This window comes from Strix aluco, chromosome 14 (assembly GCF_031877795.1).
Source record: "Strix aluco isolate bStrAlu1 chromosome 14, bStrAlu1.hap1, whole genome shotgun sequence".
Classification (NCBI taxonomy): domain Eukaryota; kingdom Metazoa; phylum Chordata; class Aves; order Strigiformes; family Strigidae; genus Strix; species Strix aluco.
Window position 1 is genome coordinate 15391316 of NC_133944.1, and position 144179 is coordinate 15535494.

General features: G+C 37.5%; 2 protein-coding genes and 1 long non-coding RNA gene across 8 annotated transcripts; 1 reads left to right on the forward strand and 2 right to left on the reverse strand.

Annotated features, from left to right (window-relative positions):
* Positions 1–36731: 36731 nt before the first annotated feature.
* Positions 36732–84145, forward strand: LONP2 (lon peptidase 2, peroxisomal). Its single transcript, XM_074839768.1, has 15 exons — positions 36732–37030; positions 38042–38276; positions 39064–39195; positions 40512–40634; positions 41487–41650; positions 42346–42440; positions 44466–44724; positions 52682–52823; positions 58742–58892; positions 59424–59550; positions 60617–60747; positions 71279–71421; positions 79046–79253; positions 80550–80740; positions 82538–84145. The coding sequence occupies exons 1-15, from the start codon at positions 36798–36800 to the stop codon at positions 82757–82759; spliced, it is 2556 nt and encodes an 851-aa protein (XP_074695869.1). The 5' UTR covers positions 36732–36797; the 3' UTR covers positions 82760–84145.
* A 167-nt stretch (positions 84146–84312) lies between these two features.
* On the reverse strand, positions 84313–107414 carry SIAH1 (siah E3 ubiquitin protein ligase 1). 6 transcript variants are annotated; one of them, XM_074839770.1, is made up of 2 exons: positions 107192–107414; positions 84313–88860 (listed from the first exon to the last, which is right to left on the reverse strand). In XM_074839770.1, exon 2 carries the CDS (start codon positions 88856–88858, stop codon positions 88010–88012), a length of 849 nt encoding a protein of 282 aa, XP_074695871.1. In that variant the 5' UTR covers positions 88859–88860; positions 107192–107414; the 3' UTR covers positions 84313–88009. The 6 variants fall into 6 exon arrangements, with proteins under 6 accessions (XP_074695871.1, XP_074695870.1, XP_074695875.1 ...); XM_074839769.1 differs by lacking the exon at positions 107192–107414 and adding an exon at positions 91982–92238; XM_074839774.1 differs by lacking the exon at positions 107192–107414 and adding an exon at positions 91838–91968.
* Positions 97047–100233, reverse strand: LOC141929897 (uncharacterized). Its single transcript, XR_012625135.1, has 2 exons — positions 99758–100233; positions 97047–98784 (listed from the first exon to the last, which is right to left on the reverse strand). It is a non-coding gene; the product is annotated as an uncharacterized LOC141929897 (long non-coding RNA).
* Positions 107415–144179: the final 36765 nt, after the last annotated feature.

Below are 144179 nucleotides of genomic sequence, written 5' to 3' on the forward strand. Positions count from 1 at the left end.
CAAAAAGGAAGGTGTGTATCTTACCAAAATGTGTTCTTCTGACAATACCAATAGTTTCTTGACCATTAATTTTCATATTTAGGCCTGTGAGAACATAGAACTGTTTTCTCTGTATTTCATTTGATAATCTTTAAATATAGTTTCTCCTTCACTTGGCCAGCCTTTGGGAGATGTAAGTGACTCAGTGTTTTGGGGTCTCAGGAATACATCTTAGGAATTGGGGGGAAAGTATATTATTTAATGCATGCACAGTGTCTTTAATAATACTATTATTTTTCAACAGAATTTTTAATACCTGTATAAACTGTAGTCTTGCTGCCACATTTACAGGTAGGTCTTGCCAAAGCATACTCCATTATCTCTTCAACTGAAGTAAATTTTGAGTCTGTCTGTTCCTGTTCTCACACACATCTGGACAAGTCCACTCAGCTATAATTTAACCAGAACAAAAAAATCTGATATAATTATTGGAAAATCACCTTTTATTCATTTTTATCTGTAATAGCTCTGTTGAGGAAAGAAAAGTGACTAATCAAAGTGAAAGGCTGCTTAAGAATGAAGCAATATAAAAGCTCATCAACAACAGAATTCAGTGATAGACCCCAAGGCAATTTCCAGGCTATTAGAACTGCCTGTGGAGATTGCCAAGCTGCAGTAGCTAGAAAAATATCTTTCACAGTTTGATGTGAAGTCCTATGTTTTTCTGGACTCTGTTCTTCCTTTAAGGAGGTATTGCATAGTTATTAAAAGGCAATAAACAGTATATTTAATGTGAAATTTTAACCACATATATATATATATAGTAGCACAATCAAATAGCAATGTTACTATAGTGTGTTCATTTCTCTTCGCTAGTTTTTAGTAGATATTTGAATTTTAAACATAAATACAAGTAAGATTGAGGTAAAAAAAAGGCTAAGATGGAAAAGGGGCTTATTACATATCAGGGTTTTAGTATGATTTGAAATATTTGCAGATGGAAAAGTATTTAAAAACAAACCAAACCAAACCCCAAAAAAACCCCAACTGAGGCACTAACCTGAGATTGTACAAGGATGACGATGAAGACAAAAATAACACACTTCTATTTATTATGAAGGAAGCAAATATAATTCCTTTTATGCAATGAAACAAACTGAGATTTACTTTTTCTTATGCATTTTAAAAGACAGAGTTATGTTTACATATTCTAAACACCCATGTTTAGAACAGTTACTTTCGTTTTTTTAACAGTACAAAAAGTAATCAGATTAGGGGTGTACTTTTCTAAATGTGATACAGATACAAAAAGAAAATAGTCTGCTTTGCCCTTAGTAAAATACTTCTGGTCTCATTTTAAGAAGTTATTACAAGTGAGTTTAACAAACTATAGGAGGGCATTAATGTGAAATGAAATAGATATTCACTAACAGTGGCATATAGCTACATGTTTAACTTTGTGTTGTACAAGAGCTCTTTGCAAAGTACGGACTTGTACCTCTCTCCTTTTTCTTGCTGTACCTTGGCCTGCCTGCAAAATACTGTCTGAATTTAAGTAGGATAGAATGTGGCCCAAGAAAATGTAGGTCTTGAACTGTGTGGTATAAACAGTGGCTAGAATAAGAAAATCACATGTTAACATAATTTAACAACAAGGTTAACCTGTGAATAACTTGTTTTACCTGGATGATGTAAGGTAATGTCAAATATTTTGATGCGGCAGTTACAGAAGGAGAGCTCAAAACAGCAAATAATGCCACAATCAAAATCACAAAGCTCACAATGGTACCTGTTCTAACTGCAAGCCAGAATAATGCACAGTTGAATAACAGCGTAAGTTCGGCATTTTCATTAGTTAAGTTTTTAAGCCTGAAATGAAAGTAATAATGAACATTGTTTTGTAGAAGAATTTTGAACATAAATGGAAGTTTCCTGTCAAATGTTGAAATACTGATTTTTAAACATAAACTTCATGAATGTTTTCACTCAAAATACTCTGCAAGCACCATTTACTGAAGCAGGCGTGTTGATTACAAACTTATGAAGAAACAGTTTAGATTGCCACACTTTTTAAGGGAAAAACTAAGTTCTGAAGAGAGTCTGGCAGGTCAGGTGTTCTTACAACTATGCTCCCATATGATGGAGATACTTGGATTGGTATGTGCTGTTTGGGGAATATATTTTCTGAAAGATGCTCTGTGTTTCCAGCTAAAACCTATCAGTTTGAGAAACATTTTTCCTAGGCATACTTGATCTTTTCTCTTTTTACTGAATGTAAATGCACATGAGAAAGGTCTAATGTTTAATATGGTAATAAATCCATTGTTTACTAAGTCTGACAGATTGGTGGGTAAACTTTACTTCAGTACACACATTGAAAGATAAATTCTGTGCAAGCATGGAAATTGAAGCTGAGCTCAGTTCAAATGTAGAAAAGAAAATCGTATATGTAACTTGTTTCAGTCTCAGTATACAGATTAGACGAGGTTAGCCAAGGAACTCTGGAGATGATAGGTTTGAGGAGAGCTATCTTGTCTTGCTGAAATTGTGATAGGCATCTATAAATTTCACTTGTATAAGTGCATGTGGTATCTTCACTGTATTTGGAGAGGATCTACAGCCCTCAAAGGGGAAAAGTATGTACAAAATTGAGATTTTACAAGTATAAAGGGACTACAACTAAATGTAATCATGCTGTTTAGGGCCTTTCATTGTTCCTGAGAGTAAAACCTCTGTGTGGGTGTGAACTATCCTATATAACATTTCTGTCGGACAATGAGAGTGCCTCTGGTCTGCACAGCATACCTTGACTATATTGATATCTCACTGTTTAGAATTCCATTAGGTCAGTATGTTTTACTTAGCCTAATGGATCACTGGTTACCAATTTAAACAAATGACATGCAATGCATTATGTACTCCCTTATATGATGGGTTCTGGACAAACCTTCTTGCTCTCTTTGAGATGGCTTCCCTGAGGATACATATCTGTGCTTTAAGACAAGAATATCTGTTGCTTTGAGAACCCACTAATGAGAGTTATTGAACCTTATATCTTCAAAAGGGTTCTAGAGATTGCTTAAAACTCAAAGATAAAAGTATATGCTATGTCTAAAAATTGGCACAGTGAGTTTGAATTTAATGGTGTTTGTTAAATTCTTTTAAGAGTCTGTAGTGGAAACCAGTAGCATTCCTGTGGCTGCTCATCTTCTAAATGTAAAAAGCTCCAGGATCTTTGCTGCTTGTGTAGCTTGGTAACTTTGATAGAAACATTCTTTTATCACCCTGTCAAGGTTTCATCAAAGTGGGGATATCAGCCTACATTATCCACAACCAGCTGAATTTAAAGGCAGTGTTACCTACCTAAATTAGAGCAAAAATGAAACAAAGAATGTTCAATTGTATTTGTCTTACTGGTTGATAGTCATCTTTTCTCTCAGCATGAATTACATTGAGACCTTGCACAGAGGAGGCTATATGAGACAACAATGCTGATCTGCTGATTTTCATTCTTTTTAGTTCTTGTATAGTTCGCAGAAAAATCCTGCAACACAATAGAAACACAATGTACTAATTCTATGTGCTAGTAAAACCCCTGGGTGTAAATCGCATCTAATAATTTGGTGGTGACACTGCCTCATGCAGGTGGTTTGAACTGAAACTTTGCAATGTCTATACAGACAGCTCTCATGGTTTGTGCTGTATACTTTTTTCTGAATGTCCCAAGTATGCAGAACTCTATATTGTTCTAGCTTCACTCAGTGTCAGCTGAATTCTGCTTTCAATTTAGAGAAAACTGAGACTATGGCCTTACCTCTTACTTTTAAAGTATTTTGCACCCTCAGAAACCTACAAGAACGTAGTCCCTGTATTTCCTGAGCAGAGTGACAACAATTTTGTCTAGGTTTGTCATAGCAGTAGAAAGTTAGGACAGCCTTTTGCCTTGCAGTTTCAACAAATACCCATTTTAGGAGTCTAGCTTAAGACAACTTCAAAAACCTGTTTGAGGGAGTGGCTACTCTCAGGTCACTAATCAGTTGAAAATTCTGGCCACACTTGCTATTTCTACACCTACTTTCTCCTCAGGTCCTCCCTGAAAGTTTTAGCATAGAAAAATGTCACTAATACATTTTTCATCTTCAGAATCTCCTGACATGTTTCAGTACTCATAATGCATTAGTAACAAAATAATGCAAGATCCTCATCCTTACAAAATCTCTCTTACATTATGTTAATGACCTTTCATTAGTGATGTATAACGAATATTGAAGTATGACAAAACATACAAGAAAAACAATGTAAATGCTTTAGCTGATATTGTCAGAAGGGGAGAGAAGCTTAAAAAATAGCAACACATCTAATCAAGAATACACCCTTCAAGAAAACCCTGGGTTCTCTGGAGTGGTGGTTGAATGTGAGAAAGTATTTTTGAATTTTCTAAATTCTTGCTTTGCTGGATGCTCTCTATCATGTGCTACAGCAGTGAATTTCCAGCCTTCAATGTGCCATTCCTGCTAACCTGGCCTATTTCTGGATCTTTGTTGCTAGCTGTAGGACTCTGGGTGAACAGGCAGTAGTGGCTGACACGTACCTCTGTAATCACACTCTGCACAGATGAAGAGACTTGGCTACATTCAGAAAAAATGGTTTAACCACAGCCTGAATGCAGCCCTTTATACAAAAAGCAGAGAATAATTGACAGCTTGCCATGCCAGATGTGCTTGCTATTTAAGATACTTGGTTCTAAAGTTCTCAGCTTCTGATAAGCCTTTACAAAAGAACCTGCAGAACTGAAGTTTAAGAATAAAATACAAAAGCATGCACTGAAAATTTCTGTAGGTCAAACAAAAAGGATAATTCAAATCACTTAAAATATCTTGAAGGAATAGTACATCAACTTACTTAAAAAGAAAAACAAAAAATAATAGCTGTGATAGCAACTGCAATTAGCAGAAAAGGAAAAATGAGCTATTTTGACTAGAATAAAGAAGACTTGAAACTGCTGCAAAAAATTCTCAGCATGAAATGGAAGGCTCATATCCAATTCATCCATATTATTAGAAAAAAAGGTTCATTAGCCTGCCAGTGGGAGTTGTATCAAAGAAACTCATTGGACTCAGTAAGATCTGTGGATAAAAGGAAAGAGCAGAATCAGATGGTAGTCTTTGTCTTTTACTGTAGCTAGAGTTTATGTAGTAATGCATACAATAGCTTTAATCTTGGCTAAGATTAAAAGTATAGGAGTAGCAAACAATTTTATTACAGCTTTTACATCAGCATTTATAAAGCAGCCTTTGAAAGTAAAATAAATTTCTTCAAGTCTTAAAGTCTTTCTGTTGTTCTCATAAGTAAAGCAAAAACCAAAATAAATGCATGAGAGTCAGGATATCAAGGATTTCATGATTTCATAGCAAAGCCTCCTACCTCCACACAAATAATAGCAACTTAAAGCAGATTAGATGTGCTGTTATAGATTTAGGTTACACAGAATGACATTTTTTAGAGACCTTGTCAGAGGGTTTTAGACATTTCATGAAGATAACTGTTTACAAGGCTTTTATAGGTAGTACTTTTTTTCAATATAATAGAAAACCTGATGCAAAAGACTTAGATTCCTATAATTTGCTTCAGGTACTTATAATGTAGATGTCTGCATCCAAGCCTGTTATCTAACCTCTCTTTACAATCAGTGGAAATAAGTGCACACTTCTAGAGGACTGTTCATCTGACATGTTTCAGACACTTTATCTAAGGGTAGGATGAACCTCACTTAAGTTGCTGGTTTTCTCTTTCAATTGTTAAGGAAGTCTAGATAAATATTAAGTAAGTATTCTCTACTAACTAAAGAAAAAGGTATTTGCTTTACCGTATAAAATAGATGATCAGGCGACATAGAATGAGCTGTTGCCATTGTAAAAAATAAACCTTTTAATGATGCTTAATACAATCATGGTCACCATCCTGATTCCATAGACTAACAGATAAAAGTATGTTCTAGGGTTGTCTGAGACACTTTCCAGCACAACAGTTTTGGTCTTGTTATCCAAAATGTTATAGTTCTGTACAGAAACAGAACCACTGATCTTCCCTGATACAATGATAGATAGAAGTGGACAGAGACAGGGCAGCTGAAATAGAAGGCACCTCTTCTACACTGCTTTATCTTTTTTTTTTTTTTACCTCTTTTTTATTTTTTCTTAAATTGGGAAATGGGTCTGAGGAAGACTGATGTTGTATAAAGCACTTTTAGGATATCTCGTATACAAGTCTCTCCAGTGTCACACAGATACTACATTTTTATTGTACTGAGTTATGAAACATTTGTAATAATTTTATTGATCTATTAGTTAAGTACTCTATAAATTTTTACAGTGTTTAGTCTCACCATCTAAAAACTGCTATTTTGACCCAAATCATACTCTCTTTTTCTTTTAGTACCTCACTTTCCATTTGATATAACTGTCAACTTTCCTCTTTTTATGCTTTCAGACTTTTGTTTTAGGTTTCTGGATAGCTTGGAAATTTGTAGAATTTCTTCCACTAAACAGAGTGAAGTTTTTTCACAGGCAGTATAAAGTTAAGTTACAGAGGATAATTCTCTTGAGTTTTTAAAGATATGTCTGAGTTCCATGTTATTGTAACCTGATTTAGATGGCTATGTCGCATATTCTTGTTGCTGCATCTCTTCCTCTAGAAATAATAGATTTAAAGTTCCATGTGCCCCCTATGCATTTGTCAAGTTATATAGAATCATAGAGCGGTTTGGGTTGGAAAGGACATTTAAAGGCCATCTAGTCCAACCCCCCTGCAATGAGCAGGGACGTCTTCATCTAAACCAGGTTGCTCAAAGCCCCGTCCAACCTGACCTTGAATGTTTCCAGGGCATTTACCTTGGATGGGGCATTTACCACCTCTCTGGGCAACCAGTTCCAGTGTTTTGCCACCCTCATCATAAAGAATTTCTTCCTTATATTTAATCTGAATCTACCCTCTTTCACCTTAAAACCATTATCCCTCATCCTATCCCTACACTCCCTGATCAAGAGTCCCTTCCCACCTTTCCTGTAGCCCCCTTTAAGTACTGGGAGGCCGCTCTAAGGTCTCCCTGGAGCCTTCTCTTCTCCAGGCTGAACACCCCCAACTCTCTCAGCCTGTCCTCACAGGGCAGGTGCTTCAGGCCCCTGATCATCTTTGTGGCCTCCTCTGGACCCACTCGAGCAGGTCCATGTCCTTCTTCTGTTGGGGGCCCCAGAGCTGGACACAGCACTGCAGGTGGGGTGTCAGGAGAGCGGTGCAGAGGGGGAGAATCTTCTTGATTCTCTTGATGCAGCCCAGGATACAGTATGAATACTCAGAGTTAAGAATTTTGCATAGTTAAAGCTGTGGGTGTTTTCTAAAACCCACACTTGTTCAATTCGAAATATTTACAGTTGGGGTAGAAGTCAGAATTCTTACTTACATTCTTTGGAAAAAGGGGTGAATATGTTGCAAAGTGCATGAATTATTTCTTAAAACTAGTGGTTTATAATTCTAATTTTTGTTTGATGAATGTAGTGACTATAGCAACAACACTGGTTATTGTGAAATTAGGTTGATGAAGACAATAGAAGAGGGATGTGCAATTAGATGGAGATAAGTTTAGATAAAAAAAGGTTAATCTACAGCAGGATTTGAGAAGAGCAAAATGCTTATGTCTTAATTCTCTAATAGTCTATATATTATAAATATGCTAAATTGGAGTTTTACTGTTCATATACTTCAGATATATCTACAACTATCCCTCTAAGAATCAGAAATTAACTAGAATATTATTGATATATTTGTGTACATACCTATGAGTCTTGCTCTAGCCTGGAACTCAATCACCAGTTACTGAAGGCTGAAGAGCCCATCGTCAGGGCACAAAAGGAGTACTGTGAAACACAAAGTGAGACCTAGAAATGGAACATAAGACCACATTGAGGAAGTAGAATTTAACACATGAAATTTATTTAATATGTTGGGTAGCTTCTCAGAAAAGACACTATTACTTAATCCTTACTCTTTTTTCATTCTTCATACTGTTCTTCATTCTTCGTATGTGCATAGATTCTGTTTACAAAAATGGTAATGGACAGTATAATTGTTTTCTACTTAGTGACATTAATATAAATTCTACCCAAATAAAATTTGAATAGAACATCAAAGCTTAGTTCACATATAGGGGAATATCTAGCTTGACATTTATCAGAAGCATGCTAAAGGAGCAGATTCATATTAAACAAAATCATTCCGGTGTGTATACATCTCATGCAAGATCTGTGAGTGACTTCTCATTAAATTAATGGCTGAGAGATGTTTTATGTGTTTATAAACAACTGGACACTGCATAAAGAATCTGAATCTTTTAAAAAGAACCAGCATTCAAACAGTCAGCAACACACACTGGAATGAATCTAACAAGGGTTCTAAAAATTTGTAATACGCATGTAAAAATTTCAGTGGGTCTCAGTCCATTTTTAGAGAGTGATCAACAGAATACATTGTATTGATAAAGGTATAAAACAACAAAAAAAATCTAATAATTCTAGATTGAATTTCCAGTAAAACTAATCCTTTGTTTAAATAGCCTGGAAATGTCCTGACCGTATTTAAGTTCATCTGCTGATATCTCATGACAATGCACTTAACAAAGACCAAGATGTTCCAGATTTTAATAAATCTAAAATCCTAGTGAGATCCGAGTGTTAGCTGCTTTATCTTCACTCAGGCTATACACTGTTCCATTTTAAAAAACTTCTTTCAATGATTTTCTCTACTAAAATATTTTTTGAAGAGGAAAAAGAAGCAATCTGCATTTTTAGCTTATAAATCTTTTGGAAGTTTATTAAGTTTTATTTTTTGAAAAATACATTCTTTAATGTAGCACGTTTGTCACATTTCAGTAAAGTTAAAGCAGGGATATTTAGCTGAAACACAATAACTCAGTTTGATACTATTCACCTTAGCTTTGAATGAAAGGAGGAGAACCGTTTCGCCACTTCTTGAACAATTCATTTACAGGAGCTGCAATACAAATTTCTTTGTAGGACTAGATGTGGTCATTTTTGTGCTAGCATCAGCCAATATTAGGCATGTTTTAGCACAATAACCAGACAAAAGAACCTTTGTGTTAGTTATTTCATAGGAACATTTTGTCAAATATACTTATTCATATGCAGAATGCTTGCTTTTGCTAAATGCTGCTGTATGGCAAGTACTCCTTCCAGTTTTGTAGCAGTTATTGAATGACTAACAAATTGTGATAAATTATATGTACTTACTAAGAATGATGAGTAGCTTTTAGATCTTCATACAAAACTGTATTGATACTCCATTTTTCCCTTCTCATCCTTGACAAAACAAAATGTCAATAAAAAGAAATGCACACCCCAAATGTTGTTCCATGAAAAAGTAGTTATAAATCCATTCCCCTCCTCCCCCCCTTTTTTCCCCTGAATTGAACTAGGAGGGCAGAATTTTTATAGATTAAAAAGTCATTTGTCATCTGTGAAATGAACCTTCAAGCTATACAGAAAATGAGTATGGGATGATGTAATAGAGATCTGCAAATATGAGAGTGAAATTAAGAGGATAGGTAGGATTTAAGTGGTTGGTGTCTAATATGATAACTGGGATGCCCAAGATGAAGCAAACTGAGCCAAGGGTGATGGTTCTTCATACCATATGCAGTAAATCTGCAGAAATTACTCTGGATACTTTACATGCTTTCCAAGGTAGACTGGACAAGCTCACGAAGAGGAAACCTATTGAGGATTACTAAATATTCAGAAACTACAATTAGTTTGGGAATCATGTAACATGGCATTTAAATAGTTAAATTCAATCCCACTATCTGTGTCATTAACGGAAATGTTAAAATAATATTGGTCCCAGATAAAGACTTGTAAGTTTTTCTTGCCATGGGAGAAGTGAAGTAGATTAAGTAGAAGTATGGTTCTGCCTGTCCACTGAGGCTGCAGGAATTTCAGAGTCCAGTATTGTTTGGGGGCAAAGGAGGAATCAGGTCAAGCTAGTATAAGAGTTCAAAAGAAAACAGCTGTCAGTGAAGACAACTAGCTTAAACCTTTGCTTAAATTGTTCTGGAATGATCAGTGGGCAGAATCCACACAGGTGATGCAACTAGTAAATATTTGCTCTTATTTACAAGATAATTAGTTAGCTTGATTAAAAAAAAAAAAAGTTCTTTTTATTTAATGATTTACCTTTCAAAACAGTTGGGCACTTAGACATTTATACATCAGCTGATCTTCAGACATATTGCTCATTTTCTTTTCTATTTCTAAAAAGAATGTGATGTCCCTCTGACACTTATTTGCATATATTGTTTGAAGAATTATTGCTATTTTATAAAGATACATATACACAATTTATACCACAATATTCATAAGTGAAAGAAAAAACTTTCTATTTACCTCCTGTAGTTGATGCATTACCAACAGTATTGGTTTTTTTGCCTTTAAGGTCGTCTTTTATGCGTTGTTCAAAAATCTGCTTTGCAAATGTGCATTAACTGCTGCTAGGGAAAAGCATTTTTTCAAAGCATTCTACAAAATGGCTATTGCTTACGCAAACTGCTACACATTTACTAAAATTCTGCATGTTGTTCTTGATCTGTTTCAGCTGAATCACATGAGTTTTCTTTTAGTTTTCAAAATGGGTAAGTCAAGGTAGACACCTCTATCATCTAAGACAAAGAGGGAACTACCAGAGGACAGACACCTGAACAAAACACAGGATTATAGAAGATAGTTCTGCATTCATAATTACAATTGATCCATGATTTACATTGATTATAAGGCTGTGTTCTTAATCAGATGAGGATTTATTTACGTAACATAGTTTTAGTCTTCAATGGAGCAAAACCATTAAATCATACACAAATTTTGTGAGGCTTGACTCTGTGACTTAGTCTCTTCTGCGTTGGTATTGCAGTTGCTGGCTTCCACACGTTCATAAAAGAGCACTGTCACCTGTTTCTTGATCTTTAATAATTTTGGTAAATTATGGTTAAAAAAAAAAATATTTCCTCACAGAGATGGGCATAACCTGATAGATATGTCCCTGAACCTTAAGGGAATTTGTAGAAAATTTAGTCCTCAATGTCATGTCTTTTGTTACTTCAGCTATCACATCTTTTAAGTCCAGAAGTTACTGAAATGAAAATTTTTAACAGAACAAGACTTACCTCTTCACCGCAGTGAATTCTGAAAAAAGGGGCTGTCTAAAGTTACTAAAGGACTATTTTAACAGGAGTCAAAAAAAAAGGTAGTATGGAATCTTGTGTATAGTAGTAACATATTTAAAATTAGTTCAAAGCATTCTACAAGATGGCTATTGCTCAGGCAAACTGCTACATATTTACTAAAACTCTGCATGTTGTTTTTGACCTGTTTTAGCTGAATCACATGAGTTTTCTTTTTGTTTTCAAAATGGGTAAGTCAATCAGTACTTTTCAGAGATGTTCACCAGGTGGTAAAAGGGTCAGAAACAAATTGGGTAGAAAGGTTGTTTGTGATTTCAGGTGTCTCCGAAATTTAACATTTTTCTGGCTACAGTACAGCATTTGATCCCAAATCTTTCTGAAGAGTTTAATCCTGTCTTTCCCAAATCTGAAATAAGAATCACAGTTATCAACTGCTTAACCACAATGTACACCTGAAGAAATTAATATATGATCTTCAGTGGGGAGGGGTATAAATTCGTAAAACTTCTGTTTAAATATATCCTTCTGACAGCTACGTCTCTAGCCAAGGAAGAGAAAAAGACCTTTCTCAGAACAGGTCAGGTCAGTGAATAACTGATCTATTATAAGCTGGCATAAAGATGTCTCCACTTCTGAAGTTTAGAAGTGGGTCATTCTCATTCCGAGACTTTTGAAAGAGGAGGATGAAATCTTAAGGGGAACAACGTGACCGTGTAACAGGGTACTCTGATTGCATCACTTTCGTGACTGATCACATTAGCATTTGCTCTGATTATTAGTAACAACTATATAATTTGAAATGCATGCCGCTGGAGTAGTTGAATTAGCTTAATCAGTTATAGTATCATTTTCTACGGTAAAATTTTTCATCTGCATTTTTGAATCCCTAAATGCAGATCAGGAATCAGTCACTTTAAAAAAAAATTATAACTAACTTCAAAACATTTGAGAATGTTTGTTCTTGCATTCATGATCAGAAGAAAAAAAGGCAAAATTCAGTAGTTAACTCACCATTTGGAAATAACTGACTTAAACATTCAGTAACAGATGCTTAGCAGTTAGAGTATATAGCTTCACTCACTTCAGTTTACCCCTGCTGAGATACTGGCCCTTGTTAATGGACCACAAATGACTCACAGACAGTAACCACACTGAAATGGTAGAATACCTTCATTCTCCTGAACCTGCTAAGGAGAGTTTCTTGTTATAGAGACACTCAGTGAACCTCTCCATATTTCATTGTTTTACCGTCTTAATTTCTTAATCTGATAGGATGTGATGTAACTTTATTGACCAGAGTATAAGAAAAATATTAAAAGATGGTAAAACTTTTAGCTCTTTGTATGCAGTATTACCTCCAAAAGGTAGATACTGAATAGTGTATTTGAGGCTCTGAGAGGCAAAGCCACCAATATAAGGAAAATATATCACAAAGATAATGTGTGCTTAGGAAAAAACACGCAAATACACAAAAGGCATGTTGAGTCCGAAGGCCTACTAACATGGCAAGATGCCTGACAAGCTAGAATCAGTTATATCTAAAACAGACTTTGGTACAATTGAACATGTGCTGCTGTGCAGAATTTTTGAGAAACTTAAGTGTATTAAAGAAATCCTGGGATGCAAAGTGAGTGACTATGTTTAAAGCCTTTTCTTCTGGGTAACAGTTCTTAGAGTTAATTGTATTAATAAACTTGCTGTAGTAAGATTGCTCCTACAATACAGTTTTTGGGTTTTTTTCACTTAAAAAATTATAAGCACTTTAAAATCTAGTCTTTCTCCTTTATTCTTTCTCCCTTTTTCTTAAATGGCAGTGTAATTGCTTACGTTTTAGTATGAATTGTAATACTTACTTCAGTCATCTCCATGAGGAAGAATTTCCATACCTGGCTCCAGGCTGCAATACATTGACTGCATAATTGTATCTGAAAGTAAGAGTTCAGCATTTCTTATTTTTCATTGTCTGAATAAAATCTCATGCATTCTATTAATTGTGGCATCTGTCCTCTGAAACAGTGCTTTGAACCATACAGATATACAACTAAAATTGAGTCCTTCATCTCTCTCTCATGTTTTCTCTCTGTAAAATTGCAGCTGTTTCATGCTGTGAGACCTGTGGTATTCTTTTTAGTTCTTATGATATTTTTTTATGAGAAGAAATAAATTGTTGCACTTTCTAGCTTGCATTTTAGCCAAGAAGCACTGGATCTATTTGAAATTTTGAGCACTTACAAACCAACAGTTATAGACTTGACATAAGATTTTATTGAGTATGTACAATGCACAGGATTTTCTCCTGTAATAGGCCAGTTTGCCTTAAGAGCCAGGGTACAAATTTGCCAGGTTGATTATCTGCCTGTTCCATTGTACTTTCACAGACATGGTTAACTTTGCTAGTTATCTTAAGCCAATATGGGTATGGTAGCCCATTCTATAAATTCCCCTTTATTTTGTTGCATATGGCATGATAGAATTTTATTCCAAGGTTAATCCCTCTCTGCTACTTTCTATCATATTTTAACTTTCTAAGTACATATATTTGAATATTGTGTTCTCTCTGTATATACTAGCTCTGCTTTATGAATGAATAACTTAAACATGAGAAAATTGTTAATACCATCCTTTCCTGCATATTCCCCATTATATATTGTTCTTTATCATTCCACTGAGTATTCAGCACACCATCCCCTTTCAGTGTAAGTCTTCACATTCACAAGCAAATACAAATTAATACAGACTGATCTTGTGACCAAAATTTTGAGGCATTGTATTTACTCTTTAAGAACCATACATTCAATACTTGCTATCTTCCTATAATTTAAGAGAAGTCAATTCCAACAACACTGAGTTGCTCCTTAACATTTCAAGATTGATGCTTATTAGGGAAACTGGAGTGAGTTTAGAAAACTGCATGAAAAGTTATTTGGAGAGTAAGAGAATAATTTATGAGAAAAGATTAAGCAAGTTAAATATGCATGCCTTAGTTAAAGAAACACCTATGTCATTCATAAAGGTCTACAGATATTTAGCAGATATAAACAGCAAAGAGAGTGCGAGTGGAATTATTAAGGGACTGTTAGTCATCTGACTAGAATAAGGAAATGAAGTGTTTTTCTTCAAATGTTATCTGAAAATCAGAGGAAAATTAATGATATAAAAAATTAAATCTTTGGGCCAGCACATGTAACCTTTAGCATGCTCTGAAATCAGGGTTATGAAATGAAAATAAGTCTCTGAAGAATCATGGTGGTTTGAGACTCCTATCACATTTCATTATCATGGATTTTAAGACAGAGTTTTGATTTTTAAATGGTTGAAATTATGAGTATGATTAGTTTTAAGTGCTTGGAACATTTGAATTGGATGTGAGTCAAGTACTAGATAACATGTTAGGAAAAACACGCATTGGGAAAGCATTAGCATAAATGAGTTTGGTGGTTTGGGTTTGGGATTTTTTTGGTGTGGGTTGTTTTTTTTTTTTTACTCTAGGAGTAAAATTGTAAAAAGCCCCCAGTGATTTAGAAAACTAAATTCAGAGAAATGAAGCTGTGAAGAGAAATCTGTAGTACCTGAATCTTCAGATCTCTTACTATTGGCTTTTCACATAGTAGGAGATTCTTTTTTACTGATGCAGAAGACTTCTGTTCCTCTGGTGTGGAGCACAAAAATCCTACTCTCTTGAGATAATTTCTGGTATTTTGTGCTCTTTGCCTCTTATTAGGAGAGAGAACTCAGAAGAGAAATTTATAAAGATCCTTCCAGATAAAATGTTTTAGAAACTACAATAATGCATATTGTTTCTGTGAAGTCCTGATATTGGAAAGAAAACCACAATTACAATTGTGTTTGCTACTTTGAAATCACAATTTTCTACACCTTAGGTAGCTGTTGCAAAAGCTATTTCCCAATAGTACGTTATAGTCAATTTAATGCATGTTAAAATCTCGTTCTTTATTTGCATACACTTATTAGTTACTGAAATTGCTGCTTGTTGAAATTCAGTTGTGAATTTAGCCATCTTCGTCTGTAATCAAGCTGTAAAAATCTTGTTAAAACATTTCCTTAATACTAAAGTATCTGACAAAAAATTAACATAAGTGGAGATAATTGAACATGAATGTTATAAAGTAGAAATGTTACAAACCATGGGCTACACTTTTTAAAGTGATATTTGTTAGCTCTTTTTATGTTTATTTTTTCAAGCATATATGCTTCCATGTTCCCTACTGAATATTTATTTATTCCCATGGCTTCTAATACATTTTATTTCTTATTACAGTATTCTGTTGTTCATTAAGAACATTAGTCAAGGTTCCCTTTTTATGCTCATCACTGTATGCTAGTAAACAAACATGGAAAAAAGTTTTTTAAAAAAAAGCTTGTTTAGTGAAAGAGCTCCATGTTAATAACTGCTTGATTAGTAGTATATATATGATATATTAGATAGATTTATATACTCTGCAAACATACAGAAAAAGTAGAACTTCTGAAATATGAAGCAATTCTTTGCTCATGAAGTTCTTCATGTGTTCCAGAAATTTCTTAGGATTTAACCCTGCATCATATTTTTAACTGAAGGGACTGTCTAAATAATTGAAGTAACTGGCTACAATGGCTTTTCTGACCCAGATGACTTTGTTGTTCAGAACCTTATCGACATCATCTTTGTTGTCTTCCTAAGAATGGCTGACATAGGATTAATTGGTTTGACAGACATGTGGGCATTTAATATATAGTCTGGCAAATAATCATGTTCAAATCATACGATACAGCCTGTCTTTTAATACTGTGCAAAGTTCTGAGGTATGGAATAGGATTCTTTTGGTTTAGCTGATGTGGTCATTGTGGAGCTTTAGAAATGCTGCAAAGTACATGTAAATGCTTAGGTGAGCAAAAGAATATTTGATTAACAAAACCTGTTAGTGCCTCCTTTTTGGATAAAAAGTGAAGGGGATATATTCCTATTAAATAACAGAGGATTTCTGTTCTGCTGCAAGAAGCTTTATAAATTATTAATAAATAAAATGTGTTCTTTAAATGAAAAAATGTAAGCATGAGAGTATAGCTTAATATCTTAAGAATTGTTTTTTTCTCCTACATAAAACTTTTGCAGTGATGTGAAGCTGAAGAATTATTTTCTTCTGACCACTGTACCTGAGATCTGGCCCACATCTTTTCTTCAAATTACCCACTTCAAAGTGGATGTGAAGAAGTGGATGTAAGTGGACATCTGTTGGTTTACTCCTTACAGAATTGTCCCTAGTTGCAGTAGCTGAGTAGTAGCACTTTATTAAACATTGTTCACTTTAGTATGAAAAGGCCATTTATTTCTTGGAAGGACATTTTTATTTAGATTCTTTGAGATGTTGTAGGGAGGAATAGATCCATGAAATGATTGGGAAGGAGAGCAATCACTGAACCCTGGGAAATTCAGGTACTGAAATTTTGTTTCTGGCAGGGGAGGCATGCCATGGCTTTGCCTTTTCTTGCTTATTAATCAATGACACTGGCTGATGGTATCAAGCAACTAAGTCATGTTTGATACACAAGTTCTCTTTCCAAGGCAACACCAGGGAGTTATCTCTACAAATGATGCATATATTTTTGTGTGATGTTTTTATCTGGTTGTAAGCTGGTGGTAAGCACAGTCATTCTTCTAAAACCTATAATGTCCAGTCATTAGGAGCAAATTTGCTATTCTTACTTGGTGAAATAGTTGTAGACAAAAGCATTAATTTTCAAGCAGAAATACTGGGGTAAAGTTTAGAGAAGAGTTCCTGTGGCACCATAAGCAACTAGTTGAATAGGAGTTATTCTTGATTTCATTATTACTCTGCATACAGAATGTTTGAGAGTAACTTGAATAAAAATGTTAAATGTCTTTTATAAAAGAATCACATGAAAACATATATAAGTACAATAAACATTAAATGTTTTATTTTTAATAAATTCAGAAAAAAGTTTTTAGAAGTTATGTGTAGTAGAATGTTTACTAATCTTCTATTTTCTAAATTTCTTGAGTTATATTTCCTTGAACTTGAGCACTTTTCAAATCAGTATTAACTCATCAAAGAAATGGAATGTAAACCCTCTACTTAGTTGCCTGTTGCTACAGATTTCTGTAGCACATAATATTTGAGTGCCTTTTGAAGAGCCAGACATCAGATACTGTAGCAATATGAGGGAAAAGTACTACTAGAGTCCTTGTGAAAACTGTGCTTTAACATTAAAAATTACTTTTAATTTCCACAAACAGAGATGACATAGACACAGAGATACTCTTAGCACCTGCTTTCCACCATTTGATGTAGACTTAAGGAAACACTGAAATTAAGTGAGATTGACAGTAGGGCCTTTGGATCCATTTGAATACATTGCGGCTTTTTATATCTATTTAGTTATGGTGATATGATGTGATGTAAAGGAGGCAGGCTGAGAGATGCACCATTTCTTTGTGGAGGACAAGTATTTAGTGTTCATATAGTTGAGGAAATTGGAGTCTACACAATCTTCTGTAGTCTCTGTGTTGTGTTCTCTGTTCATGCATGAGAGGAAATGGACGTATGGATAAGAGAAAGTTCTGTGGAGCAAATAGGTTTCTATTTAGTGGTTTGAGGTTATGTTAATTGGTCAGATTCTCAGAGCATGAAAATACAGAAAATTAACTCAATTTTCATGTGAGGCTCACAGTTTCCTGTAACAGTTCTGCAAATACACCTGTAGAAAAATGAAGGCAAATGATTGAAAAATGAACAGACACTGGAGGACATGTTAGGACAACATTTCCCATTGTGCTGTTACATACTCATTGCAGGTGTGATATATTCATCTCACTGTTGCATAAACAAATCCTGAATTGTAGCTGAGGATAACATTCATCTACACACAAAAATGATTGATAGTATATTAATATTAATTCCTGGACCACATAGTTTACCTTTCCAAAAAGAAACTGTATTTTAAATGTTTAAAATATTTTCATTTTAAGTATTTATGTAGTAATAAAGTATAATAAGAATATTAGTAAAATTATTCATAAATATGAAGTAGAACTTAAAAGTATTAAAGCAGCAAATATAATGCTAACTAAATGTGTTATGACAGCCACCAAAAGTCTCATCCTTTGGCATTTCCATACTACTTTGCCCAAGGAAGCCTTTTTCAGGCCCAACACTTTGCAAGCTGTACTTTCTAAAGGTGTTGAAATCTGTAGATAAATAAGTAAATGTCTCTGATTTAGAAAGTGAAATATTTGATGGAATTTTTTCCAATCCCCAAAATTTGTAGGACAGTTGTGTAGGAAACTGCTTAAGTAATAAAATTCATCTTCTTGCACTGTCAATTGGTCTATTTGAAGACATCTTTAGAAATAACATACAGAGCACATTTCCACAGGGCAACATCTCATGAAACAAATTTATTATGCAAAATGACTTCTCTAGGAAAATATTAAAATGAAGCATTAATTGAGAATTTGTTTCATGAGGACAGACAGTCTTAATTTTTGAGCTAAATGTAAACCACAGGGGAATAGGATGAAATCATTGGTTTTTTGAGCCCCTGGAGTGAAGTCACAGAGTGCTAATGTTAAGTTGAAATGAATGTCAGCTTCTAGCACTAGAAACTGAAGTTTCATGGGGTTGTTAATACCAAATGTAAAACTCACTCATTTTGTTTCACAAAGCTTTGGACTTGATACTGTAAAATTCTGAGCATTCTGACCCCACCCCATGGTGCTATGAACATGAATTTAAGGTTATAGATAAATTTTACAGCATTCTTAAGTATTCATGCCAATCATAAGCAGGACATTTGGATCAGATTCAATTTACACAAAAATCAGATTCTGCTGGCTTTTGGTTAGGACCATACCTTAATTTGACTGCCGAGACATGCAGATTGAAGAATTCTGAGAATAATTTTTCACAGCCTTTTTCATTTTATGGGTAGTGACTAGATTTTCTTGCATAACGTTTAAGGAGGGATGCAGCAAACCTTTTTTATTTTTACTTTTATGTTTGTTTTTCTGTATATTATACACAAATCCTACTTGTCCTTTTCTTTTATGTGTTAAATACGTTATGTTCCTCCCACCTTTTTTAATTTTATTTTTTTCTGAGAATCATGTACAAAGTCAAACAATGGGAACAGCACAAAACTTTCTGCAGCTAGGAGCTATGTCTATATCCTTTCATCATTAAGGGTGAAAGCCAAGAAAATGTAGCAGATGAGAACAGCCTTGCCTCATCCATTGGATTAACAGCCAACCCAAGGGAAAACAGAACATATTATGTATTCACCAAGTTCATTTTATGGTTGTCCGACTGACCTTACAAATGTTAACTGTAGAAAATTGTGTGTTCTGAAGCATATAAAGATCTTTTGACATTTCTAGACAGAGATTACCATGCATTTTTTAGGAGCATGAAAGACAACCTAGGTACACCACGTACTAATTAACGATAAGGTAAGGTCACATTCATGGGCTAATAACGAAGCCCTCCTTTCCAGTGAATGCTGTCTGCACTGTTTCTGAGCCAAAGGAGAATCCGCTTCTTAAAGAAAACTGGCATTTGCTACACGTAACCAGTATCCTCCTCATACTGCTACCAGCCATGCACAGAGTATTAGGGCATTTGTTCATGTTACCTTTCAGCAATGCTGAAATGTCATATTCTGTGAGTTTAACTCAGTTCAGGTTGGGGCTAAACATTATCTTGACAACATGTTGACCCAGTTAAAGAAACAAATTAAAGTAAGACACTATTTCATAATAATGTAGCTAGTGAAATTTCAACTGTCCTCTGTGTTTCTGCATTTCATTCTTCAGTTACAAACAGATGTGACCTCCTTTGCTTTGATGTGGATAGGAATAATTGTTTTTAAACTGGGTTCATATTTCTGAAGAACAGGACTTTTATTTATTTGTCCATCTGCATCACGTGGTTCTGAATTAGTCAGTATGCCAATATTCCATTTCCAGAGTTTCTTATCCCTGTTCAGATTTTTGTTTGGAGCAAAAATTTGAAAAGCTTATAATTAGCTTTAACAAGTTTTAAGTAACTATTTAAACCTCGTGGCAAACTCCCTGGGATTTTTCCAGTCATGACAGAATGCTATCATTGGAGATAAACATGGAAAGTGTTCCAACTGAATATATGTATGTGTGTGTATATATATCTGTGTATCTTTGCATGTATTGGGGAAGTAGAAATCACAGCGATGGGAACATTTTTAGAGGGCCAGTAAATAAGGCCAGCTTCAAAGCAGCATTGATATTGAGTAACAGTACACTTTGCCAGAGTGTAGTTCTTAATCACTGTCTATTATTATTAACACACGTTCAAAGTATTACTCCTTACTCTTGTAAACTAGCTGAGTGTAAAAAAACCCCGTGGACCTGATACTGTATGGTTAGCACTGATGTCTCTAGTCCTTGATGGTTTTAGTCACAGAAATCAAGGCGATCAGAGTTGAGAGCTCTTCAACATGGAAAGCCGGAACTGAAGGAGATTTTTTTTTTCCCCTGGAGTCTTTCCTCTGTCCTTAGTGTTTTATGCTTCTCACACCATCCTGTCATAGTTATTTTTATTCTGGGGTCCTGGCATTCTGGCTTTTGCCAGGCATGTTTCTCACTTATTCTGCAGGATTACTCTGGTTTTATAAGACACTTTCTGCTTTTTCTGCAGGACAGTTTTGCTTTTCCTTGGACATCTTTCCTGCCTGCTCTATGTGCTTTGCCTTTTGTGCAGATTTTACTGCTTGCAGATGTTTTTCTCTACCCCATTTGTGCAGATGTACCACAAATCTCTGTATGCTCCTTTGCAATATATATATACATACATATAAATATATATGTATATGCTTAGCTGTGTTACAGAAATGCTTTTTGCTTGGGTTTGTTATTTGTATTGTTGGAATGTTACAAAATCCTTATGTACTCTCAGTAGTTAGGCTGTTTTAGTGTTCTTAGGTCTAGGTTTAATACAAAAAACTATTAGTTGTATCTTAGTCTGTTCCTGCTCTGGGGACGCATCAGGCTTCTGCCTTGGCTACAAAAGTCTCTCCATTATCACTTTTGTTTTCTCCCTACTTAGAACATGCCATAATGACAGTATCACAATGATAAAAATTGGAAAAGCTTATAAAGGAGTGTAAAGGATGTGCTTTCATTTTGCATTTTGATCTTCAGTAAAATTACTTTTTTTTTTAAACCATGCTAGAATATACTTCTCATTACCATCACAATTTTTCTTGAAAACTTGCCACTTATGGTGTCCAACTGAGAATAGAGGAGTTTAAATTTAGGAACTTTTAATTTGAGATAATTTAATCTGTGTGATTAACACTTCCAGTGATGATGTTGACCTTAGACCAATGTCTCATTGGTCTGATAAAAATGAAACTTTTGAAAAGTCTGCCTTTCTTCTGTGTTTTGTTAATATTTATGCTTTGTTATTTGATATTTACTAGACATTAAAAAAATGCCTTTTGTTTCTTCTGTGTTTTGTTAGTCTTTATACTTTGTTGTTCGATATTTACTAGACCTAAAAAAAATGCTACACCCTTTTCTCACCTTACTGCTCAGTTAGCATGTTATTTCTTGTCTCTGTTGTCTTTCTGTGTGTTTCTACACCCACTTCAGTTCCATAAACTTCACCTCAGTGTCTGAATTGTGTAGACTTTAATTGGAATCAGTGGGGTTTTTTTCCCACTAGTTCTTCAGAATTAAGCCCTCAGTCTTTTTATTTTGGTTACATTATCTCATTTATTTATGTGGATTTCTTAGCATGATTTTTCTGCTCAAGCGTCTTCAAACTGTAACTAGAATCAGCTTGTGTCAAAGCTGTATTTTAACAGCTAAAGTATGTATGCCTATAGGTATATGAGTGTGTACATATCTGTATATATGTACACAGACAGTTCATATTTTTATAATATATATCTACATGTGCACACACATGTATATTTACAAAACCTGCAGAATTCCTACTGTTTCCTACTTGGTTCCTAGTGTTTATCTGTCACTATAATTCTGTTGTATCAAGTGCCATATCTTTTTTCTCTACAGAGTTTTAGATCACCTGCATATTTGATGAAGGCACAATACAGCTCTTTCCAATCTTCATAAATATTAATTATGTTAATTAAATATTAAATAAAATAGTAAATCATAATTAAAATTAAAATATTAAATATTTATTGAAACAGATCTAATGTTGGTGACTCTTGGAGCAGATATCCAGAAATTATCTCTTAGTTAATGTTGTGCCATTTATAATTGTTATGATAATGATCCAGCAGCCAACTATGTATTTCGGACTGCTATACTCATGTTCAAGACACATCATTCTTTCTCCTTAAAATAGATTTGTTAAGCTGTATTGAAACCACTGATAAAATTTTAGCAGTAAATTTCCCATTTGGGGACGATGATTATAGTACAAGACCTGAGAAGTATGCTGATCAAAGTTGACACTTGCTCCCCAATTCAAAAGCTGCTGGCCTTGTAACTTGATCTTTCAGTATGTAGTTTAGAACATAGTGAAGGAATGTTATACTTTAAACCTAATCATCACTGGGAGGAGGAAAAAAAAAAAAAAAAAAAGTATTATGGCTCTACACTTTTTCCTGATGGTGCTTTCTACTCTTGAAATTCTCACCATGGGAAAGCCAGTTTGTGCTGGACATTTTGGTTTGACTAGTGGATATTACATCTTTAGCATATCTGAGCTTACAACTCTTACTCTAACCTGTGTTCAGTGTTGTAAAAAGGACTACTGGTCTTTCTCTGTTTTCTACTGAAAAAATCCTGAAGGCATACCACCTGGTCTTGTATGTTCAATTAAACTGCCAGTATCTTGACTGTTCTGTTATCTTACTAAATCATCATTAAAGCTAAACTTGTAGTGTGTATTATAACATACAATATATAACATGAATTTAAAATACAACTTCACAAGTTAAAAAAAATAGTGATATGCTACATCTAGGTTCCTTGCATTTTGCTGCATTTTTTTCTGTAACAGTATTTTCTGTATCTTCTCTGTGAAAAGCTGATTACTGGGGGAATTTGATATGTAAACCAACTGGGGTGGAAGAAATTCCTGTTTCCAAGTTTCAGCCTCCCACCCTGTCATAACTGTCAATCTGTTTTTTCTGTCGAGATCTCTCATTCATCATTTCAGTAAGGAAAAATAGCTGTTAATTGGGAGGAGAGCATTCAATACTCCAAAGATTTTAATGTTCTTCACCTTGATTTCATATTGTAGTAAGATTGCATTAGGAGAACTAGGCTCCAATAGGAAGAGTTGCAATCAGATCGAGGGAGGTGATCCTTCCCCTCTACTCAGCACTGGTGAGTGCACATCTGGAGTTCTGTGTCCTAGTTCCAGGCTCACCAGTACAAGACAGACATGGACATACTGGATTGAGTCTAGCAAATGGACAAAAAGGTTATTAAGGGTTTGGAGCATCTGACCTATGAGGAAAGGTGCTGACATTTTTGAGCCTGGAGAAGGCTTGGGGGGGATGTTATCAGTATAAATATGTATAAATACTGTATAAATAGATACTGGATGTATAAATACTTCATGGGAGGATGGAAAGATGTAGCCAGAGTCCTCATGATGATATCATGTGAAAGGAGGAGAGACAGTAGGCAAAATTGAAATAACAGATTCTGTTTAAGCAGAAAGAAAAAAGAAAAAAAAATACATTACTGTGAGGTTGATCAAACACTGGAACAGGTTGCATAGAGGGGTTGCAGAGTCTTCATCCTTGGAGATATTAAAAACCCAAATGGATATTGCAACTTCCATTAGGTGACCCTGGTTTGAGCTGGAGGTTTGGACTAGATGGTCTCCAGGAATCCCTCCCAACCTCAACTGTTCTGTGATTATATGCTTCATAACACATATGTGATAGGAGTTGGTATAATTAATGCAAAATTGACACTAATTTACTAGAACATGTAAATTATGATAGCATGGAAAAAGTCAGGTTATTAATGCCTATACAGTTTACTTTTTTCCTCTGCTTCTGCTGCTTAATTTCGTTTGAACTGTTTATAATTTTCACATATTTAACCAATTTTCAAATATTCAAGAACCCTGTCTTAGATTATTTTCACTAAAACAGCATTCAGAAGAAAAGTATAAAGAACTCACATAGTTCCTAGAAACATTAGAAGCATAGTGTCTGATACTAAATTCTGCCTCTTATATTTTTCTTCCAAGTTTAAAGTGATAAAGTGTAACTGAAACCTAGAAATCCAGCGTGTCTGAAACCATTTATTTTTCATGGAACATACTAGATGTCACAGGCAAATGTGAACAAAGCACTTGATACAACAGGCTGAATACCAAATACGCAATAAATAAATGTGAATTCTTTTTTGGTGAACCAGGTGTGAGACTTTCAAATATCAGAAGATATTTGAATATCCTATCCTGAGTCCTCAATATCCTGACTAAAGTATATCTTCAAAGAAATAGGTAAAATCTGCTTTTTTTCCCTGTGTTAACGTTCATAGGACCTGGTTTTATTAGATTTTATTTATGGCCACATTTTTGTTCCCATATGAAAATTCTATTCCACTTGAAATTGTGGAGGCTGAGAGAATAATTATTAGCCTAGCACAGCTACCTGTTTGAAATAGCTGATCTAACAAAAAAATTAGGCTAAAAAGAATCAGAATATGTAAATTTCTCTTAATTTTTAAATGGTGCTTTTGTAATTTATCTGCTGTAACCATGTTTTGTCAGTTAATTTCCTATAGCCTAATATTTCCTGAAAAGCTAGCTTGCTGTTTCTTCTCTTCTTTTTTAATGTAGCAATTAAGAATTAAAAATAATTATCCCTTTAAATTATGTCAAGATATTTGCTTTTCAACAATTGTACTGTAAATGGTTTAAAAACTGCTATAGAATTAAATGACAAAGAAAAATGGTGAAATAACTCATACTGCAAATGATAACATGCGCCACCTACTGTTGGACATTTTGATTGATATTAAAACCATATTAAACTACATTGTATAGGCTTAACCTTTAGTAATCTAGTGTAGGTATTATTTATAAATATTTATGTTGAAACAGATGAGGCTAAAGGAGAATACTCCGTGCATTTGGAGTAAAGCAGTCAGGCTTTCCATCTGTTTCTATGTGGAAACTACTTTCAAAAAATAAAATATAAATGGTACACATTCTGTGAAAAAACAACAGTTAAGTATTAAAAAGAGATCTTAATTAGTGTCTAAATTAAAAGAAAGATAAACAGAAGTCTGTTATTACACTTTGTGTTTAGAAGCTATTGTCAGTAGCCAAATAGTTTGCGCACAGCTGCAGACCAAGCAAAGTGCTCAGTGAGACTGTTCTCCTCACTGGGCTACCTCTTAGAGCTATGCTCACAGATTACTCCAGAACGTGCAAGTGCACAGCAATTTAATGTTCCCTAGATTTAATTAATGGATAAGGACAAAAGCATTGCTGTCATTAATACTTGCATGCCAGAATCGAACCTAATGGGCTTTCTCTAATGCAACTGACAGGAAAATGTGGTCGTCCCTTCCTAAATAGCATATAAATAAACATTGAAAAAAAACAGCTTCTTTTTTCTCCCGTTCTACATTTCCGTAATTTAGGAGAAAATAGCTTAGGTGAAAAGGAATCTACATTACATGTTTTTACTATATCAACATTAATGTTTTCCAGAGATAACTAGGTACATAATAGAGATTGTTTGCCTCTCTGGTAAAAGAGGGCATAAAAGCAAAGGAATGTGGGGAGAATGAAGTGGAGTAAAATGTCAAGATTTATGCAGAGAAGTGTGGGATATCAAGCTTCCTTTTGCTTCTATTAATTTGTAGTCCATTTTGGCACTGGTTCAGGATTGTGTTTTTTCTTCCTAACCTGAAGAATTAATCCCAAAATGGGTGATTGAATTATAGATGGAAGTAATTTTGGTAACATGACTTGCCGTCTTGGATGTTATCAGAGAAGCTGCTAACTAAATAGAAGATTCTTGACTCAACACAGTTCTGGTAAGTGTACTGTACACTTCATGATTAATCATGAAGCTGAATAGTCCAATGTATGTCCAATTTAAGAAATGGATGCATATCACAATGACTTGGTTAATGTCATATTTGTAAATCACAGAAAATTCTCAGCTATTTAATGCATAACTTATAATGTCTAATGTCCTCTCTTTTCTACATGTCCTTATTTACAACAGTGTTTTGCAAGATTCCCAGGAATTTTTGAACACTGAGAAGTATTTTAAATTTTTGTAATAGATACTGAAAAAAGTATGTACACACAGCAGTTTTACAAAGAGGCAATAAGTAAAAATAAATGTACCTATATCTGCCATGTTTTGTATATTCTCTATGATAATATAGAGAATATACCAGAGGGCCATCTGGATAAAAAGTAGAATGTAGGTGCTGTTGTGCTTAGCTAATATAATAATTTCTATGAAAAACAAGGTGGTTTTAATTTATGTACACGAGAGAAATCGGCATGAAGTAGCAGTGCTGTTGCCATGTACACATGATATGTTTCTGCTATGGAGATTTCAGAATTTCAGACAACAAAGTCAGTGGCTACCTGACCTGAATTTAGACAACCGTATTAGAGAGGAAATTGGTTCTAGTATATAATTTCCTGAAACATCCTCAGGGAGTATACAGTTATGATTACTTAGTGGCTTTAAATCAATGCAGCTGGAACAATATTTGTAATACTTGGCAGCTTAAAAATATTTTTAAACATGAAATTATGGATAACATTTTGTCTAATGGCTCCATTCAGTTTGTATCATGATCAAAACCAGTAATGAAGAGTTGCATGTTTATGTAGCATAGATTCTGCCAAATGGCGGTGTGCAGATACAATAACAAAGAATGACCAGTGCGAAAGGATTATTTCACTAATTCAGAGATAGGTAACTGCTTCTGTTCAACTTTATTTTTGAAGGCTTTTGCCTCTGGAAAATTGAATAATGTAGATAAAATTTGGTTGAATAACTGAAAGCAGAGTAGGTCATGCTTCATGTAGGGAATCATTATCCTGCAGATTTGAAAAGGATCAGGTAGGGAAACATTCTTGAGTTGATTGACCTACAGTGTGCAGTTAATATGCTATCAAGCTGTTGAAAACAGAGAAGAGTGACTAAATCCAGAGTAGGCAGTCTATTCAGAGTTCTTGTCTGAACGGATATGATAGAAAGTACATTATGTTGCAAAATGAAGAGAAGTAAATATAGAGGAAGAAAGAGCAAAAATACAGTGTTAGTCAAAGAGAAAAGGGAAGTAAATGATCAAGGCAAAATACAAGGATGGACTGAACAAGTCTTAAATAAGGATTGTTAAACTTCTTCCTTGAAAGTTGTAGGTGTTCAGCAGTACCTCTGCAACCAAATGACTAGGGTGAAAGAACCTCTAGACAATAAATGTGAGTGGAGCAGTATTTGAACAAAAATACTCTGAGGGGCTTAAGGAATAATAATTAGAGGAGATTTGATACTGAAATAAGGTTACAAATCAAGAAAATACTATACTAGTAATTTATCACAGTGAATTTTATGTAAACACCACATTAACATTGCTTTAGTATTGATGCAACCCCTGTGATACTGCACTGAATTAATTGAGTTAATGAAATGGACTATGTACAAATAATAGCAATCAAAAATGTTTTTGTTATGTGACTTGAATTTGAAAATGTGATTAGTTTGTGAACTTCGAAGCATTAGTAAAACAAGGACAGTCTACCAAAGCATGTAAAGTCAAGGCTGCCTTACTCTGTGATGCTACCATGAAGAGCCAAACCCAGTTGTCCATCAATAGCATAGAGGTTGTACATTACTCCCCCGCTGCCTATGAAAAATGAACTGTCCCCTAACTCATAGATAATCCCTGACTGTTAGAACAGTGCTTTGTGATTATAACTATTAGATAATAATAGTGTTATGTGATCTTATTTTTTCTGATGTTCTTTAAAAGGAACATGATTCCAGGGCTTACAGGATCTCTAGGAGCCTACCCCACAGCCAGTGGGGCTTGCTTTACATTTATCATCAAATGAGACTAGAGAAATAGTGCATTAATGGTTTCTTTTAATTCTAGCATCTAGCTTCAATCACAGTCTTTTTACTCACTTTTTGGTATCATCAAAATTAAAAGTTGCACATCTCTTTTTCTGTATTAAAAAATCAATTTAAATGTTTTTACATATAAAAATATATTATTCAGGCATCAGAATTGCTGAATACCCCCAGTCTGAAACAGTGGAATAAGCAGGTGCTCAGAAAACAGCAGCAAAATTTGATAGTCGGTAAGAGGTGCAGCACAAGGCGCTTCTGTTTCCTATCTCTTCTTTCTCCTTTAATATTGTCTTTTCATCCTTGACTGAATATTTACTCTGTCTCTCTGCTTATTTACCCTGATGATCATTTCCCTTATTGCCTGCCATTTTCCATTCTTTTTTTTTTTTTTTTTGGGTATGTGGACTATACTGTTCTCTTGCTCTTCAGCAGCCTTCTAGCCAACTACCACTTTCAGCTTGCAAGGAACTTGCAACAGTGTTCCCTTCTATCCTGTTAAAGAAGCACTACCCCAATTACTGGAAGCAAAAGCCAGAGAGAACTTGGTTTTTATGATGAAAAGGCAAATTAGCTACATGATACAGCCAAATACCCTCTTTTGTGGTAGGACACATCAAATTGAGAAGATACAGTTCCTCAATCTATGCTGAACTCCTCCAGAGACAACACATGCAAAAATACAGAAAGATAACTTTGTTAGTATCATCCTATATCAATAGCATGAGATTGATACCTTATATCTTATAAGACAAGGTAGCAAACATAGCCTGAGAGCCCGTCTTCTAGCTGCTGTTCTTGAGCCAGGGAGATGTTCAGGTCTTCTTCCACAGTAGAGTATTAAGTAGTTGCTAAGAAGCAAAGACAAAACTCATGTTTATTCCAAAATTTAACTAATTTTGTCTACGTAATAATTTTGAAAACAGGCCTGAGGACTCTGTCCCATAGACTGTGTGAACTTCCTTTAAGGTCAAACCCCAGAATTACTCCAGAACCTTGGTATATCATTTTTAGGTTGCAGTCAGAAATTTAATTTGAAAATGGAAAAGAAAATGCTCCCTCTGGTAAGAGGAACATAAAAGTGTGATTCTGCAGCTCCTTCAAATTGTTGCTTCATTAAAACATGGACTACAAATATGATTGAGTTTGACTTGGGAGAGTATTTACTTCAATAAGCTGTGGCAGTAACTCCATTACTTACCATGCGTTTCTCTTCGGTGGCTACGTTCTTGGTTGCAGGAGAAAGTTTACTCTTCTAGTTATAAACCCATTTTTTTCCCCCTTTATGAAGTTAAAAAAAAAGGGCAAAGCTTGCAAAACCATAGCAAAGATGTATGAGCCTCAAACCTGGTCCATTCAGCTCTTTCATTCAATTACATTGTACTAAGGAAACATATTTTTATCTCTTACTAGCAGTTCCCATAAAAAGGCTGATTTGGCAGTATGCAGATTAAAGAAAAAAAATTATATTCCAGGTAGTATGACACTGTGTGCAGCAAAACTAAGTTTGAGTGAAATTCTCTTTCAGTTCCTTACAGCTGTATCCTCATCTGAGAGCATTAATCAGCACAGCTCTACTGATGGCATTTATTTAATTTCTCATGGATATTTCCTGTCCTTCAGACATTCCTCTGAATCCTTATTATTTTTGTGGTATGCATCTGGTGTGAAAATCCTGTCCGGCTAGGCAAGATAGGCAAGAACTCTCTCTGCCCCGTGCTATTCTAGCTCAAGTTTCAAATTTGAACAGTAAGTTTGAATTTCTTTTTCCGTGTCCCTTTTTTTTTTTTCTTTCCCCTTTCCTTGGAGGTCTCTTACACTTTTGAATAAAAGATTAGGTCTTTAAGTTCAGTTGTTCTTGTGAGACCTGTTAGCACTTACTCCTAAAATGCATTTTACAATTGCCATGAAAGAACCCTACACATAGCTTTAGAAATTTCTGAAGGGTTTTGCACTCTTTTAGTCAGTAATGTGCTGCCAGCAATTCTGGGCATGTGTTCCATGTACTGCACTTACATAACCAACTGGTAGCTTTTTAATTAAGCTGAATGTGAAAAAACAGATTCTTTTGTGTGAAGAAAGAATGATTGAGCATATGTAATACAAAGCCTACGTTAAAAATCAGATTTTAAAATTTTCACTGCAACCTTACAGTAAGTAGAAAAAGTAAACATTAAAATAAATGAACTTTAAAGTGCAGTTCAGTTATATTATGACATTCTTTGAATAGCTTTACATAAACTTTCTAGTTATAGTATCTTAGAGATTTTTGAGGTGTTCACGATGAATGCCAAGATAGTAGGAAGCAGCAGAGTACATTCAGCATGTGGGGAAGAGGAAATATTATTGAGGAAAATAATGTAATGAACAGACAATTTATGTAGTCTGTCTTGTGCACAGGGGGTTGACCATGCCTCCATGTAATATTTCACTTCAGAAGACTGCAAAATATGGGTGTTATCATCACATGTATTGCAAAATCCTGACAGTAAATCCTTTATATTATCAGTCTTGCATATTCTTTATTTGATGTCTCATACTAACTGATGTACAGAAATATACCTTGAATCAATTCAAAGCATCTTTTCATAGCATCTTTAAGCGTAAATGCTTTGTTGGATTTGGAGCCAGATGATGTGTGTGTTAAGAAAGGCTCTTAAATTTTCACACAGAGAGGAAAATTTGAAAAGAAAATGGGCAAACTTGGTGTTCTCTTTCATTTACAGACAAGGCAGTTGAGACTGGAGAGAAATTGTTCCTAAAGAACACCATTACATCAAACAATCTGTAAGTATAAAATAGAATCAGTATGAGAAAGGGGAAGTCTGATGACAGATTGAGTGTCATGTCTTATAAAATAGCTGCAAAAGGTGAAGCGAGGGCTTGAGAACTCTAGGGAGTGCCAGTGAGGGGGCAGAAGAGAAGCGTATGCATATCTTTTTTAGGAGAAGAGAACTGAGTTTAGAGAGGCAGATGAAACATTAATAGGCTAGGAGTTTATATTGCATAGAAATTTAAGAGAATGTTCCTGGTTTAGAACAGTGTTTTTAATATTCAGAATGTCCCACTGTAGGCACTATGAAGCTGTACCATTTTGCAACTGTTTTGTGAACAAATTCAAAAGGGTGCTGGGATTAACCTCTATAGAACTTTTTACAGGTTTGAAACTTCTACCACAACTCCCTGAGGAAGAAATGTATCTTCAGTATATGTAGATTGGCAGTTGCAAATATGACTTGAATCTCTTTTACTAAGTTTAAAAAATGCAGGATCACTTCAGTCTGCCCCTAGATCATGAGCCTCTGGGAAAGGCTAATTCCATGTAAATAATTCAATTTTTATGTAGCCAGAGTCAAAACATTTGTGTTAGGGGAACTTTAAGATCATAAAACTATGATCTGGAGTAGAAAGACTAAAAAAAATTAGTAGTAATAAATAAATCTATCACATGGGGATTAATGAGAGCTAGTTAAGGATCTAGCAGCTCTAAAGCCTGTAGCGCATCAAAGATTCACAGTCTTAGTTAAACCAATCAAAATGCAAAATGATTTCAAATTCCTGTGCATCTGTAAGAATAGTATTTGCTATAATTGTATTTTCTGTCTTTGTATTAAATTACTTCCACTTTAAAGTAATGATAATATTTCCAAACAATAACAGTGAGTGCAAAATAATAGGAATGTACTTCAAATGAAAATAGCTATGTGTACAGCAACGTATGATCTGATTCAATTGAAAGTTTTTAGTACTTTACAATGCAAATTTCCAGAAGTATAAAGTAGATTAATAAGAAGAAAGAAGCTATCAGGTTTTTTAAAGGAAAACCTAGTTAGCATATATTAAGTTATCTGTCAAATCTTCCCAGTCCTCATGTCCTAATAAATTCTGAAGCTCTTCTACAACATTTAACAGTCTTTAAGATTTCAAAGGCATTACACTGATATGAATAAGGGCAGAAGCAGTGGCCAGACAGCAGAAGGAGATCCTATTGACTCTCCAATGGGGAAAAAGTAGGGAGAACTGAGCTCTTATCTGTTGTATTTGACATCAACCAGCTGCTGAATTAGCCTGCTTGGCACTCCAGCCAAGCTGCCCTTTCTTGTGCTGTTTATTGCTTGGCTGTCTGGTGTCAAACTACCTAGATAAGGACTGAGAGGAATCCCGGACTACTTGTTAGGAGGGCATAGGCTTCTATACCTGCCTATTAAAACTCAAAGAATGATTGATCCTGGAGAAAAGAAGCTGGATTTTGATACCATTGTTACAAGTTTGAATTTTCATTTTGGATTTTCTGTAAAATATATTTATTTTTAAAATATTCAATATTTCAATTTAAATATTTTCATTTATAGTACAAATCATGACTATATGATATAAAACTTAAAATACCATGTGAGTTTCAAGTCATTAACTTAAACTATTAAACATTTTTTCCATTGGCCATAAATCCTGAGGCAAATACTTTTATATACTGTTGTATTGTAATTTCTTTGTGTAATTATTTTAAAGGTTAGGTCAAGTTAGGTTAATTTAGACAACCGTTTCATGCAGTTCCCAGCTACTGCATTAGTATGAACTAAAATGCCTTTGTTTATATGAAAGTCAGTCTAGTGTTTGTGAAAGTTAACTGCAAGAATTGTGAGAGGCTAAAATTTCTATTTATCTATCATCTTGTTCTTCAGTACAAAAATCACTATGGTGTGGATTCCGAAGGCCTACAATTGGGAACACTATTTAGAATGAGGTGTATATAAGATGCAAGGGAAATTATTAGATGTATTTAAAGTAGAGATTACTGGATTAAGAATCCTGAGGTTTTTTTCATTATTTTTCTGATGCACTGTATGCTTGGGGTACAGTTCTTCAGCAAATATATAATCTCAAGTCTTCATTGTGAGGTACCTTGGTCTTGGAGGAGGTGATCCTTGGATATTAACCAGTGTTCTTGGGCCCCTCTTCCCTCCAGGGCTTTATCCCATGGTGCTCTACCAGGCAGATCCCTGAAGAGGCCAAAGTCTGCTCTCCCAAAGTCCAGGGTAGTGAGCTTGCTGCGTGCCTTCCTTGCTGCCGTAAGGATCTTGAACTCCACCATTTCATGGTCACTGCAGCCAAGGCTGCCCTTGAGCTTCACGCTCCCTGCCAGCCCTTCCTTGTTAGTGAGAACAAGGTCCAGTATAGCATCTCTCCTCGTTGGCTCATGTTATCATCAACACATTCCAGGAACCTCCTGAATTGCTTATGCCCTGTTGCCCCTCCAACAGATACTGGAGTGGTTGAAGTCCCCCATGAGGACCAGGGCTTGTGACCATGGGGCTGCTCCTATCTGTCTATAGAGGGCCCCATCCACTGGGTCTTCCTGGTTGGGTGGCCTGTAGCAGACCCCCATTATAACGTCTCCTGTCCCTGCCTTCCCTTTAATCCTGACCCATAAGCTCTCGGTCAGACCCTCATTCATCCTCAGGCAGAGCTCCATGCACCCCAGCTGGTAATCTTGCAGAATATCTCTTGCAAAAGATGTCTTGCAGAAGATCATTATTGCAAAATGATCAGTATGATCTTGTCAACAAGCTCAGGAAGAGCACTGCTATCCTTTCAGGCTCCAATGGACATGAAATGAATGGGACTACGTATGTGCTTAATGTGAAGAAGCTGGTTTTGTACCTTGCTGAACTGGGATCTAAAGCTGTGGCCATCTGTTCTAGTCAATGAAAATTCTATGAGGTTCAGTTGTTGTGTCAGTCCAGCTTCAGAGAGTGGAAGCAGTGGACTCTGCAGGGCAGAGATCTATTACAGGAATCACAGGTGCACTATACCATCTGGTATAGTGTTCACTGTCTTGTACACACTGATACCCATCTCCATCAGTCAGGTTTGTGCTGTATTCATACCAAAGCATTAGTACTGAAGCTGTGTGAAGTGGCACTATGCCCAGGACTACAAACTCTAGGCTTGATTTCATAAGAAGGGAATATTAAATGGAAACACAAAGAGGATATTACCCCCTTTATATGTCATTTGCAAGATCAGTACTGGAATACTAGTTATAGGCTACCCACATTTTAAGGAGGATGATATTTTATTAAAAAAAAATGAGAAATGGCTAATAGAGAAGCTCAAAGTTAGGTTGTCACTTGGTCATGGTGTATTGGTTGTGTTCACAGGAATGATTTTTATCATAGAGGCAACTCTCTAATCTGTTAGATACAACAGAAACCAGTCTCTGGAAATTGAGATTACAAGCAAGGTGCACATTTTAACAATGTAATCAACTATTGAAAACCAGACCTATAAAGGCGTTAGATTCTCTGTTACAGTCAGTCTTTAAATCAAGACTGAATGCCTTTAAGAGATACAGTGTAACTCAGATACTGTGGACTTGGTGCAGAAGTTGCTGATGAGAGTCAGAAGCGGACAGACCATGTGGCAGTTGTCCCTTCTGAGCGTAAACCCTCTGAGTTGGAAGCACAGAATTCTCTTAATACTTAATGCTAGACTGTTTTTCTGTGTATCAGGAAATGTTCAGCTAGTCCAGAAACAAGTTCTGAAAGGCTGTTGCTCAAATATGATCTGTTGTATTTAAGCAAAAAAACAATTCGGGGGATCAAGTACTATCTAGACATCGTAATCAGGGTGTGGTCCTGTTGAATTGCATGGTTAGTACATGCAGTAAAATATAGCCCTGGGTATTAAGAGCTGTGCAGTAGAAATTGAAAGGAATTTTAAAGCAATCATTGAGATTTTTTTGGTACAGCTCCAGAATGAGTTAAGAAACTATTTTTAATGATCAAAGGGAGTAGTCATTGGTGAGGGAGGGAAAAAATGGTAGTCTGGAGAATAAACATGATGAAATTGCTAATTCTTTTTAATGAAAAGACACAGACTGAGAAAACTCATCAATAAATGTGACAAATGTTTAACCTTTAGGTTTGGTTTATGTTCACATTCCAAACCAATATAGTTAGAGAAGCTTAAACATTTGTGAGTGTCGAACATATGTTTACAGAGTAATTATATTTAACATCAGGAAGTTCACAAAACACTTCCCATATTCCTGTGCATGTGCCCTTTTGTATTAATGTTTTCTAAATGTCATGTTGAATAGTATATTCGATTCCTGCTTCTTTCTAAGGTACCTGAGGTGGCTGTTCTAAAAGATATTTTTCTCAGCTGTAATAACTTCTTGCATTTAAATATATTGTTAATATTTTCATATATCCTGTTACCTTGCATTCTCCAGCAGGCTAACAGATTAGGGTGTTAATAAACTGCATGATTAAGCAGGTTTTTTACTGTAGCTGTACTTGTGCGTTTGAAATTGTTGCCGCTGAGATTTCCCCTCTGTACAGGATTACCTTTGTTCAAAACGTATTGTGCAAGTCAGTGATTAACAAGGAATTGGCTAACGTAGACCATTATATTATGCAATTTTGATATTGCACCTCTTTTCACCAGTGGGAAACAAACAAACAAACAAAAAAAAGATGAGGAAAGTTCCTAAAACCCGAACTATGGAGAGTTCACCTGAACTCCCCATAGGGCCTGAGTGCTCAGAGCCCTTTTGCCTGGGCAGGCTTTTGCAGGACTGGGCAAAGGAACGTTACTGATCATAGTGGGCTGTGACTTTGGCTGATGCCTCCAGGTCTGTTGAAAATAGCTATATTGCAGTAAAACTGCCACAGCATTGGCGAGGTCGCAGGGCATGTCTCCGCGGGCAGCCTGCCTGGCTTGGGCTGCGCAACGGCGAGCACCAGTGGGTGCTTTGCCCTTCACTGCGCCCCAGCCCTTGGGGAAGGCTCAGACTTTGGGCCCCCGTCCTGCGGAGGAGATGATGTACCCCACATTGCCTCCCTCCGGGTTAGGGCTGCCTGGAGCACTGTGAAGAGCTCCTGCTCTGTGCTTGGAGAAACAGGGCCCTGAACCCTTTGGCCATGAGTGCCGATGCAGGAGAGCAGACTTTTTTAAAAGCAAACAAAAAATTAACTTCACCTAGTAACCATCCCATTTAACAAATGAGAGGTTTGTTAACACCCTCCGCCGTCAGGCTCTGCGGCACTTTCTGCTTTCCACAGGTCGGGTTTAGGCGGGCCTGGGTTGCGGTGCCAGCCTGACACCTGGCGGCTGAGGCAGCCCCTCGGGGGGGCCGGGCCCTGCGCGCCTCGGGCCGCAACCCGCCGCGGGCTTTGCCGTGTACGGGAGAAAAACACCGAGGGAGGAAGATGAAAAGCAAAGGGGGCCGGTGCTTCGCTGCACGAGGCTCCCGAGCCGGAACGGCCGGGCACGAGAGGGCCCCCCGCACGGCGGGGCGGAGGCGTGCCGCCCCCCAGGAAGGGCGGGCCCGGCCCGGCGGGAGGCAGCGCGGACTGTCCCTTCCGAGCGCCCGTAGCGGGGCGGGGCCGCGCGCCGAGGCCGCCCGGTCGCGCCGGTGTGTGAGCGGCGGGCGGGGGAGCGGAGCGGGAGCGGCGCGGCCATGGCGGCCGGCAGCGCCATCCAGATCCCCAGCCGCCTCCCGCTGCTGCTCACCCATGAGGGCGTCCTGCTGCCCGGCTCGACCATGCGGACGAGCGTGGACTCACCGCGCAACATGCAGCTGGTGCGCAGCCGGCTCCTGAAGGGCACCTCGCTGAGGAGCACCATCATCGGCGTCATCCCCAACACCAGCGACCCCACCTCCGACTGCGACGACCTGCCCTCCCTGCACAGGTGCCGCCCGGCCCGGCTCTCCCCGCGCTCTCCCCCGGCCCTCCCCCGCGGCCTCGGGCACCGCGCCGCGCCCCTGCGCGCTGCTCCGAGCTGCCGCCACCGCGCAGCGCGCTGAGCCTGGCCCTGCCGTCGCGGCCGGGCCGAGACTGCCCCGGGCCGAGCCCGCCATGTTGTCAGCGGCGCGGGGCTCGCGGGGGCGGGGACGAGGCTTTTCGGCTCCGCCGCCCCGCGGGAAGCGCTTCTCCCTCCGGAGAAACTTGTCTCGCTGCACCGGGAGGGCGCATGGTGTGGGGGGGACTGTCCGACTGACGGCTGGAGGAAAAGTTTGAAAGAGGGAGGCCAAGGTGGGAGAAGAAAATACGATCAAAGAACGCGGGGCAGGAGCATTAAGGCTGTCGCAGTTGTTAACCATAACGTTTTTCACCTGATAAGCACATAGTGACCTAGCTCACATAAAATGAAAACGACTGGTGTTTCTGTGGGACAAAGCATGAGTAAAACTAACGTGCTGTAACCCGTATTCTCAAAACTCTTATCACATCAGTGGACTTAGTAACGTTTTGCAAGAAAATAACTTCTGTTTCAAATCTGCTTAAACAGATACGTGTGAGCTAAGAGGTTTGTTTGGACTGAGGCCGACATTTTCACTGAAGAACTGTAAATGACAAACACTCAATTTTCCAATGTGTACAGTTTAAGCAGAAATGTCAGTGTTCCTGTCCACAGCAAGATCCATTCAATTATTTATGAAAAAATTACATATGTTTCTAAATGGAATGACTGTATTATATTATCTTAGTTTTCCAATTAGCTCATTCATTTTCAAGTTTTAGGGTTTGGGTTTGGAATCAGTGTTACAAGGGAAATTGTACAAATTTGGTTGCCTTTTATGATAAGTATCTATGACCCAGAAGGTTCTTGCAACCTGTAGCTCAATTGCTTCTTGACAAGGGGCACACAAAACGTTGTGTGGAAGGTGATAAATAATACAAAGTTTTGATCTTTTTTTAGGATTGGCACTGCTGCCTTGGCAGTTCAGGTGGTCGGTAGCAACTGGCCCAAGCCACATTACACGTTGCTGGTTACGGGCCTCTGCCGCTTCCAGATCCTGCAGTTGCTGAAAGAGAAACCGTATCCTGTTGCTGAAGTTGAACAGTTAGATCGACTTGAGCAGTTTACTAATCAGCATAAATCTGAGGAGGAACTTGGAGAGTTGTCAGAACAATTCTACAAGTATGCAGTGCAGGTAAATTGTTTTAATTCTTTGTGTCACATATCGATGTATTTATGTGTATATTGGGGGATTTTTGTTTGTTTCCTTCCTATCTGCCCTTCTCTTTCAATGGTTCTGATATTTTTCAGTGACTAGTAGAGTTTTAGTACTTCTGCTACAAAATAAGTATTTTTGTTATAGCTTAAGGTTTCTGTGTTGGGTTGCAGGGTGTTACACAGCTTATTGCAGGATATACAACTTACTGTGTATGTTAGTGCTATGATAAGTTGATATTATTTTGTATATAGCACTACTATAAATACACTTTTGATTTTTTTTTTCCCAGAATTATATATGTATAAAAGTATATACAATGGATTGCTTTTTTGTGAGGGTTTTTTTGCTTTTTAAAATTATTTAAGGGAAAAGCCCCTCTGGAGCCTTGATTATAAACAGATGTCCCCAGGTATAATGAACTTGAGTTTAAAGAATGTATAGAAAAAGAGTCATTGTAGGGTTAAGATAACTGGGAAAGTTTTTAATCAGGGTGTGTGGGGAAAATAAGAGATGTGGGCATTGTAAAAAGTGCTGCAAACAATGATGATATTTTTGAACTTCCCTGAAGAAGCCCAGAGTCTTGATTGTCCCATGCTGAGTTAGTGCCTCTTCTGTGAACTTTTTATTTATTTCAGTAGCTTTTTGGCAAAGTACCTAGACATGTTTCATACTGAAAGATGCAATCCTTTTTAGGTCAGATACTGAAATAATTTAAAAAGAAGCATAGCAACCGTGAATATTGTTCATTGTGTGTTCCTTACAGTTGGTTGAGATGCTGGATATGTCTGTTCCTGCAGTCGCAAAGCTGAGACGCCTTTTGGACAGTCTGCCTAGAGAAGCTTTGCCAGATATACTGACTTCCATCATCCGTACATCCAACCAAGAGAAGCTTCAGGTATTACATTCTTAAACTTTTTTGAGGGGAATTAGGTGTTTGATGGGTTTTTTATGGTTAATGGCTGTTAGATAATTTTGAAATTGCTTACGCATTGCTTACAGGAATAAAGTTGTGCCAGAAGGTATTTGTGTTGCAAGTGATCATGAATACTTGTAAAAAGTTTTTGTGCTGTTTAAAATGCTTATATATCTATATGTCAGAACTCACAACTGGTAAATTAATCTATTATGGTTTCCAATGCTAACTAAATACAATGTGGACTTCCCCTTCCCATGGTAAAGATGATAAATCTGTCTTAAAATTGTGTTGAAATCTTGCTTACTTATCACAGTTGACAGATCATTATACATTTCTTAACACCAACAACTTCAGAATCTTTTTTTAAATCTTTTTAAAAACATAGTGAAGTGTGGGGTTTTCTAAATACTGAGACACTGGTTAAATTTACATCATATGTCAAAATAACTTTATGTAGAAATGATGCTTATGGCTTGATGCCTACTAGTCTGATTTCTGTATTTGCTTGCTGTGTTTGGAAGTTTTGTTGTTCCTTTTCTTTTGTCACTGCCAGTGTTGCACCTTCAACCTTGAGTTGAAAGCATGTTAGGTTCTTTCAAAGCACAGCAAACAGAAATTAATGTAGTAATTTGAAGTGAAGGTGTGTACTGTAGCTGAATATCCTGCTGGAGTAAGGTACATTAGTCATTACATTTACCATGTCTTTTTTTTGTTACTGTTTTATTAGAAGTGCTAAAGAAAGGAGCAGCCAGTGGAAGCTGTGGAAATACAGAAGAGCCAAATTCTACCCATTTCCACATATCAATTCCATTTTCATGTTTAATGAAGTGGTGTATAAAATTTTAAAAAGGCAAACAAAATAAACAAAAAACCCCAAACCAAACCAAAAAAAACCTTAAAGCATAAGGTGTGGTTTTTTTTCTGAGTTAACCAAGGAGATCATGCTGTAACTTTCTTAGAGGGCTAGCTCTTTCCTGAGGCTCAGTAATTGAAAAATAGAATGCTGATACATGTTTGCCACAGAAAATGCACCTGAAATAATTAAGACTCTTTAAGAACAGACAGGATAAAAGACTTTTTTTCTATTTTGGAGTGCTTTGTAGTTTTGGCATCCAGACACTTGAGGCTAGATTTTGTGTGCTGTATTCTCGTTGGCTTTTCTTGCTACCTTTTTTACCAAAACCATGTATTCAATAACTCTGGTCAAAAAACGATAGCAGTACGTTGTTTCCCTCCCCCAAACTGATGATCCATCAGCATGAACTTGTTGGCTACTTGTAACTCCTTGCTCTTAGATTTTAGATGCTGTTAGGCTGGAAGAACGGTTCAAGATGACTATACCATTGCTTGTTAGACAGATTGAAGGCCTGAAGCTGCTTCAGAAAACAAGAAAGCCCAAACAGGATGATGATAAAAGGGTATGGACCTTTAAATGTGGGATACTTAAACATCCTAAATAAGTATAAAGATGCACTTTTAAACAGCCTAATGAATGTGCATGGTTTTAATCTGTGCAGTTGTAATCTATAGCCATAATGTTTCATGGTCAGTGTGGAGCTGCAGAGAACTGGCAACTTTGACTGTTTAGATACCTAAATGTTCTTTTAAAACTGCCTAGGCTTTTTCTTTTTTTCCCTTTTTTAATCTGAGCACTTTCTGACATTGAATAAATGCTCAGGTTCCTTTAAAGAGTCATCTGATGCCCAGTTTACTTGCGTGCTATGCACATACTGAGTTTTGGCCTGTGTGGTGAAAGGTGTACCTTTTACTAATGGTATTGCAGATGAATGATACAGCTTTTGAAATATAGATAAAGAATGTGTGTTGTAAAACATAGCTTGCTAAACTAGAGCAGCTTAGAATTTTGCTGCATCTAACTATATTTACGCGATTTAGGAAATAGGAAGTAATTGAGAAATGAAAAAAGTTAAGAGAGAAGACTTACCTGTTTTGTAAAGATTAGGCTTAATTCTGCTTAATGTGATGGGCTGCAATGCCCCAAAAATCACAAATAACTCTTTTCAGTTTTGTTCTTGTCTTCTGTTGTCTGCTAGTTTAGTATAGCTGATAAATGCACTTAAGAAATACATACAGTAAAATAAGAACTGTAACTTTTTAAAGTAGTACCAGTAACGCTTTGAAGTTATTTATTGGATTAAAATCTTCTGAATTTGTCTCCCATGCATGTTTTTGTCATTGTTTCCATTCAAAGCCAAAGTACACACCTTATTTAAAAAACAAAACCTGATAGTATTCTCTGACTTTCATAGGTGGTAGCTATTCGTCCTAATAGAAGAATCAGTCACATTCCAAGCACTACAGAAGATGAAGAGGAAGAAGAAGATCATGATGATGTTGTCATGCTGGAAAAAAAGATTAGAACATCCAGTATGTCAGAACAAGCTCTTAAAGTTTGCCTTAAGGAAATAAAGAGGTAGGAGACTTTTAAATGGTGATTTCTTCTCTTATTTTATTTTTTAAAACAAATCTTGCATTAACCTTTTCTTATGTGATGATATGTTTGTGTTGTGTTTTAGAAATGATTTTTTAAAATATAGTAGAGTGCTGGTTTTTACTTACAAGTTTCATCAGTTCATCTTTTTGGAACATCAGTGGTGATGACAAAGAAATACAGTCTTCTAGATAAAGGTTTATACATTAATATGGCATTAAACTATAAGTGCTAAGCCTTAATTTTGTGAAGATCTAAAAAAAAGAAAGTAAATAGCACCACAGTTGTTAATAATTAATGAATAAACTGGCCCAGTTATTCGGTCTTTTTTCCTCTGTTTTTCTTTGGAGACGATAACTGCTATCCATGGCGATATGATGGTTAACAACCTCTTTTCCAGTGAGGATGCATGTATAGTGGTGCATGCATTGTGTATGTAGAGGGAACTGACTCTTTTTTTCATTTCTGTTTGTATCCTATAAATAACCTATTATTATGCAAAGACAATCTCCTAATTGATGGAGTAGTGACTTGCTTTTTTAGTATTATGGTTGTCAGAAAGTAAGAGGGTATGCTGATGACCTCGAGTTTGCTAAATATCTATTTTGTGGTGCAGGGGAGCTTTACTTCACAGTTACCCTTATGAATTCTATGCATATATATATATATATTTTTAGATTAAAGAAGATGCCTCAGTCAATGCCAGAATATGCGTTGACAAGAAATTACTTGGAACTGATGGTAGAATTGCCATGGAACAAGAGTACAAAAGGTAAACACTTCTATTATTGTTGATTGTCTCTTGCACAGACATTTTAGGACAAGTGACCATCATGTAAACACCACATACTTAGTTCTGTCTTGCAAATGTTTGTCTCATTGTCTGACCGTAAAAATGTCATTAATGTGTTACTGAAATCTTATGGTCTGCCCAGCTTAAAGTAAGATGTATATACTGAATAGCCTGTGTAGCTCTGTTGTACATCTTAGAATGTGAATTTAAAAAGTATTAGGAATATCTATGCAGAAAAATTACTTACAGTCTGTGCTAGCATGAATAATGAAGAAAAGAACATCTAATTACTTTTTATGTGTCAGACAAAAAAGTGTTTGTGCATTTCTCTAGCATTAGTCTTCCTGAAGAAGGTTCTGGTATGTCTTAAGTTAATCAAGTTTGGTAAGAAACACAAGGATGAAAAAGCACAATTGTAATGAATTTTAATAATTACAACTTTAGGTACAATAGAAGAACTTGAGTATCATGTCAGCTTTGTACCCCAGTTTTCAAAAGTTGTGAGTAGAGTGATAATATGGAAACAGTATGCAAAAATGGAGAGCGAGGAAAGAGGAGAAAACCAAACATGACTTTTCCTACTGACTAACACAAGTAGATTAAGTGGGCAGAATGACTTTCCAGAAAGCGTACTGCTGGAGAAAAGGATTACAATTCCTTTTAGCAGCTACTGAAGAATGAGGCTTTTGAATGGCATTTACAACAATCTGATTTAAAAAAGAAATTTAACATACCACACCAGCAGAAACATCTGTCCATCTTTTGCCTTCTTGGTATGTGTGGTGATGAATTTTGGCTGTTTTAAACTAGAGCCTTGGCTATTTACAAATCTTCTTGTAACTGTTTTCTTTAATCATTAAATTGTAAAAAGATCTGCCTACAGGTAGGCTACAGGCAAAGATTATTCAAAGAATCCCAAAACGAGTATTGATTGACACTTAGGTCCATGCAGAATGTTTTTTTGGTGAAGATTGCTCTTTAATGTTGTAAAATTATGCCATGTCACATGTAGTTTGAAGTTTTTTATTTAAGTTGCAAAGTTGGTATTCACATTCATGTGAGTGAAGCTTTGGACTGCATAGCTACAGTGAATAAAAATATACCTGAATACAAAAATAGAAAATCCAATAAAAAATTGTGATCATTAGTGAATTTTTTGTTCAGTGGTTCATTACAAAAATTTAAATGGTTGATGATGAGAATTTAATCACAATTGTAGGTATGTGAAATATGCACACGTACCAGTATGAGGGGTCTGCACCTGGAATGTATAGAATTTGAAGGGTGAGTGTGTGCAGGGTTGATAGACTTCTCTGCTTCCTGCCTATGCTCTTTATGTTGTACAGCAAAGGAGAAGACAGCTGCTTTGTGCCAGAAATTCCTGCTCTGTGTAAAGCATTAATTAATGTGCATCAGTGAGGCCTGACCATTTATCTCAAATTATGGCAATTGCAAAAAAATAATTTTTCCAGTCCTACTATCCCATGGATATGTTTTACAGTGCCAAATCACTTTAAGTGTTGCATAGTGAGTAAAGCCTGCCCTTCAAGATCTTGCTCTGTTTGTGACATAGTTGTAGACTCTTAAGTAGATGATGAAGACACAGGGATTAATTTGGCTTTTAAGAAGACCTTACAGGATCATACTTATTTCTGTGAAAAAGCAAATGCTGAAAAATTTGGTTATCATTGAATCACTGTTCTAGAATAGACACTAAATTCATTTGAACCAGATTTCAGTATGTGACACAGTGAAAACGTGGGGTTTTTAGATTTCATTATCGGTACTATGATCTGTCTAGCTTGTGTCTAATTTCCTTATTAAAGGAGAATTATAATACCTTTGTTTTAGGAAAACATTGTTGGAAATATGTGTGTGTGTCAGGGGGATTGTATTGTTGAATGTATTTGAGAATGTGTTTGTTTCTATTGTATTGTAGAATCAATTGTTTCCATTTTTAAAGGTAAATATGCTGATATCTTTTCTGTTGTCAATGATTGATAGATCGCCTTGAAATTCGTGCAGCTCGCATTCTGCTGGATAATGATCATTATGCTATGGAGAAGTTGAAGAAGAGAGTGTTGGAGTACTTAGCTGTCAGACAGCTTAAAAACAACCTCAAGGGACCCATTCTTTGTTTTGTGGGGCCCCCAGGAGTTGGTAAAACTAGCGTTGGAAGATCAATTGCAAAGACTTTGGGTCGAGAATTCCACAGAATTGCCTTAGGAGGAGTTTGTGATCAGTCTGATATTCGAGGCCACAGGTAACTACTACTTCCTTTCCTAATTGCAATTTTTTCTTTTGTTTACTACAGAATGTATTGATTATTTTCATTGTTTAGCTAATACAGAGAAATTTTGCTTATTTCAAACAATGAAATTTCAATCCATTGATTTTTCTTGGTATACAATGTTATTTATTCTGGAGAATTTTAGTGATGGGAATAGATGTTTAGTGTTGATACAGCCTTTATTTTTTTCTTCTGCTGCTGCCCTTTATTGTCATGGGGGAGAATGGAATTTAATCTTCAGTCATTTTGGCACTTTGAAGGAAAATTCAGTAGAAAGTCTAATGCAAACTTAAATGTTGGCTCTGATTTGTCTACTTTTTAAGAGGGATGTCAAGATTTAGTTATACAAAATAGCCTATGAATAGCAATGCATTACTTTATAACCATGTTTGTTGCTAAAACAGGAGGAGAAACTGAGAGTGATACTTAAAAGTTGCTGGAGATTAGCAACTGAGTTACTTAGTATCTCAAACTTGATAGTGTACTATTTTCCCATTTCAAAAGAAAGTGTATACAAGGACACCTAAACTGGAAGGTTTCAGAGCGGGTTTTTTTGGGTGACATTCCTTAGGACTTTTTTTTTGCTCTTGCATCTCTTTATGTATCTATCTGTTAGTTTTTTAAATCATTTGTTTATATTCGTCCTTTCCCCATTCCTTGCAACTGGAAGCTGAATGAATGGGCGATGTAGATAAGTAACAACCAAACATCATTGCAGCATTTTCGGTGCCATTAAACATATTTTATGCTTATAGCATGCAGTGTAGGAAGTTTGGAATAATGAATTTGTTAGTGTTCTGAAAATCTGTAAAACCATCTGGGTTGTTTGTTTTTTGTTTTAAAGTCATGTCACAGAATAAAATTTCTCCTTACAACAGTAGGTAAATTATTGTGAATTAAAGCTATCAGTTATTTCTTTGATGCCAGGTAGGAGTTAATTTTGCCCAATGGCTATGCTGCTTTCCAATCATCAGAACACACCATGGTTTTTTGTTCCAACTCCAGGTTATTCTGTAATTTCTTTTCATTTTCAAGGCATAAAAAGGACTTTAGAATTCTTATCACTTCCCTATGTAATTTTAATGAAAACATAAAAGAAATGCCCTAAAAAAAGTTAATTTTGTGGTATCGGATTTCAGACTTCAGACTGTGTAAGCTGAGTTGCATGTGGGAATATATTAGAGTAGTGGAAGCTCACAGTCCCATGGAAGGAATGTGGGAGACTCACTGGGAAATCTTGTGCTGAACATACGCATAAACTTCTAGGAATCTGGAACATAATGTATTTCTAGGAATTGAGAGTATAATGTACTACTGATCACTACTTAGACCAGAACATGAGATATGACAAAGCACCAAAATGGTGATTTTGTGCTTGAGGACAACTTGAAAATTCAGAGTTGTTTCATAAATCTTTAGTTCAGCACCCTTGATAAAATGAGCAACATGCGTTTATTACTGTGTGCATTCTTCTGTGGCAGATTTGCAGGAGTTTTGTTTTTCAGGGTGTTTGACATGTATAGTTTGTGGCTTGAAAGAATCATTTGTAAGTTTTTCTTAGTGTAGGTTTGGTCAACATACCCAGCAGCCACTGGGGGCTTGTAGATACATTTGTTTTAATGCATTTCTTTTTACTGCACAGTAGCGCTCTGTCCACGTGTGTGTGATTTGTAAACCTTTGTAATAGCTGGCCTTACACACTAATGAAAAAAGAAGCAAAACTCTGTCCTCCTCCTTCACTATGTATTATTCCTGTAGTTCGTAAACTGTGTTATTAATCACTGTTTAATAAGTAGGAATTCTGATCTTTCAGATTACTTATGGTATGGATCCCCAAACCAATTTAAAATGTGATTCAACAACATGTTGCTATTCGAACTGAAACCACTAGAGGCTGTTGAATACTAAGCATTATCAAAGTAACTTTTCCAGGGCAGAGCAGGGCTGAAGCCTTTGTAACAGCGAAACCATGTCTGTGAAATTGATGTTCTGAATAGAAGTAAAACTGTCATCAACTCTTACTCAATTGCCAGTAATTCCTTGCTGGTTTTCTCTTCTTTGTTTTGGTTTTGGTTTGTTTGGCTTTCTATCTTGTGTTTAGACCTAATAAAGACAGCTAGAGTCATGTGATAATGAGGCTTTCAAAAACTTTAAATCAGGTGTTTATGGCTCTCAATGTAGTATTTTTGAGGGCATTATTAAATTATTAATGCATGTTAGAAGCTAACCATTGTAAATTTCATGTTAAAAATGTACTTGGAAGTTAGCTGATGGAAAATACTTGATAAGAGTTTATTTTTCATCAGCAAAGGAAAATACTGTCTAGAATTAGCAAGAGTGTCATGTGGTTACTCTTCAACAAACAAGTGTATAGTTTAAAAAAAAGTTTTAGAGCAGTTAGTACCAGGAGTCCCTTGTAACTGACTCCTTTTGCAAATTTTTTGTAGGTAAAATCAAAACCAACTGTTGCATACAGTTTTTTTAAATTCCGCTGCTTTTTTTTCCCTGCTTTTCTGCTTCTCAGAATAAGACTTAATGAAATTAAAACTACTGCTTTTCTGTAGACCTCTCTCTAATGTCTTTTTTGCATTAATAAATCCTTCAAATTATTTCCAGTCTAGTGAATCAATATTGTGCATGTGGTGGCAATCGTAGAGAGGAATTACAGAGGTGGTCTAAAAGTGGAGTAGACATAGGCTGCTGTTCTCTGAGTTTTACTGTTAAGTAGGCTGATTTTCTAATATTACATGTCAGGAGCCATTCTTTTTCTCTGGAAATCTCCTTATTAGGCTCTAAGGCTTAAGTTAAGGATTCCATTAACATTGCAGAATAATGATACTCCATGTACCTACTAATGTACTTTAAAAAATGTACTAAATGTACTAGAACATTAAAAAAGAAACTGGTTCAGTTTCACTTGCAAGCAAATATTGCCTGAAATAGCATTCACTTTGGCCATTTGCACTGTTGTGACAGATGCAGTCTGATAGATTCAGCAAGCAAAATAAAATATATTAGATGGCAGCAGGGTGGGGAGTGGTGTTTCAGTAGGTGTGCTGTTCCATGCGATGTGTAACTAGGGCAATCAGAAACACCCTGTTTTTGCCATTTCGGTGTGGATCATGTGCCTGCAGCTGCGGTTTGTGAATTCTTTTTTGATTGGGCAAAGAGTAGCAACTACTGTTCTGCATTCCCAAAGTGAAATCATCGTCTTGGTACAAAAACAGAACTGCTTTATCAGACATCCTCCAGCTGCTGTTTGCATTTACCACTCATCTATACCATATGTTGAAGTTTGCTGGTTTACATTTATTGTTAACTTGTATTAAAAAAAATTTTTTTTAAAACCCAAACCACCCTGAAGGATGACTTAGAACTTTTTTCCAGGAAGCTCACTGCATTTAAGATCTCTTCAGTACTGGTATTTTGTTTTATACAGGAAATATATGATATTTTCTGTGACATGCATGTGTGGTTTTCTATTTTTAAAAATGAAAGATGTAATTGCGCCATTTATTTATAGTGGTGCTGGTGAGATCACTGTGAAGCTCTTTTTTTCTCTCTCTCACCTCTGTGTGAAGCACTCTTTCTTATATTACCATTTCTTTTCAGTTTCTAGAAGTTTGGATAGTTTACTTCTGGCTTAGGCCTGTGCTGAAGACTTGTTTGGTGCATCTGTGTGAGAAAAGGTGTGATTCCTCACCAGTACAGCTATGCTAGCAGAGGTTGACAGCACAGGCCTTGCTGCACTAGAAAAAAACAAACTTCAAACAATTTCGCCTGTGAAAGGAATAGCTTTGTTATACAGGTACAAAGCATAGATGCATTTGCAAAGCACTTGAGTAGACACAACCTTTGTCCTTGCAAAAAAATATGATGTGACCTTGTGCAGCTAAGTTCAGAAATTGTTTGGAGGCATTAACTTTGTCTTTTCTTACCGCTGCAGTTTGAAAACCACTGTAGTTAAAAATAATTTAAACCATTTTATCTTTAGAACAGTGTTAAGACAGTGAGTCATGTTTTTACCAATAATACTAATACTGCTTTAAAGGTTCTGTTTCATACACATTCCCAGTTTACATTGGGAGGGCTGACAAGGTTAGATTTCCAAACTGTCTGTCTTGCATTTTCTAGGATACATAGCTCCTAATGACATGTTGTACAACTCCAGTGGGTTTTTTTTAAAGGCACCTTTTCACTGATTTAAAAATAAATAAAAAGATTACTGAATTACAGACCTCCTATGGTATGAGCTCTTAAGGCTTATTTTTTTAATTGTTTCTACACAAGTGAGAAAACCAGGAAACTTTACCTGTACTTCCTGTTTTGAATGGAAAGCAGCTGACTCTCTAGGTTTAATGCATGAAGAGAAATAGTGCATCAAAAAGCGAGCAAAGCCACATTATATCATCAAAAATGCTGATGTAGAACGTTATTTTTCCTCCTTTGAACCCTAGCTAAAATAATGAAAATAAAGAATGACATCACATTCAGTGGCTACTGTTCATAAACAGCAGTATTGTTTCACAAGTTACAAGGCAAAGGTTAATGTCCAAACAGATAAATGGCCATATCTGCTGTAATTTCAGTATATTCTAGTGGGTTTGTATGTAAATGTCTGCAGGGTCTGTCTTACTGAGGACTCTTGTGTTGAGATGTGTTCCATAATAACCATTTAGAAATGAAAACAGGCTACCTATGTTTGTATTTTCAAGGTAAAATACTACATTACTGTTCTCTGTCATCCTACATGTAACATTTGCATTAGCATTCTTCAGTTGCCTTGGAGATCTTGAGTCTTTAATTAATAGTATAATAAAATAGGTATTGGTCCATGTCTAATGAATTAAGATGTATCACAGATTTAGACTGTTACACATGGGAAGAATGATTTGATACCTAGGTGTTTGTTGTCCTAAAATTTATAATCTGAGTTTGTCTTTCGCGATACCTGAGCACATGTAAATAAAATTAAGCATGCTTTTATTTGAGATTTAGTGCACCAATTAAACATTTATATCGGAGTTAGTTGTTTAGATTTACCATGTCTAGAGGTGATTGAAAATACAAATGAGAAGGCAGTATGAGAGAAGAAGAGCAAGAATAGTCAGCTGTCAGGTAGTGAAAGGAAGAGCAGAATGTTTCTAGCCACTGTGTGCTTTTCTCATCTGTTAACCCTAATTCTGTGGAGACAAAGTATTTTGCAGAACTGCTCCATATTTCTAACCAATAGTTCCTTTAATTTTGACCTTTGAGTTTCTTGAAGAACTCTTGGGTTGTATGGGAACCATTTCATCTTTTTTGTAACATTGGATCCATTTCAGTTGGACTATGGTTTCTTAAATAGAATAGTTTTTTATGTGGTAGCTCATGACCCAAGGCTTACTTTGGACAGGGTGCATAAATAAAAAAAATTAAATTAATGATTTTCTGTCACTGTCAGAATGTTTTTGTTATCACTTGCTTTAGAAGCCACTTAATTTTTATAGTCTTAAAATTCTATTTCTCCAAGGTATTGATCTCACTTGACTTGTCGTAAGTCGTCTTGAGTATATTTGCTTTTTTCTGCTTTTCCTTCACCACAGATCTTGATACGTTGTGCTTCAGCCTACCTGGTGTACGGTTTATTTTAAAATGTTAAGAAACTTGATTGTGTACAACAGGGAAGTCACTGAAGGGTGTTGTGTCTGTGAGAATCTTCCACAAATGTGTCATTAAATAGCCAAATCTACTTGAATGTAAAATGACTGTGACTTGAAGTCTATTTTCAGGGTTGTTGGGGGGGGAGGGGAAGTATTTCAGTCTGTTAATAACAACAGCTTTTTTGTATGTTAAGAAGGAAAAATCAATTCCTCTTTTGTTTTTTGGTTTTTGTTTTTTTAAGTGCTTCTATTTGGAAAAACTCAAAAAAAAGTTTTTAAAGGTGGTATGTGTGTGTGCATGGATATAAACAGATTGATTATTCAGAAAACCTTTTGGTACCTAACATTTATTATCCTTTGACTTATGTTGTTGCAATTGGATGGTGCAGGGAGAGAACGAGCGATTATTCACAGTGCTTTCCCTTGACTAGAGAAACCCAGTTTACCTTCATTTAGTTTATAAACCAAAGCTGTTTCTTAAAACTAGATGAAACATAGATATCTCAAAATTTTATAGAATTTAAAATAATCAGATAAAACTTTGTGTATATAAAAACACAAACGCACATTTGAAAAGTGTAATGTCTTTAAGCATGTAGTTAAGATTAATGTACCAAGCAAGAAACAAGAATGTTTAATGTTTACCTAATTATCCCATTACTGTTATAAAAAGAATATTAAAAACAGTTAGGCTGCATTGTCTCTGAAGCATATAAAATCATTTACTAGTGCAGTAAGCACCTTTTGTTAAAAAACAAAACAACAACAAACCCACCACCACCAAATAACCAAATGAACAAACCCCAAAATCACAAACAAAAATATAACAACAAAAAACCCCAAAGAAACCCCCAAACTGATACAATGATTAATTTGGTTGTGCTGGTGAATGATTCACTTCTGTGAACTTCAGTTCTGCTTCAGTCTTGTAATTTTCTGATTGCATTTTATAGAAGCCTGTCATTCTTTTGGCAAGGTTGACTGTGTACAGATGGAGAATGAAGTGGCGTGCTAGTATAATAGCTCCCCCATGCAGATTCTTGATCTGTAATAAATGTTACAAAGTGAGATCCTCAGTGGAAAGGAATTCACTCACTTGCTGCAGAGTAAGACTCTACACAGAAGCAGTGAGGTGATAAACTATTGCATGCTGGCTGCTCCAGTCTTTGGCAGCTGCCTGTGAAGGTAGTAATAGGCAAACTGAAATTCTGTTGCATTTCTGGCAGTTTTAGATGATCTTAAAAACTTTTATTTTTGCTCCGATCTAGAATTAAATACAGTAACTGCAATTTGTTCCCTTAGTGGTTAAATGTTACATGGAGCTAACACCATTGCTGTGTGGTTTGAGTTGGGGTTTTTTTGCATTTAAAGTCTTCTCTAGTATCTTTTGAAATTACTCCCATGGTATTTTTGGTTTCGTCTTTCTAAATGTCATCCTGTTTATTTTGGACTGTATTAAGGCAAAGCATACCCGTTCTTCGTATCTGCTTTGTGAGGGTCATGAGATAGATACTATAATTCAGCACTTTATGTATCTCTTCTTGAGTGACCAGCATTTCATATTCTTAATTATAGTATTTTGTTTAGTTATGGCACAAGCAGAAAAGGCCGTGATAAATGTTACAAACAAGGGATCTATAAGCATGTAAAGTGTAGCTGCTCTGTGCATTGTGAAAAGAAGTTTTACAACCTTTGCTGAATAAATACACTTAATTATTTTTTTGTTCCATTGCACTCTTCTAGTTTTTTATTTCATGTTGAAATGACATAGTAAATGCCATTATTTTTTGTGAGTATTAACTAAAGCATTCTATATATACAGGGGACATCAACAGTTCAGCATATTTGGAATTTTGCCCTAATTTGTAACATGCTGTGTGAACTCTGTTGTGATGACAAAAACCCAGTATCATCATTATTAAAATGTTAGTATTAATGAGGTTCCCAAATCTGCTTCTGCTTGTTTGTACAGTACAAGGATTCTTGTACTGAATCATGTAAAATGTCTGCAAGCCATAAAGTTTGAATATACTTTAATATATACGTTCATCTTTCCAGACCAACTAGTGCACCATGGAACTGGAATTTTCATCTGCTGATATAATTGCTTATATTGGTTCAGATGCATATTCCATGTTTTAATCCACTAGTTCCAAAAAGTTTTGAAAAACAGCAAGAATTGTTACAATGCTGCTCACTCTTATGTTTTTCTTTGAGTTTATTTTTGATGTTTCTACCTGTTACATGGGTCTGGCCCCTCTTTCCGCATATACATTTATTTTTCACAGGCGCACCTATGTTGGCAGTATGCCTGGCAGAATTATCAATGGACTGAAGACTGTTGGGGTTAACAATCCAGTATTCCTGTTAGATGAGGTTGATAAACTGGGGAAGAGCTTGCAGGGGGATCCTGCAGCAGCCTTGCTTGAGGTAAGAGGTGTTAAGTTGTTTCATTTGTAATCAAAAAGAATTAAACTATTGGACTCAGGAAGATTCACTGGACAAAAGATAGATGACAGTGTCAGCATTTTTATTCAAATAGCAGCTACTGTGTTTTGACACTCCTTGGATTTCTGTCAATTACTTGTGCACAATGCAAATGCTGTTATATAGTATGCTAAGATATCTTTAATCTCAGTGGCCTGTACTTAAACGCAAGGATGTACTTTATGTGCAGTGTTTTGTATATTTAAGGACTGTTCAGGCCTTAAACACTACTTATTTGGAGGACTTGAAGACATTGATTTGTAATGACCAAATGCTGTTAGCTATAAGAATGAACTGTAGAGCAGCCAGACAGTAGCTGGACTTTTTCAAGTTTTCCCTTCCTTTCTTGGAACAATTTCAATATATTTTTGAAGCTTTTGATAGTAGAGTTTATATTGGAGCTAAGCATTTTACCTAGCATGTAATATGGACTACTTACATATTCTTTTAGCAGTGTTTCTTTGATTAGTGTTGTAATTAACTTTCTAAACTTAAGCTTTTCATTTAAGTCACAGACCCCCACTCCTTGACTGATAATGATACAGTGTTTGCTTTCCATGAGAGTCAGCTATTAAGTGTGTTTTTTCTGAAATTCTGGGACTCAGACCAAGATATAAATGAATCTAATTTTGAAGTACATGGTGTAGTTATTTTATCACAAAGAGTTTAGAGGTGTTAAAGTAGACTTGCTTAAAGACACAAGTAAAATCTAGGAGCTAAAAGTAAGGACTTTGAACGAGATACTGTAGGAATATTTTGTAAATCCATCAACTGTTGAGATGTTACTAAATAGATTAGTAGTTGGGATTTCAGGAGGCTAAAACTTCAGTGATTATGAAGAAGATGAATTGAGACCTAGTTCTTGCAGGCTTCATGTATCAGAGGAGTCTGTAGCAGAGATCAGTAATGAGTTGCTGGAACCTTCTTTCTGCTGTCTTTTTCCCTGGATATGATACACCAAGATATCCCAGTACAACACCTTCTTCCACTGACTTGCATATTCAATGGTTTTATGCTAGCAGTTTGCTGGAGAGAGGAAGGAGTATCTCCTCAGGTATGGAGAAGAGACATAGTGCATGTTAGTGCAGAAGGCTGTGTACATCTTCCTGTGCTAGCACAGATGATGAGGAAAGGAGGGAATGAGGAAGGTAATGGCACAGCAAGGCTGGGCTAGGCTTGAAGCGCTTGAGGCTGTCCAGAGCAGATGTAGCACTGCTGCACTTAATGGTTTTGGTATTGTGCACATTTAGAATTAACTTATACTGCTGTATTTTTACACTGTCTACCTCTCTGGCTGTAGGGGCTACCATCCTATCACTGTTTCAGCTGAACTGCTTCTGTGATTGTTCTTTACTTGTTTCAGTCAAAAGGAGTTGGGTTAGTAAAAGATATTTATCCAAATTTTTTGAGCTAGCGTAGCTCACTTTCACTGAAATGATTTAGGGCATAATCCTAGAAGTGTCATGTGGTAGCTTATGTAGCTGGGCGGTTGTAGGTGGGAATGAAAGTGGTTCTGGTAATATTTGCCTTACAGAGTCATTCCAATGACTCTTTTTGACTGACAGTGCTTAATACAGTGATTTGAATATGAAAAATGCGACTTAAATTAAGGTGTCATGAGCTCATCTGTATGCTGTATGACTTTCTGCAAATGAAATGTCAATTGACATTCTACAAATGTCATTATTTTCTTCCTGCTAGATAGTGTAAAATTACTGTTTTGACAAGGCCAACTAGTTCTTTGAAAATCAGCATATGAACAGGCTATGGTTTGAGAGCTCTGTTTTGATCTTTGCATGTTAACATGAACTAGTAATAATTGTGCTAGAAAATACCATGGCTTCACTTTTTTAAAAGCTGAAAATGACAGTTATGGTCCTTTACCTGTGTATTTCTCAAGTGTGTAGCACACATTTCTAGGGTACATGAAAAGCCTCTAAGTGCAAGGAAACAAGCAGAGGAGTGTAACATACTCAAATGCATTTTCTTTGTACTTTTCACTTGTGGGATTTTATTTACTCTTTGCTGTTAAGGGTAATGGGCTCTGTTTCTGAGTCTGCTCATATTTCTTCTGTCATTTCTGCTTTAAATATTGAACTAAACTGGCTTAAATCTAGTCAATGTGTGGATAAAAAAATAACTGAAAATCAAATTTTGCTAGCTAGCTGACTGTTTGTAGGGCAGTCAAACTCAGTAATAATTTGGCATTTCTTGGAAAGACAGTAACTTTTTTTGGAAGTGTTCCAATCATTAATCCAGTTATGTACATTAATATTGTTAATTTTATTCAAGCTTTGCTGTTTCTTTTATTTTTCATTCCCTGTCTTGCAGTAAAGAATTAGCATTTCTATTCTTTTTCTATCATGTCAAATGTGTGAGGGCAAATGAAATTAGTTTATTTTTTAATTATTTGTGTTTGAATTTTTGATATTTTGTTTCTGCTTTGGGATCTTTCTGTTTTCCCTATTTTAAAACCACATTCTCAGTGATAATCAGCTTGGCTTCTGCCATGGATTATTCCAGCTGAGGCTCCTCAGGTTAGCTTCCAACTGTCTGCTTGGGCTGCAGTCTTTATGTAAGTCATTGCTAATTGACCATTAGTTGCATCTGGAGAAGTAATTGCTCTATTAACCATGTCTGGGCTGCTCCCATGTGAGATCTGTATATCCCTCTACTGCTGTCTAAACATCCCGAAGCAGGTGCTTTACCTCTTCTAATGGAGAACTCATGCCTGGACATAACAGCTTAATTTTCATCCGCTTTTTGTGGTTTACATTGTTGGAAAGTCCATCTGGAATGAGCTAAGGTGGCTATTATGTAGGAGAACAAACGACAGTAAGCGGTCACCTAACCGGCACATTTGTTTTTCAGACTGCTGCTTCTTGTTTGGTAAGTGCCATCATTATAAAAGGCACATGCTTTTTTCCTTAATGTGTAGGTGTTTTAAATTCTCACTGACTGTCTACAATGGGATATATTCAAGAAGAAAATTGCCATACCCTGTAAGCTTGGAAGCAAAGCTTGATGCTTTATAATTGCCGGATATGTGTTCAGTTCTAGGGCTTCTGCAGAGTTGTTGCTTAAGCAAAACAGAATGTCTTCTTATTTCCAGTTACTGTTCATTAACAAGGGAATGTTTTAGTCTAAATTTAGATGACCTCTGTTTAAAACAGAAGAAAACAGAAATGGATCCAAGTGCCTGATAGTTTGTATGCAGGGAAATTAGACCAGGAGCATAGCCAGGCAATTAAATGTTCATGGAACTTATTCTGGATTTTGTGGTCATAAAAAGCTGGTACAGAGAAACCTTTGTGTGCCAGTGAACTGTCGGCCATAAATTAACCAAGATGTTTTGTTCACTGAATGTTCTTTTTGTACTTAATATTTTTGTATTAGTTGAATATCTTCGGAAACTTTTGAACTTGAACTTTAGCATAGATACCTAGCTGAAGAACAGTTCTATTTGCTTTGGAAAATCTGTTTTAAATGCATGAGTGTGATATTGTTTCATGTCTTGTTCTAAGAAATAGTTACCATGACAAAGAATTATTAGTCCAGAGAAACTCTAGTCCTTGGAGAAAATCTGAGATAATCCACATTTTTAGATTTCATCCAAATTGGTTTTGACTACGGTTTCCTTCACCTTTATTGGATAGCATTGTTTGTGCATGAGTACAATATGTTGTATATATTTGTAAATAATATAATCACCATCTTAGGAGAATTTATAAGGATTTCTAGTTGCAGACTAGAAGGAGAAAGAGAGACAACATAGATAAGTGTTATAAAAAACAAATTTGGTCTGTCAGAATACATTGTTTTTCAACATCTTTGCAAGTAGTTGCAAATGCTTCAGCTGGAATTTTTTGGAAATACTGTGTTATCAGTGTAAAAAAAAAAGGGGTAAGTTGAATTAGGATTTGCTGTTTAAATCAGTTTTGAAAAATTTGCAAGACTATACTTTGAATGCGAGACTAATATTTGGTATAGATCTACTTTCTTTGAAGACCGTTTGTAGATGCTGTGCTTCGATACACTGCCTATTGTTGTGTCCCTACATGTCAGGGCTAGATTGTAGGACTAGTTGAAGTAAGAGACATCTATAACTCTGACTGAATTATGCATCAGTGTACTTGGCTAGTCAGGATACCTCAAGGCCTTTGCCTTTATCAGTAAAGAAGGGAGTAAATGATAGCAGCTGCCTGCTGAAGAGGGTAAGAAAAGAAGCTTGTGAATAGCTTATAGCCAATGAACAATAGCATTCACTGAGTTCCAACCTTAGTTTTAGAATTTAGGCATATGTTTCAGTATGTTTTAAGGGGAACGTATAACTTGTATTTAATACAGCTGCAGTACATTTGCAAATATCAGTCTTAAATCTGTGCAGTACTTCAAAATACAATCAGAAATTGTTCTGGTTTTAAAAAAGTTCTGCTGTGTTTCTGGCATTCTTTAAAAAAAAGTATTTTACTAGTTTGTTGTGATCATAAAACATTTCTGTTATAAAGATTTTTAACTTTTCAAAGACTGAACAGAATTTAAGAGTAATGAAAATTCAGAATTGTTTCTTTCATAACCAGCTAAGAACTGCTCAAATTCAGTTTTTTTAGAATTACCAACACTGTTCTTGGCTATAATTCAAGTTGCTAAGACAAGAGGTGCATTCATTTGGGTATAGGCAGATAAATTATTTTGACAGCAGTGTGCTGTTTCTCAGGCGATGCATAGGTCCCATTATTTGTAACATGAGAATTATTCATGTCAGTGTAGCATTGATAATTCATCATTTGGGAAGGAAAAGTGTGGCAGTGCTTTAAGGGGAGGTGGAAGGAAGGTGGTTCATAGGTGTAATATGGAAGCCAAGTGTAGATTGCTATATATGATGAACTTCCAATTTTCATCACTGTTAAAAAAACTACAAGACAGCACCTTAGTACACTTGTGATCCACATATATAGAATATTTATCACCTAATGCAGAAAAACAGCTTATTCAAGTAATAGCTTAAATATATGCAGGTGTTGCATTAGCACACATAAATAATACTAAAAGCAATAGGAAGACAACCCTGTTATTTAAGCTGTAGCTGTACTTGTGCAATAAAATTTTGAGGTTGGTTAGGCTGTGTGGTGTTATTCTTCAGTGCTTCTTTTATTTTGTCTCTTTTTATCGCAAAATTTGGGAAAGAAAGAAAAATGCAAAGATTGTGTTAGGAAAGCCAGGGCTCACCTGGCGTTAAGACTTGCATGGGATGTCATGGGCAAGGAGAAGAGCTTCTACTATCACATTAGTAGTAAAAGGCTGGACAAAGCTGAATGAGCGGGGCGGGTGATTTAGTGACAGTGGATAAGGCTGAGGTAATCTATTCTTCCCTTTGGTCCTCACAGTGAGATCTCTCAGGTTCGTGCGCTTAGAGTAAGAAGAGCTACCAGCAGCAGATGAGGATTGGATTTCGGGATTACTTGAGAGAATTCTACTCATACATCCATGGGACCACATAGGCTGCTTTTCCAAGGGTGCTGAGAGTCCTTGAAAGGCCACTCTCTACCATCTGTGTAAGGTTGTCGAAATAGCTTACAGGAGGTACTTGATGACTGGAGAAATGCTGCAGTCATCTTTAGAAAAGGGTAAAAAGAACTAATGGGGAAACAACTTTTTTTTTTGCATGTGGTGTGGAATGTAGTCACAGAGTAATTGGAGCGAGGCAGGGTGTTGAGGGTCAGGCTTCAGTAATATTCATAACATATTTTATGAATGTAAAGTCAGATTTGACAGATCAAAATAGAATATAATAAAAATGTGCATATTTTATTTACTTCTAATTGAGCAACTGCATCAATTTTGTGTTCATTCTTGTTAAGGTGTTGGATCCAGAACAAAATCACAGTTTCACTGATCACTACTTAAATGTAGCCTTTGATCTGTCCCAAGTCCTTTTTATAGCTACAGCCAACACTACAGCTACTATCCCACCTGCTCTGCTGGACAGAATGGAAATTATTCAAGTTCCAGGTAACACTACAGTGTTTTCATTAAAGTGGTTATTACAAGGTCTTAAACAATGTTGGGGTGTTTTTCCTGAAATGAAAAGCTGTTCCTTAAGGTAACCCCACCAGGAATCTAGACTGAATGGCCAAAATCATTAAAAGAGGCTAGTCAGGATGCCTCCATTTTGGCCTCTGTCATGAGAATGAAATGTAGCATAGCACTTAGGCAAATTCAGTTCCAGGTATATGGAGATACATTGATACATTCTGTAACAATTTTTTCACTGATTGATGTGCTTGTATTCTAACTGGCTGTTGTCTGATGCATCTGTTTAAGATTCCAGTGAAGAAACGGATCGTTGAAACACTAAAATTCTATTCTTATTGTTCAAGTGAAGTTATGAATAACCACAAAGTATCATAGCAGCCTTTTAAATTATAGTTGGTTTTTTTTTTGTTAAATTCAATCAGGTACAATTATAAATGATAAGAAAATTGATTATATTGTAGTGTATAAGCAAAAAGATTAGTAAACATATGCTTTTTTCTTTTGAAGGATACACACAAGAAGAAAAAATTGAAATTGCACATAGACACTTGATTCCTAAACAGCTTGAACAACATGGCCTGACTCCACAGCAGATACAGATTCCACAAGTAACCACTTTGGACATAATTACCAGGTAAATCTGTTATTCATTGCTTTAAGTTTAAATAACTTCTTTTTCTGGTAACTAGTAAATCATTTATAAAGTGATAACACAAAACATTTCTTAAGATCTATTGTCCTGAATAGCTTCAGAAGTCCAGCATGGACCTGCTCTTTCCGAAGCTTTGTCTGGCTGTGCTGTCTAAACGGAATCATCCTTCCTTCTCCAGTGAATTCCTTGCTCTGGCTCTCAGAGTGTGGCTCACAATCAGTTGTGTTGACACAATTGGCAATGCGCTATGAATAAACAGAAACACTTGAAGCTAGTATTGCTGCAGTGTTCAGTGTGTGAAGCCATGGTCTTGGCAGCAGGCAACCTTTATTTTAAAGAATGAAGTTTTATTTCTGTTGCTTTCATAGAAAAAATGGAAATTACCATTTTATTTCTTGTGACTTGATGGGCCACATTTGTCTGAAAATTGGAATTAGGTTAAACAAATGAAAATGTATTCTTTAAATAGCTTGTATTAATTAGAACTACTTTTTTGTTGGATATGAGAGCAAAGATATTGATCGGAACATCTTTTGGATTTGAAACTAGCCCACTTCCCGTGAAAAAAGTGTATCAGTACTCAATGAATGGAAGTATTTTATGACCAGGAACAGCATTTTGGCATTTAGTGAATGTTCTTTTTAATTCATAGACTAAAAGAAAATACTCTGTTACAGTCAGTTCCTCAACTTTCAGTGAACTATATTTTGAGTTTTAAAATAGCTCTTCCTTTTAATTTTTATGCATCTGAGAAGAGCTCAGTGCTATTGGAGCATTGTTTAGTATTTCATTAAGGTTTGACAGCAGGTGTTAGTCACATCTTCTCGCTCAGTAGTTTGCCTTTTTTTACAATTTTATCAGCAAACCACAATTATTTTGGTAAAAGCCCTTGACATTTTTTCCTATTTATTAGAGTAGCCCAAGGTCTCACTGCCTTTCTTGTCTCCTTTTATTTGGATGTATTTTTTGAAAAGAAAGTGTGTTTACATTCAAAAGAAATCTCTCTTACAAAGAATATCTACCAGTAAAACAATTGTCTCTACACTAGATACACTAGAGAGGCAGGAGTCCGCTCTCTGGATCGGAAGCTGGGAGCTATTTGCAGAGCAGTGGCAGTGAAAGTGGCAGAAGGACAGCACAAAGAAACAAAGCCAGATCGTGCTGAAGTGGGTGAAGAAGGTGTGTATCTTGTGCATATTTTATTAAAAAGGAAACTTTTAACATAGTCACTGGGAAGTTGATTTATCAACCTTTTCTCCTTTTTTTATGCTTCTTTAAGGGCTCTGTTTTTAAAAGCTTTGCAAATAGAGTGGCATACTTATTATGCATGGTTCAAGTAGTGCTGAATTATGGCTTGGGACATAAGTAGAGTAATTTCAGCCTGCCAGCTTGGTAATTGAGAAATAGAATGGATCTGTTTCATATCTCAGGTATGCAATTATGATTTGTGTATGTTTTTATGTCTTCCTAGGCTTTTTTATGCAAATCTTTCACTTTTTTTTCTTTAATAAAAGACTAAGCATGGCTTTAGTTAATGTATTTAGAGAGGTTCTTTAACTGCTATGCATGCTCTACCAGCTCAGAACTCAATCCAGTTATTTTGTTGTACTCAAAATAAATGTCTGCTTGAAGAGCTTTGAAATTAGAAAGGTTTAGGGGCTCTTTTTATGTGCCTTTTAAGACTGCACTTACTCTAAATTTCTTGGAGCTTTGGTAACTTGTCAACTTCAGTAAGTCTGTTCTTGTTTCCCATGTATACAGACAATAGTGATTTATCAACACCAGTCATCCAACAGACTGAAAGAAGGCTAAACATAACAGCAAACAGCAAAGATACTTGGGTAACCACTTCATTAGTAAAGGTGGACCTCTTTCTAGTATTGAAATAGAAGGAGGGAAGGAGGAAGTCAGGCCCATAATCCAGCTCATGTGGAACATGTAACTGGTGACTGCTCCCTTCTTCATCCCCGAATTAATGTTCTCTTTAATAAAAATGAACATCCATACTGTGTTTGGTGAAACGTACCACGCAGAGCATAGTTGCCTGTACTTTTATTCCAGCCAGTTGCTGATGGAGGATCTCTCAGTACACAGCAGTTTTCTGTTGAAGGATTTGGAGTCCTCACTGCAGCACTAGCTGTGTCTGTAGGAGCCCTCAGCGCAAGGTAAATGAGAAATGTAAAAGGATGGAATCCGAACCTGAAGTAGAACTTCTAAAATGTGGATAGTTCTTAGTCTCAATAAAATCTAGCAAGCAGAGTATTGGGTGTTTTGTTTGTTTGTTTTTTAAAGACTGCAGTAAGTCCAGTTGACACTTTCTGACAAGAAATACTGTCAGTGTGTCAGAGACCAGCTGTGTGCCAGAGGATGCCGGAAGGCAAAAACTGCGGAATGACTGCTTACTTTTGCTCCAAAATACTCACAAACTTAAAATACTAAACAGACCCCTGTTGGTTTGATGTTGTGAAAGATTCCACAGTTTAGCCGATGTGGAAAAAACCTTTAAGTTTTAACATTTGTACAGCTAGAATAGTTCTGGACTGGTTCAGAGGACAAATAAGAAGGCTCATTACCTGTTCCTTTAAAATAAGGCAGCTTACAAGTCTGAATGGTGCCCCCTCACTTTCAGAGACTAAATCCTGGGGAGAGGAAATATAACCAATATTTGTGCAAACAGTGGTATTAATTAGAAGAGTATATGAAGAAGGGTTTTACCCATAGTAAAAACTTTTGGAATTTGTCTCTGGTAATCTGTTTATTGACAGTCTTTCGGCTTTACCTTGCCTTTCTTCCCTAACTCAGTATTTCCCTTCTGAAAACTAAATCTTCTTTTACTTTGGTGAGTTTTCGAAGATCATCATAATGTCTGTGGAAACTGTAATATCAGAAGACTGAATTTGGTCTACCAATCAGTGTTTGCTTAAGTGGATTCAGCCTAGTTTTCTCTGAATGTTTGGGCTTAAAGAAAGTGAACTCTCACAGTAAGAGTGGCTGTGCATGAGTGAATGACTGTGCAGTTTAAATTGTCCCATCTACATTAAAGCTAAGAGCTTTTAAGACATATATATTAATGCTTTACATTTACATTGTGTGTATCTTGTCTACCTTCTCTCCTCTGTGCTGGATTTTTCTGAAGTCAAACACTGATTTTGTCAATACTTCTGTGATACCTGAACTTGCTCTTGAACCAGAATGGTGAGCCTTTGGGTTGTGGTGGCCAGGCTTACTACCATCAAGCAATATCAGGCATCTTTGCTACTGTCATTTTTTTGATAGTAATTTTGACAAGTCATATTTTTAAAGTACTACTTTGCACTGAAGGGTAGCTGTGTCTAAAATGGGCTTAAAAGGTCTAATGTGATTGCTGAATAAAAAACCTGTCATTCTGCTCTTCAAGCCTTCTGATAAAATAAACAGAAATTAGGTTCAGAGCACAACTCCTGATACTATAAGAAAAAACATTTTACTATTAAAGCAAAGAACAAAAAGAAACTGTATTAGACATCTCAATCTAGTGAGAGAGGTATTTACAATGTTAAAATTAGCACTGTACTTGCAACTTAGGTATTTACACTGTTAAAATTACACACTGTTAAAATTAGTACTGGACTTGCAACTTACCAAAGCTAAGTGAAAACGGCAAGCTAAGTGCTTCAAAAGAGGGCAAAATGCTAGCATTTTTGGTTGACACACAATTTGGAGTAAGCCCAGAAGAAAAGAGCTGTGAAGAGTTGCCTTTGTACTTTTGGAACTGAAACTGTTCACAAGAAAAGGCTGCATTAATAAAAGGGAGTCTGAGGGACAGGTGGGACAGGTGGCTCTATGGTTAAACTTCGGTATTACAAAGACATGTGTAGAATGGTGCAGTCTGCAAAATGTGTTTTATTTTGTACTAATAATGTGCTTAAACCCTGCTGTATTTTTAGCAGAATATGTCACTTGTTGGGAGTGTATGAGAGTAGGACTCTCTTAAAAAATATTTTTGTTTAGTTTTCATTCAGTCTGTTGGAAACAACCAAGTATTTAAAACAAAACTTGGAAATATCCCCAAATACTTGCAAGTTGATGCAAATAATGGGATTTGTAGCCCAAATTTATTTCTTTGGAATTTTTTTTCTGTTACTTAATGGACATTTATGCAGTTATGCATAGTGATGATGAATTTTTATTTCATATAATGAATTACTCTGGAAGAATAGTTAATCAACTTGTCGATTAATAGTTTCATTTAGAATGATTTCTTGATTATTTTTTTTTCTTTGTATAAAAAGACCTATAATTCATGTTTGCTTTACACATTTGTCAGTTACCAATGTGGGATTGAGACTCCACAGTTAGTGCATTCATATGTCATGAGCTGTGAATATGAGAGAGCAAGCTACAGACTTGCCTTGTAGATTCTAACTTGCTAAAGCATAATTTGTATATGATTTGTAGCATATCAGAATAGTAACATGGTGCCTATTGTGTTTATTCAGCTGAGTACCTTCTGGCTTATGGGTTTGTGATAAAAGCTGAAAGACATTAGGTGGTAGAACCACAAAATTTCCATCATTATATTGATTAAATCAGATTATTAACTCAAAGTGGAGCATCTGTTTTCAAGGCTTTGTAAACATCAGGCTTTTGACACTGTTTGATAGTAGGCTCTAAAAATGGAGGATACCTGCCATAGCAGAACTGATGCTAGGAGATATGCTGTCAAGCTGTGTTTAGCACTTTCCAGAAATGCATGACTGAAATACACTGGCAGCTTTGTATTGCCTTCCTCGCTCCTTTGACTCCTGAGCTTTATGATGAAGTTGGCAAGTGGAGGAGTGTTAGTTTGCGTCAGTCGTTGACTTTGCACAGTGAACTTCAGCAAAAGCAAATGGAGTCATTTTTCAGTCCTCTCCAGGGAGTCATCCTTGTGTACAGTAACACTGTGATATTTTACTGAAACACTATCTAAGATTTATGAGACACTCATCTAGTCTTTGACACTAGAAGAAATTCTAGGAGTCTCAAAAATATGTGAAACTCTCCTTCCTATTTTAGTGCAACTGCCTTGAGAATACAATGCACCAACTGTGCACTAAGGCATTATCATATCATGATACAACAGTTGAAACCCAGAGTGAAAAATGATTTGCCTAATTCAGAATTGAAAGGAGGTTTAGGACAGGTAATATTTAATAACTAAAAGTGATTAAATGAGGATTCTATCTATGTTGAAACCAAGGCTTTGAAAATACTTAATATTTTCATAACCCAGTAATACAATACGCTTTGTTCTATTCCTTGTGGGTGAAACAACACTTGGTTTTGAGTTTAAATGCAAATTTGACTGAAGTGGTCAATGTGAACTGAAACATGTAGTCTTTATTTTCCCTTCCTCAACTTGAGCATAATGCATTTTATTCACAAAATATTATTATGCATGACTGGGTGGGGGTGTGTGGTTCTTGGTTTTAGTATGTATATAAGGGCCTTAATGCAACTGGGCTAACATCAGTGCTCTTGCAAAAAGTGACTTGTTCTATGTTCTAGCCAAAACTCAGCACTGCCAAGAGCACGGGATCTCCTATAGCACTGGGAAATGAGTTTATGAAATCTGATCAGCATAAATCCCACGGTGGTATGACTGTAGGCACTCAAGTTTGAGCTCAGCTGTGCCGGCCTTAGTATACTTGTCAGATCTGCAGACTGTAATATGTGGTTCTTTCTAAAAATTGCTTGCAATGTCTTTTCTGTTTTAGGCCAAAGAGGCATAAATGTTATGAAAAGTTTGGTTTATATACAAACTATTTTTTTTACCACGTTAATTTATCTAAATATTCCTGCATGAAAACCTCAAATTCAAGTGCTTCAAGTACACATTTTTATTCTAGATCAGAATTGATGGAATGTAATTATTTTGGGAAAAGATAAATTTTCTGATCCTGTGGGGAAAAATGCACGTAGCATTAAATTTAAGTATACAAGTTAGTGTTAGTAGGATTGGGGTCCCAGGAAGGAGTTCCTTTCCGAAAGAAAATATTTTGGAAGTTACACTTCCTAAGTATGTAGTGTATCAGATTTAATAAGTTAGACAATGGAAAGTTGCTTTTAAGATGTAGTTTCATGTTATGTAGTTTCATGTTATGCCTGGCTTTCAATGTGGGCTGTTGTCAACAAGGGCAATCCCATTCTTCTCTGCCTAAATGTAGTTTTGTGGAGTTTGTTAGTTTGGAGGGGCCAGAAGAATTCTGGGTCTGTCTGTCGTGTGCTGAAGCATCTCCTAGTAAATCAGCTGAAGAAAAAACCCATGCTGTTTTCCATTTAATTGCCCACAACCCTAAAACCTTTTCTTTCATGCTTATATTCTTTCTTATACCTCTTCATAGCAATTCAGCAAATCCAAAAATGTTATGTTAAAAGCTGTTTAAAAATTTTAGGTTTCTATTATATTCTTATATCTTGGCCAGTAAATTTGGCTGGAAATTTTTGGGTTTAAGACTTAGGTATTACTAGTGCTTAATTTAAATATGTTTTATGAGGAGCTGAGAAATTGCTACATGTTGAGGAAGTTTTGGGCTCTTCTATTCACTCATTTCCATTCTATCTCTAGAAGAAAGTAGGAGCCTTAAATTCTTAAATCTTTGTCTTTTTGCCATGGAATTCCTTTTTAGATTAAATCCTGAATTATATGGAGTAGCTCATTGTCAGCATGTTTTCTTAGGAGTCCATTTTTTTACAAATCCAGTATTTACATGCAAGATTTTGTTTTGGGAACTTGCAAAGGCAGATTCCTGAGGAATATGTCATGATTTTTGCTGAGTAGCTGCAGATTCTGCTCTAAAAATTTTACAAACATTATCTTCTTTTTTTGGTTCGTCGGTTGTTTTTTAGATTTTGGGGGTGAGGAGGAGAGGTGTTTGTTGTTGAGTAGTTGGGTTTTTTAGTTTTTCCAATTTTTAAATATTAAAACAACTCGGTACCATGCTTCTTTTGTTTAAGCAGTAATGTAATAGTAGATCAGCAAGGGGTTCCTCCAGTGCAGTGTGGAGCTCTGTTAAGGGCACTTGTTTGACTTTTTTAGCTTATTTCTCCAAATTAACTCAAAATGTAAGATGCTTAAGCTGTTGTCCTAACCAAAATTTCTGTTTCTGGAAACTTGAATTTAGCTGTCGTTTCAGGTAAATGTGGCATTTAACTTGTATTACGGTTTATGGCTATTCATCTGGGATAAGTAGGGAACATGTATTTGTCATCATTAATGGAAATCTTAATTACTTGCATCTTTATAGATTGTTCATAGTCAGCACTTCTATAGAGGTGACAAAAGAAGATGTTTTTTCCTTTAAAGGAAAAGTTAGTGTTTGTAATTATATTTTGGAACATTGCTGGGAAAATTAGATAATGTCAGAATCTAGGTTAATATTTTTAGAAAAAGTCTGGAGTTTGTTATTGTTACAGATTATAAAATGGGGTCTACTAATTAGATTATATAAACTCAAAGAAAGAGTTTCTGATTCTTTTAATAGGGCATGTGGCCTCAAAAATTACCTACTGCTTTGTTTATGAGAAGTCTGTCTCCTTCAGCTCTGTATGTAGAACTAGGTGAAATAAGAGCAAGCAGAAATGATAAAACTGTGTTTGTTAGGTGGCAAAATCTTGGTATAGAACAAAAGCAGTTGGTTTTAAACTCAGTTTTGTTTTAAAATATGGATTGTTGTATCAAATTACTCAGATTTTGAAGATCCATAGTGTTGAAATTATAGTCTGAGTTGCAAGAATAGCATGCAGTGTTATGTTTCCTAGACTTGCTAGTATTTGTGTATTTGAATTTCTTATGTACAGAAATAGTAGTTCAATATCTAGAGACAAATATAAAAATATAGAGACATGCTGGAACAACAGGAGGGCCATCTGACTAAGGTAGAGTCTACAGTAAAGGAATGGGATTTATGCGTGGAACAATGAATTGTACAACAGAAAGGTTAGTGACTGTTGAGTAATAACTGTTAGATTTGAGTCCTGAATGAAAGCTGAGTTGGTGTTATTATGGTAGTAGTGATGTAGAATGTTTTCCTTGATACTGTATGAAGGCATTAGTGAGCATTGTGCTGCAACAGAATTAACTGTTAAAAGGCCTTTATATACTAGGATTAATAAAAGGATAGTTTGTATCTTGTGAAAGGAGACTTTCTCTCTTCATCCATTCCAAGAATTACTTTTGGAGCACAGAACGCCTCTTATTATATTAAATAGATAGATCAGTGATTTTGTTTAAATTCCTGGATCTTCAATTATTGTGCATGCATTGATATGCAAAGGAAGACAGTTTCTTGAAAGTAAAAAAGAATTCAAAGAAAGGAAGCAACAGCAGGTAATTTCCCAAAATATGGTGCAGAAGTCTTGAAGCTCAGTATACGTTCCTGTGTAATACAGGCTGTTGCTTTAAATGTATCTTAGGCTTGTGGTTTTGGGGTGGGAAGAAATATCTTCACTATATGTATGTGTACAGTGCTTTTTTTCTTAATGGCAGCCTAAGGGCAGGGAGGCACTGCTATAAGACTGCCACAGAACCTTAGAAACATCTGGATTGTTCAAGTATTTTTCATTTCTCTGATACATGTTTCACTAAAATATTGCTTAGGGCTCTTGAAAATGGTAATGAGCCTTTTGCATCTGGATCAAATTCTGTGGGGAAATGACTCCCTGCTTACATTCTCCTTCTGTGTACAGTCGCTTAAGTAACTGTGCAGTGTGGGCCTAGTACAAATGATGTTTAAGTTCCTGAGCTTATTCATGCAAATAACCAGCTGTGTAGTCTGGTTTAAAACAGTTTTTACTCTTTGATATTTATATGGTCCCCATTACAGTTCACTTTTGTACAGAAAACACATTTGTAGAGAAAACAGACATTTTAAGGAAATTCTGCTAAGGAAACAATTGTATAGGTAAGAAATAAAATCATACTATAAATGGAGGAAGGAAAGAGCACACTTTTGAATCCATAACTACCACTTTAATTATGTAGTGCCTTCTTGATGATGCTTTAGTAAATTGCATTTAAAACTGTCGGGCTAATTGGGTTTTATAGCCCTTCCTGAAAAATATATCACAACTGTAGGTATTTCTGAAAATGCCTAATAGTTTGATCTTTCAGGAATTATTTGCTGCTAGTGGTTATTGGTCAAGACACCTTAGAAATATCCAACAAAGAAAGAGCAAAGCTCTGTGCAGGTATAGTGTTTCAAGACAAAAGCCATAGGTGAAGTTGTTATACTGAAATTGTTTAAGGTTTTTCCACTGAGCAAGGACTGTATATGCTGTCTTCTGAACTGGCTGTTGAACAAACCAGGGATGACAATTTTGTGAATTAAGCAACCTGATGTAGTGAGATGTCCCTGCCTATGGCGGGGGGGTTGGACTAGATGATCTAGGAAGACCCAGGGAACTACAGGCCAGTCAGCCTCACCTCTGTGCCTGGCAAGATCATGGAGTGGATCCTCCTGGAAACTGTGCTAAGGCATGTGGGAAATGAGGAGGTAATTGGTGACAGCCAACATGGCTTCACTAAGGGCAAATTGTGCCTAATTTGGTGGCCTTCTACAACGGGGCTACAGTGTTGGTGGACAAGAGAAGAGCAATGGACATTATCTACCTGCACTTGTGCAAAGCTTTTGACACTGTCCCACACAACATCCTTGCCTCTAAATTGAAGAGACGTGGATTTGATGGATGGAGCACTCGGTGCATAAGGAATTGGCTGGATGGTCACACTCAAGGAGTTGTGGTCAACAGCTCAATGTCCAAGTGGAGAGCAGTGACGAGTGCTGTTCCTCAGGGGTCAGTGCTGGGACCAGCGCTGTTTAACATCTTTGTTGAGGACATGGACAGTGGGATCGAGAGCACCTCAGCAAGTTTGCCGATGACACCAAGCTGTGTGGTGCGGTCGACACGCTGGAGGGAAGGGATGTGCCATCCAGAGGGACCTGGACAGGCCTGAGAGGTGGGTCTGTGCAAACCTCATGGGGTTCAACAAGGCCAAGTGCAAGGTCCTGCACATGGGTCGGGGCAATCCCAAGCACAAATACAGGCTGGGCGAGGAGTGGATTGGGAGCAGCCCTGCGGAGAAGGATTTGGGGGTATGAGTGGATGGAAAACTGACTATGACCCAGCAATGTGTGTTCACAGCCCAGGAAGCCAACCGTGTCCTGGGCTGCATCAAGAGGAGCGTGACCAGCATGTCAAGGGAGGGGATTCTCCCCCTCTACTCTGCTCTCATCAGACTCCCCCGGCAGTGCTGTGTCCATCTCTGGGGCCCCCACCAGAAGAAGGACATGGACCTGTTGGAGTGGGTCCAGAGGAGGCCACAAAGATGATCAGGGGCTGGAGCACCTCCCCTGTGAGGACAGGCTGAGAGAGTTGGGGGTGTTCAGCCTGGAGAAGAGAAGGCTCCAGGGAGACCTTAGAGTGGCCTCCCAGTACTTGAAGGGGGCTACAGGAAAGGTGGGGAGGGACTCTTGATCAGGGAGTGCAGGGATAGGATGGGGGACAATGGTTTTAAACTGAAAGAGGGCAGATTTAGATGTAAGGAAGAAATTCTTTCCTGTGAGGGTGGTGAGACACTGGCACAGGTTGCCCAGAGAAGCTGTGGCTGCCCCCTCCCTGGCAGTGTTCAAGGCCAGGTTGGACGGGGCTTTGAGCAACCTGGTCTAGTGGAAGGTGTCCCTGTCTATGGCAGGGGCATTGGAACTAAGAGGATCTTTAAGGTCCCTTCCAACCCAAACCATTCTGTGATTCTGTGGTTGAGTAAAGCCATAATAGTCATAAGAGACAAAAATCCACAAAGTGTAATGTCAGAATATGTGCTCCATAGGCTGCACTAGAGGTGGGCTGTGCTGTGTTGGGGTAGTGGTTCCATCTGACAGCCTGGAAGGAGGTGGCACACCAGGGCTGGATGAGTTAGGCTTCCCGTGGAGCTGGTTTCTGTGTGATCTACGTGTAGCCAGTTCTTCTGCACCTGGTCAGCTGGTGTTGAGGGTATGTGTGCGGGGACTGGGGTGTGAAGAGAGGAAGGCAGAGTTACAGAGCAGTAAGTTACACTGTCCTTGTTGGGTACTGTGAAATGAGGTCTGATTGAATGTAGCGCAGGCTAGCTATAAGCAATGCAACCATGTGGAAAGCAATGTATGTAATCTGGTCTACTGTATTTGACAGAACTTCATTATTAGAGTCAGAAGTTAAGCATTTATGTCCTTGTAGAAAGACCACAGAGATCACAGTTGTAAATGTACGTAAAAACAATAGTGGTTACTGAACTTTCAGTATTTCCACATTCAACTCTATATTCTATATTGCACTGCATTAAACATGATCATCTCCTACAAATACTGGTTTTATGCACAAATCTGATGAAAAGTGCAAATTTCTAAATGAATTTGTGGTTTGCTATTTGACTTAGTTTAAAATGCATTTAAGCAAGTGAGATGTATCTGTCAGAGCTCTAGATTTAATACTATTTTTGCTGAACAGTTAGAACATGTTTAGGCTTAATAATTAAATTTGATGCCATATTATCTTTAATTTGACAGGATTTTTGTGAAAGATGGTTTAAGCACACTTTCATGAACTTTCTGAGCATTTCTTTGGATATTTTATTTTTCTCTGTCACAATTTTTTTTAATCCCTGTGTAAAGAAAGACTGCTACAAATCTTAAATTAGATTTTCTTCTCTTAGATTGCAAGGAGCATGTCACAGAAGATACAAAAACAGAATCCATCAGTGACACAGCTGACCTGGCTCTGCCACCTGAAATGCCAATTTTAATTGATTTCCATGCTTTAAAAGATATCCTGGGGCCACCCATGTATGAAATGGAGGTAACATCCTCATTTGTTTCTGCTTGACTGCTGTTTCTGTCTGGTTTGACTAGTTGTCTATTTTATTGCTATTGACTGAGTTTATACAATATTATCTTTTTAAAAAAATGTATTAGCAACAGAACTGTGTTTCTTTGTGTTCCACCAAGTGTTTTTTCACCTAAAGAAGTTTTGTTTTATTTTGTTTTAATTCAGGGTGCATAAATAACATAATGGCATAACTTTCTCTTGGCAAAGATGCCTGCAGCAGTGCTTAAGAATGTGATGGTGTTTTTTCAGTTTATAACAACTTTGCTTTTGTTTGGGGGACGTTTGGTGGTCTTGGGAAAGAAGCCAAAAGTAGAACCCAGGAATCCTGTCTCTGAGGCAGCTGTGTTACGGACAGTCCCACATACCTTCTTAAAGCCAGTCAGCATTTTTGGGTATTAAAACCACTTCAGTTTGCACCAGAAGTTCTCAGACATTCTTTAGATTAATGTGACTCTTAGCTATTAAAAATGTTTTATGATCAGTCAGGCACCTCCAGCTTCCTAGTACCAGCTGCAGGTATGCTTCCTCAGTAGACATATTCCAGAATTTTTTCTTTCCCCGATCTGTATTGCGCTACATTCTATGAAAATGTCATCTATTTAAGTAGTTTGTTAATTTGGGATTTTCTTTTCACCATTTACATTGCAGTTATTCTCTGCTTTACTTCAGGTCCAGATGAACTGACTGAGTGTAAGTAGTATATGTAACACTATGACAGGAAACCAGTTGCTGATGGAACGATAAATTTTTCAGTCTTTATCCTGGAGAAAAGATCAGTAAACCAGTAAGTTATGGAGAAAATAGAAATGAAGGGAAAACTTCCAGAAGAGACAAAATTCAAACTTTTAAGAACTTTGCTGTGATAATTCTTCTCTCCTAGAGAGCCAGACTCCAGTAGGATCTAGAGGAGAAAAAGGGGACAAGATATGCAGGAGAAAATGAGTGATTGATAAGGATTGAGTCAGTTTTAGACCTGAACTGAGGTTTTTAGACATGAAGATTTTGTTATGGAAGAGATTCTTAATGAAGAGACAGAAGTGAGGAAACAAGTTGAAAGAAGATAGCACTATTGATTGTGTTAGAGGATGATGATGGTAGCAGTGGAAGCTGGGAGGAATGAGAGTCAAGGAAGATCAAGTGATAATAAACCAGGACCTTATGACTCTTTTGGCTGAGTTTTTTCACAGTGGTCATTTGTATTCTGATTTATTTCTTTTTCCTTTCAGAAATTAGAAGAGATTGCTCTTTAGGCAGATGACTTTAGTGTAAGCAACTTCCTTTCTTTTCATCCCTCAGAAGCCGCTACACCCAATAATAAAATCACACAAGACAGTTCAAGGCCATTTTAATTAAGAAGGTAGTGTGGATGTACTTTAGCTTGATTTGGAATGGCTGTAGCCAACAGACTATTTGTAATATTCCCATGGAATTTTATACTAGTCTGTATCTTTTTCACACTACCTGACTTTCAGAAACAATTACTGAAAAGTAGTATGTGGATTTTTTTCAGAGAAATAACGTTCTATCTGAATTTTCATTTTGAAGTATGTTATATACTTCAGACATCTGGTCTTTGGAGCTAAAGTGCTGCAGGATCGTTTGGCTTTTTAGTGCTTCAAGTGCAGATGCACATAAAGCCATTGTAGTAAATTGAACTTAATATTCAAGCGAGTACTCTGATTTCTACAACTGGTGTTTATTAGTTTCATAAAGGTGCTAAAGAAAAAAATTGAATTTTGTAAATTTATACAAAAGTTGTGGTCTGTACTCCTAGTTCCCAGTCAAGAGTAGAATTAATTCAAGTAAGTATGAAATTATCACACTTTTTAAAAATTAGATTGTAGGCCAAGAAATTTGCTAATACATGTCTTTCCTTAGATGTTCTGCCCAGTTCTGAACTTCTGGAGTTGCTTATTCATTTAAATTTGGTAGCGTGGTTGTGTTGGCAAATAATTTCTGCTATTTTGTCCTTTTTCTACAGGAGTTAATAGTGCGAGTAAAATTTTTAAAGTGTGGTTCTTAATTCCAAATATACAAGTGTTGGGTTGAGATTTTTTTTTTGCAGGAACAGTTGCCATGAATATGCATATAAGCACGTCATGGATTTGCTGGCCTGTAGAAGCTGAAATAAAACTGACTGAAGCTTTTGACCTGTGTATCAAAGGTTTTTTAAAACGTTTCCGTATTTAGCTGGCAAATTAAGTAGTGCATAAATAGAACAGCATCAATTCCCTGAGCAGCTCAGGATTTATTTATTAATGAGTAAATACTTTTCAGTACACACTTTATGATTTTTTTCAATGTAAATTGCTCAGCCACGTAACTCCTGTTTAATGAATTTTCCCAACTAACCTATTACTCCACTGAATTTTCTCAAGTGCCCCCAAGATTCTTTCAAAGGAAGAGTATAGCTCCTGCCTCAATGACAGGTGTTTCAGGTTGTCTACTGGTGTTTTTTCTGATTTGTAGTCTGCAGTGTGTCTCTCCTTTCTAGATCTAGCCTTTAAAGCCTCACCTTTGACCTGCATTTTGCCATTTATAATTACTTGAAATAAAGATACAATGGAGGCAGCCACCATGTCAGTACTTGGATGAGACTGAGCAAATAGAACTGAAAACATGACATGACTTAATTGATCTGTTGTCCTTCAGGGAATATCTTAAAATAAGTGATTCATCTTTCACCTTTTCAGTGCATTGCTTGTTTATTTTCTGCAGAGGTCTCCCAGCAGAAAGGCATGACAGAATGCTCAGCTCATACTTGTACGATTAATTTATTTATCACAAACAAATAATCTTATGTGTCACCCTGCAGAACAAATGTTGGAATAAATCACATAGTAAGGCTTTGGAAGAATAATCTTGACAGCAGTTGTAAAAGATTTAATGAAATGTTTCAGCACAGCACACTTTTGGGAAAAAGGGTTTGTAACATATCCAGTGTTTATAATGAAGTATTTCTCTTTTGACTTGGATTTTAGCTTTTTTTTTTTTTCTTTCTTTCTTTCAACTCTTAATTCTGCTCAGTTAACAAAACACTGTTGGCACCACAGGAAGGCCCGTCAGAATTAGTCTGTATCCTCATAATGTGAGTGAAGTTGAAGTGACAGAAGCTCTAGGTCAGTGAAATTACCTATTCTAAGAAATGAAAGTGCAGATGCCATGAAAGCATAGCTCTGTTTCATGGGACACACACAATTCTAATTAAGGACAAATTAGATTATCTTTTAGAAGCAAAACCTGTACAAAGCACAGGTTTAGATAGGTATGTTTATCTGGGAAAGATCAGTCTTGTGGTGATATTTCTGGGAAATCCTCCTCCCTTAAAGGGAAGCTGCTGTTACATACTTTGTCTGCAGTGCCTTGCTAGGGGATGAATCAGAAGAGTAGACTAGAAGAAAGGTTTGTACAGTCAGGTTGGGAGAACCTGAGGAAGGATAACAACGATGCTAAAGGCTACCAAGTAACTTTGGAGTGGTTCTCGTCTTCCCATTATGAATCAATGACTTAATAGCTTTTTGTCAATTCTGCTGACTTACAGAGTAACTCCAGAACTGCAGACTTGCGGATGATGTCTCTTTTTTTTTTTTTATCTTGGAATAACCTTAAGTATTTTAAAATGAATGACTGCACTAAATGTTAAGACTTTAATTCTGCAGTGCCCAGGGACCTAAAATGTATCTGACAATATATTCATCTACTCAGATTACAGGTAAATTGTGATTGAGTCAGTCTCATCTACAAAAATTCTCAGAAAACAAGACTGTTTATGTAGGTCAGTGACCTCTTCCATCATCTGACAGACATAACCAGTTGTCAGCTGATTCTAATGGTCATTTTTAATTGAAGTTGTTTAAAAAGTATAAGTAACAATTTTTAAAATTTAAATTGCTTTGACTTTTTGTGAGAAGTTGTTACTCAGAGCTGCCAGGAGTGATTGAGTCTTGTGGAACTCACTGTAAGACTTCATAGGTATGTTTAATATAATATAATGTACTTTCCTCTAAGTATTGTATGGTTGTACAGGGTTTTGTGTGTGTCTGTGCTTTTAGGGATTTTCAAGGGTATTTTCTGAAGACAGTTACCAAAGCTGCCAGAGCGTTTTCTATACATATGCCTGTCAACATGCAGCAGTTCATGTTCAGGTGAGGAGGTTGCAGCAGAGGTAGTACAGTCCCTACTAGTACAGCAAGAGAAGTCGCTGACCTCTGAGTCTACAGTTAGTGAGACGAATGATGATTGAAAGGTGATTAACACTTACTACACACGTAGTTTCTCTTACCAGATCTCAACTTACTTGTGAAAGTAGGAGGAGGTACCTATCTGAGGATAGAGGAAGGAGTTTGTACTGAGGTGAGACAAATGATGAGTCTTTAGAACCATTTGGTTTTTGATCTTGAGTCATGTTCACTATTTTCTGCCCCTGAGCTTTCAAACAGTGGAATTAGTCTGAAAACTCTCTTGAATTGATATACAGTTAGAGCCAGTCCAAAAAAAGGAAAACAAAAAACCCCAAACCAATAAACCTTTTTGATGGCCACTTTTGTTCATTACACCTGAAATGTTTGAAGCCATGACAGGTTGACAACTTATGTGATTGTCTCAAGTGTAAAGGAGAATGCTTCAGTGTTGTTGGATTTCAGTGTAAGCAGGATGAAATGATTTTGTTAACCTGAGTTAATAAGAAATTACTAAGCTAAATCAGTGACTGTAAATAATAAAATACAGGGAATGGATATAGCAACGTTAACAAAAATTGAAATGTTTGATCAGGTGAGGTATTTTGATACCATAAAAGTGAAACACTCTATTATGTACAATTTTCTTAAGTGGTAGAAAAAGACAGAGCCATTCTAGCTAAATCATGCTAAGAAAAGTAAATGGTGTGATATATGGAGGTAACTGAGAGCCCTGGGAGAACCAAGGAGAGGGGCTGTGTGGCTTCCTTTGCCGTAGTGTGAGATAAGTATAGTTACCAACTTACCTGGTTGTCAGCTAGATCCAGGAGCGTAACACCCGTCCCGCTGGCCTCTGTTGCTTGTCTCTCCTGACAGCTGGAGTCATGTTTGTGCCAGTCCTGTGTCAGCACAGCACTGCTGTAGTCAGGGTTGGCGCTGCTTGCACTGTGCCTCCGTGGTGTGCTAATTTCCCTCAAACCAAGAAACAGTGATCCTGACCAAGGGTCACATTTCAAATCTTAGTCATCAAACTTAGAAGACAGTGTTTGATAGTTCAGTATAGCATTTGGCAAAGCATATAAGACAAAATCAGAAATCGTAACAAGAAGCATGTTATGTATGTTATTTCATTTTGTAAGACTTTAAATGCTTTATTTCTTTGCTTCACCAATTCTCTTGCATGAGCAAAGTTGTTCCTCTCATATATCTGAGTTGTCTACGGCTGCAAGTAGCACAACTTGTGTTTGTAAATGAGCTTCTTTTTTATTTTTTTTAAATGTGCATCTCTTTGGCCAGTAACCAGAGGTACCAGCTGTAGAGTGAATAGTTCTTCAGCTTCCTTTATGCAATAGAAGTGTTTTCTATTTGTGAAACAAAGAGAAAACTTAGCATAAGTTTTATGGTCTTGATTTTTATTCTGTGTTCATAATGGGGATGGATTTCAGCCTAATACTCAAATGTTCACCTTTGGCTCCTATTTAGAAAGAGTTCTTGTTCTTACAATCTCATGGTAGGCCATATTGTTCTGCTTAGGTAAACCACTGCTGCTCTTTGATTTACAAAACTTCAGGCCTGTGTACTACTTGGGGACTTGCAGCAGCATTTCTAGTGGGCTTAGGCATTTTAGTAAGGGAATAGAATACTTAATAACTTACTATCTTTGGAGCTCACAAATCAAAGTAGTGCTAATACAGCCAGCTCACAGCAGGGCCATACAAGTATTTCTGCCTCCCGACCGAAGGTACACGGCTGTACGGGCTTCTGTGCAGATTTCTCTGATCTTGCAGCTGGGCTGATGGTTAAAAGCAAATCAACTTTGTGCATACAGAGCTTTGCCTTTTCAGTGTCTGCAAAGTCTGATTAGTTTACTTCTCTGCTAACTCTTGTAAGATTATGGTAAGTTGTGCAGTGCAGAAGGGGTTGATGCTAGAGAAAAAAGCCTGGTCTATTCCTCTGGATTTGCAAGTAGTATAAAATGGAATGTTAAACATGCTTAGAAGGGACAAAAATGTTTCAGAAATTTTAATGTAACTAGAAATGCAGATTTCAGATTTGGAATTATTTTATTGTTTTGTGAGGCTCCTTTGACTTCTATCCAAGAAATGAAACTTCTTTAAATTCTGTAAACAGTTTAATGAAGAATTCGTCCCTTTCAGGAATGAATCAAATTAACTTTCACTTCTGCATTTCAGTAAGAGACAAAATTATTTTAAAATGGACCTATCATTTTATTTTACAAAGGAGTATTTGTCTTTTGCTCTAGTCTCTGCCTGACACAGTAAAAATTCATCCAGTTTCTTTTCTGCCGTGTAATAAATACATAACTTGGTAGTTCAGAACATGCTGAGTAGCTGTACTTGTGATCACTAATGGGAGTCAGTCAGATTTCCCATCCTCTTTCATATCTAGCCTGCTTGCAGAGTTGTGTTTTCGTTATTCAGATTTATAAATGTTTGCAATGAACAAAATCAGTGTGTTGTCTGACAGTAGTTTGGGCAATGCAACTACCTTTAAAAAGGCTTTTAGGTAACATTCGGGAGCAAAACTGGCTTTTTCATATAAGTAACAAACAGAGTCAGAGCAAATATACCTCTAGCAGATGGATTAAGTCATAGAACCATAGAATACCAGGTTGGAAGGGACCTCATCTGGTCCACCCTTTCTTGGCAAAAGCACGGTCTAGACAAGATGGCCCAGCACCCTGTCCAGCTGAATCTTAAAAGTGTCCAATGTTGAGGAATCCACCACTTCCCTGGGAAGATTATTACAGTGGCTCTCACTGTGAAAAATTTTCCTTGTGTCCAGTCAGAATTTCCCCAGGAGTAACTTATACCCATCTTTTCTATGTGACTCCTTGTAAAAAGGGAGTCTCTGTCTTCTTTGTAGCCACCATTTAAATACTGGAACATGGTGAGAAGGTCTGCCCTCAGCCTTCTCTTCTCAAGGCTGAACAAACCCAGTTCTCCCAGCCCTTCCTCACACGACAGGCTTCCCAGTCCCTTCATCATCTTTGTGGCCCTTCTCTGGACCCTCTCCAGCCTGTCCACAGCTTTTCTGTATAGCGTTGTAGCATATAAGCATTCAGGCAGGATTGACTAAATACTTGAAGTCCTTTGAAGAGAAAGATTCTCATAGAACTTTTGGGGTTAGGGAAGGTTTCAAGAGTGATATACCCAGATGTTTGCCATTGCCTTAAGCTAAGCAGCCACATACAGCTCCTATTCTGTAATTACATTTACGCATAAGGCAGAATTACTGCTGCATTTAAAAAAAAAAAAAAAAAAGAGATCAGACACTTGGGCTTAACTTCTGTGTTTTAATGGGTACAGTTGTTTTGAAGGCAACTATCAAGTTGTTTTTGTAATAGTTTTGTTACAACTGTTTTCTGAACTGTTTCCTGTGTTATTTTCCTTCAGGTGTCTGAACGGTTAAGCCAGCCTGGAGTAGCCATAGGCTTGGCTTGGACTCCCTTAGGGGGAGAGATTATGTTTGTAGAAGCAAGTCGCATGGATGGAGAGGGTCAGCTTACTCTGACTGGTCAACTCGGCGATGTTATGAAGGAGTCAGCACATCTTGCAATTAGCTGGCTGCGCAGCAATGCGAAGAGATACCAGCTAACCAACGGTAGGTTGGGAAAAAATGCGAGATTGTCTGAATCCACTGGCCTCACTGCAGGGATGCACGTAAAGGAAGCATTAGTATTGCGTGGAAATTAAATACCCTAAAACTCAATATTTTTCAGTAATTCAGCATTGTAACATTGCTGAGTAACAGTGGAAGTTACTCATACTCATTGTGGAAATGTGTTAAGTGTCGCCTTAACAGAAAAAGGGTTTTCCAGCAACCACTGCTACACTGAAGATGAAATCAGCTCTAGAGTTCCTTTTTGTAGTTCTTTTTCCAATTCCTGCCAAGCTGAGGCGTTAGTGGCCTGGCCAGCAGGTCAGCCTAGGCAGAACAGGAGTTGTCACTGTGGATCCTCCCACCCTGGCCAGTCCCTCCCTGCAGCAGCCTGGAAGGCTGTGGACAGCCTCTGGGCCAAGGTGCTGCTGCTCAGCTGGGGCAGACACTGCCTCTTACTCATTTTTACACTCAAGCTGTCCAGCAGTACTTCTGTGATGTAGATATAGATACACAAGTCTGTACTTTTCCTCTAAAATTAAGACACTGTTTCTATTAAAAGTGTTTTCATAGTCCAAGTTTTAGTATTTTGAGAATTAGCTGGGTTTGTATGGCAGCTGTTGGAACTGCAGTGCAATAGGCCTTCAGCCAAGAAACTTTCAACTCTCTTGGTTTTTTTTGAATCTCCCAAGAGTTCTGGAAATGTGCTTTCTAGTTTAATCAGCTGCTGAATAGTCAAATACTTGTCCAGTATCTGTCATTAGTTATGGAAATTTAGATATGTTAAATTGAATTAATGTATGAAATGCTGCTGGCATCAACCACATACACATTTACCTCTCTAATTTACAGTTATGTCCTACAGGTTAAATAAGGTGAAAAGATGTAAATGAGATTTTACTTTATAATATTGGCTAATGCTGGGTTTCTGTGGAGTGCAGATTTTGTGGTATGTTCTCTGGAAATTGACACTTATGGTTTGGGGCATAAAAAACCCTAAAAATTCTGTGTAGGAATTCCTTGGTTTCTACATTAATTCCTGCTCTGAATTTCCCAACACATGCAAATACTGAGCTTCTTGCTTGTTATGGTTTTGTCTAGGAATCTGGATGTAGGAAACCTTGTTGGGTTTTCTTTTTGTTTGTTTTTCTAGGGCCTCTGCAATATAGTGGGTTTTTTTCAGTCTACTGTTAATAAATAGTGCTAAGAAGTTTAGTTCTCTGGTGGGCTTTAGAATAAAGACCGGGAACAAAATGGGTTTAGATTTTTCACATGCAAACCATTCTTTTTTTCCTTAAGCTTCTGGAAGTTTTGATCTCCTTGACAACACTGACATCCATCTGCACTTCCCAGCTGGAGCTGTCACAAAAGATGGACCATCTGCTGGTGTTACCATAGTAACCTGTCTTGCTTCACTCTTCAGTGGGCGGCTGGTGTGTTCAGATGTAGCCATGACAGGAGAAATTACACTAAGAGGCCTTGTTCTTCCAGTAAGCATCACTGGCGAAAAGAGCTAAGTTGTATTAATTCTCCCTATTCTGGATATACAATCTGTTTATAGCCATTTACAAAGCAAAGTCTTGCTGGCTCGTTCCTTCGCCGCAATCCAGTCTCTGCTGGTGCCACTGCAAGAGGCTGATGGAAGCCAGCCTGCTGTGACACTGCACCACTCCTGCCTGCTTTGCAGTTCATGGTAAAGCCAGCCTTGATGCTCTTTTCAGGGAAAGCACATTAAAATGTCTAGTTAGAAAGGAAACCTAGAAATGTTAAAAGTCCGAAGTATGTATTATTGCAATTTCTAAACATGCTTCCTCAAACTTACTACTATGGAACAATCTCCAATTGAAAAGTTGTTTCTTAAAACTCTTTCAGTAATTACATATAAGGTTACTCTTGAAACCGCATCTATACATGTGTTTTTAGATTATTCTTAAATTTTGTTCCTTGCATACAGTCCAGCTGAATGGTGTTCCTGTAAAGCTTTTTCAAAGCATGGGGGCAAAGGAAAGTTTTCAAACAAATACAGTTCTAGTTTTAAGTATCAAATGGGGCGTGGCCTAAATGATTAAGCAGATGGAGGAGTCATCATCTCATAGCAAATGAGGGACAAAGGAAGGATGAAGTTGGCAAACCAGAGATAACATGGTAAGGCAGCAGACTAGAAGGATCTCTGAAACAGCACTCTGGTGGCAGTTAAGACTGAAAGGTAGCCTGTTGTTCAAGGGTCTAGTGAAAAATAAACATGGCACTAACTCTGATCTGGAGCAGGTTTGCTTAGCTTTCAAAATAAATTGCCTTTACAGCACCAGTGACCAGATTTTGCCTACTGTTTAAGATGGATGCAAGAATTAGGTCTCTAAATACTAAACCAGGTTTACCTTCTTTCTGAATGTTGTCTAGAGTCCTACTATTATTAGTAACTTAATTCACAGGAGCATGCCCTTAACTGCATCTGCTGCCTGAAAGCGAGCGGTGCGTAAGTAGGTAGCGTTGTCCAGACGAGAGTGATCAGCATGAGGACTTACGCTTCACTACTACCTTGTTTTAGAGCAGCCTCAATTTTGCCCTTTGTACTAGCATACAAGGCTCTCTTTTCCTCTAAAGCATCGTAAAATTACAAGTTTCTTCTCTAAGATGGTTTTTAAATAGGATTAGAAAAGAGTTCAAGGGGAAGAAGCTACAGCTGTGACTAAAAGAAAAACTAATTTAAGCCCCCTCTTTACATCTCATTACAAAAAACACCCAGGTGGCTTATTGAAGCGATGCCTGTTTTTCTAGCACAAAGCCCTCTGCAGTTTTGGAGCACAGGTTTGCTTTTCCATGCGTTTTCTGTTGTACATCTCCAGTTAGTTATTGTGTGGCATTGCATCCTTAAGACTATTTTCCCCCTAAACCTAATACTGTGTTTATCTTGAAATACCTTGTGTTCTAAGGTAGATGCAGGATTTCAGCATTGCTGTATGAAAAAAGTAAGTTCAGGCCATCTTTCTTAAGAAGAACAATTTCTGAAAAGTAATGACTCTTCCACTATTGTACCTGCATTGCTAGATTTATATTTTTTTTCCTCTTAACAGTTACAGAAAGGGTGCTGTAGCATTTCAACATACTTCCCTCATTAAGCATATAATGAGCTAAAACTACTGCTGCATTTTTAATTGCTTTCCTAAATGACTGGGGGAGGGAGAACCTTTCATTAAAATTTAACTCCTGATGCGATTTGTTACAATAATTACTTTATTAGATTAGCATCATGAATTTTTTTTATATGCATTTCTTCTCCTTATTAGGTTGGGGGAATTAAAGACAAAGTCCTGGCAGCACACCGAGCTGGACTGAAGAGAATTATCATTCCTCGAAGAAATGAAAAAGATCTCGAAGAAATTGCAGTGAATGTACGGCAAGACTTGACTTTTGTTACGGCAAGCTGTCTAGATGAAGTTCTTAATGCAGCTTTTGATGGAGGATTTGCAGTTAAGCCCAGAGTTGAGCGTCTGAATAGTAAACTTTAAGCAGACAGGCTGAGATTACTTTTAAGAGAGATCAGTAAGTATCAGCTATGTATGTATCAAGTACAATTATCAGCTAAACTTGATTGTTTAAATGTGGGTGTAAATGCAATCAAAATCAAAATAATCCTTCAGCAGTTAACAACCCCAAACCACATTTTATGGGCATTTGCTGGTTTTTACTATCATCAACAAAGAATCTTGAAAAAAATGCTCATTTCCTGATAGATTCAAGCATGAGAAAGCTGAAGCTGTTGAGAAAGAATTCCTTAAGCTTATCTGGCATGGATGTATATAAATGTCAGCAGCTGATTACATCTTTAAAGAGGACACACCCACAAAGAGGGAATAATAGCAATTCTGTGAGCTATATTTAGAGAACACAAATTGCAGCAAATGCAGCACAGCAGAAGAGTCTTAACAGATGGGGTTGTTACCGAAAAGCAAACTGATTTAGTGCAAGAGTTTACTTACTTAGGAAATACCATTCAATACGCTAAGGAGCAGCAGCATCACAGGAAAAATAAGGTTTTTGCAATCTAAAAAATATGCTTAAGGGATTTGAACAGCAGCAATATGGTCTAAATTAAGTTAGTAAGTCCTTTCAGCACTCAGCTCTAGTTTGTAGCAAGGTCAATGCAGACATCATTTTTCAAACCTAAATACAGGAAGCAACTCCAGAAGAACCGAAATGTGCTAGTTCTTGGGTAGGAAGGGAGATCGTGCACTGAACTTCATGTATGCACAGTTGTACTTACAGCACCAGAAGCAGGTGGAACATACTTGAAGCCTTTATGAAAAAGCCTGGTAACATTTTGGAGGGTCAGCGTGCATGTCCTTCATTCTTACCTGATACAAATCAACTTGATTCGGGGATGCCTACGTTTGGAGTTTAGCCTATAAAAATTAAATTGATTTAAACAATGCCAAGAAAATACTGGATTATTAAACTGCATTAGGTACTGCATACTGTGAGTAACTTAAGGTTTAAGCAAGTCTGTCAGTGTCCCGTCATCCCTTAAATGTTAGTGAAGAGAGAAATTTGAACTTAGGTGATGTAAGATCCTTGAGTTTTTAAATGTTTTATACTAGGGTCAACCACAAGAGAAAACCCAGTATGTTACATTTGCTTCTTGCTCTTTAATTCTGAAACTCAGGTGTGCTTGTGACATGCAAATTATATCAGTGACAAAAGCCTATTATAGAAGCAGCCTATAAATTAAATGTAATAGTTTGTTTTGCTCTAATTTCCATAGATAGGAAGCTGATTTACCTGGAACATAACAGCACTGATAATAATAAACTCAATGGGTATTTCTGCACCTGATTTACAAAAGATTTTACAACTTTCATGGAAGACTTCATCTAATAAAATGATAAAAATAAAAATTCCTTTTGTTTACTATTTGAAGAATTCTACTCTTAGTCATTCACCAGCCAAGGTCCAAGGGCAAGAGGCAACACACACAGAGTCTCAGAATACTTCCTGCCTTACAGAATACTTGAACACAGAAAGTGCAAAGAAACTACACAATCAGTAAAACACCAGAAAGGTACGATAACTAATGTGCTGCTTTGCCTTTAATCAAAACCAGTAGGGGAAAAAAATTCTTTACCAAACTTAATGCAGATCAAATAACAATCCTGCACTACTTTGCACTAGTGAGAAAACAAACATGCATGGAATTCCAGTGCAGTCTGTTTATACATGGAGAAAAAAATGCACTTCTTTGAAAGATAGTACTGTAAAAAAAAGTTTCCACAGCAATTTCACTACTACAGAACAGGGAGTTGTTCCCAAGAAAAGTTAAGCAACAACTTTGTGCGCCACACCTCTCCAATTTGTAAGTCTTGTCCACATGGACTTTAGCTGAAAGGTGAGGGTTTTAATGCCACACTGAAGGTATTAATAGGCATTTACTTACAGCTTTTCATGTTCCTGCTTGCAGAGCTGACTTGGTTATGTTACTTTGTTGAGATTTTTTAAATAAAACTTAGGCATTATCTGTTATGTTAGATAATGTAGACATAATTCAGTGCCTTTTCTTTTGCTTGCACTGAACATTGTCAAGAAGAATAACAATCTGTGCAGCAGCAAGCCAGAACAGTAAAGAACTTTTAAAAAGTAATTTCAATACACTAGGGATTATTCAGCTTTGCAGCTGACAGTTAAATGGACCTGATATTAAACATGTGTCCCTCAGAATATACCATAAGATAGCTAAAGCTTAGCAAAGGTAAAAAGAAAGCGGTGGTAGCTCCTTTCCTCTATCCCCACTGTAAATTGCTACAGATAATAAACTATCCCACTAGTGCAATTCATGCTTTAATCACAGTAGCTTCAAAAAGATACTGGATAATACAAGAGCATAGGCAGCAATACAAACCAGTTGACCTGCTTTAATTTTAAAGCACTACTGCAAACAAGAACTAGCAGGAAGTGTCAAAACAGAACCCAAATATTAACATCTATGTTTGTCAAACATTTTCCTTTTAAGGCTTTTTTTTTTGAAGGGCAATGAAAAACAATGGAGGTAGTGCTAGGAAACAAATGCAAGATCTACTGCATTTCATTTCATCTATTAAAGACAATGCCAGGCTTTAATACACCATTTATTTTAGATAAGGTAGTAAACTGTACACATTTCTAGTACGTTTTCTTTTTTCATATAGAACAGAGTGCAGTTGACTTACCAGATCCTCAAACTCTTTAGAGGAGATCTGGGCCTAAGTATAATTTGTTTAAATCATTCCATCTGATGATGGACATCAAATGTTTTATACAGATTATTTTTTTTAAACACCAAACGGAGTAATACCAGTTTACACGACAGTTAAGTCAGCATAGTTATGCTATAGCATTTGTCATCTGTAAAACATGAAAAACAACTGCCTGACCATACCAATTAGCTTCTAAAGGTCATTACAAATGCAATTTTTGAAGTCCCCTTCAAAAGTATAGTCCTGATCTTCAGCCCATTCCAGCCCAAATAACATCACTGCAGATGAGTGCAACAAGGTTTTACGGTTCACAGTTCTTTTGGGGACACAAGTTGAACCATTCCAAGTACAAGCAGCAGCAGAGAACAGTCTCATACAACTCGTGTGCTTAGGCAGCCCTGTTACTCTCTAATCATAAGTATCGGACTGCGGAGGGTTCTTACAGGTTCTGAGCTAGATTTTCTTGACAAAACTGCAGAGCTGAAAATCAGATAACCTTGGCAGGCAAACTTCAGTCCAAGCCAGCCAGTCACGAGTGAGCAAGTGAGATGGTGAGTCAGTGTATTCCTCTAACAATATTTGAAGTATTTAGCCAAGTTTCTGTCAAAGACCAGAAGACAAACCTGAGGTAAATGTAGACAAGCTTAATTAGGTGAGAATAATTACTGAATTTAGAAGACTGCAAACAATTAATTGTATATTCATACGGAAAAAAAATGCTAGATCACAAAATTTTCTGAAGCATTTATCTACTGTCACAAGGTACCTGTACATCTCAAAATCTGTGCACAGTTTGAGCAGCCTAAATATCACATTTTAAGAAGTGAAACTTTTACTACATGAAGCCAACTATTTCTGTAGTACTTTATTAATCCAACCTGATGGATTTTTATGTTCCTTACCTGTAGAACTACTTACCTCATCATGCATCAAAATAAGAACAAGAGTTGTCTTAATAGATCAACTTCTCGTAAGAAAGTTAAGACAGTGCACAGTAAATGAACTGTATTTTAATGTGTTACAGAAGTAGTTAATAGCCCAACTACCTCCCCAAACAGATGGCCACTACTACTAGGTTTGACAAAGATTTCTTTCAAATAGCTTGAGATGAAACAGCTTTTCACCTTACTCTTTTTTTCTGTCTCTATGTCGATGTTTTCTAACACAAATACCATATATATTCATGGATAAATTTTTCACATATGCATAAAGCCCAATTTTTCACATATGCATGAAGCCCAATATTCCTCAAAAGCCTTTATGGCTGGTGAATCACACCTGTAAGAGATTATTTGCATTGTAATGTGTATCATGTCACTAAAATGATATACAAAAATCAGCTCAAGACAGTTACTTTAGCAACAACCAAAACATGTGAAGACAAGAAACTGAGCAAGAGTATCAATGTGTCAAACTTTGAGCTAAAGCAAAAAGCAAAAGTTGGGGTTTTTTTAATTTGCCAAGTATTCTTTTAATGACAAATATAAAAAGACTGAAAACATCTCATTCTGACTGCCTTTTTTTCCTTTTTTTAAAACAAATGGTGTTTTTATAATTACAAATACTGTGTAAGACAATACCTTCTTTGTACTGCAAAACCAACAAATACAAGGATGCAATCAAGTTTCTAAGCATCTCTAAATTTGAAACGTGAATGATTTTTTTTTTAATTCAGAAAATTCTTAATAATTGTTCATTTTTGTTAGAAGATAACTCAAAGTACAACAACATCTAGATCTGTTTTTAAAGGAGCTTTCTTTCCTGATACATCTTTGAACATAAGTACTCCTTTCTTTCGAGTTCAGTACATTCACAAAATAGCTCAATTAAGAACAGTATCACCAATGAATTGACTACTGGAAAGAGACAAAATTTACCAAACATACAGAAATATAAGTTTTACCATAGCAATTATGCATATCAAAAGATGACACCTGTAATTAATTTTAAAAAGATACAAAAAAGAGAAAAACCTGAATTACAGAAAAGAAAGTCATATTTATTTAATGAAAAACTAGAAGTTAATAAAAATTAGCAAATACACAAAAAATATACACAAACAGCAGCAATACTATTTAGTGACTTACAAAGGGGAGGGGGTGGGGGGGAGGAGGGGAAGCAGCGGTCAGAGACCAGACCGCTCAACATGGCTTGTCAGTCAAAGGGGGGAGGAAAAAAACACAAACAAAAACACGAAACAGTATCCTTTTCAACAGTACAATCAATCTACAAACAAGTTTTTAGAATTATTTTACAACATATCCTGTAGAATCAATTCTTAATACAAAAGATGCCCATCTTGGGGGTATATATATTTTCAGTGGTTTACTGTTGACTTCTTTTAAATATATTAGTATTACTACATGCAACTGCTTCCTGTAATTTAACAGCCTTTCCTTTTATTTACCTTCATATATGTCTACCCTCCATCTACCACATAATTTGTCTGACAGTCAAAGATGGTTACCCTAGTTTCTGCTAAATTAAATGCAACGGTTTTAAACACTGGCCTGAAGAGGTTTGATTGCCATTTCAACACATGGATATAGTTACATTGATGCCTAAATTGCCATTTTCTGCAAAGAGCTGTGCAATGCTGGTGTCAAAGACTAGACAGTCACTATTCATAATGGCTGTTGCAATTCCCTCATGAATAGATCGAGGAGTTGCTTCCCAAGTCAATCGCCGCCTATGACCATTTAACTCAAGTCGATAAGCAAAGTTTTCTGCTTGCTTGCGTGTTCCTATCAGCTGTACAATTGCAAAGAACTGCTGGTGACCATCATATTTTTCCTGTTTCTCCAATACTAACATGAAATGAAAGCCAAAACAAGACTGCATCATAACCCAGTCAACAGCACCAGGAAGATTAATGTCTGTAGCAAGGAACACTATATCTTCTCCCTGAAGTGTTGTAATTGACTTATGTTGATGCATCAGATGTGGCATTACAGCATCCAGAGAACCTTGCCATTTACATGAAGCACCGGGACATGGACAGGAGTAAGGCCTAAACTCACACAGCTCCTCATGGTCTGCTTTTTCTGTGTGTGGCAAAGTTATCTCACATCCGGAAGAGGCATATTTACAGGGGAATAGTACAGAATTGGCAACTTTCTCCATAGCCAGGTTACGAATGGAGCCCAGCGGGCCTCGGCAAGTTGGACAGCACGTAAGTTTGGGGCGACAGTTGCTACAAACAAGATGGCCACTCTGACACTGAAGAATTGGTGGCAGCACATAGTCAAAACACACAGGACACTCAAAGAGACTAGCCAAGTCATTATTGGAAGCTGTAGTGCCAGTCAGTGCAGGCACCCTCTGTGATGGCGTACACTTTGAAGTACCTGTAGGTAGTGCTGTAGCAGTCTGACGGCTCATTTCTGTAACAGAAGAGAGAAAAAAGAATGAGTATCTAACCACATTTTATTTTCCTCTGCCTGCACTAATTTTTGATTTACAAAGAAGCTTTTAAAGAAAATAGACACAAACGAAAGCAAAAAAAAAACATGTAATGCAAACTGTGGATACATTACTTAAGAGATTATCAGTTGTGCTGCATACAATACAGACACTCGTATGACATCCAAATTTAACAAGTGAAGAAGTTCTGCTAATTATTCTGAAGTGGAATTTACCTATTGGAAGCTGCAAGGGAGATGAGTAAAGATATGCCAAAAAGGTAACCAGAATCCCCAAAGGCATTTGTTGGTTTTCTGGTTGTTTTTTGTTTTAATATTGTATCTATGAAATATTCCACCCTGATCACTTATGTGTAACAACTAGGAGCACTAGATGAGAAACTAGCCATTTTTAATGAAAAAATGTACTTCCTGATATGACCTTTTCAGTAATCTTGTGTACTGTATAATTTTTTTAAAAAAATTGAAACACAGTATCAAAGAAAAACATAGCTAAGAAGATTACTACACCGCTTTTTTCCCAGGACTCTTCATTTTCATTACTCTGTTACTAAGGCCCATAGCTTGTAAAGCACATCTATTGCCTCAGCAAACAGAACTAAACCATTTGTGAAGATACCAGAAAAACAATTATTTTATTGAATTTCCCAAATAAGAAATTCAGAAAGTTAAGTTTGAGAATTAATTTTAACATATAAGTACTCAGACATTTCCCATAACGTGAAAAGGCACTGTTGATGAAGTCTTAGGTTCAGTGGAGCTTACACTGAGGTTCTATTCTTTCATATGTCCCCAGATAAAAGTTAACATCTGTCTGACCAAGCAGCTCGCTCAAGCGTTCAACAGATGTGGTAAAAGTACCATATTTCTTAACATTTTATGGATGCTGCACTTTCTCCCGCACCCCCTAACTCTCCTCCTTCTTGTGCAAAAGGATCATTACTACTACCAGAAAAAAAATAAACACTCCATTTTGAAAAAAATTAACCTTACCTTTGTAGCTTAAGTAAAATGCTATCCAAAATTGGCTTCCATTACACAGTAAAATTCTCAACCACCTTAAGTGCTTCTCTGCAAGTACACCAGCTCTGTATCTGTCACGTATGTACAAAGCTCTCAAAATAAACCTCCTTGCTGGGAATCTTAGGCAATAGGCAAGCTTCCCGTATTTAGCATCATTTCACCCACCAACTTACTCATACTTGGACTAGATACCTCAAAGCAGCACACTGTGCATGCTTTTTGCAAGACATGCACTGTTCAGGGCACAAAGCGAAGCAACTAAGAGATTCCAACGTGCAAAAGAACTTATGCCTTGACATTCAAAAAGTAATCACAGACAGGCAATCTCAAGTTCTTCTACAGAAGCACCTCTTCAGTCCAGAGCTAGAAAAATATGAATGTCTAAGATTCAGTATTCAGACACTGATTTTATGAGTCTCACATGCCCAATAACAGCATCATCTCACCCCTCCAAAGTCTCTTCCTTCATCTCAGGCTTGTTGGACTAGAAACATCCAGTTCCCATCTTCAGAAAAAAACCCATACAGCGGTTTTCAATGCTGGGCCTTAACTGATACTGTAGAGATGACAGGGATGTTTGTATCTTTTGGCCTTATTTTCCTACTGTAAAGTATTCCAGCTTAGATGAAAAGTTTAAGGTCCAGTGACAAATCAAATATGCGTTCTGGGGCAGTGATGCCACACCAGCTTGTTGCGAGGGGATTCAAATGATAAGGCCTCTGTGACAACTGAGCGCTGCTGCTGTTCTTCCCCATCACCCGCAGGTGGGAGGCTCATGACAGCACACTGCAGTTCTACGCTCTAGAACAAATTATACATGGAGGATAATTGTACAGAGGAGAACAAATTCTGATCACGCTGTTCGCTTGAAAAGAGCTTAGAAGTCACATGCATATTCATGTGTAAAATTCTAAAAGTGTTTCCCTTCAAATACTGTAAACACACACATTTCGGAACCGTCTGTGTGTGCTTCATCTTACCTGAACCTATACGTCCTGATCCAGGGATCCCCAGTAACCCACAGATAACACTGGTGAAAACCACTGCGTTAAACCAGTTCCTTAGGCAGCCTGACTAGCTGGGTGAGCTCTGGTTTCTTTAATTACACCTCTCAGAGCCCATTCAACAGGTAAATTAAGCAACCTACAAACTTTGCAAAAGACCTTATGCACAGATGTACTTCCCACTTAAGCTTTCTAAGCTACGAGAACCATAGAGCCCTGCTCTATCACCGTTTCTGTACGTGACCAGCCTTCACACACACCTTCCACAACTGAGGACCATCCAAATGAGCAGGGAATGAAAACGAGCAGGAATCTGTGAACCAGGCCATGGAGATTAGCACGCAAGGAAGAAACTGGATAAAGCTGTAAACTGTAATTTACCAAGCCTAAACCTGCCCAAAGCCTACGTTTTCATCACTCTTGTTAACACAAAGATGAATAATGCATCACGATGGGAAAGTCAGAGCAATTAATTTTCTATAGCTATCTTAAAAACTACAGGTTAATTGTAAGTAAAAGCGTTAACAGCATAATACATTTAACCCACCAAACTATCAAAAACGTACAATTACAGACCAAGTAAACACAAGTACAGAACCGGAAATAAAGTTTAAAGGTATTTTTAGTTACAAAAACTTTATTACAGGTAAAACCCCCCATATGCAGTATTTGTTATTATGTTATCTTTGTTCGCACGCACTGGGAATAAGCCCCTAAGCAACAGTGACAAAGTAAGGTACGCTAGGTGTCATTTTCGAAAGTATTAGCTCCTACAACATGAATTATGCAAAAGATTGCACAAACTTGAAAAAGTTTAACCCACAGAAAAGAGTGAAAAGGGAAAAACGTATTTTGAGGTTTTCTAGTTCTGCATCAAGAAAAACGCCGTCCTCGAGGTCATCAGAACGCACCGACCTGTTGACGCAGCTATTCTCAAGCCCGTTCTGGGGAAGGGTGAAACACAGACGCTATCGAGATCTCCCGAGGGACGCGATCTCCCAGCTCCTACAAAAGCCGCTGAGAAGCTGCGCGCAAGGCGATCGCGGAGCCGCTACCTTTCCCCCGGCTGCTCCCGCCGCCCGGCAGGCAGGCCCGCAGGACTCCCTTCCACGCCCGCGGGAACCCGGGGGCAGGTCTCCCCGTCATAGGCCGCCCCGGCGCTCACGGCGTTTCCGCGCGGGCCAGGCGGGCTGGCGGCGCCTCCTGCGGGGCGCGGGCCGGGCGCTGCCCCCGGAGAACGCCCCCGCCATCCCCGGCGGGGCCCCGCGCCGCCCGCCGCTGTTACCGCTGCGGGCCCGGGCCCGGGCCCCGCCATTTACGGCCGCGCACACGCCGCCATCCACCGGCTACCTCCGCGCTCCGGCCCGGCGCCCCAAAATGGTTCCCCAAACTCGCCGGGCCGGGCCGGCTCCTCCCCGCCGGCGCTGCCCCGCGCCCGGCTGCCGGCCAGCGGCTGAGGCGGCCCGGCCCGGCCCGCCCGAGCCATTGGCTGCCCCGGGCTGGGCCCCGCCCCGCCGCGACCCGGGGGCGCGCAGGGGAGGGCGCGGCGGCCCCGCTCGGGCGCGGCGCGGGCGGGCCCCGGCGGCCATCCGCACCCAGGGGAGGGGCGGGGAGGGGAGGGCCCGGCCCGGCCCGGCCCGGCCGCAGGACGGGGACCCCGCCCCGGCCGCGCCGCCGCCAGCGCCTGAGCCGGGGCCTCAACCGGGAGAGCCGACCCCCTGCCCCGCCCGACGGCGGCTCTGCCCCCCCGGCAGCCCCCGAAGGGCGCGCTCCCGCCTCCGAACAGCACAGCGCCCCGCTTCCCGCACGCTGGCTCGGACGCTCGCGCACGGGTCCCTTCGCATGTCACCCCACGTCACCGGGAACCCCAGTCCGTGCCTTACACGTGTCACGCCTAACTCTTCTTCAGATACTTACAGACTGACGGTTCTGAGCACCTTCCCTAAATAACTGCTTTAAAAGCTATGGATTCCATTGCCAACTCTTCTAACACACGAACTTCACTTCCTGTTCCTGCTATTTCAAGGACACTGCCCAGATTAGCATTTTCCACTGTGATTCTATAAAGTACCCATTCAAGTGGAGTTTTCTCTCCATTTGTATAAATATTATTCAATTAAGCAAAAGCACTATAACCTCAAGGAAAAGACAAGACCAACAGATTTGGAACAATGTGGCATATTTGAATATCCATGTGGACTGTTAAAAAAATTAGAACACTTTAAGGATAAAGGAGTTGGAAACCAAGTCAACATGCTTGCATGATGCACACACTGGCTCAGAAAAGCTTAGGCGTTATGGAATACAGATGTAATGATGGTAAGATCATGGAAGTACAAGTTTCAGGGGAGGCAACAAAAGAACACACTGCAATAAATTGGTTTGGTCACATAAAAGGCACAGCTACAGTATCTGAGTAAAGAAAATTATATTTAAAAATGCTTTCCTACTATTTGAAACTCAAGTCTGTTCAAGGAAGACTGCGGAGGCTTCTATCAGCACCAACATGTGCAGATAACAGCCAATTACTATTAACTAGAACTACTAACTCGATACAAGGGGTGTTTCAGCTTCATCCCCAAATGCGCAATACAAAACATCCCCACCAGCCAGGAGTTAAGAAAGTTTCCAAGCAAAACATAAAAGCTGAAGAAAACCAGCACAGAAATGGCTTTCGAGAAACTAAGAGCGTGTTCTGAAGTGTCTGAAACATCCTCTAGGCTTTCTCTCCTGAAGCAAAGCAGCTGTCCCCAACACAAAACCCCGAGCCCTTCGACAGGTCAGCTAATGCTGTAATGCTCTTTGCTGGGCTGCAATATAATGGACAGTGCCCGAAGACAGAAAGCCTTTGAAGCCCCAGATGGGCAAAAAAAAAAAAATTACAGTGCGAATGGGAAGGCGCAATCAGTTCACTGTTTAAAAAGCTCAGCTGAAGTGCAGACATAAGGAAAGTGGTTGCTAGAGAAGCTCAGAAAGCTGATGTACCTCACATGCCACGGAATTAACAACAGTATATAGACTAGATCGATACCCTCTTCAGCTTCTCATCTTTCAAAGGTGTTAGCTTCAGACACCATTCTAGAAATCGCATCTCCTGCAATTCACTGAAATATGGGGCACCTTTGACAAATTCAAGTTAACACCATCCACTTCTTCAAAATCCTTGCTCATATCAAATAGATTAGACTTGAGTTTAACATTTAATTTGCTTTTGAGAGAGTAACTGAAAATTAGTTTTGAAAAAAAACCCACAAAACTTCTGTATAGTCAATTAATGGCTAGAAGGGGAAAAAGATCTCTCATGACACTGAAGAGTGATGCAAGGACAGAAAAAAATGCCTTATCACAAATGTCTATATGTGATGCAATAAAATTTTTTTTCTATCACATTTCAGAACTAATTGAATTCAGAGGCTTCCATTCAAAATGCATTCTTAATGCATTACAGCCATTAAAGTAATACAAAGTCTTTCAAGTTTTTCAACTGTACAATCATATTTGAAAACAAGACTTTTTTAAAAACAATACCCTGTTACAGAGCACTAGAAGTTAGAAAAATTAGAACATTTCAAGATGCATATAAGCCAAAGAATATCAAACACCAAAAGCTAAATGAACTGCTGAAAATACTCATTAAACAGGTGTAAATAAGAAATTACAAGATACAGAAAGAATAGCCAATACAATTAGATATTTGTAGAATTTAATATTGATAACTTCTGTAAAATATTATAATATTTTGTAAAATATTATAAACAATAAATTGAAAAGAGTCAGCAATGTTTCTTTGCCAGCAGAAGGAAGGTTTCATGAATGCAACAGAAAAAAAAAGTGTGCATATATTTAGAAACAAGAATGGGGTGTGGGTGTGTGCACACATATACAAGTGTACACAAAGTACATAATATCATGCCCAAGAAACTGCAGTATTACTGATAGAGAAGTCCCAAGTGGATATTATCTTGAGAATGAAGGTAATTAAAAAGCACACTTTGTTCCAATTAAAAAGGGGTCCCAGTGTATTTTAAGTAGGGAACTTTCTTGCAATTTTTAAAGTAGAATTAGGTTAATTTTATAATAAAAAATCTTAGGATGCCATGTTTTTGTACCACAGCTGCTCAATTACAAAAAGCCTTAAACTGCTGAGGACAACATCTATAACACTATGGAAAAGCCAGCTTTTCCACTACATGTACTTACTATTTCTGAAAATAATTTTTCCAAGGAATCTAACCTTTCTGTTGTCCCCTCTTGCACTCTTGCATCATCAATGTACAGCAAAACAGAAGGGAAAAAGGTTTTACCAGGTTTTAGTGAAAATATTATATATTGCCCTCACCACTACCAAAATCACACTTCAGCAAACACACGTAACATTAAGTGTATTATACACAAGCGTCTCAGAGAATAGCTTGTGAATATTTTTTAAAAATTAATATTTTAATTTCTATTTACATTTTAAAAGGACATTTTGGGGGCCAGGGTTTTTCCATTTTGAAGTCTATCAATTTATCTCTCACAGCTCTTTGGTGATGTTAGATCACAAAGGCCTGGCACAGTTAGTATCAAATGCATGTCTGCTCCTGCAAATCTGACAACATCGGACACAGAAAAGTACATCCCTGCTTATACACAGCCCCTGTATCTACTGGCCTACTTCAAAACTTTTAGAAGACAGTTCTGACATAAATTATCGATCAACCACATAACACAATTTAGTGTCTATACACTGTGGTTTTGATTCATGAATTTTTTTTTTTCAACCCTTCCCGACACTGTTTTCTTTGGTGCCCTTAACTATGTACTATTTGTTATTTCATGCATGTCAGGGCTTCTCTTTTCCTGCGTAATAACCAAAAGCCAGAGCAATCCAATGTAACAGAATATTATAAAACAAGACAAAAAATTTTACAAAAACGAGGCAAGTCTCATGATGATTTCCTTTTCCAAAATGTCACGTGTCCAGTTCATCTCCTTTTCATACAAAATTACAATTTCCATCACCTTGTAGTTACCCAGCCTGCCTGAAATTGCAGGTAGTTTTGTTCTTGCACCTCAAGACACTCCCTACCAACCCCTCTTCCCAGTCATCAGGAAAGGAAATCCCAGTGGATTTATATAATCATGGAATCAGTCATTCTCTTCATGGCTACCTCTGCAGTGAACCACCAGACCTTAACACGCAATGTTTCTGATGCTATCATACATGTTCTCTTGTACACAACATAATCACCAATTGAGTCACTGCTAGTGGGCAATCCAGACCTCCTCCAAATCCAACACATACTATGTGGCAGATGCAGATACAAACAGCACTATGGAAACACAAACAGTATCATTACACCCATCAAATTATAGTGACCTGTTTCTACTCCAACACAAAAACTTCAGCCTTGGCTAGCACTGTTTGACTTCTGCTTTATCACTATCATTAACTATTCCTCCTGCCTATCTATGCTGGAATATTAAACATCAACCCAGGAGATGTATCTTTCTAGCTATCAAAGATTTTCTTTCCAACAACTTTATAATGTAAAATTAAGAAGAAACAGTGTCCTACAGAAGATATACAACAACCACATAAAAATCATATTAGCAAGCAACTGCTGCCATGACTGCAGCATTCATTTTTAAGTCCAGCAAAGAACTTCCATCAATTTAAAACAGTGAGTAACCTGTACTCTAGCCAACCAGGATTTTCCATATTCTAGAGAATCAAGATCCAAGTTATCATTGAATATTGAAGCCTATACTGCTATGATACTCCAGTCTTGCAAAGAAAGGCAAGCCGAGGAACAAAGTTCAGAGAGAAAAATAACTAACTGATAGAACCCCAAATTTCATTCTAGAATGAAAACTAAAAAAACCTGAGTTTGAACCACTCTGTGCTATATAAACAGAGAACATCCCAGCTTTCATATCTTATATTACATGTAGCATTAAATGAGGAAACAGATTTCTTTGTAAATTCAGACCATCAACAAATTATAAAGCAAAATAGAATGTTTATCTCCCCCATCTTTTGAGCTCGGAAGGCGAGGAAGCAGGACAGAAAACAAAAGCTGGGGAACTATAAAGCAAATTTCTGAAAATTCAAGCTATAAAAGAACTTATCAAATACCAGTACTAGAAAAAGAAAATGCAGCAATACATTAAATAAACTGGTATAAGCAAAAACAGCAAAAATTATTGATATTTGGCAATCTAATGAAAGAAAGTTAAGCCACAAACTAGCTAGCAAAACCACCTTTTCCATTATATAAATGAAAATACAGAGGAAAAGAATCATTCTGTAAATACAAATCAAAACCCTTGCATTAAAAAGATCATGGACCACTTCCAAATTGGACTTTACCATATCTTTCCTTTTTAAAAACAAGCAAGTAACTTATCTCACTGACACTGCCAAATGCCACCTACAACAGAGGCATGAAGATGGCGATACAGAAACACTGCTCAAAGCTGTGTAGTGCACACTCTTGCACTGTACCTGAAGTGGTGCTCTGTGACAGAAGCCTTTTCTTTTCTCCGTTCACTAGCTCTGTATCCTCAGTCCCAGTATCAGTAGTCAGTCAATGGCCAGAGCCTTCCTTGACATAGGACACCTGAACCCCTAGCATGCCCACACACAGAACCTATAGCATGATAAACTATGGTATGAGCTCAAAACAGCAGCTGTCCCACACTAGCCTTCTCAGATACCAAACTGAACATGCCTTTCTGCAGCCTGCCATACTTGGAGCACAGTAAAGCTAACTGAGATAAAGCAGAAGTACAGGTTTCAAAATAAAGATGGCAGAAACCACAGAATCTAACAAAATAAAAACTTCATATGAAAATACAGACAACTCTATGCAAACAATAAATAACAGAGAAAACAGGTTTTATTTTTTAGTAATATCTTATTTCCTTTCACTGTGCACAGAGCACACTGAACTGAGCTGCACCAGGATCATCTTCCAACAAAAATTCAGCCCAGTAATTTCTATAAACACAGGTAGACAGATACCCCTTAAAAAGTTCCAGACATAGCATGTTGCAGGCATACAGGAGGATTAGCTACAAAATGAATTAGGAACAACACCAGAGGGGGGGAAAGAAAAAAAAAAAAAGCAAGTTATTTTTCATGCTGTAACATATACTACCATTCAGAAGTAGCTAAAGCAGGAAGCACTTAATTCTGTTCTACAAGATGTCATAGACGGGCTCTGTATACGATTACACTCTATTAGTTTAAAAAGAGAGGAAAAAACCCCCTCTGTAAACGTTAACAGCAAATCCTACCAACTGTGACAATTTGGGGACTGTGTTTCTCTCCTCAGTCTGATTTTGCAAAAACTATATTCTTCACAGCATACTGTAACTGCCCTGCAATATTGCATCACCATCCCTGTGTCTGTGGCAGACACAGGGAAGAGGGTGTGGCATGTAAGTGCCTACCTTAATTCAATAAGGCTAAACTAAAAGAAGTACCTGTACTTTGATGTGTCTCCACATACAAAGTCTTTCTGTGATAACTATTCCAATTCAAATTCAAGACCTATCTTATGCTCAATATTTTTCCTGCATAACTAAACAGTACTAGGGAGCAGACGATCAAAATAACCCAACCTGATCAAGGAGGGCCTGGCCTATAAAAGAGGCTGATCATGACACAGAAAGCCACTCTGCAGGAGGAGTCGGGACAGGATTACGTACATTGACTATTTTTATAAAGATCTCTTCATCTTGTGCATTGCTTAGGTTCATATATGTTTCCCTCTTTAATAATAATTTATTCTTGCAATCCTTGATTTGTCCTGTATTCCTGCCCGCAGCCTTGATGACAGCGGAGCCCTATGAAGCATGGCAATCTGACCTGCGGAGGGCAAACACATAGAGCACTTGGAGAACTCAGACACTGATTTCAGAGTACAGACCTTGGTGCCCCAAGGTATGTCAAACATGAAATCGACACATAAGTACATCCAACATCACAGAGCACTGAGTAGTGACACTGGAAGCCTAACTTTTAACTCATCAGAAACTACTAATTTTTCAGAACTTCTCGTACTTACACAGAATCTCTAAGTCATTTTGAGGGAGAGTTTTTACAAGTTTGTTGGGTTTTTTTTAAATCCAGATATTTAATCTTCAGGAGCAAGAGCATTTAGAAGAATGTCAGATAATGTCTTTATTTTATCATACACACCACAAAGACAATAAAACACACAACATTTTAAACGTAAAGGATGAAGCCCGTATTTTCAAAATGGACATTTCTACATTTTGGAAGTAAGATTTTCCTATCCTATCCTGTGGATACCTAATTCAAATGGAAAGTTATGGAAATCTAAGACAAGACACAGGTTTTTGTACTTTGTTGATATACTGAGGGTAGAAAATAAAGAGCACTGAAATTATTTACATTGTAACAAATAGGAGACCTTAGTAAAAGTGCAAAACCACAGTGGCATTTTCATATTTCTGATGGTTCCAAACTTTTCAGTACTTCATTTCTTTAAACATTTATCTTCTACATGTCTTGAGTTTCTAGCATCCATTCTTTGAAGTACATGTGCCTCCACATTAAAACCAATACACTTAAGTGACTTAAGTTTTCCCCACTAATCAGTTCTGAATCAGCTGTTTCTGTAGTATTGCTGCACAAGGATTCAACTGCCACCATTTTTTAAAAATCGTTATTACAATGTTGCTCAAATTCTCAAACTTGGCTACTGACAAGTCTACCTGCACAGAACAACAGCTCTACTGCTTTTTATGAAAACATCAGTTTTAGAATGTGCCTTTATCTCACAAATAAGAGCACTCGTCCAGCAAGTATTATCAACCTGAGGCACAGCAAACAGAAACGGTTTGAACTGCTGACTCCACAGACCACCATGTTACATGAAAAGATTGAGCAATCCCTGAAACCTGGGGAGGAAAAAAAAAAAAAAAAAAAAAGGTTAGTGGTTCTAGAGCAGTAGTCTGTGGATTGGGAGACCTGGGTCTAATTCCTGCTCTGTCACAAGTTTCTGAGTCACCACAGGCAAGCACTTCCCTTCCTTTTACAGGTTTTAAAATACCATAAGTAGCTGCAAATCTCACACATTAATGCAAAAGGGAATGAATTAACCTGATAAGGATACTAAATTAACTCTGTAGACCCTATTCAAATTTACTTTAGGTTACTAATAACTAAATATCATTATACACTAAAGGACAATATGTTAAATTATTCAGTATCTCTGTTTTTACAGTCAGCAATAGCCAAACTTCAATCACTGTTTACTTTCCAACTCCTGCTCACATATGGGTAACTGCCCTCTATTCATTCTAATATTTTGTACATCAAAGAGTCAAATTAGGGAGACATTAGCAACACTCTTCTCACTAATTCTATTGTATCTAATCTGAAGGCCTCCTTCTGAGACCTCAACTCCATATTGACATTTCACAGAAAGCAAACTAAGTAACCTTTCTTAACACTGTATTACCAAAAAAATTCCCTCAGCTTTCTTTGTGAAGATCCAACTACCCAGCTTTTGAAGCAAGTGATTCAAATTTAGCAGAAAAAGAGCTCTCAGGTAAAAGAATTATAGTTTCTTTTATTGCCATTAAATTCAGATCAGGTACATCTTAAATGCTAAGTAAAATGCACTCACTATTTCACTTACATGTATTGCTTGGGAAATGCTGCATGGCATACAAAATTAAAATTCAACCATAATCACTCTGAAGTCAGGCCTGAGTCTGCATCAGAAAATAAAACCCTGGATAATATAAATGGTTTGGAAATTGCAGGAGTAGATGTATGTTTCTGCCACTTCATCCTCTCTTTATCAGCACTTTCTAAATTCAACACCTATCACTACATCCTTCTCCACAAAATATTGTCATCCCTTCTGTTACGTAGTTAAATCAAAACTTGAGTTTATGTTGCAGTGCCAAATCTCGAACATCAAATCCTAACAATGACTCCCTATCTAGAGCATAACTATAAGCTTCAGAACTTTTTAGCGTTTTTCTTTATATAGGAGAGTTACAAAAATGTATTAAGTTAGAAGATCAAGCATTCAAAAATTAGGGAATAAAAAATTTAGTTTCACAGGCAACCCCAAGTCTACTTCCTCATATGCATATTAAGGAACAGCCTTCATGAAATAATAGTTTTCCCCACACTCAACTCCTTTAGTAGATGAACACCTGTACATCCATTGAAGAATTATGATTGTACAAGGAACAACAACTCTTCCTTAAAAGGAACACCTGATTTTAAAATAAAGTTGTTTAGGGCACCAGCTGGTTTTAATACACATAGAAGTGCTCTTAAAATTACTGCTTTACAGATGCTGTTTTAGAAGAACGTCCATCTCAACTTCTATTATGGAATGCATACTTTTCATTTGTAAAATTTCCTTTCTAATGATTATACTTGACCTAGCACAAAGCCAGACTAAAATTTTATAGTACACCATCAACATCTGCCAGCCAAATTATTCCCTAGTCACACCTGTGCAACCAGTCTTCAAATTACATCCTTAATGTACTTGTGTAATCACACAGATATTGGCCATGTGGAGATGAACCCTACACAAATTAACTCTCAACTGCTTTAACACCTTCATGCACAAAAAGGGGGGAAAAGTCCTGTGAATTAAAGTAACTGTGTGACCCTAATGATTTGGTGTGTGTACGTATTACACACATATGTGTATGTATATTTCAAAATAAATAGCCATTCAGAAATCAAAATATTGAGCAGAGCATTTACACAGCTTTTACAAGAAGTGTTGTGCACATGCACATAAGGAGGAAAGGAACAAGACTCAAGGCTTATATATAGGCAAGTGAACAAGTTTACATGAATTTCAAAACTAGCTTTAATTAAACATAAGAAGTTTATCTTGTACACCTTAAAGTGGGGTTATATATGTGTCAACACAAATGCATATCGAAGCATGTTTCAAACATGGCTTCCAAACCAACATTAAGTAATTTAAGATTAAAATATCTGATCATAAGACTGTAGCAAATTCTGAGTCCTATGTCTGGTCAAAAAATTAACTGGAGGTAGTGAGGTTTCAAAAAAAAATAATTTTAAAAAATCATCAGAGATCTGAGGACAGGATTAAGGCCTTGGTTCTACGCTGATACACAGAGTTATAGACATTATGTTTCAGAGAGAAAGCAGCAACATTACATGCTTTAAAGGTTCTTAAAATATTTTAATAGCACTTTTGAGAACTGCTCAGTTACACTATTTCTCAAGAGCTTTCAGATACCATTACAAACAACTGAAGAAAATGGTTCCTCTACAGCACAAAGAACAATCCACCAGATACAAGCTCCACAACTCCAGGCACGCACACACAGTAGGTCACAGTGCAATTCCACCATCTCTACAACAAACAAAAGCAAGCTGCCACCAAAATGAATGGTTGTGCTGCCTGCCTTTTACCCATTAGTTTTCTTTCTCTTTAAGGTAACGTATTCAGCAAGATCAGTCTTGCGCAACTACATGAGTGCTTACACTGGCACACCAGGAAGACACCAAAAACACGTTGGCAACGGAGGACGAGACCATTCTTTCTTAGCTGTAAGCCTGCACTTATACTGATCCCGAGCGCACCCACGATGACAGAGGATGACATCTCTTGCAGCAGCACTGGCTCTTATGCTACCACGTGGCAAGCTACTCTGGGAAGCAAACCAGGTAATAGTTACCCGTTCCTCACAGGCAATTAGTTTTCAACTAAACATGGACAATTTCACATTCACACTGGTGACAACAACACTGCAAGTTATCACTGGCAGACTGAACAGAAACTGTCTTTAGCTACTGCAGAATTGTACCCTGGATGTGCTACAGCTTGTGCAGTGCTACGTCTTCTATTATTTCTTCTTTCCTAACACTGATGTGTTAACAGCAACTAACCACATACTTTAGAAATAATGCTAACTGACTTTTAGAAAAATCACAGGAAAAGCTAACTTTTAAAACCCACTTCAAACTAGTACCCACATCACATTTTAGCATAAAGCACCACGTACTAAGATTTACAAAACAGAACTTAGAAACCTCATACTTCAGTTGTCATCCCCTTGCAAAATACAGAAGACATAGAACCTTCCCTCATGGAAGATCTGGAATACAGAGTAAACAGAAACAACAAAGATAAGCCTTTTAATAGACCTACGTTTCTAAGCTAGACACCAGCTCTAGCAATTTTTACATAAAGGAATCTATTTTCAAGCTTTTCTTCCTCTAATTTAACACTAAATTGTTTTCAAATACACCTAGTCCGGTTAAAACCTTTCAACCTTTTGACAATCTGTACATTAGCAAAATTTAACACAGAATTTGCCTTCATACATAGTTTTCCTTTGACATATTTCATTTGAACACGTATTTGAAAATAATTGTTAAAAAGTGTGGCATTCTAAATGCTCCTCCTTGACAGCGTTCAAAAAACAAACACTGAAAAGCCACTGTGGTCTTTCATCAAAGACTAAATGAATTTTTACTCCATTTAGTACTATATGCAAGAACTGTAGGAAAGAACTTTAAAATATTAACTTAAAGACTTCATGCCACACAAACCAAAGTTCAAAGAACTGCTATTTCACTTTAAAGGAGCTGATGACTAATTCTTTAAGCAGCAGAAGTTATCACCACACTCTCCTTGGTTTTCTTCATGTCTCAGCAAGGTCATCAATTGTTTCAAGAAAAGATACAAACCTATTTCTAGATAAGACAAACAAAAAAGGAAATGGTCAACAACAACTGCCTGTAGATGAATTTGCTGCTTCTTTTACATGAATTTCCCTATAGGAATATATCTACAGTATTTTTTTGAAATGTATTTCCAGATGTAAAAGGACAAATACTGTCTTCACCATTCAAGTAATATTTTATTTCCCCACTTGAAAACACAGCCAACCTCAGCTTCCGTATTTAGCTTCTACAAAGAGAAACAAGTCAAAATCAGAAGTGCACCATTTGGTTAACTGTAATTATCTAGCACTTTATCTGATTAAAGTACTGTGGAATTAGTAACCAAATCTCTCATTATTCCTGTGATAACACGAAGAATCACCATTTTATAGATTAAGTCAAACAGGCATATATTTAAAATAGTTGTCCTGGACATTACAGAAACATAGTATGCAGTCTGGATCAGAACTAGAAAACATACATACATATATATATATATATATGAAGTGGGGCATTAATGCTAGGTTTTGTCTTCTTTCTTTACCTAGCATAATTTAACAGCTAAACACGCTATACATGGTATAAAACAACCCCAAGTCAATGACTTGGGAAGATTTTTGTTACATGCAATTAAGTGCTAATAGGAAAAACTCAGGTAAACCTGCAGTAAGATCTCATGGTAACAACACAGTATTTACACATCTCTTCATTTCTAGTCCACAATGTGATACTGTACACGGAAGACCTACACCAAAATTACATTTTTATCATGACAGTGTATATTTAAGACATGAACAGTACACATACACTTTGAAAAAAAGAGTAAATTGCTCACAACAGATTTTCTTATTAATGAAACAAAGCATTTTATTAAGATAACAATATGTCTCCACCTGTCGTGCATTTCTGTTAGTCAAAAGAGATATCTTACTATTCTTTTTAAATCACAACTAGTTTTCACTTCTCTTAATGCTGATTTTCCTTCAAAACCCAAAGCAACAAAAGAGAAAAAAATCCACTAAAAACTATCTCCTGCATCTACGATGTTCATGCTGTTTAAGACTGTAAACTTCAGAGAGGAGATCCTAAGCTTTAGGCCCTAAGTGATGGTTGAGATGAACTGGAGCTTGCCAGCATCCTTACTTGACTGCTACTGTTCTCTGCAGCAGGTAGCACTTAGCTGCACCAACCAGGGATTCGGGTAACTACAGTCAGCAGTTGGGAACACAATTCAGATACCATTGATTTACCTTGACTGTTCTGGTTCAGCTTAGCTCCTGAAAATGAGACAACCATTAAAGCAAAACATGCACTAATAATCTATTTGGCAAAACTTAGTCCAACTTTTAAAGCTGACAGTTACAAGACTGCAAATACTATTACAAGCAGACAAATAAAGCAAAGCAATTCTAAGAACATCATGTTTCTCATAGGAATTGCATGTATAGTCTTCCAGAACGTTTCATGTGAAGCCCAGATTTCATAAAACTGTCCTACTTGATTTCTTTGAGTTTTCAGACCAAAAAGAGTTGTTTCTTCTGTGAACACACTCATGCTCCCCCCTCTTCTGCATTAAAAGCAGGTGTCTTTGATGTCTGGGCAGTACCTCTTTCTCAAATCACACTAAGCAGGCAGCAGCAACTATACTCACACCTAAGTATGGCAGGTACTTGTGTTATTTAAAATATTTACTTTCCTTAGTTCACACCTACTTAGCTGGAGCCACTGAATGAAGGAGCTAACTCCTCCAGTACAGTCTAATTAAGACTACAGCATTAAAACCTTACCAACAGAAATGATAGATTAACGGACAAGATACTTTGTCATGACGTGCACTTTCAGGAACAAAATACTCATCATTTCACCAGTTTCAGAATTCCCGAAACTATACCACTGATGGATAACTCTTACCCTTGTGCTTTCCTGTATAATTTTTCACTGCGGTGAAGAAGTGCTAAAGCTATTTAAGAACACTGGTTTTCATTGAAGTTTACAAAATTATCATTTCTAGCGCTCCATTACTACATCAATGTTACAGTGCAGAACAAACGATACAAGTAGAACTAATTGATTTAATCTTTAGGTATACTCCCAAAAGTTATTCTCAGCAACAGATGACTAGTCCAGAGATCCAAGTTTTATCCTAACAGCCTCTGTAGTAGTCTACCTGTATTCCAGGACCTCAAATCTTCGTGAAGACCAGCCCGAATACCTCAGGGTTGAGAAGCGTCCCTTCCATTTTTCCTCCCCCTCTGGAATGCACTGTGCTAAGCCTCAGAGTTTAGAAGGGAGATAAACAGACAACTGAAACTATGTCCCCTGCGTGGCACCTCTCATGTCCTTCATGACCTAGTCCAAACAGCTATGAGCTTCCTAACATCCACTCATCTGCCACGTTAAACAAATTAAGTCACTTTATCTATTTATTTAGCATACGAGTAAACTGCTTACTACAGAGAAAAGGTAGTATTCACCCACACCGGTTGAAACAGAGACTGAATAGAGAACATTGGAGAAATACTGTATGTTTACACTTACAAATGAAACGTGAGCTTACAATGAAAATGCCACCAGTTCACCACCGGAAAAGAAACTTGGTTCTTCTCCTGAAGAAATACTCAGGATGCTTTGCCTTTGGCTACAAACGCTATTGTTTGCTACCCTTTTAAAGCCGCGGAGAAGAGAAATGAGCGAAGGTCTCCAGCCTTCTAATTTCGCAGGGGAAGCCGTGGGATGAGCAAGAATCTCCCCCACTCTTCGCTCTCACCGGACTAGAGGAGCGGGAGACGGCAGCCTTCCCCGGAAATGTCACGGAGGGGCAGCCAGCGGCCCATTTACTCCGGCAACCTGTTTCGCGCTACGGCTGGGCCCGCCGGGAGGCAGGCAGAGGGGCGCCACCGGGGCCCGGAGCGGCAGGCCGCCCCCGCCTCCCCCCGCCGCCGCCGCGGCCCAGCTGACCTTCGCGGCGCCGGCAGCCGGCGCCGGGCCCCGCGCCGCTCCCGCCAGCACAAAGCGCACGGCGCGGCGAGGCCGCGGCCGGGCCCACAAAGGGGCAGCCCCGCGGCCGAGGCGGCGCAGGCCCGCGCGCGGTGGGCCCTCCGCAGCCGCCGGGCCGGGCCGCCGCCTCCGCCTGGCGCACAATAGCCCGGCAGAAGGGCTCGGAGCCGCCCGCCGCCGCCGCCCCCCTCCTCGCCCCCCCGGGGGCCCGCAGGCCCGGCCGCGGAGGCGAAGGGCCCCACCGCCGCGCCTCGCTCCCTCCCCTCGGGCCGGGCTGCCTTAGCCGCCCCCCACCCCCCCACCCCGTCGCGGGCGGCGGCGGCACGGGGCCCGGCCGCCAGCAGGAAACCGGACGCCCAGGCTCGGCGCTCAGGCCGCGGCGGGGCCTTGTCCCGGACTCTCCTCTGCGGCCGCCGCGCCGGGCCCCGCGGCCGCGCCGGGGCCTTCCGCGTGCGGCGGGCAGCAGCCCCCGCGCTGGCGGCCGGGCGGGGAGAGGGGCCCCCCACCGGGCGAGCCGCTCTCGCCCCTCCGAGGCCGCGAGCCGGCCTCCCCCCCGCGGCGCGCTCACCTGTGGGCGCTGGGCTGGGCAAGGACCCCGCTGAGGCGGCCTGGCTCCCCCGATCGTGCGGGCTGCGGGGCGACTGGCTGCGCCGCTCTAGCCGAGACGCTCGGTGCCCGGCCCGACCGCCCGAACCGACCGCGCGCTCCCTCCCTCTCGCCGCCGGCCGAGGAGACACCGCCACGGGGGCGCGCCAGCTGCGGCGGAGCTCTCCTGCCTGCCAGGCGCGCTCCCGAGGCGGGCGGGCGGCAGCGCGCGGCCGGCAGCGCCCCCGCGCACGCGCACCCGGCAGCGGCGCGCGGGCCGGGCGGCCCCGCTCCCGGCGCTGCGCTGCCCGGCGGCGCCGGGGAACAAAGGCCGCTCCGCTCTGCTCCGCTCCGCGGGGAGCCTGCGCGGCTGGTGCCCGGCTGCCTGCGGCCCTCAGGCCCCTCCGGGCTTTCGCCCGCTCCGCGGGGCCGGGGAGAGGCCGCCTCTTACCTGTGCCGCCGCCGCGCCCCGCCGGGGCCACCCGGCTCCCCCGCGGCCCCGAGAGCGAGCGAGCCCGGCGCGGCGCCGCGTCCCGGGGCAGAGAAGAGGCCGCAGGCCCGGCTCTCGCCCTCCCGCGCCCGGTGGGTCGCGGCGGCGGCCCCTGCCTGGTCAGCGGGAGCACTCCTGCGCGGAAAGCCCGGGTTTTGGCAGGCCGACATTTGCGGGCTCCAGGCCTCAAAGGCCCAGCTGGGACCTGGCACAAGGGCGATTGATTCTGTCTTAAAAAAATGAAAGAGCCCTGCGAAGGGGCCTTTTTTACAGAGGCCGGTAACGTCCAGCACAGGAGCGTTCTGGTGATTTTAAGAGACTAACAACAAACCCCTCCTCCAGTCTCTTCCCTTTAAAGACTTGCATAATTCAGGTTAGGCCCCAGTCCAGCAATGTCCTAAATACATACGTAACTTTCAGCACGAACTGGATGAAATTAATGTCATTACTAGTGTGCTTACATATGCTTTGTTGGATTAAGACCCTGTTCATCTACTGAAGCTATTCAGAGGTTTGCCAGAGGAAAGCCACTGTTTGTTTTCAGTAAAATACTTAAAAATATGTATTTGCTATCTTATTTCAATTTTTGAATGACTGAAGCATTTTATTAGATAGTTTAATTGGTTATCCAGATGGTTCCCAATATCCTCCCTCATTCCTTTAGATGACCAGAAAAGACTTTTTTGTATAACATTATGTTGAATCTTCCAAGTCTGCTCTTATTCAGAGATTTTGGGGATTAGTTTTAAGGCTTCTCAAAAATACATCACTGCAGTGATACAGTACAATATGTACCAAACCCACTAAGAATCCTCTCAAGTACAGATAATATCAATTATTTACTGTCAAAGGATGGCAACTACAGCAGCATAACTTCTCTGCACATAATTTTTCCCTGCACACCTTGTAGCCGTGTGATGGTTATTGAGTCTTTTCCTCCTCTACGTATTCATGAAGAGTGATACACACGGCAATGACTGCCAACCCAGAGTTGGGCTGACTTATTGAATGCTTAAGGATATACATTATGATTAAGCAAAGTATTATTTTTGTCCTGGATAGGAAGGACTCAATCCTGAAGCAACATGTTACCAATATGAGGGGTTTTTTTCCACCTTTGATTTTAGTACAGAGAAGGGCCAATCATTTGATGTATTTTTAAACATATGGAACACATTCCATTCAGTAGTGGAAACTTCAAAAAAGGTAGTCTCCTACAGACAACAAGGAAAAAGATTCTATAATAGTAGCAGTTAGTATTTTTAGATATGAGAACCAGAATGCTTATCAGTTCCAGTAGCCTGTGTGGTTTCTTATGAAGTATTTCTGTGGTTAAGGCTTTGATCCTGCAAACATACCTGTTTTTAGCAAAAAGTTAGTGTAATTTAGCAGTGTCTCACAGTCCTATAGCAGATCAATGCATTGCTAGTTGGTCAGTATTACTAAGCACTTGCCTTTCACTGAATAGAAACTAGTTCCTTGAGCAGTGAAAGGTCTAGTTTCTAATGGATTTTTCTCCTCATCACAGGAACCTCCCACTTCACTCCCAAGTTCCTGCTAAAGTCACCTCTGAAATGCCTCCAGGTTGCCCACATGCCTTAACCCTTTGTAGCACCCCGGCACGCTCAAGCCAGTAACCAACAGCTGCCTCAGAGGGAGCACCCAGCGCAGCTGCTTCCCAGCTGTGTGCATACACCCACTGTTCCGGCACCCAGTTCACATCTTCGAGCTCTCCAGCTGGCAGACCATGGAGTTCAGTTTCCCTCCTTCCCTCAATAGGACCACTTATCTCTGTTTTCCTCCACTATCCTTCATTACGCTTTTCAATAAAGTTGTAGGAACTTAAGTGTCTTTGAGACTAATTCCTCTCTCAAATGGGTGAAATTAAGCCACAGGTTCAAAAATTAGTAGAGAGGGCCTGACTGGAATAGACCCCATAGCAAGATTGCACAAGCTTCATTACTGTAGGAAATGAGGGTTAAAAGGTCTCAAAGACACATTAAGAGTTCATCTAATCCATCTTCCTGCTCCAAGGTAGAATCAGCTATACCTGCCTTATTCCTGACAGATGTTTGTCTAAACAGCTCATGAAAATCCTCCTGCAGTAGAAAATTTTAAACCATCCTCTGACACCTATTCTCGTGTTTGTCTGTCCTTACCATTACATTGTTTCTCCCCATGACATATAACCTAAATCCCCCATTAAAATTTTAGCCCAATCTTGAAACACTTCAGTGAACACAGAAACATTTTTTTCCCCTTCTCTGTTTTTGAAGACTTTAATGTGCAGTAAATTACATCAGTTCCTTTCTGTCTATAGGTCACCACAGCTAGGCCTCTGATCATTCTTGTCTTTTCTCTCTGCATACTCTGTAACTGTTCCCTTTTATTCTTTTTTGACTATAGTTCTGGGAACTGGACACAGCACTCCAACTGAGGCCCTTTTAAGTGCTGAGCAATAAAGGCTGACTCTGTGGGGATGCCATTAAAGTAGCAGTATCTAATAATTGCAAACTGAATTTAGTCTTTTTAACATCAAGTTTTACTAATTATTAATGTACTGACATTACCTTTGTATGCATTGTTTAGTAGGAAATGTACCTACTGTCACTATGTAAATGTATAATGCCACTGTGGTTGATAAAGGCCTATAGGCCTATAGTTTAATGGGATTACTGTTTCCTTACTAGACAATAATGTCTGCAAATCTTCAGTTTCATATTAAGACATAATAAAATACTTTTTTCTCCTCTAAACTTCAGACAGTATTCTCATTCTTAAAAATACTAGTTCACACTATTTATGTGAGTTGCTGTAGTATTTTACAAAGGTCATATATATTATTATAGTATACACAAGATTTTAAGTGAAAAGTCATTAGTGATATTTTATGTTTCTGTAAAACACATTCTTTGTTTCAAGAATGAAGAGAGTATTAGCAACACATGGCAGCGCTCTCTTGACATGTAGAAATATGATTAGCAATGGATAAACTGGATACTCAAATTTTGTGGCTGGATCTGGTTTCTTGGGCAGAAACACTGCTTCTGATCAAAGTAACACTGGATCCTGTTAGCTAAGTGCCTGTCCTAAGCAAAGCACCCAAACATAAACTCATTTCTAAGCTTGTCTGTAACAACACTGAAGCTAGCAAAAATACACATGCTTAAGTGAACTTTCTATTTACAGCATTTTAAAGTCTCTGAAAGTAATGAAGAATTCATTCTTACCCAGTTTTGAGTATCCTATTCTAACTACTTTTTTGTATTGATATGAGAACATTAAGCCCTTAAAAAAACTGAATACATAGTATTCAACAAAACACACTTGACACTTGGGTAAACGAAGTACCTGAAGGTAATATAGTACACTAATTACAAATTGGTGATTACATGGATTACAAAAGGACATCTAAGATAATTGTTCCTCAAAGTACTAAATACAGTGTGACTTCACAAGAAAAAGGCTATTCTTCATATGCAAAAATATACATTCTATTTACAAAAATGCAAATAAAAATATTTTTAACCTTATTTTTTCTAGCCAGTTAATAACTTCCCCATACATATTAGCACTTTGGATACATGACTAATAAATTTTGCTGTCCACAATTTCCCAGTATCACAGCAAGGAATATGACAAACTTTCAAAGTTTGTCTCAAACATCCAGGAGGGCTTTCAAAGACTAAAATGTTGATTAAGAAGAAGATCAGTTGCTGATCTCTACTGATCTCTTCATCCCGCAGTAGGATGAGTTTGTATTTTTAAATTTTTATTCTTCACTGCCTAGGTTGCTAAACATCTCTATTCCCAATCAGTTTATTTTGGGACTTTGACAGCAAGAAAGCAAAAGAATAGCACAACTACTTAAAGCAGTTCATTGAAAAATAATCCTAGTTTATCAGGTAAACACAAGACCACCACAAGAAAGCAATTTTGGGATACATTGAAGACCTTCTTATATAAACTGTTTAACTAAACCTAGTTTGTAAGGAAGTAATGAGAGTCTCTGAAATATGTGCGATATCACATTCTTAACCTGCAGAGCTTCGTACATAAACAGGATTGCTGACTCCAGTAATTTTATTGATAAACACTTTACATGACAAAAGACTTGGAGATTTTTTCCTACAATGCTACCTCTAATATCTGCAGCATTCAAGTGATTCCCTCAAATTTGGTCTCCACTAAAAAAAGTGAACAAACAAAACCTTCAAAAGTAAAAGCTAAAAGTTTCAGGAGACAAATAAATAGAATCCAAAACATCATATTTAAAATAATCAGTATTTCATTTTGAAGCTGATGTTATGTTAGACTGGTTGGATTTCATGGTCCTGATGTACCAGTAGACTTCACGGGATATAGTCATAGAAACTATATGTTATAGTCTATTATTAATATTAGTGCAACTATGGACTATTCTAAGTCTTCAAACACGTAAAAGACAGCCTAAAAAAACTGATATGCTGTATTTCATAATTATCATAATTGACTAATTTAACCTATCTCAGTTATTTTATAAAGAAACATTTTGCATTTTTGTTTTTGTTTGAATTTCATGCATTTGATTTATTTACCACTTAAGTCCTTTTTTCAGGATTTATAAGCTGAAATTGAAAGAAGAGGTGGAAGACAGGTTTCACAGAAATATTAGGAAGACAGAAGGATTTTTAGTTTAGCAATGGTCAGAGTTTTGGCGACACAAGCAAAAAGAATCTGAAGAAGATACTAAATTATTTTTAAAAAGTTATTCTGGGTGGGAAAAGGGTGCCTTGTTACCCTTTAAATGACATAAATATATTCAAGTATATTACAGAAGCATTTTCAGAACTGGAGATTTTAGGCAATACCAAAACTATTATATTTACTTTTATAGTACCTCTGAAGAGTTAAGACTTGCCTTCTTCCCAAGCTTCATCCGTTCTGATAACAGCTAGCATCCTGACATTTTGTAGATATGCCTGCATCCAGGAATCATAGGATTAGGTTGCGCATATTTTTAATTTATATAGCAATTATTTAGAAAATATGTTTTAATAATCTATCAACCAATTGTAGGCTATCTAGCAAATCTGATAGATCATGGAGCTCCACAGAAATATTTATGATCAGCATATTTCTAGTCAATTATTACCTTGCAGTTTTAGGAGGGAAGCAAGTGGCTGTCTGCCAATATGGGTGAAGTAATTAATCTAAATTCTGTTTTAGAACAAGCCCTGATTTTCAAGACAGAAGTAGTACACTGTTAGCAACAGAAAGAGCCAGCACAATCACTGTCTTCCTGAGGATCAGTATGAATCCAAGGAGAGGCTTAAGACCATCGAGTTATTTTTCAAGAATCCATAGCTAGTCATTAGACAAAATACAATTCCAGTCAGCTCTGACCTTTTAGGTTCCGACTAACTAAATTTAAAAACCTTTAAAACCAATTAAAATCTCCTGATTCATCCAGTCCTTACTATGTAAATATGCAGTCTTCATTTAACTCCTTCTGAGTAAAAGATTAGATGTGTAATTATATAGCATTTAAAATGGTATAGCATTGAAAAAAAATTGTGGACATGTAGCACATGATACTATACAGAAATAAATTCATAACTACTTGGCAATTCAGTAAGTCAATTACAAGATGAAAAACTGATTTTGAAGTAGTATGAAACATACATAATAGCTTTTCCAGTTTGAAATTTGCATGTCTGTAAGGTTGAACAAGATAAGAAGGCATTTTTGAGGATTTTCTTTTGGCAAGGTTTTGCCTGGGTGGGAGAAATTAGTCTCATACCATGCCAACATAACTGGACAGTGATAGGTAATTGGAAACAATATAAAGTAATAAGTCATCCATTAAAAGGGGTTTTTTGTTTGTTTGATTTGGTTTTGTGTTTTTTAAGTTGGAGACTATTACCAGATCTGAATTAGTTCACAGAGAATCTGTATACACAAATAATCAGGTGCCAGCTAAAGTCTAAACATTATATAACAAGCTCTAAACCAAATTCAAGACATCTTTAGTTTCATACAGAAACAAACAGCAAACAATGTATGTAAACACCTGTAGCTGGCACAAATAAGTTAGTTTTCCAGGAGGTATACAAACATAGTCCCATACCAAGTGCGTTGTTGGCAGTTCCTATCTAAATTCTTACAGTTTGATTCATTATATCATTACTCGTGGTTCAGGCAAACAGCCAACATTTTGAGCCTTCCTAAAATGTTTCAATCGGGAGAAGACCTGTATAGGATTTAGCTATGTCTTTGGCATAAGCCTATTTATTTATGAAATAGTTGCCCTGAGCGTACTGGAGGGAAAAGGAGAGTGGCATCACCTTCCTTGCTGACAAATCCCTTTTTTTTTTTTGCTTTTGTGAAATACCTCTGACAGAGGCTCATGGCTGCTCTTCAAGTTTTCTGATGAGCAAACACACACTAATCCCCATTTCTATACTTGCAACCAATATCCTGAGGCACATGATTAACACCTTGCTCAGATCCTGCCATGTCTACCAGTTCCTACTGTTCTAGCTCTCTCAGTATACATGAATGTTTCATTGTTCCCCTGTTCAGCCTTTACTTGTTGACTGTACTCAGGCCCATGACTGAGCGCAGTCACAACCATTTGCCAGAAAAAGAGCATTTTGACAACATCCCCAAAGAAAATGGTCATGCTTCTACCCTTTTTTTCCTCTCTTCTTCCTCTGTCCATACAAACAGGGACAAAAAGTCTCCTGGTTTTCATTTTCTGCATGAATCAGTAAGAATGAGAGCACTAGCATGGGGAAGCTTGGACAAAGAAGCAAGGCTTGCATTCAGCTTTAAATGTAGGGTGACAGGGGAGTTTTGATTTTTCCACTCGTTAGTAATTTTTCAGCACAGTTCTGGTGGTCACCAAGACATAAATGCAGCAAGATCATACAGTACACTTTAAATGAATTTCAAATATAAATAGGAATGTGAATAAAAATCATTATAATTGTCAACAAAGTCTTGTCACCAGAAATACATCAGTAAATCACATACTGACTAAATATAACACCTTACATTAGGTGTTCTGGAAACAGTACAAAGTAAGGATATTTATTATCAGGTATCCTTTATCATGCAACATGCCTGTTAATTTTACTGGGAGTTAGTCAGAGCAGACACCACAGTGTAATGAGGACTATAAAAATCAGAGGGGACACCTCACTGAAGAAGCTGTCGGCCACAAAGAAATCTGATTACATGCATTATCCCTGACACTTCTGATTTACCAGAGAAGAGGGAAAATTACAAAAGACAACATTCCATTTTTCACACCTGAGTACAGAGAAAGCTCGAGGCATTATAATGTTCTTTGATACGAATGCCTATTTCATACTGCACGCGTCTTTTTTCCTTCCTACGGTAATATCATTTACCATTGTAGCACTTCTTGTTTCCAGCCCTCCCCCTAGATTCCCAGTGCTGCACAGGAAAGCTTTTGAGTCACAGGCTTCCTTTTATTCAGTGAGGTCATTATAACAGTGTTATCCCTGGTCTCAAGAGGAAAAAAAAAAATTTAAAACACAGCCTGGTTTGCAACAGGATAATTCAAAGAATGTAATATGACAAGAATAGGTTCGCCATCCCAATTCGCATGGTGACACTGACCATCAGTAATGTCACCATAATCTTCCCTACTAAAGATGTTGTCTTTTTAATTCCTATTATTGTTTGTTGGTCTGCTTTTTGGGGTTGTTTTGGTTTGGGTTTTTTTCATTTCTCTCAGTTGTGTGGAGAGGACAGCTCCCTGGCTAAGGTGAAAGACTCTCTTTTTTAAAATTATTAGACTTGATTCATTAAAGATGAAGCATATACACCAAAGTAAGCCCAAAATTAAATGTAAAATCTCTTAGGTAGTTATAAATAAATCCATACTTGTTTTGCTTATTTTGGGCATTTTCTTAAAATGAAAAGCTCTTGGGAAGATCACGCATTTACAGAGCTGCCCGAGAGAAAATTTATAGCTTGTCAGCTGCATAAAGATATCATCTTCCAAAGTATTTTTGGGTGACATGGTAACAACATTCAATAAGATGTTAAACAGAAATCCTTTGCAAACTGTGCCTCTGTTCACTGTGGTACTGCTAAAAAGTTTATTTCTCTCTAAATGAAAGAAAGCAAGCACATCATTTGAACATCTGCACAGTGAAATACACATCCTTTTTCATAATTATGGAGCAAATCCTGTCCTGGCTGGCCCACTGGGGAGAAGGAGAAGCATTGCTTAGTGCATCCATTACCACAGGGATCCTGCAGAAAGAATTGGATTTCAACAGGCACACCCCAGGGAGGCACTTCAAGACATGATAAAATACTATAACCCTGTCTGCCTGCATGGCCTTATAGACAATATTAGGGAAATCTGCAATATCACAATCTTCTTATTGTAAATAATATGCATTTGAAGGTATATCATATCAAGCAGAGGCCTGCCAGTCTCAATCTTGCTATTTCTTAATATATTATTGTAACGCATGCTTCCTTAAAAATTTATGAAAAGAAGGAAAATGGAAAAAAAAACCCCTAGCTTGTTCAGAAGAACATAAGCTCTAGAACATGGGAATTTCTTGCTGCAGAACTATTCCTCCTGTTGGGAATCCTACACATTTAGGAAGTTTAGACAGGTGGTAGGGAAAGTTACTGCCATACAATGAGATCAATCATCTCTGTATGTATCCTGAACTACACTGTTTGGGGACCAATTTCAAATAAACTGACTCCAATAGTTTCAAACATGCCCATCCCTTTAGTCATCACATTACAGACAACAATCTTCACAATCAATAAATTTCATCCATGAGTTTCCAATAAGTGGTCCTTAGACGTGTATTACAAATGGGAAGCAGCCCTGGAATGTGACCTATCCTGGTAACTAACCAAAGCAGAATCTTCCCCAGCTGCACATCAAAGCAGCTGTAAAATTGCTTTTAGCAAGGAATTAGAGTTCATTCAAAAAATCCAACTAAGTTACCCTATCAAAATTCTCATCATCACTGACTGTAGAGTTCCTATACTGCTGTGTCTAAAGTTGGGTTTTTGTTGTGGAGGGTTTTTTTTTTTTGAGGCAGAGATAAATTTCAGTGTATTCCTGGAAAACAGGAAATAACTTCTTGATTCCAGCTACTAAATCTGCCACCCCTCCTCATTTCCAATTTCATTTTGACAGTTTAGCTTCCTCTTACAATGACTGTTCTCTTGAAAAGTTTTATTCCACTATTCAGATTTCACTTTTTGAATTGTGCATTGTGTTTTTCAGGGTTGCATACCTTCCTTTTTCTCCTTAGTTAGGAAGTCCATTAAGAAACTACTTTAAGCCATGGCCACTTTAACTTTTTCCTCCTTTTTTAGCTGGTGTTTACCATAAGCTCCCAATTTTATTGTCACCTTCCTGATTGCTGTCTTAACAATTGGACATTGAAAAGCAAAACGGTATCTGGAGTTTCTATCAAAGAGAAAGTACCCCCCTTGGGAATGAAAAACAATCCATGGCTGCTGCATCTGCTGAATCCTAATGGAAATTAATTTAATCTAGTTAGAGGACAGACACTGGCGCTTATTAGTGCCAGAGGCCTTCTGAAGTGTGTACATGTTTATCATAAATCCTCACAAACTATTTTAAAATTCATTCATTTTTGTAGCTTTCTAGTTTTGTAACTTTGTTATAACATGGCACTTAATGAAACCATAAGAAAATCCTTTTACTATGCAAAACTTTTTTCAACATGATTACATGATATGCGGTACAAACTGACAACCAACACAAATAAGAGCTGGGTGACAGGGAGATACCTGTTCACGTCAGTACTGCTAAATACATGGTCTCAGCAGCGTAAGCTTGCATGTGTCAAACCTGCAACTGTATTTAAAATACCATCCCCAAAACCTGCTTAGCCCAAAGAGGATGGTGAAAAGACAATATCCTAGAAAGGAGATAAATCTCTACAGATTATCAATACCAATTAAGCAGGGAGGTTATAAATTGCAATCTCTTGTGCTGATGGAGGAAAAAAGCAAGCAAAAAGTTAATCTTGCCCCTAAAATTCTTTGTCCAATAAGGCATTTTTCTAAGCCATTCCCAGTTTATCATGTTTTTACCTTGAGTTTTGAACTGTAGTTGCAATAACACCAAGATGTAAATAGTGTGATCTGATTTAAGAATGTTAAAATGCTATACAACTAACTAATTTCAGCCAGCAGGCTAAGGAATGCTCATTTCTCTGCCTTTCAGATCAGTTGCTTTATGCTTTTTTTCTTTTGGTGCACCAGCAGAGATTACCTTAGACCAAGTGCTATAACTACACACTGTTACTCATACAGACAAGTTACAAGGCTAATGGAAAAATACCATTTACGTGTTTTGCAGATCTGACAGATATTATTTCCTACATCAAAAGGATTATATTATCTACAACATAAACTATGAGCAATGTATGCATTATACTGTGTTAATAATCTAAAACAATTCTTCTAGACAAGCATAATCTGGGAATACCCTTTCAAATACACCTCTTTATGTATATGTTTGTACTATATTTAGTACAAACAGTAGCAATCTTCCATATTCTAGGATACCCTGAATTCAGACAATTAACAAGAGCAGAAAAATAGGACCTGAAATCCTGTGTCTCTATTCCTAAGAGCAGATTCTGTGTGTCCTGGGGGAAGATGGAATAGTCACTGCACTTCCGCAATTGTGATTCTTCCTTGTCTTCACGTGTGCATAAAAGGACAACTGATACGTTTGATTCACTATCCTCACAGTACCTACAAGAGGACTAGGAAAAATCCAGCTCTTCATGGTGGTAATTCATGGAGCAACCCTCCTGAACAACCAGGACATTAGAATGCTGATGGACAATTTCTCATGCTTTTAATGTCACAAAGGTTATCTACAAGCAAGTCCCCTGGCTAAGGCATACATACACAGTCCACGTGCAGTTGGCTGGTTTTGTGATGGAAGACTGAATTTAGTTTTTTCTTCTATACAAACTGCAACTGACCATCTCTTCAAATTACATGACATTGAAGTGTATTAGGTAAAAATATGTCAATTGGATTTTCAGAGATCTTTGATTGTAGAGCCCTTTACATAGTCTTAATAGTACCAAGTCCAGTTTTGTACCAGGCTAAGTTATACAGGTAATGCTTCTTTTATTAAATGCACACATCCCTATAAATGCTAATCATATACCAGAGCTTCAGTATGCCAGTTGTTCAGTGAACATAAAGTTAGAAGGACACTTCCTGCCCCACAGAGACCATTGTGTAAGTTGGGAGAGAGAAAAGAGAATATGGAGAAAAGAAAGTGGCAAGACAATAAAAGCTAGCAATATAGGAAGTAGTTACAGTATGTTGACATCCTGATATTTATCCTCTGTTTTGTAGGCATGACCAAAAAAAACCAAAAAGGGGGCAAAACGGTTGCTGAGATTTGAAGGAAAATAACAGTTTTGCAGGTGTGCAAAACCCTCTTCTGAAGCACGAGGTGTGGCGTAAAAAATATGAATATTTGAATTGAGTAATTAACTAAAAAGGCACAGATCCTACTGTATTGAGTTTATTGGAGGAAGGATTTAACTATTCAGTACCATTCAGAGGTGACAGACAGTAACAGAGAGTCTGTGAATGGATCTAAGGAAAATGGTTTGCTTGCTTGATGCAACACATAAGCCAGAAGCATATGACCCCAGAAAGGGATCATATTCTCATAGTCTCTGTCCAGAAAAAAATCCCAACATTTTAGCATGATAGACATCAGCAGAGAGAAGTACCAGTATACATTCATTTTCTATGAAGCACAGATACAGAATCTTAGAAATACAGTTGGTTTTCTTTTTTCCTGGCTGACACACTGTATTTGTTGAGTAGTGATGAATTATGGTACTGAGAATCAATCCTCACAATGTGGTTTTGGAAAGCATTTCACATTCGCCAGCTACACGTTTAAACAGAAGAATCCCCTGGCATCACCACTGGCTTACACACAGATTCACTTATACACACTCCATTTTTCATGAGGTACCCACATCAGCTATATAACATTACTTACAGAGAAGCCTTACTGATTTTTCTCCACTGTTTTTTAGTAAGACAAGGCTTCTGTTTCCTCTGGGTCCTACCATTTCCTCTTTGTTACTTTATGTCCCGAGGCACAGAAGAGCATCTGCTGCCTTTCATTGTATTCCTCTGCTGGCTGTAAGGAGTAATTTTCATGCTTGGTGTGTGTAAGACCTTCATTAGGAGAGACCCATTTTAGCCAGAAGACCTCTCTCTGGTTTGGGAAAAGATTAGGTTATTTCTTCTCTTATACCTCTGGCTTTATGAAGAAACTGTGTTAAGGCTTTCCCGATTTGCTGAGAGTCTAGCCTGTGTTTCATCTTCCAGAGAAGCAGATCTTCATGTGCTTATGTTTCTGTATAAACAGAGTTACACATATGAACTCACACAGGACTGATTCCAGCTTATAAGAGGCCTTGGAATTCCCATGATATTAGAATTGTGTGAATGGCAGGAAACATTTGCACCCCATTCATGCTGTGGGAGCACAGCCATTTACTGTCTATGCAGCAGACACGCAGAAAGATTTGGGGGCCAAGCATGAATAGCCGAGCTATAGCCAAATGGATCTTCCAGGCTAATTCATACATTGCATTTAAAATTAATATTTATGTCCCTCTGATGATGGTGCAGTGGTGAAGAAAAAGCTGTACGGACACTCTGCACCCTGCTTCTACTTTCATGGAGAGAATGGAAACTGCTGTCCTAAATCTTCTGTACATATCTGCCAACATTCTGAGCTGTAATTCATGGAAAATCTCCCATGCGTTTCAATAGTCGGTAGAGAAGGGCTGAAAGTGTTAAGCCATTTTACAATTTTCATCAGTAGTTTTGGATATTAACCCTGTTTGATCTCCATCAACACAGATGCAATTTGTGAGGCATCAGATCTTCAGGGAGTTCCCCTGATACTTGTTGATAGTCCTCAGGAAAAGATCTATTTTATTGTATTCCTTTACTGAAACATGAGCAAGAGAACTGCTTTAAACCTTTTCCATTTTCAGGAGAATTTCTAACAAAGCCTGTGTTAGAGTCTCCATGGCTTTAGCGATTTGAGCCTAACAGGCAGACTAATTGCTCAAGTCTTTGAATCTCTCAACTGGAAAGAGATTGCTACCTGTAATTTAATTTATTAACTGTGCACATACCCTTAATTCTCTACAGGAATGAAGTAAAGGATAAGAAGGGGAATAATACATCTTAAAGCCATACATTTAAGTGGCTATGAATTAACTCCCTCAGTTACTGCATAATCCATCATATTTTGCTTCTCTTTTCCTCTACATATTACTGAAAAGCCTGACTAGATAAAAGGGAAACAAGGAGAACTTGTGAAGAAATAGAAAGGACCACTGACACATATATCTGGATATGCACAGCAGGGAATTAAAATCATCGTCAACATCCAGCTTTTCGCTTTACCCTACTAACCTTTATATGGGGATTTTGCAGCCAAGTTCCAATTTGGAGAACAGCATATAAGAGTCTACACAGTGAGAAGGGACTTTCTAAGCTAGAGCAAGACATTGTACAGGAGAGACCATATATATGCTCTCTCTATATTCTAAGACCTCTGTTCAAGATGGTGCAAATCTGCATTAGGTTGATCACTTGAGAAATAGAGAACAGTGGTAGCATTTGCACCTTTTGCCTAGAGGATAATTTAAATAGAAAAGTAATACTCTTTTTTAAAAACACAGTTGAAGAACTTACAAATTATTAAATAATAAGGTTTTGGACTTCATAAAACCTGAATGTGGTCTCCTTTCCAGTGACCACAATCTAATTTCATCCACTGTAAGATCTGAAATAATATCATAACTAGAGATGAAATATACTGCACATCTCTAAATTAATCATGAGGGATGGAGGCAATGTTTTCATAAAGCTCACACAGAAAGATGAGATAATGATAAACGTAATCACTTCCCACTCTATTGAATAGTGTTCTCCAGTTTAACAGATCCAGAGTTTTCTGACTATATTGCACTTACATCCATTACAAATGGAACAGCTCACAATACAAATTAGTAACTTCTTGGGTAGCAACTCAGTGACGTTTCAAAGAGCATGTTTGTAATACTAACAAATTCCTCCCACACATGATGGTCATAACACATATCTTCAGATGTAAGTCAGAGTTTGAACGTACAGGAACAAAAGACATACCCTCTTAAGCTTTCAAGGGAATGTGGAGGCAGTATCCATCAAGACAAAGACTTTGTGAGCATTATATTACTTGCTATCAACTTATTTTAACTCTCTGTATTGATTTGTTATAATCATCATCCTTCTCTCCCTGTGTCATTGGTCAAGTTACGAGTTAACACGTTCACATCCTGTAATTAAAATATTGCTCTGTAGTGGAAATGTATAAGATTGCCAGTGTTTGTATTACAATTTCTAGAACAAGAAAATGCCTACAAGCGAACATTATCTGCCCATCTGTCATCAAAATTTCTGAATCACACCTCATAATTCTGATTTTCCCCCAAAATACAACTTGTATTTCTTCTGTATTTTTCCACTATTCTTTTTGCAATGGGGAGGGGGCATCAAGGGTTCAAAATGTAAGCCAGGATAGATTCAAGTATGCCATGCAAGAACACCTAATCTTGCAGCATCGTACAAAACAGAAATATTCAGCTGTGTTATGATACAGATAACCTTTCTCATTATTTCCCACAGAAAGTATGGTTATATTTAGTTTAAACAAACACTCATATCATATGCATATTTCTTCATTTTATATGTCAGACTGAAGAATATCTAAAGCATTTTTTATTGTTATTATTAAGATAAAAGGTATTTTCCTTTTAATGTGTATTTCATGTACTTTGACATGATCTGGGAAACTAACCAGAATAAGAGAACTAAATAGATTTATTTACACAGCGATATGCTGCCAACAAGTGTTGGATATGAAGGCCAGAAGTCAAGTTCCAATCTTCTGAGTCAAATCCGCAATAGAAAACAATGTCACCACTTCACATTTTCTGGAAATATTGTCTGTCTTTTTTGCTACCCATTTGTCAGCACTCCATCAAACTTCTGCCACACCATAATGAACTGTTAGCTACCTCAGATTATTCACTATTATTAATATAAGATCTTGCACTATTTGGCATGATATTTTTGAAGCCTCATTAGCAAAGTTTACGTCATTAGTGAAGATTAGTCCTGGCAAGGCATGGTCTGTTTGAAAGAAATGCTGAGCTGCTGCACAGTATAATAATTTTGCAAGTTACATTAGCTATACTTCCACACTTAGTATAACTGTGTTTATATTAGGTATTTTGTTGGTACGAGAAGAAAACATAATTACTAACAAGCATTCACTCTGCGAACAGTGAAACCAATCAAGTCCAGCCTCTGGACTTGTCTGGAATTTGAGCACTTGTAGCATCTGATCACTTACTGCCACAAATACAGTAAGAAAAAAACCTACCTTCATCACTTTGATAGAAACTGGACAGTGGTGTGAAAGCTGACAACTTGAAAAGCAGCTGAAAGAGGGCAGAATCTCATAAAACTCATTTAACTAGAAAGCCAAGCAGAGTAAATATGAGGTCCTAATCTACATTATTACACCATCAAGATATCATAGTGTGAATCAGGATTTAAGAAGAGCAATGATATTTAAAAACCTGCATATTAAGTTAGCATTAAATGCTTTCTAACAAGTATGAAAACAATGTAAATTAAAAGCTAGTGATGAGATAGAATATGTTAACATAAAATGCTTCTTAAGAAAATATATTCAGTATATTCTGCTCATATCACCAACTGCAGACAGCTGTATAATGTGATACACACAGGATAAAAATAAGAGAGAACTATGAAAATGCCTGCTATCTTTAACACACTACACTTCTAGAGCACGCTGCAGAGAAAGCTTAAAGTTTACTTTGATTTATTTTTCAGAGATTCTAGGAGCTCCTAAGAGGACCTCCAGATGCTGTCAGAACACCTTTAATTTAATTTGAAATGCATAAGACAACTGTGCTTTAACTGCTGCTAAATGTTTTCCACCCTTCTTCCCCTGCTGGCATTACGCTCTTTTCACAGAACCTGAGCTTAGCATGCTGCAGCCATTAAACTTATCTTGACCCATGCAAGGGGCCAGAAGAACTGAATACACAGGCTATTTTAATTTCTTTATAGTCAGCTTGTGATAAAGGTCAGTATGCAGAGCATGGGATATGCAGAGCATGGGTGGGTCAAAGCCCATTGACACAGGCAGCGACGTTACGGAGGTGAACAGGGATGGAAGTTTGTACAGGAAGTTGCAATTCCAGTTTATGTATCAGAGGAAGGTCACCCACAGCAGAAGTTCCTGCCATTGGTTTGGCTGATCCTAAGAAATAAACTGATTAAGGGATGGTGGAACCGTATCTACTTACTTCCTCCACTTTGCTTTCAAGATCAACACAGTGTAGTAACAGAGATAATCTGGGCATCACTCTTACATGAGCATGGCCACATACCCCAAGCTGCATCCTGCTTTAAGTTAAATTCTATCCCAAGTCACAGCTAAAGCTCTGTCCATCCCATTTACCATCTTGTCTGAGTAGATCCTACTCTATACATTTTACCTTCAAAACGTTAAAATTTTTACTTCAGCCACATCCTTTCTCCTCAGCAGTTGTTCCAAGGAATATCAATAAAGTTTGCTTAAAAGAAGGGTTATTTATATGATGCCTAGTAAATGGTATATAACATTGCATAGAGTTATAGACTGTGATTAGCCTCTGTAGTAGCATATGCTTTCTAAAGCACGTATATGTAATTTTGACAAGGTGTCTAGAATTAATCTTTGTATCCTAGTATGTGCAGAAGTAAAAACATCTCCCAAAACATGCTTTTTCAGCAATTGATAGATCTCCCTTTATTTCTTATTTTGCAGAACAGCAGCGTATGCTCTGCCCTCTCTAGTATATGCATTTATTAGTATTTCCTCTTGAACTCCCATACTCAGGAGGGAGTTTCCCAAAGGAAGGCCTTCCAAATAGTGTTCTGTGTCAACTCGTGACCCTGATGCAAACCAGCTGACATGCCAGAATCTCCCAAGGGTGACATATCTATTCCCCTGATATATGAGCACCTTGAACTCAATGTTATGTAGTCCAAATTGTACAGATGACTAGATCATGATGCAATTCTGCTGATTTAGTAGGATTGCATAGAGGTGTATTTGGTTTATGGAACTCAGTGATGTTTTCATCTCTATTTTGAAAATGTACTGGAGAAAGACACACCACCACCACCCCCCCCAGACTGCCTGATTAGTACCACGTCTTTTTTCCCCACTGCTAGTACTCTGACAGATGTTAGTTTTAAGAAATGAAAAACTGCAGCAGGCCACATAGATACCACTCTTTTGGAGGCAGGCATTCTTCTCTGTTTCTTGCACGCACTGATTTTTATACTATTGCCATCTTCTAAATACCTGCTATACTCTGAAATAATGACCCTTTCCTCCTCCTTCTGTTTCTAACCCCCATGCTGACTTCCTAACTTACATAAGGACAGAGTATAATCACAGTACAGACATTAGAATCTAACCTTTTATATATACAGCACTTATAGATAACATCAATATAGCAATAATCTCCTGAGCAATTCAGTAGCACTCTTGCAGTCCCACAAAGGTCAGAGAACATGTAGGAAAACAGCACTTGTCCCATAATAAAAGTGTCCCCACTTATGCATGAATAAACTTTCTTCCAAGAATCACTCAGTTTTCTTCAAATAACCTTTTTTTTTAAAAAAAAAAAAGTTAAATTTAGGCTGCCAATTACTTAGTTCCTATTTCCAGATTTAATATCCTGTGTTAGTGAAGCAGTTTTGAAAATGTTATCCCAATCGAATAACAAAATAAATAAAATTGACTTGAAAATTCCCCTCTTCAAATATAGCACCGATACTTATTACAACAATACTTTTTTTTTTTTCCCCATTTTTAGGTACATGGCAATTATGTGTATGTTTTTATGGGTGATCCTTAGAAGTTTATTGAACATTCTATACTTTCAGTTTCCAGTAAAAATATTTTTGTAGGATTTGCTGATTCTCCAGAAGGCTTGCTGATACTGTCCAAAACTTTCCCTACCACTGAGTGGCAGAAAAGGTGAAGAAAATTATTATACTGGAAATAAGCTAAAAGGAGTGATTTATAGGAAGAAAGTAAGAGCCATTAATCTTTCATTTCAGAAAGCAACAGCTATAATGGTATAGACTTTTGCAAAACTTTTTCCCTCTACCGCGAGTTACAAACATACTAAGAACTGTAGTCAGTGGGGAAGGACTACCATTATCCCAGCTTTGCTTGTCACAGCAGCAGTGGGGGTAACTGGTTTTGACTGGGAAGTGAATAAAACTAGGAGCACAAGGATCAGAATATAGAATTTTATTTCCTTTGTATTCACTTTCATTTTTTGAATTAAGTCTCTGCTGCAGCAGCAACAGCTAAAAACGTTGGTGAAGATTAAATTTGGGAAAAAAGTGCATATGTGCATATTTGTATTTGTGAGAGATTTTCATTGGGTAATATGAAACAGCTGAAAGTAGGAATTTATGTGAGGCACACATTCCTATCATCAGTGGTTAAAAAACTCAAATCTCATCGGGGCTTTCCTCTGCTGAATTCAAAACACTGCCATTGATGACCCCACTGTTCCTCACCATGGACCAAAAGTCACACACAAATAGGGTTTTAACATGCTCTGCTGGCCAGGTCAAACCCTTTGCAAAAGCATTATGGTATTAGCCTGTCATTTGTTCCTGCATTATTTGTCCAATTTCTATTAATGCTGCATGAGTACAGAGAAGAAGGGAGAGGACAAAGACGCGTCATCCATAGTTGGTACATCTGGAGTACCCCATTTTCAGAGAAACTATAAAACTAATTAAGCTTTTTATACAGAAGATGTACTGCCCTATTCCTGTGACAAAACCAGCATCAAATGTAGTAGCTTTGCTCAGTCAAAGAAACACAGAACAGCTTAGGTCCAATCCCCTGCTCAAAGCAGGTGCAAGGAGATCTGGTGGAACAGGGCTTTGTCCTGGCCAGTTCTTGAAGGACAAAGATCCCATGACTTGTCTGGTCATCTGTTCCAGTGTTTGATCACCCTCACAGTGAAAACATTTCTCTTCATATGTAATTGTAATTTCCTGTGTTCCAGTTTGCCTCCATTGTCTCTCATTCTATAGCTGTACACCCCCTGGGAAGAGTCACCCTCTGTCTCTTCTATACCTTCCCATTAAATAGGTGTAGAGAGCAATAAGGTATCCCTTTCACCTTCTCTTCTTCAGGTTCAAATAACCCAGTATTCTCAGCATCTCCTTATGTACCGTGTACTTCAACACTCTGATTATCTTAGTGGCCTTTTGCTGATTTAACTCCAATATGTCAGCGTCTTTAATACTGGAGAGCCGTTAAGAAGTTTCTAGCGCTCATGTACCAGACAGATGCATCTCAGTTAAATGACTGTGAAAGGTTTGAAATTCTTTCAAAAGTAGCAGTAGAATATTTTACAAGTGGATCATAAACTGTCATACTTTCGCATTTTATCTCATCCATCTTGTACAAAGCTTTTACACACTACAATATACATGATTTAATATGTATCAATACAAGAAGCTGTCAAACTTCTGTTTTCTAAAGTTTTTCTGCTGGAATTAGGAACTGGAAACTAGGACACTTCCAGCGTAAGCTTTACCTTCACTCACAGTAAAAAGAAATATTAACAAGGACATCAGGACTCTGAAAAGTGTCATAGCTTTGCTGTCCTAGATTTAAAAAGGAAATAGCAATGCAGTGTCTGCTACATTGAGACTGACTCCTGGGAGCCAGAGGGAAAGCAGATGAAAAGCAACTTTTTTTTTTTAAATGACAGCACAGGTTTCTAATTTTAAACCTCCAAATAGAGAATTCTTGCAAAGATCTTAAAGTGATACCTTATCCCACTTTTAGAAACAATGATTTTTTTTTAAAAGTGCTATTCATATACAGAAAAATAACAGCACAGGGATTACATCACCTCAAAAATACATAAGAGTATAATCAAGGATTCTGTGCTTCAAAAAGAGAGGTGGTGCAAGCATCAGCTTCCTCTTGGTTAATATTGACAAAAGCCAAACGAAACAAACTTTCTCTTGCTCACGGTATGCCTTGCTAAGCATGGTTCCAATAGGGCATGTGCAAAGGGGGAGCAGAGGCAATGGCCTCACATAGGCTGGTGTGCTGGAGCAAACACTGCTTCTTTCTAAGAAAACACTGTGTACATCCCTGCATAATACTGCAACTGCATCTAATACTAGCAAAATGCTTTACATTTTCTCCAGTTGGTTTCCTGAAGCACTCAGAGGATCTCCATAGCAGCAGCAGCCAGGTCACATACAATAAATAAATGAGGAGCCTGCTAAAATGTGCACTCAGCCAATAACATAGCTTTCAAACAGTTTTGGGGTTTTGTAAACTGGTGGACACCTGAAGGTAAAATGGGGATTGAAGACTCCTAAATCCCATATTAAATTGCTGACTACGCTACTCAGATACATTAGCCTGCATTGTAGGCACAAAATCTTGACCTCATTTAAGCTACTGCAAAAACAGACACAAAGATGGCAGTGAAAAACATATTTAAAATTAGACACTGAGATATTCAGACATCATGTGCTAAATGATGTTTTATTCACTGTCAGGGAGGGAATGCTGGAACCAGGAAGTTCCATAAAAACTCAAAACGACAGTGGCTTGTGTAGTGAGAAGGAAGTGAGAACTAATCCAGCTAGCTCCTCAGTCTGTCTATAGGCAACAAAATTCTTTGTTTGTTTTGTATGATTCTCTGAAAAGTTTAACCCCAAATGGCTGAGATTTTTCAGCCCCTGGGAGATAGCTAAGGTTACTAGTTAACAGTGACAAGAGTTAGAGACCTCCTGCAAACTCCTTGCGTAAAAAACTACAGCTTGCATGGAAGCATCTGACCTTTGTTGAAAGTCATACCAGTGTAAACAGAAGTGTTCTCTTTCCATAACAAGTACTTGCATAACTAGGGCAATCCCCTGAACAGATGAATTCAAGCACCTTTGCAAAATTCAGGGAAGCAAGACTATAGCTGGAAATGACCTGACTTGCAAAGAATCTATCCATTTATTCTGCCTTCATTTATACTTAAGGAAATAATCAGAAAGGTTGTCACGTCTATTGTTATGTGTAGTGACTCAAGATCATCAACCAATTCTCCTGATTTTCTCTCTCACCAAAAGAGAATTTTTTTTTTTTTTTTTTTTTTTACTGTGGTATTGCCAGTCAGCCTGTCACATTCAAATCTCACTTATTGTAGCAGTTGGTGTTGTTTTCTTCAGCTCATATTTGGTGCTTGTTTGCATTCTCATTTTCTACCCTTGACTTTGGGGAAATAAGATGTTAGTGGCATATCTGGTATTTCAGAATTTTTGCTATGGGTGCTGATCAATACAATTGGTGGAGCTCTTCTATAATATAATCATGGGAAAACTACTGAACAAAGGGCTTTCATCTGAAACACTTCAAGGTACCTTGGAGTAAAAAATACATTCTGCAATTCAATAAGAAAAAAAAATTACAATATATACATAAAACTTGAAAAAAAAATTACTTTTATCTCTGAAATATTGACAGTGCCAATATTATTAAGTTTCCTGAAGGACAGTGTAAAACCTGAAACTCCATAACGACCTAACTAGTAAAAGCAACAAAAATGAGAGCACAGAAAGGAGTGTTTTCTGGTTGTTTGTTTTGTTTTTGAACTGTCCTGTTCTTATTTTTTAACTAAATATCTGAGGCTTGCACAGGTATCTGCCTTCTTGAGACAATGCTGTTAAAATGGACCTCTCTGGTCTTGCCTAGCTCACGACACTGCTTTGGAACCTTAGTCCATCATACCTCTGAATAACCTGAAAAAGTCTTGGAAATAAAAATACTGAAATGAATTCAAAAGAGTCATAGGAGGAAATGGGCAGGGAAGAATCTGTTCCTTTTCAATACAACATTTCGGAAGAGACAAAGTAAATACAGCACAATCTCAATCATTTAGATGCCAAGAAAAATGATCAACTATGTTTGAAACAAGTGATTTATTATGGTTTGTACAGTCCATGTCTGCACCCACATCCCCCTACAGGGATCTGGATACCAATGTCACATGGACCTTCACCTACTACAAACTGGGAAGGAGGCCAAGAACAATCTTTCCACTGGCTTTTGATAGCTATGTTTTCTATCAAGCCAAGGAAATCTGCAGAGGGACACTCAAAAAGTGAATGTATTTCTATACTTCAAAAATCTGGACTGATTGTTTTTGTAAACAAAATCTCAAAGAAAAAACCTCATAAGATCCATGACAAGTGATATTCACAGTTGATGCACACAGAATGGATCCTGTATCCATGTTCTGCACAGCCATATTTCTACACCATACAATTTTTAAAGCCATCGTGAAAAATCTAATATGGAGCCCTTTGCATTAATATTTACTGTTTTGTTTCTGAGCATTATTATTTTTATATTTTCTCTTTCTTGCCAGTTAGTAAATATTCTACAGTTTTCCCTAACATTGGAACTTTTAATTCAAAGTGAGACAGCACATCTGAGCAAACATGTCAGAAGTTGGCCTTATTCACCAGCTGGTTCTGAAGAATCCCTCTGGCCTTCTGGGATAGAGTGTAAGGTTTTAGGATCACATCTGTAGCATTTAATATTTAGAATGATTGTGAACCATATACTGCTTCAAATTATTTTAAAAATTCGTTTAGATATAACAGAACATAAAGGATATCTGTTCCCTTATGAATGGGCAGCCATACTAGAAGTGAAATATCTCATATCATCACGATGGCAATGGACATTTACCTTTTGGCAACTGATTCATGCCCCAAAAATAAAGTCCCAAAAATCAGGGGAAGTAGGATAGAGCAGAGCATGCAGGATTTGTGCCCAGTCTGCTGTGTGTAAGTGTAAGCATACCTTGGGAAGATGTAACGGTGCTTAATTAAACCTTAGATAACACTTTCCACAATCAGAAAACTGTACAAAATTGATCTTTATAACCTGTAAGATATTGGCATATCATAATTTTACAAATTGAAATTCAATTATTTGATTTCCTTGACACAAAGGACTATAAAATTGCAAGAAATTAGGATAGAAAATTGACTACAGTGGTTTATGCTCAAAGAGAAGAGAAGTTTAATACAGGCTGGAGTACATACGTTCAGTTAGACCTCTCCCCATCTCCTTAACCCCCAAAAGGCTTTTATTATATATGGGAACAGATTCCCATGTTTATAAAATGCAAAATGAACATGACTTGACCATGCAACTTAAATTCAGTCAAGAAGGCCCCTCACTTTGGAGTTAGAGCTACATTTAAGGAATTAAATCTGTTCACTAACTAATCAACAATATCTATGTCCTTCATGGTTACTAATGCTCATAGACAAACACATAAATATTATGATCATCAATGGATATTTTCCTTCATGGATTCATGACAGTGAGGTTGTTTCATGTAGTATTCTGTACCTCAAAGGGAGATGCTTCTATGTACTTCTATGATTTGGTCATAAAGGTCCAAATTCAGTTACGCTTGGAGGAAATAAATTGGAAATTTGCCAAAGGCTAGCAAAGCAGCTTATCATATTTCTGTTCTGACATCAAATGGCAAAAACCAAAAATCAATTCAGAGTGAAAACTTCCACTACTTGGGATTAGAAATTATTTTGTTGCTATATCTTTGCAGAGTGATTCCTGAAATGTTTTTGTACACCTCTATTAAAATTCTATGATTATTACACTGCAGCAGCATTCTACACATGAACTTGAATTTAATTTTCTATTTTTTCTTAAGATACTTCATATTAAAGGGCACTTACTGGGCCTCAATTAGTTGGATTGATGGTAAATTTTATCTCAGAAGAGTAATGCGAATGAAGTATTCAAACCTCCAGACACCTATTGCAGTGCATTGGAGAGAGGCCAGTTTTTACTCACAACGTTCTTTGACTAAATTGAATCCAGATGTTTACATGGAATAAAATATTAACAAATGTGTCCCAAGGGCAGCCAATCATTATTGAGTGCTTTAATAATCTAACTCAAAAATTCTTTAAGGTGACAACTAGCCTTTAGCCAGAAAGATACTTTTGTTTATTTTACTTTATTTTTTTAATAATGCAGGGTGTATTATCCTAATTTAATTCCAGCTTGTCATCAACAAAATACTTATCTGGGATAATTCTGAAAAAGCTGTACAACAAACCATTTGTGAAAGCAGTAATAACTTACTTCTAAACATATGGTTCCAATTTTATTTTTTCTTATTTTTTCCCTCTATAAACATAAGTTACTTATTGCAGTTTTATTTTTGTAACACAAATCAGATATCTTTGATAGAAAGATCTAGACATAAAAGAAAAGCTGTATTTACATTTTAAAACTGCTTCAATAGCCCACCATTTTGTTCCTATAACAATATAGTACTATTCAGTAGTATTACAGTTCTTGAAGATTAAATTCACAGAAAAGCTAATATTTAACAAGAATTTCCTGTAAAGACATTTCAACTTCACATTTCTTGGGAAAATTACTTGACACTGTCTAAACTGTGTCTGCAGCTTGCACACATTCAAATCTAAATTCTAGATTCCATAGAAGTCAGTGTGAAGTTGACCTGAAGGTCTCAATAGCATGTCAAGAAACTAATATTAATTTTCAATATGTTCAAGCATACAGCAAGGTAGCGTGAGATTCTCATTTACATTTCACCTTCTTGGCCTAATTTGCTTTATTAGGAACTTGCAATATGCAAGAAGTTATGGTCCTTTTTTGATACTAAAAAGTATTTTGATAATTGGAAATTTATCCTAAATTTTCTTATGTTTTTAAAATGTATTTTTCTTTCACTTTCTTAAATGCACTGACCAACTTGTATCCTCCCTGGTTCAAATACAAGTCAGGTTCATGTCCTTGAAGGTTAAGGATGCCCATTCCTCTCATATGCAGAATCTTATCCTGAAGTGTCACTAAGTGTTTAGTCAGGAAAACTTCATTACTAAGACTCTCCAGGCACAAATTTCTTTCTTCCTCAAAACTACTCTGACAAAGCTTGTCCCCCTTCCCTGTCTTAGCTGTTGCAACCATTTTGCATGCAAGGAATCTCTAGCCTCCTGATTCACCAGACATATTTACCACATCAGACTGGTAAATTGGGACTGGGGATCATGAGTAGAAACATGTCCCAGAGACTTCAAGAGAACGTATTTTTGTGACCAGGAAAACTGTTTACATTACATGTCTGTTAAAATGCAATATATGGATGGAAAAGCTGAAATTCTATATAAGGCATAGACATTTCTAGAGCATCTTTATACATAAATGCTGTGAGTAATTACTGCTAAGTTCAAAGAATGCTCAACAACATCAGATACACTGAAGAGTTTAACCATCCTATTTTATACTTTCCTAAAACAAGAGATGGAAATATCTGGGACACGTTAAAAGCTTTCAGTGCATTTGTCACGTGAAGAGACAATGGAAGATGCAAAAATGCATCAGCTAAGACTCTTAAGTACTATTCACAGAGAAATACTTGTGGGACTTACCCATGAGACATGCAAGGACCAAGCCAACACAAACACAGATGGTGAAGCCCTTTTCAGACCCTATCTGGTGTCAAAGGCAGGGGAAGGTATCAAGTGAATTTTGCAACCTAAAAGTACGTGAGGAATCCAAATTCCTCGATCTCCTTTGCAACAACAGTTAAGCACACTAAAACAGACAACGATGCACAAAGTAGACTTTCTGGTCTTGGTTTTTGGTTTACTACTGAGGACTTCTTTCAGAATCGTACCAGGATAACAGGCTGTCATGCCTGCTTGCCCATAGATATATGCATGGATACCACCTTCTATTTTACTTTACTTGAATTTCATATCAGTTACTGAAATGAGATACCAAGCATGTCAATAAAAAAAAAAAAAAATGTCCAGTGTTATACTCACGTATGGAAGAGATGTCACAGAGTGGATTCTTCCCTCCTTTATGCAGTCTGGGTGGTGTCACTGAAAATACTCCATATTTATACCATTTGGAGAACAAGATTTAGGCCTATATTTTATTTTGAAGACAGACTCTTGATACTTACTAGCTGACAAAAAAGCAGTAGCTTCCAGGAATATACTCAGACATTACAGAGGTAACTGTAGTACACAATTCTGAGTTCAGTCCTTCCAGGCTCCTCTCCTCCCTTGGGAATCCTAGCCTATTAGTTTAAGGGGGTTATGCACTCAGGTTCCTAGTGTATTTCCATGCAAGCTTCTAGTTCTTTTAGGCCTGTTGCAAAACTGTAGCCAGGGACAGACAGTACCATTGCTTTTAAACTGCAGCTATTTCCCACTTCCCAATTATCAAATCTTGTTTCAAATGCCATATCTTTTAAATAAAGTAACAGGATCTGTCCTATCATTTTTTTCTTGATAGTTTCACATTGTAATGCCATCAAAAGAAGGGTGCTTAGAGACCGAGGTGTCCATGGCAAGCCTTGGTGTTTAATTAATCTTCATTCATATTTAGTTCCAGAAAATTATTTATAGCATCTTTGAAATGTTTTGCTTTGGAACTTAGATAATGGGCTGAGAGTTGCAAAGGAGTAGGATACCAACTATATTTATGGTCTGCAAGTGCTACAGAGTAAAAGTAACAGGATTGTAGCATAAACATACCCGCACTTTCACATATGAAAACTTTCTACAGCTACTCAGAACTGAACTGGAAGTATATGATAAATAATAAGGAGGAGAAAGCAGGTAATTTCAGACTTTGCTAGTAATGGCACTCATCTATAAGACAAAAAGTAGCTGAAATTAAAATATTCACTGATGATCTGACATCCGTGCTTTTGCAGAGTTACATCATATAACATTTATACCTACTGTTGATTCTGGATTTGTCTATAATTATGCAGGTGCTTTGGTAGGAAAAAGAGCTTAATCTTTTTAGGCCAAAATATCTTATCCTGACCATTAATTCATGGTACCTTTAATCTATAGGAAGCCAAGTAAAGAGAGCTCATGATTTAGCTTTTCAGTATATGCAAGCACTTGTAGTCCTTCAACAAAACAAGCACCACAAACGATCAAGTAATTTTAAATTAATCTATAAGGAACAGACAGTAAACAAAATTCCTAACAACTTCAGAGGTTCTTGGTCCCTCTAAATAAAAAAAATTGAAAGTTTTTCTTTGTTCATACCTTTCTCTCTCAAGCTATTTTACTTCTCTTTTAGGACCTTCATAATCCTTTCCTACCCTCTTGGCCTCCTTGGCTACATATATACAGTAAATAAGATTACCCAGACTCTAGTCCCTGACCCTGAGGACAAGTGATACACAGCCCAGCCTACATCTGGGAGAGCTGAGCTCCCATCTTGTGCATGCATGTTCCCCGCAGTCCAGTCCAGCCCAGCCCAGTGCTACCCCCAGCCAGGCCTTTCACTGCTGGGGGCAGCGCTGGCCGGCAGGCCAGAACTGCTCAGCAAGCATGCCAACAGTGAAACAACATGGATGACTAAGGGCGCGCACGTGAATCTCTGCCCATCCGGCTTACTTCACTAGTACACACTAGAAAATAATGTTTTTTCTTTTCCCCTGTAGCCTATCTTTTCCTTTCCACATTTTAGGAAATTTGCAGTCAGACCAGACATCCCCCTCCTGCGATGGAATTTTACTTCTGTGAAATGCCTGGGAAAAGTTGTAGCACCACTCAAAAAGCATCAGCTGGTAGCCTCCTACTTAGATTGTATTTGAAAACATGCTTGTAGCTGTAAACTTTTACATTCCTTTTAGCTGGAGCTCTTTTGAGGTTATTGTTCTGCCTAGTACTTCTTGGAGAGCATATTTTCCAGCTGTCACACTAAGGAAAAGTATCTGGAGGTTAGACCATCTAACATTGTTTTCATTACTACAGAGAAACCAGGAAAGGAAAGCAAAGAAGTTATCAAAGAGATGGCAGATTTGAGCATACGCTTGCATACAAATTAAATACAAAATGTTGATACCACCAGAAAAATCAGCATTACCACTCAGAAGAACCCTTAGCCTTAGATGAAAATTAAGAATATCAGATTGATTTGGTTCTAAAACTCAAAAGTTCAAATTTCCACAATGGTTTGCAATCTTTGCTGGGCCAGCTCCTGAAACAACTGATCAGCTACGATTTGCTTAAGACCTATCAGCATATCTGCTTATGCTTTCACCTACCATTATAGTGTCTGAATACTTTCTATATACAAATTAGTGAAGTGTATTGCATAAAATATTTGTCATGTCTCTTTCTTGTAAGATCAAATGTTTGAGACACCTTTACTTAAAAAATAGAAAATGGTTGTGGTTTTTTGTCAAAATAATTATTTGGTGCTGCCTGGATTTTCTTGGGCTGAAGCTGGTATCCAGATTATATATGTAGTTCCAACAGTAAGAAGACTTTTTCCCTGAAGAATATTTTGCAGAAATTCCCAAAGATGTTCATTGCCTGGGTTTCATTTGCCCTGGAAGCATGTTTCTAAGCCAGAACCACTTAAATGAAAAAACTTTATCCAGAACTTTGTGATCTACATTGTCCCACAGGATCGCAGCTGTTGTCTTAGCATTTCAGAGACTGAAAAATCCATCTTCAGTGTAGCTGCAGTTTGATCTATTAACTACTGTGTCTTGTCACTAAATTAATGAAAAAACCTTGGAAGACAATATGTTATGTAAATTTAATCCATGTAACAGCAGCATTATTTAGCCAAGCATTACCACTGGAGAAATCCATATTTCACTAAGTGTGACTGGCACAATATATGACATCCTGAACTTTGTTTAGAAACAATCTGAACAGCCCCATCAGTTATATAAGACAAGAGTTAGAGACAGGATAATGAACAATTCAAGCACAGGACTGATGACAGGAGACACATCTAGAGAACATGTTTAGTGTGCACAGTCCTCTTGAGAAGGAAATTATGCTGGTAAATAGGAACCACACAAGAGACAAACTTCCCGTTTGTAATAGTATAGCTGTCACAAGGGAGGAATCAATGTCACAAGCAGTTTGAACTTAAAATAATAAAGAATATTAAACCAAAGAGGAAAGAACAAGTTCAGATGCACACTTCTCTACGCAGTGCTTTACAGCCTAAACAAAGAATGTTGCCTTAAGGTCGATACAAGTCTGTAAGCAAATCATTGGAACTTATCTGCAAAGTTATCCCAGATGGTCCTTCTTGGCTTGACACCACAGTAGCTGCCTCAATGACAGGAGCGATAAAACTCAGTCATTGTGTTAAGATAACTAGGCAGCTAGGGAGTGTATCACCATTTGGAAATGCCCTGGAGAATTTCAATGAGCCAGTTAAATGTCAGATATTATCAATGTCTAAAAAAGATCAGCACACCCTCTTGCAGATGTGCTGGGATGAGTACAGGGGCTTCCTGGGAGACAGAGGAAATGGAACTCCTCCCAGAACCCCAAATAATTGAGTAAGAGGTGGTTACAGAAAAAGCTTTATTTTCCTGAGTATGCATCTTTATTAGTGGTCCTTTATAAAAAAAGCCTCATAACTAGAAACAAAGACTCATTTAGTATGTGAATAGCTTAAGAAACGTACTCTAGAACTACTACATTCAGAGAGGAAGCAAAAATCCTCCTAAGCTTTGACTAATAAATAACACCCTATTTATCTAAAGAAAGGACTTGAAATGGGTATAAAAAAGTTCCTTCGTATTAATTTCTGTGACCTCTGACTTTCCTCAGATCCTCCTCTTCTTCTGCCTATTACCATTTCTTATTTCATTAATTTCATGTTAACTCATAAGTTCCTCTAAGCCATGTTCTGTTCCTGTCACACACTATTTAGTTTCCAGTAGGATGCTATGGATAAGTTCTGACGTACTCTAGAAACATACCAGAATCTCACCACACAGTGATCACATGAGTATTCTCTAGTCCTGAAGAGACTGGTAATAAATATCAACTTTATTCAACCATCTGGTAAGAATTTTAGAGCCAAATTCAAATGAATATTGGCCTTTACAAAATTTCATAGGGACAGAATTATGCAATTCTTATGTATCATTCAAATGAGCTAGTGATTAGTCAAATGAGTACTGCTTAAAGAAAACAGTGTAAATACATACTGAAGTACAACTAATATCTAATATTGAGAGTATGTGGTAGAAAGAAAAACCCCAAAACTTTCACCTTCCAAAATCAAAGTGTTTAGAAATAGCAGAATTATCATCTTGTATTTGCTACTACTTCATCATTTAATATGTTGTGTTTTGAAATTCAAAACTTAAAAAACTAAACTGAAGCTCTTTCATCATTAAAGCCAAAACTGAATTTGCTCAAATGGAAGTTTTAAGATTTCACCCATAAAGAACTGTCTTTATGTATGAAAAATGTTCTTCTGTGAAGAACAACTTACTTGGTAGCATCAGGGAAAAAAATTTCCCAGTAAATTAGATACATCTTGGGAAAATTCTTTTAAAGCCTCCCTAACTGAACTTGTTTAGGCTCACAAGTATTTTTTTAAATAGTATGTAAACATTTGAAAGCTAATAGGAACAAGGCGTCTCTGGAAATTTTACTTCTTGAGAATTAGCAACAAATACCTTTGAAAAGACAGTTTGTTTCTGATTTAGAAGTAGGGTTTTTTTTAAAATGGTACTCTTACAAAAGCAAACCAAAACAAAACTTGGTTTCTTGTTCAATCAGTTTCAGAAAATCTGCAGAGCCAACATAGAAAAGGTTCTAAATATTAGAGAAGGTGGTTTTAATCCCTTTAATGAGGTAGCAGTAATTGCCTTCAGGGTTCTCTTCAAATCAACAATGTGCTAACACGCTTGCTGCTCTGCCAGGTGGCTGTGAAGTGTAGTACCCTTCCTTCTCCCAGGGCCTTAATTATTGCTTCCTCCAGTGGCCACAACAATCCATTCTGATTTTCATTAGAGACTGTTGCCGAATGGGATTCTCTTCTACAGACAGTGCCATATGGAAGTAAAATGCTAACACTAAGTTAAGCAAGTTCTTTGGAGCCTTCAGTGGGCACTTTAAAATGTCCAAGATAGTAACTTCTACCACCCATAAAAGCTTAAACAATCACCTGTAAATTCAGTAACATTTTCGTATACACAAAACTAAACAATTAATAACTATTCAGAAAACACAAATACAATCAGAGCCTGTAAATCTGTGCTAGAAGCTTAAATTCCCTGATGAATTCTATGCCCTGGCTCCCCAAGCACAGAATTAGAAAGACAAGAGGTCAATCTTGGGTGAGTCAACTCTTGCTGCAGATTTCTCTCACTCAAAACTAGGCCATCTACTTGCTCTGGATAAGAATATTTTAAATAAGCCCATTCCTGGGAAATTTATCCTAGATACTTCTGGTAAATCCTAAACATTTCTGAACAGTAAGAAGTACATAACAAGTCCTATTTCAAAATAAAGCACAAGATCTGAACTTTCCTTGAACAGAGAGATCTTTGAAATCAGTTTTGGCATTTTCTCAGAAATGAGAATATTTGCATGAACAATAGTTTTGGAGCTGCCACTGCAATGTATTAACTGAAGAAACTACTCTTACCATGTCCAGCTCTGCAACCCTACACACTGACCTTTCCAGTAAAGAAAGAATACAGAAAGTAAAAAACCATACTGAACTAGCCAAGAATTGCACAGAAGCATATTCAGAAACTCACAATTTTTGTCATCTCTGACGACTAGGTACTGTGCAAGTTATTTGACCAGATTCAAAACCTGATATACTTATGCAGTCTAGCCCTGCCATGCAGTTTTCTCCTTCCTCATGATAGGAACATGACTGTAAACAAAATTACATAGCTGAGCTATGCTCCCACACCATCATTTAAAAATAAACTTGTAATTGACTTTTTGTAAATTCATTTTCAAAACTTTTCTGTTGATTTGTACGTATTCTTAATCCCTCCAATAAGTACAATGCTCAGATTATAACCATTTACATAATTATTCATAATTAGCAGGGCTATCTGTGTACTATTTGTTATCTAGGACTTTCTGTTGATTACATGTATGCTACAAAGAGGATCTCAAAAATAGAAGCTTCCATTTAATCTCCTCTGCATTACACAGAAATATTTGGCACTTGTTCATAATACATTAGCTTGTAAGTAACATAATAATAGAGCTAGCTGTCTGACTCAGGGCTATTTCTGAAGCTGCTAATCTGATTTTTTTCCAATAAACAGAAAACTTTCCTCATTATATATAGCATTATGTGGCTTTTCTGCTTGCAATGAATTATCCCAGATTGCTACATAACTAGATAATCTGATAAAATAAATTTTGTTTGTTTCAAATAACCTTCATTCAAAGCATCCACTACATACAATGATGAATGTAAAGTGAGGATATAATGATTTTTTTAATAAACATACCTCATACTTTTGACTGATTTATATGACAGTAATATATCTTAGGTATCAATAGAGGAGGTATATACGCTCGGAGGCTACACTAACACAAATCTATAGCACAGACATGGCATATTGGTAGCTGGGCAGCTGAATGCTGAGGGACACACCGGTGCAAGCTCATTGTGTGGGTGTAGTTGCTCTAGATTAACATTACTCTTATAGATATATTTCCCTGGTCTACCTGAAGACCATATTACAGTGTCCATAAGAAAATTGCATGCTAGCACAGCATATAAATATTCTTATATCAATAATGTGCTTCTAGTTTAAGTCACAACTTTAAGATAATCCTAGAGCTGTACACATTCTGTCCCATGCTGGACTTGCTTCTGAGCTCAATGGAACAGTTTCAAAGAGAGATGGGGGAAATATTTTCATTTTACGCTTAAAGAGCCAGTCAGACAAAGCTGAGGGCTTTTAAAGGAATAGAAGTGAGCGTTCTCTTGTCCAGTGAGTACATGGAAACTTATTTGGCAATTTAAAATTTCAGGTTTAGGTTTTGGTTTCATTATTAGTCATTGAAGACTCTTTCAGAACATGTAAGACAATTTAAAATTGAGTTCGCATAACTTTGCTTACAGTTGTTTTTACTGTAACAACTGGACTAGAAATCATACACAATTCAGTGTATGTGTTGCTATACAACAGACTTGACCCTACACTTCTTTCAGTTAAAAACTCTAAAGTTAATGTGGATTTTGCTAGTGAGTATGCAACTTTACCTCCCATCCCTGCCCCCTAACTGTCAAAGATCAAATAACCCTAGAGTTAGTAGTTCATTAAATAACATAGATTGCATAAACAGAATGTTTGACCGGGTTCCAATTTCTCATAGATTAAACGCTATGGCTGCTTAGTGGAGATTAGCCAGATTGTATGCAATGATACGTGTTTTGCCTTTCAGGTAGCCACATATCAAAGATGGGCAATTTCTCATAAAAGATTTAACTGTTGTTAATAACCTCTAAACATAGCTTGTGATTTATATTCAGATGTTATTAAGAATGCATTTGCATTTCAATAATAAAATCCAAAATAATCTGAGAATTTACTTCAATTTCCTGATCCCACATCTCTGATTTTGTTTGCTACAACCAAACTATTGACTTTTCAAAATATGAATCTGAGCAATTCCTGCCAGAGGAGAGGTTTAGTGTTATTTTTGACAACCCCTTAGGGAGTTGAAAGAAGTTGATTCAGAAAGACAGTAATTTTCTGGTCATTCAAATCCAAACCGAACATCATCACTTAGTGAATCTGAGAGACATAAATTAAATTATTATGATACTGTGCTTAATCCGATAATCATCTCCTTGGATGTCAGAGAATCCACTAGATAAAAACAACAGTCCCTCTGATTACCACCTCAAGATCTGGGCACAATCCAGATAACAGGAAAGGAGCCAAAAAAGTGATTCATAGTTTGTGTAACAAAACAGCAGAAATGATGGTGACAATGATAGTGGCAGCAGAGAAACAACATAGAGTAAGACTGGAGAAAGAATTTTCCTATAGTGAGCACTTTCCGATAGAAACCTTTCCTTGTTAATATTGCTGGCACAGAGTCCAAGTCCTGAAGGCACTGGGTTAACAATACATAAATATATGACAACTCATATTTGTGCAACAGTTATGAAGTTTCAGTACAGCTGTCCATATTGCTCCTTTTGCGAATGAGAAGAGGACTTTGGCAATCACATTTAGATTCCTTAGTCATTTTCTCCAACAATTGAAAGTAGTAATATTTAAATACGTTTCTTTGTTTCACCTTTCATATCTGCTTTCATGAAAGGAAGGCAAGTAATGACTGCTACAGACATCATAATAGCAGATTTCATGTGATCTCACATAAGTCATTCTGACTGCTGCCTTCTGAAATAGTAGAGTGTCACCTCTTCACCACCAAAGTTATTTTCAGAAAGACCAATCATCTGCAATTACAGCTGACAATGATGGAAGATGCATATGTAACTTTAGCTCTTTCCAAGTCACCAGCTCCTAACTGATGAGTACTCAGAGAGACCCCAAATATGTAACAAACTGGGAATGTTCTTCTTGCTAGGTGTAAAGATTCAGTAGGGCAATTCAGGGACAGGAGGGGAAAGAATATTAAATTGCCTACTTTCAGTCCAGAGACTTCATCTACACATTTTTCCTACAGTTCTGGTTTTTTGTTCTATCAAGTGGAAGATAAAATAGTAATATAAACTTTTATGCCACCTTACACTGCATGAGTCCTTGTATTGACCCCAAGGACCTTAAATATACATTTGCCCAGACAGGCCACAAGGCAGTGTAGGACCTAGGTTGCAACACACAAATACCACCCATTGGCTGCTCTAGCATTTTTGACCAAGCTAACAGGGAAATGCATACATTTCTGTAGGGACAGAAACATGCAGAGAGTAATCAAGCATCTGGAGATGGGTAGCATATGTTATGAAGGGAGTTGAAGAATAATAGATGGAAGTTTCTTGTTAAAGCAAGAAGAATGCATGCCCCTAGGCTGCAATAAAGAACAAGGCATCCCAGTTCCCATTGTCCTTAAGTAACCACTGCAGCCATCTCCACAGACAACATCTTTGTGGCATTAATATCATGCTATTATTCAGGCCTTCCTCTCCCAAGTACACAGACTAAACCTTCTAGTTGCAGGTTTGGTCACCTGTGCTTTCATATATAGGTCATAAGAAAGATGAAACTCTCAGAAATCAGCTTATTTGTGTTAAGGCCTCCAAGAAACGCTTAGTTGGCATAATTCAGTTTCTTCAGTGCTGTATCAACAAGAATTCTGCTAATAAAAGACAAAGTTGCCTTCATGGTATGAAAAAAAAATCTTATAAATGAGTCATTATTTGGAAAAAAAAAAGGTGCCCTATGTACAGAAAGATCAGGTCAAGAATCTCTCGTACAAGATATTTTTTTTTGTTAAGAGTTAGGCTACCATTATTTCAGTAATTGTGTAGAAATCTGGAAGCAGTTTTTGTTATAGAAAAATGCCTTATGAAAAAGGTCCTTTCAGGCTGGGAAGGGAGTGCTGGATTATAAACCACGTTACGCAAGCCTGCTGCTCCAGAAGCCAAAACCCTGCCCCATCAATTGCATAACCAGCTCCTAGGGAGATCTGAGCCCTGCTTCTTTATGAAGGAGCCTCGATGGAAATTCAGCAAGTTACCAGCCTTCCCCAGGCAATAAACAAGGCATTTACTGTCACTTGGTATTTACTGGAGCCAATTGTGCACAATTTGATTTTTTCCCCTTTCTCATTTCACAGTGTAAACAAAGAAACAGCTTACAAAAAAATGACACTAGGCAGACTGTCTCCTGTTGACACCATTCTGATCTGGGAATCATATTGCCCCTTTGAAATGCTGAACAAGCCTGTAGGCTGCTGGTACAGTTCTGAAAGGAAGTGGGAGAGGCAAAAGCAAAACAAGATGCTCTGCAATGGAATGCACTAAAGAAAACCAAATATTTCAACCAATATTTAAATTCCTCAAGTGTGGGACAAGACCTACTGATCTCATCCTTAACAACTGAAACCACTACAAAAAACATAGAGCTGATTTATATAGACATTAAAGAAAAGTCATGCTTTACTGCGGATCAAGAAACATCTTAACCACTCAGCTACCGTGGTTTTGCTGTACTATACTTTCTAAATTGTAGCTCTCAGTCCTGTTACGGGGCACACCAAACTGTTTTGTCAGGTTTGTACAGGTAAAAAGGTTACAGAGAAGTATAGCTGAAAACCACAGCACAACCTTCATTTTCCATGTACACCTTCACTGAGTCTTGATCAGTATTAATATTATTCTTCCTCTATTGTTAGTACTGCATTACTAAAGCCTTCTGCATGCATA

What these genes read in the sequence shown, in the direction of transcription:
- SIAH1 (XM_074839769.1), bottom strand. Translation starts at nt 92,072, where the DNA reads ATGACGGGGAGACCTGCCCCCGGGTTCCCGCGGGCGTGGAAGGGAGTC. An exon ending in CGGGAGCAGCCGGGGGAAAG is followed by an intron (nt 88,861 to 91,981) that starts GTAGCGGCTCCG and finishes CTTCTGTTACAG; the next exon opens with AAATGAGCCGTCAGACTGCT.
- LONP2 (XM_074839768.1), top strand. Translation starts at nt 36,798, where the DNA reads ATGGCGGCCGGCAGCGCCATCCAGATCCCCAGCCGCCTCCCGCTGCTG. An exon ending in TGCTGAAGTGGGTGAAGAAG is followed by an intron (nt 60,748 to 71,278) that starts GTGTGTATCTTG and finishes TTCTTCTCTTAG; the next exon opens with ATTGCAAGGAGCATGTCACA. An exon ending in TAAGAGGCCTTGTTCTTCCA is followed by an intron (nt 80,741 to 82,537) that starts GTAAGCATCACT and finishes TCTCCTTATTAG; the next exon opens with GTTGGGGGAATTAAAGACAA.